Source organism: Labeo rohita, chromosome 16 (assembly GCF_022985175.1).
Source record: "Labeo rohita strain BAU-BD-2019 chromosome 16, IGBB_LRoh.1.0, whole genome shotgun sequence".
In the NCBI taxonomy this organism is placed as follows: Eukaryota; Metazoa; Chordata; class Actinopteri; order Cypriniformes; family Cyprinidae; genus Labeo; species Labeo rohita.
This window is the reverse complement of record NC_066884.1, coordinates 11,535,546-11,652,615: the sequence shown is the minus strand read 5'-3', so window position 1 is coordinate 11,652,615 and position 117,070 is coordinate 11,535,546. Positions and strand designations below refer to the sequence as shown.

General features: G+C 36.1%; 5 protein-coding genes across 5 annotated transcripts; 2 read left to right on the top strand and 3 right to left on the bottom strand.

The window, feature by feature from the left end:
- Nucleotides 1-4,938: 4,938 nt before the first annotated feature.
- col6a4a (collagen, type VI, alpha 4a) lies at nucleotides 4,939-51,895 on the top strand. Its single transcript, XM_051130481.1, has 41 exons — nucleotides 4,939-5,053; nucleotides 17,604-17,703; nucleotides 17,994-18,584; nucleotides 19,926-20,483; nucleotides 21,536-22,153; nucleotides 23,280-23,837; nucleotides 23,924-24,481; nucleotides 26,795-27,367; nucleotides 27,481-28,056; nucleotides 29,745-30,094; nucleotides 30,293-30,371; nucleotides 32,375-32,520; nucleotides 32,915-33,007; nucleotides 33,097-33,150; nucleotides 33,562-33,633; nucleotides 33,738-33,764; nucleotides 34,053-34,097; nucleotides 34,829-34,882; nucleotides 34,978-35,040; nucleotides 35,395-35,460; nucleotides 35,621-35,674; nucleotides 35,766-35,801; nucleotides 35,875-35,937; nucleotides 42,005-42,067; nucleotides 42,177-42,239; nucleotides 42,329-42,391; nucleotides 42,548-42,598; nucleotides 42,751-42,786; nucleotides 42,877-42,939; nucleotides 43,016-43,078; nucleotides 43,156-43,191; nucleotides 44,259-44,295; nucleotides 44,398-44,409; nucleotides 44,578-45,071; nucleotides 45,502-45,598; nucleotides 46,881-47,549; nucleotides 47,776-47,884; nucleotides 49,284-49,414; nucleotides 49,732-49,902; nucleotides 50,242-50,289; nucleotides 50,452-51,895. Exons 2-41 carry the CDS (start codon nucleotides 17,628-17,630, stop codon nucleotides 50,622-50,624), a joined length of 7,689 nt encoding a protein of 2,562 aa, XP_050986438.1. The 5' UTR covers nucleotides 4,939-5,053; nucleotides 17,604-17,627; the 3' UTR covers nucleotides 50,625-51,895.
- A 122-nt stretch (nucleotides 51,896-52,017) lies between these two features.
- On the bottom strand, nucleotides 52,018-66,562 carry pik3r4 (phosphoinositide-3-kinase, regulatory subunit 4). The gene is given in 21 exon segments (XM_051130480.1): nucleotides 52,018-52,605; nucleotides 52,701-52,821; nucleotides 53,242-53,330; nucleotides 53,428-53,528; nucleotides 53,937-54,068; nucleotides 54,795-55,006; nucleotides 55,143-55,307; nucleotides 56,406-56,571; nucleotides 56,833-57,055; nucleotides 57,363-57,583; nucleotides 59,313-59,514; nucleotides 60,995-61,080; nucleotides 61,083-61,197; nucleotides 61,324-61,469; nucleotides 61,553-61,726; nucleotides 61,806-62,027; nucleotides 62,200-62,334; nucleotides 63,331-63,940; nucleotides 64,983-65,116; nucleotides 65,215-65,975; nucleotides 66,331-66,562. Coding segments are annotated over 20 exon segments (4,143 nt in total). The 5' UTR covers nucleotides 65,933-65,975; nucleotides 66,331-66,562; the 3' UTR covers nucleotides 52,018-52,434.
- A 131-nt stretch (nucleotides 66,563-66,693) lies between these two features.
- decr1 (2,4-dienoyl CoA reductase 1, mitochondrial) lies at nucleotides 66,694-74,234 on the top strand. Its single transcript, XM_051132373.1, has 10 exons — nucleotides 66,694-66,878; nucleotides 67,290-67,489; nucleotides 67,855-67,912; nucleotides 68,039-68,125; nucleotides 68,216-68,363; nucleotides 70,680-70,779; nucleotides 72,783-72,855; nucleotides 73,104-73,250; nucleotides 73,565-73,627; nucleotides 73,718-74,234. Exons 1-10 carry the CDS (start codon nucleotides 66,810-66,812, stop codon nucleotides 73,775-73,777), a joined length of 1,005 nt encoding a protein of 334 aa, XP_050988330.1. The 5' UTR covers nucleotides 66,694-66,809; the 3' UTR covers nucleotides 73,778-74,234.
- A 2,682-nt stretch (nucleotides 74,235-76,916) lies between these two features.
- On the bottom strand, nucleotides 76,917-96,051 carry calb1 (calbindin 1). The gene is made up of 11 exons (XM_051130460.1): nucleotides 95,674-96,051; nucleotides 95,324-95,400; nucleotides 89,647-89,721; nucleotides 89,014-89,094; nucleotides 88,696-88,751; nucleotides 83,313-83,391; nucleotides 83,164-83,219; nucleotides 83,039-83,078; nucleotides 82,898-82,951; nucleotides 80,875-80,946; nucleotides 76,917-77,791 (listed from the first exon to the last, which is right to left on the bottom strand). Exons 1-11 carry the CDS (start codon nucleotides 95,750-95,752, stop codon nucleotides 77,678-77,680), a joined length of 783 nt encoding a protein of 260 aa, XP_050986417.1. The 5' UTR covers nucleotides 95,753-96,051; the 3' UTR covers nucleotides 76,917-77,677.
- Nucleotides 96,052-101,812: 5,761 nt separating this feature from the next.
- Nucleotides 101,813-116,079, bottom strand: pnp4b (purine nucleoside phosphorylase 4b). Its single transcript, XM_051130459.1, has 6 exons — nucleotides 115,936-116,079; nucleotides 113,902-114,074; nucleotides 109,057-109,160; nucleotides 103,278-103,453; nucleotides 102,987-103,177; nucleotides 101,813-102,301 (listed from the first exon to the last, which is right to left on the bottom strand). Exons 1-6 carry the CDS (start codon nucleotides 115,956-115,958, stop codon nucleotides 102,054-102,056), a joined length of 915 nt encoding a protein of 304 aa, XP_050986416.1. The 5' UTR covers nucleotides 115,959-116,079; the 3' UTR covers nucleotides 101,813-102,053.
- Nucleotides 116,080-117,070: the final 991 nt, after the last annotated feature.

The following is a 117,070-nucleotide window of genomic DNA, read 5'->3' as shown; positions in this document are numbered from 1 at the left end:
ACCCTGGTTGACACTAAGCAGTAACCAGAGTAAAAAAATGTGGGAGTTTATATGGGGGAAAACCAGCTAGGGAAGGAAAAGGGGAACTGGTAAATCAAATCCAGTTTTCTTTTAAGATACCACAATATCATATTAAATTTCAATTAGTACCAGAGTATAAATGTAAGCACGCATTTGGGAATGAAAATCTGAAGGAGAGACATTAAACCTGGTCCAATTTAAATCACAAGTACATTTAGTGAATCACAAGATTTTTTAACATTTCAGAGTAACCCTTTTATTATGGAAGCCGGTTTACTGAATAAAAATGAGGTAATTGCGACTTTTTATCTCACAATTCTGACTTTTTTTCTTACAATTGCAAGTTTACTTCTTGCAATTTGTGATACAAACTCACAATTCTGACGTCATTTCAGAATTTGGAGATATAAACTCACAATTATGAGAAATAAAGTCACAATCTTTAGAAAGTCACAGAGCTGAAAAATAAAGTCAGAATTTCTATATATAAACTTACAAATCTTTTGTTCTCAGAATTGCGAGTTATCTTGCAGTTCTGAAATCATAACGCAATTGCAAGTTATTAAATCAGAACTGCAAGATATAAACCCGCAACTGCGAGAAAAAAAACTAACTGCGTTTAAACTGCGTTTAAATCATGCAATTCTGAGAAGAAAAGTCAGAATTGCGAGTTTTTATCTTATAATTCTGACTTTATTATCACAATTGATCATTTATATCTTGTAATTCTAAGAAAAATCAGAATTGCAAGAAAAAAGTCAGAATTGTGCGATATAAACTCACAATTGTGCATTTACATCTTGCAATTCTGTGAAAAAAAGTCAGAATTGCGAGTTTACTTCATGCAATTCTGAGAAAAAAGTCAGATTTGCGAGTTTATATCTCACAATTCTGACCTAATTTCTGGCAACTGTCAGTTTATCTTATGCAATTTTGAGAAAAAAGTTTTTCCTGATATTTTATTAATGTCATTGAGAAGGAGGATCATGAATGTTGCATATGTTCATAATTACAAATGCATGCAAATATACAACCTAAAGTGCTTTGAAGGTATATTTTGTTTTTAGTATGCACTGAGCCAATAAACTTAGTGCAATTATGCCATGTTTTACTTATTAAACTACATTTTTTTCTTGATAGATTTTATAATAATGGCAATAACAGGGAACCTCCTTAGAATTTCCCTTGAACCTATCATGGACAAACATCTGCTCAGCAGCACAGCTGTCATTGGAACACTCGGACAGGATGGATTAATATAAGACACATTCCTGGTTAATCTCTTTTTGTGTTCCTGTACCAGCAACTCTTTCCACATACACCTAAGAATACTTTGAAGTAACAGAAGAAAAATACAGGAAATGTTGTTGTTTTTTCTTTTTAAAGCAGGAATAAGCAGGAATAAGATAAGTCATGCATTTGCATTAGCATTTGACTTCATAACGGCTTTGTACTCATATGAAGACTAAACCCATAGAATAAACCACAAACAATATCCCAAAGGCACGAACCAAAACAAATCTGAACAGGCCAAAATCTGCCTGGCCAATGTCCTCAGTTTTGTTTACCTTTGTCTCATGGGATACACATGGGATAATTCACAGAACCTAAATCTAATCTAATTGTTTTACAAAATAAAAAATCCAAGAATATATGCCAGAGAAAACACGATGTTGTATTTAAAATTTAAAATAACATCAGGGACCCAGCTAGAATTTCTGAAGAACTTATATTTCTCTTGATGTGATGCTAAATTGTTATGAACTGTTATGAAGAAATAAACTCATCCACATCTTGGATGACCTGAGGGTGTCAATTTTCAGTATTTTTTTTATTTTTCAGTGAAATATTACTTTAAAATTTTTTTTTAAAAGGGCTGCCTGAAACAGCAAGCTGTGATGGTATGTGGACTATGTGTAGGAGATGTCTCTTCTCACCTTACAGAAAGAGCACATGTTCTTAGCTGTTTTAGCACAGGGGATAGTGAAGTGGGTATGCATGCATGTATTTACGGATTTGGGTTTTCTAGTGTATTTACATCAGTTTCTAATGCAATGTCAAATTCATGTTTGGCTAAAATTACGATTAAAAAATCAGGTCTTTTTTGCATCTTTGACATCCATGCACTTTTTTTTAAACGGTCACACCAGTGTTTAACTATTGCTTCAAGACAACTTCCAGGGCTGGGTTTGGGATTTGACTAAAGCCAGCACAGCTTGAGGTAAAGGCCCTTGTGTGGCTGTCTGGGATTGTTCCCAAGACATAGGGCTTAAGTCGAGGAGTGTGAGAAGCGAACACTGTGTTTTCATTTAACTGTGTGGTCCCTGGTGACAAGATCATCCATTCATTATTGTGTCACCAGATATTATATTAATTCTGCACATCTGCTTTATAATTTGCTAAACGAATAACATGCAAGACAAGATTTTGTCACGGGTCAAGAGAGTTATACTAACAATGATTTTAAATATTCTTAACAGACTTCTATAAGGTGGCTCCTATTGTTTTCATCAATCAGCCATATTGGCAGCACTGAATGTAAACAATGTCACCGAAGCGAATGAAACTCGCATATTTTGCTGATTATTGCTGCTGAAAATGGTCATTTATATGTTTTGGGCTGTACTAATCAGTCAGACTGGGAAAAAAAAAAAACATTTGGAGTACAATAGACTGACAAAAGTTATCAAATCAAGGAACAATGCGTTTGCGGTTGGCCAAACTGAACCAGGATTTTCAGGTTTAGTAGTGTTCCAAGCAGATGTTATTTCAAAAAAAAAGGAAAAATGTGAGACTACAGACGGTTTTCTATGTATACAGTGATAATTTGAAAGGAATACAATGTAATACAAAGCAATTTCATTCAGGAAGTTTCCCGTCAGTCATTTTTCTCCATGGCAGATCTAGGGCTGCAAGGATTCCTCGTTTATCTTCGGGTGCTTGATTTTTAAAAATCCTCGATTGCATTTTTCCAGTGTCCAGTAATTTACAAAATACCGGAAGCTGAGCTTTCCACATATTACCCATTTAAAAATCATAATAAAGCATAATGCTGTTAAGAATTCACAAACTTTACGATTCTATTAAATAAATATATGCGATGCAGTTTTAATATATTCTTTTTAATTATTTATATGCGTGTATGTTATGTCTCTCAGAGCGGCTCCATTCACAGTAAATCATACACAAACTGTTATCATTTACATGTGTGGAGCGTCTTAAACTCATGCAAATCTTTGCATGTTGTTGTGGGTTTGCGTTTATTATAGCGTTCATTTCAGAAGGCAACGTGCGTTATTTCATCAGATTTGTAAGATAAATCATTTATGAAACTACAGGTACACATGGGAATACATTAGTGTTTCTCCACATGCTAACTGTTCACGGCGATTTCAAAATAAAAGCTCAAACACTCACTCTGAGTTTACACCTTTTGATGTCCACATGTCACATGTTCAAGAAATTACAGCGGCTGTATCTTTTCTATCATAAAGAAATAGCCAAATATTAAAGATTAAGTGGACCTTTTAATTAAATGTTATTTAGTCAATATCAAACAAGGATTAGATTGCGCAGTAAAGTATAAAAACAATTGTTGGGCTGTTGGTGCCCTCTGCAGGCATTTGTTATAATACATAATGTACATTAGCCCTATTGTTTGTATTTTAACCAGTTTTGTTCAATAAAACCATATGATTTCATGCTTTTGCTACTTTATTTAAACTAATTATTATCACCTCATTTCTATTATATATGTAATTTAGTCATTTTAAAGGCTATTGTTAGATTAGGTCTATTTTTATTGCTACAAAATTATATTATTATATTATTATATTATTATTTAATATATATTATTAATTATAATTATCTGATTAGTCGATTAATCATCAGAATAATCAACAGATTACTCGATTACCAAAATAATACACTGACAAATGCAACCAGTTTTAACCAGTTTGGCAAAGACTAGCCAAAACTGGGTTACTATGACCCAGCGCTGGGTAGATGTGTGCCATTTGTATTGACAGTAAGCTGAGTTACAGAAAAACTACCCGGTACCTGGGTAAAAATATAAAAAAAATTTAAATTAAAATAAAAAAAAATAATAAAATGACCTAACAGGCTGAACCCAGAATTTTTAGAATGCAGAAAAACTACCCAGCACATGAGTACAAATATGAAAAATAACCCAATAAAATGAACTAAAAGGCTGAACCTAACATATGAGTTAAAAAAAAAAAATAACCCAGCATTTTTAGAGTGCAGAAAAACTAACCAGCACCTGGGTAAAACTATGCAAAATAACCCAGTAAAATGACCCAACAGGCTGAACCCAGCATATAGGTTAAAAAGAATAACCATTTTTTTAACGTGCAGAAAAACTAACCAGCACCTAGGTAAAATATGAAAATAACCCAATAAAATGACCCAGCATATGGGTTATAAAATAACCCAGCGTTTTTAGAGTGCAGAAAAACTTCACAGCTCCTGGTAAAAATATTAAAACTAACCCAATAAAATGACTCAACCGGCTGAACCCAGCATTTAGGTTAAAAAACAACATTTTTAGAGTGCAGAAAAACAACACAGCACCTAGGTAAAATTTGAAAAAAAAAAAAAATAATAATAAAAAAATAAAATAAATAAATAAAAAAATAAAATGACCCGGCATATGGGTTAAAAAATACAGCACCTAGGTAAAATAAGAAAAAAACAAAAAAAAAAAACAATAAAATGACCCAGCATATGGGTTAAAAAATAACCCAGCATTTTTAGAGTGCAGAAAAACTTCACAGCTCTAGGTTAAAAAGAATAACCCGTTTTTTAGAGTACAGAACAGCTACCCAGTACCTGGGTAAAAAATATTTAAAATAACCCAATAAAATGATTTAACAAGCTGAACCCAGCATATGGGTTAAAAATATGTGTAAGCAGCATATGGGGAGGGGGTTCGTTGAGGAGTGGTCACACCGTCTGTGCACAGACGCGCTCCTGCAGTGGGATTGTCGTCTCGCGCTCCGACAGATGTACAGTAAGTGCATGCGCTTTATTCTTGCTTGCAGAGACACTGCATGCATTGTTGGTGAAATTTATTATTGTTTTCTGTTATTTGTAATTTGAGTAAGTGATAAGTTGAGTGGATGTCGCAAGTTTGAAGTGTTTGGAGAAGACGAAGCACTGCTAGAAATATTTGAGTTTAAAGCAAAACTGGTTTGTAAAGCTTTGTCTGTTTGGATTTTATTTAAAACGGTGTTTAAAAATATGTTAAATTATTTTTCAGGAATTATGGTGATATATTTTATTATAATAATGATGATAACGATCTTTTAGCAGTTAAACGTCTCCTCACACATAGCTGCAAATAATTATGCACATTTTTTATTTTTTATTTAATTATTATTTTTTTATTTAATGTATTCCTTCAAGTCATATATCAACAGCAAATATTTCGTTATATTAGCCTATTGTCGTTTTTTTTAATTAGTGGCCGGTTTTTGAGGTCTCTTAAAATCTCGATTTATGACACAGACGAGGTGAAAATAATATATTTACTAAAATTTTAAATGGTAATAATATACTATATTATAATAATGTATTAAAATTACATTTACATAATAACCATTCTATGGTCATCACTGAAGAGAGCTTCTTGCAACTAGATGGTGTAGTTATGAGTGTCTACCAGTAGGCTATCTACTGCTATCTGAGCTAACCAGGCTTTAGTCTGGTTAGAAATAAGAAATAAAACATTGGAGCAAATGAACTGTAAAAATATTACTGAAAGCTCCTGAAAGAGTAGGTAAAAGTTGGATGGATATGCATATTGTATTTGTTTAATGTGGAACGTCCTCTTATTCTTCATGCCTGCATGAATATGATAAATTAGTTGCTTATTCAGAAGTGGTCTGAGATAACTCTATTCCATTAGAAGGCATTTCCTTTAGTTCTGAAGGCTTGCATAGCAGTGTCGCCAATCAGATACGGGTCTGCTCTGATTTGGAAATCAGGGGGAAATGAGGTGTTGTTGCAACAGTTCCCGAGGCACACAAATTAAGCTCCTCGTACAAAATATATGATTTACTTTACAGCGATTAAATTGTACATAAAACAGAACGGAAATCTTATATAGAAACAAAATCGGAATGGTTTGACAACGCCTTGAAGTCTGGAGGTCACAGAGGTCTTTTCAAGTTGGAATGTTTTGTAATTTTCAAGAGAGATGTGGTAACTACTCTGTTTTGAAGGCATGTTAGGCTTGTTAGTCTAAGTGGTAACTAGAATGAATTATAATTTACATGTTCAAACTGGGTTTTACCTGTTAGTTAGCTAGTTTGGTGTATGTAGGCCAAAAATTGCTCTTGGGTTAAGGGATTTTTTTTGAAAGCCGACATAATTGCACATCTGGAGATCCAGTTAGAGGTGATCAGGTCCATATGTTCTATGCTGTCATAACACTTGACCATACAAAAAACATGGTACCATAGATTGTTTACATCATATGTAACATATGCAGCTGTGTTATAGACATGGTCAGCGTGTAAAATAAATGGCAGTACTTAGAAGAGAGCGTCAAAGGCGTTTGTTTACGTTATACTGTAAGATGCGTTGTGCAATCATGGTGTCTGTCAGCACTTGAACGTTTGCCAATGAGGAATACAATTTTAGGTCCAGATTGCACAAACTGGTTGTATGATTAAAGTCAGATCTAGTGCATGGGGTTGGAAATTTGAGAAGTTTTCTCGGTGTATTCTCTATACTGTCATCCATTTACTGTATATTTGACTACTATAACACAATAGCACAATATTTCTCTTTCCCTTATCGCTTGTGTGCCAGTGTTTATTTTCTACATTCCAGTGGTGGCACGCATGCCATAGATTTCTGATGCCTGAGCGGCATGTTTACCTCTCCAAAATGAATTTCTGACCTAAAATCAGTAAATTATTGAAATTAAATTAGAACTTTGTCCTGTAATCAATCATTTACTATTAAGAAATAAACTAATCATAACTTAAAGACCTGTCTAAAGGCTTTTAGTTGCTCAGACTAGTGGAATGTCATGGTCCTGAGAGTATTTTATTAATTTAATGTGTTGTCCTAATAATATTTGTGTTAAACATTGTCTGACCTCTGAAATCACATGCAGGAAACAAGCATAAAATAAACGTGCATGCAAAGATTTGCCTCAGTGAAGTGACATGTCATGGCCTCTGGGTTTGGTTTTCTCTATCAGTCAAGTTTCTCTTCACAGTTTAATTGCTTCCATGTGAGCATCATTTGATCCACCTTTCCTGTTACTCTTAAACACATGGGCGCCACAACAGGGGCCAGTTGCATAAACTTAGCCTCTATGTTAAGACAGTGTCTTAAGAGCTAGTTTGACCAGCTAGCAGTTAGCCAAAGGGTAATCAGTCTTATTTTTTGGATTCAACTTAGACTAATCTACATTTTTATGTAACTGAATTTAAATAATGACGACCAGCTTTAAAGAAAAAAAATAGCTGGCTTACTTTTAAGACTAGTCTTAACCTTTTATGCAACTGGCCCCAGTTCTTCACTCAGTTGATTCCGGCTTAAGGGTTTAAAACTCTCTTTGCTAAGTGTATATTATTTGTTTTTCTATCCAAATCTCTTTTATCAAAATTGTTGACATTCTTAAATGCCCATTTTCTTTCATCATACACTGGGTGTGGTTTAGTGTTTGGAAAGAATAAAATCCTGGTTACCACAGTTTGCAGGGAATTCATGCAGTTCTATGACCAGATAATAATGGAATCTAAACAGGTGCAAAACTTATGCTGTTGATTCAATTAAAAAAAAAGAAAAAAAATATTATAATAATAAATGACCAAAATAAACAAAATTCCATCTGATTCCATCTGATATTCTGCCGTTCAAAAATTTAGGGTCAATAATTTTTTTTACTAAAAGAAATGAATACTTTGACTCAACATTAAAATTTTCAAAATTTATCAAAATGTTCTATTCATCAAAAAATCCAGAAAAAAGACCACTGCTTAATATCACCAAAATAATTAAAAGCACAACTTTTTTCAACTTGGATAATTAGGGGTTCAAGTGTGTAGCGCTGAAATGCTATTGCAATTGTTAGAATGGTCACAGATCAGTGATCTCCACATAAAACTGATCGTGCAGACCAAATCGTAAGTCATAGAGACTTGAAACTTGGAGGGATGGTAGTAATCACTCCAGCTACAATATGACCAAGTCTCGCTCCAGTTGGCCTGACGGGTGCACTACAGCGATCAAAAGTATGAAATCGCTTATAACTCCTAAATGTCCTAAAATACATGCCTAAGATACAAAATTTTGGGGTATTTCACATTTTTAAAAAGCCTGCTTTTGCCAAACCAAGAAGTTGAACTTTCGACTCACTGTCGCATAGGAGCGCCAAAACGTTTGAAAGGGGCAGTGCCCCTTTTAAAGGGGTCATCGGATGCAAAGATCACTTTTTCATGTTGTTTAAACATTAATGTGTGTTGACAGTGTATGTACAAATCTACCCTATAATGATAAAATCCATGCAGTGGTTTTTAATTACTCTGTAAAAATAATATCCCCTTTTTCAAATCGAGCCTTTCTCAGATGCCTGTCGGTGTGGCGTCACACCAACAGAGGCCACTCCCACAATAGTTGATTGACATGAGTGTCAATCAACTATACCTCAGATCAGCTGTAACAGTCAGATCAGCTGTAACAGTCCAACCTCCATTGTTTCGATGCCAGAGCAGGGATGTAAGTTAGACAAGAATATCTCAGATTGAGCGATTGAGGTGTTGTGTTGCTCGATGCAATAATGAACACAGTGGTCGTCATTTACTCCCAATATCTGAGCCGCTGAAGATGCAGTGGATTAAGTTTGTTTGTGAAGGGAATGCGCCTCCCGATCTACATAAATGCGTATATGTTCGCACAAATCATTTGTGATTCAGCTTCACTTACAGCAGAAGTGAGTATAAAGGTTTTTTTAATGAATCTCTGCAATCATGTGCTAGTTAGCGAGTTTAATGGCTAAACGCGGCTAAATGTGGCTAAATGCGGCTAATGTAAACAGGCTCGTCGCTCCACAGAGAGAAGAGAGGGGCGGGGCGAGCAGAGCTCATTAACATTTAAAGCAGCCTTGACCAGAATAGGATGATTTTTGCATTGCTGATTTTGGCAAGGTAAAACGGTGTTGTTTTACACAACCACTGAGAATTTTTAAACAAAGTATAGTATAGACTTTTCATTAAGACCCTAAAGAATCATATCAACTTGTGGAAAATGGGCATCCGATGATCCCTTTAAAAAATACCTATAACTCCTAAACGGAATGGGATATCTCTGCCAAACTGAGAACACTAATGTACAAGCTCAATCTGAGGTTACAGGAAAAAAACACAGAGCTTAGCCACTTGGTGGCGCTATAGGAACATGGCTACAACTGCGCAGCCTTTTGTCCTATCAACATGAAAATCTGTGTGCACAGTCTTGGTCTGAAGTGGCACAAGTGTCTACATGGACTTTTGCACATCATAATAAACATGGCTGCTTTTTCAATGATGGAGAAAATGTTAAAAAACTACTTTTGTAAACTAGTCCTAGGTTTTTCGCTCAGTCTGGAAAAAAAAAACACTGCAGTACAATTCTCTGGACTCCCTAGGCCAATAATTATCAAAAAATGTTAAAATCTACCATTTGGGAAGCTATAATGGGCCATTTAGCAGAGTGGCCTGTCCAAATTAACCCAAAATCCTATAAATCCTAAAGGAAAACTCAAAACTACACGAGCATATGTGACAGGTGATCCTAAACATGCATGCAAAGTTTTAAGGGGACCACAGCTGCCTCTATAACAGTCATAAATGTTAAAAAAAACATCATATTTCTATGGTAAATTACCTGAATTTGCCAAAAATGCTTTTTAATCATAGATTTAGGTGGGTACAGCCTTGCTAAATAATATGTAATGTCTTTTTCCTTATATGTTTGAATGCCTTAAGCTCTTGAACGCCGGTAATCGCTGGTTGCAGCTATATTAATAAATGTTTCTTGAGCAGCAGATCAGCAGTCTTTCAAAAAAACTTCTTTTCAACCTTAGTCTGTTGGAAATGTTCTTAATTTTTCTATTCTTTTTACTGAGAGTGTTTGAAGAACAGCAGACCACATCAAAGCAACTGCACCGTCCGGCTCGACTGTGCAGCTCAGAAATGAATTAAACAGGCGGCATGACGCTGAAGGATTACTGAAGGAAGTGGTTTGAGATACACAAATAACTTCAACTGAAACGAACAACAAAGTAAAAAATAGTATGCATAATATTAATCTTTCTTGCTTTTTATGCTCCACGTGCCTAAGTTTGCCTACTCCTTGTATTAGGAAGTAACAGCATTGTGAAACAAGACATAAAAGCTTGTCAGTGACTGTATTTGGAAAGCCTGGAGTAGATTAGCATCTTAATGAAAGAGCTGTGCTAGAAAGAATTTTGTAATAGAGCTTGCTGAAAAAAGGTTGTTTGATTAGAGTGCCTGAAACATATATGGGCTCCATGTGTCTGTCATGTGTGATTTTATTATAGAAGACCATTTTATTATGCATGAGAGCAGAGGAGCAGAATACAGATTAGATTTCCGTTGAGCTCCTTCTTTGGGACGACGGGCACATGTGTAACTTTCTATGCATGGGACATCTGTACCTCTCAAAAACATGACAGATGCAAGCAGATACAGATGCATTCCATTGCCTCGTGGAAGGTAAAGTAGAGTGTGACTGAATTTGATTCATGAAAAATAACTAAATATATTAACTTTTATATCTCTCCTGTGCTGACCAGCCCAACATAGTGAAGCAATGTTGTGAGATAAAGGAATATTTCACCCAAAAGTGAAAATCAGCTGAAAATGTACCCAGCCTCAGGCCATCAAAGATGGAAATAAGTTTACTTCTTCATTGGAACAGATTTGATGAAATTTAGCTCAACAATTGCTCACCAATGGATCCTCTGCTGTAAATGGGAGTGTTGTCCTCTCAAATCAAAATCCATCAACATATTTACTTAGGACCGTTTTGGACTGTTTACGCTTGTAAACAGTGATTTGTGTGTGTTTCTCTCCTGATTTAGACAACATTTATACATAATACAGCTGTATTATGGATAGAGGACTCCTATTTTAGCAACAGTTTGAAGTTAAAAACAATTAATGATGGATTTGTTTCTTACAAACATGCAGATTCTTACTTAACAAGATGGACTGGAGTTGTGTGGATTACTTGTGGATTGTTGTGATGTTTTTATCAGCTCTTTGAGCTCCTATTCTGACGGCACCCATTCACTTCAAAGGATCCATTGGTGAGCAATGCTAAATATCTCCAAATCTGTTACGATGAAGAAATAAACTCATCTACATCCATTGGATGTAGATGAGTTTGGATGTAGAAGCCATTGGATGGCTTGAGGGAGGGTACATTTTCAGCAAATTTTAATATTTGTGTATTCCTTTATAGGTTGGAAATACGTGTTATTTGACTAATGGCAAACAGGGGTCAGTGTTTGAAACATATTTGCACAATCCATCTGGATCCAGAATGTAGCTTCACAGAAAGGATAGGAATGATATAATCATTTATTAAGTTGGCTTGAGAAAGCCAACTTACTGATATGCTACTTAAACTTAAAGTTATTATTATTCTTCTGAGACTAAATTTTCTGACTGCTTCTCCTCCTAGAGCTTTAACTCTACAAACTCCAAACTCAGTCCAGATCTTCAGACTGGTCTGACTCGAGTTGCTATATCTTTTCTAACTGATCCGACTTACAGTTTTCTTAAAAATCCCGATTAAAACTGGGAAAAATCCTATCTATCTATCTACCTATCTATCATTACTATCTATCTACCTATCTATCTATCTATATATCTATCTAACCATTACTATCTATCTGTCTATCTATCTATCTGTCTATCTATCTAACCATTACTATCTATGGCTAGCAACCAGAATCATGCTAGCAACTTTGTTAATCATGCTAGAAACATGCTAGCAACTTTGCTAATCATCCTAGAAACATGCTAGCAACTTTGCTAAACCATTACATGGCTAGAAACATGCTAGCAAATGGCTAATCATGCTAGAAACATGCTAGCAACTTTGCTAATCATGCTAGAAACATGCATAGCAACTGGCTAATCATGCTAGAAACATGCTAGCAACTGCTCATGCTAGAAACATGCTAGCAACTTTGCTAATCATGTTAGAAACATGCTAGCAACTGGCTAATCATGCTAGAAACATGCTAATCATGTTAGAAACATGGTAGTAACATGCTAGCGACATGCTAATCATGTTAGAAACATGCTAGCAACTTTAATAATCATGTTAGAAACATGCTAGTGTAACCCCTCCACCCGGGTCCTACTCGCACACCGCTCCGAGCGGGTCTCGAACCCGGGTCTTCGGGATGGGAGGCGGACGCACTAACAAGGAGGCTAAAGGCTGCAACCTCTAGCGTCAGTCGCTAGTGCATCTCTTGAGATCTGGGGAGTGAGGTTTAACCTGCACAGCACTTACCCGCTGGCCTCTGCTACACTAGCGACATGCTAATCATGTTAGAAACATGCTAGCAAATGGCTAATCATGCTAGAAACATGCTAGCTACTTGCTAATCATGCTAGAAACATGCTAGCAACTGGCTAATCATGCTAGAAACATGCTAGCAACTTTGCTAATTATGTTAGAAACATGCTAGCAACTGGCTAATCATGCTAGAAACATGCTAGCGACATGCTAATCATGTTAGAAACATGCTAGCAACATGCTAGCGACATGCTAGTCATGCTAGAAACATGCTCGCGACATGCTAGTCATGCTAGAAACATGCTAGCGACATGCTAATCATGTTAGAAACATGCTAGCAACTTTAATAATCATGTTAGAAACATGCTAGCGACATGCTAATCATGTTAGAAACATGCTAGCAACTTTGCTAATCATGCTAAAAACATGGTAGTGATATGCTAATCATGCTAGAAACATGTTAGCGACATGCTAGTCATGCAAGAAACATGCTAGCGACATGCTAACATGCTAGTCATGCTAGATACATGCTAGCTACATGCTAATCATGTTAGAAACATGTTAGCAACTTTGCTAATCATGCTAGAAACATGCTAGCGACATGCTAATCATGCTAGAAACATGCTAGTGACATGCTAGTTATGCTAAAAACATGCTAGCAACTTTCCTAATCATGTTAGAAACATGCTAGCAACTTTCTAATCATGTTAGAAACGTGCTAGCAACATGTTAATAATGCTAGAAACATGCTAGTGACATGCTAATCATGTTAAAAACATGCTAGCAACTTTGCTAATCGTGCTAGAAACATGCTAGTGACATGCTAACCATGCTAGAAACATGCTAGCGACATGCTAATCATGTTAGAAACATGCTAGCAACATGCTATCAACTTGCTAATCATGCTAGAAACAGACTAGTAACATGCTAGTAACTTGGAAATAATGTTAGAATCATCTATCTATCTATCTATCTATCTGTCGATTGATAATCTGACCAATACTATCTATCTATCTATCTATCTATCTGACAGACTACATTCAAACTTTAAAACTTTAAAAATATTTCAGACTGAAAACCATCCAAACTTAAAACTTCTTAAAGTATTTAAACTTTTGAAACTTCTTAACTTTTCAAACTTTTCAAATTTTTTAAAACTTTCTGGTCCGGCTTTCTCAAGCCAACTTAAAGTTTGTCTTGACGAACTTTTTCATCTAGTTACATTTGGTATTTATTTTTCTTCACAGAACATCTTAGCAACTGAAAACATTACATTTGTTTGCTGCACTATGGCAAGTCTAACATTTATGTGGTAGTTGGGTCTAGGCTTTGAGAGGTTGGTTTGTTCATGCCAGGAACAGACTGGTATTCCTTTCTTCTCACCACATGAAAGAGTTCAGCTATTAGGCTGTGAGAGCTTGAGGGTTTAGACAGGCCCTCAATTGACCTTAAATTTTACAGCTGGTCTTCGGGTGAAACATGCTCTATTCTGTCATTCCAACACAAACATTTCTTAACAGGAAAAAATAAACATGTTTGTTTGCTTCACTGTAGTAGATAATTTATCAGAACATCTGTTATATTTATAGTTCATTTGGGTAGCAGACAAACAGATGGGAACATTCATTTCAGCACATTTACTGAACATCAACATTTGTGATACATTTTTTGACATTTTCATTAGTAATCTGTGACTATATGTGAGTATTTATTTATTTATCTATCCCATAAATTAAATTACATTTAATATTATAATAATCTATAAGTATAATCATGCTTTATTAAAGGAACAATCCACTTTTTTTTTAAATAGGCTCATTTTCCAACTCCCCAGTTAAACAGTTGAGTTTTACCGTTTTTTTTAGCACTTTTAGCATAATTTAGCATAGATCATTCAATCCGATTAGACCGTTAGCATCACGCTCAAAAATGACCAAATATTTTCGATATTTTTCCTATTTAAAACTTGACTCTTCTGTAGTTACATCATGGACAAAGACGGACGAAAAATGAAAAGTTGTGATTTTCTAGGTCGATATGGCTAGGAACTATACTCTCATTTCGGCGTAATAATCCAGGAACTTTGCTGCCGTACCATGGGTGCAGGAGGCGCAATGATATTACACAGTCGTCAACTCTGCCGGCTGCAACTGTGCATCTACACAAACGTAGTGCCGGTCACTTTCAGGCGCTGCGTAATATCATTGCGCCTGCTGCTGCACCCATGGTACGGCAGCAAAGTTCCTTGATTATTACGTCGGAATAAGAGTATAGTTCCTAGTCATATCAGCCTAGAAAATCATAACTTTTCATTTTCCGTCAGTCTTAGTACACGATGTTACTACAGAAGAGTCAAGTTTTAAATAGGAAAAATATCGTCATTATATAAGGTAATTTTTGAGCTTGATGCTAACGGTCTAATCGGATTTAATGATCTATGCTTCGAAAACGGTAAAACTCAACTGTTTAACTCTGGGGGAAGTTGGAAAATGAGCCTATTGTATTGTTCCTTGTTTTAAAATATAATGTATTTATATGACTTGTATTTCTTTATTTTTAATTCATAAAACAACAACAACAATACTATATACAGTCGTGTGAAAAAGTTAGGACACCCTATTGAGTTTCATGGTTTTCTGTATCGGGACATAATAAAAAATTATCTGGTCCTTGGCAGGTCTTAAAATTTAGAAAATAAATCCTCAGGTAACATCATCACATGTCATATCACACTGTGTCATTATTTATTTAACAATAATAAAGCCAATATGGAAAGGCCATGTGTGACAATGTTAGGACACCCTATGAGTCAGTTGCCTGTAGATCCACTTTTAGCAGCAATAATTTGAAGCATTCATTTTCTGTGTGACTTTATGAGTCTCTCACATCGTTCTGGAGGAATTTGGACCACTCTTCTTTTCAGCGTTGCTCCAGTTTATTGAGGTTTGTGGGCATTTGCTTATGCACAGCTCTCACCACAGCATTTGAGTCAGGATGAGCTCTGGACTTTGACTGGGCTATTGCAACACCTTGATTCTTTTCTTTTCATCCATTCTGTTGTAGATTTGCTGGTGTGCTTGGGATCATTGTCCTGTTGCAGGACCCAATTTTGGCCCAACTTTAGATGTCGGACAGATGCCCTCGCATTTGACTGTAGAATACTTTGATATACAGAGGAGTTCATGGATAACTCAATGACTGTGAGGTGCTCAGGTCCTGTGGCTACAAAACAAGCCCAAAATTACCAGCCCTCCTCCAGCATGCTTTGTCTTTTGGTATGAGGTGTTTGTGCTGATATGCTTTTTAGGTTTTCACCAAACTTGGCACTGTGCATTATGGCCAAACATCTCCACATCGGTCTCGTCTGTTCAAAGGACATTATTCTAGAAGACTTGTGTTTTGTTCAGATGCAACTTTGCAGATCTAAAATGCTGCAATGCTGCAATGAAGCTTTCTTCTGCCAAGCCTTCCAAACATGACATTTTCGTCCCGTATTTTTCTAATGCCATTGTCATGAACTTCATCATTTAACATGTTAACTGAGGCCTTTAGAGTTTGAGGTGTGGTTCTTGGGTTGTCTGCCATTTCTCTGAGTTTTACATGGTCTGATCTTAGGGTGAATTTTCTGGGACATCCACTCCTGGAAGGAGAGGTGTCTGTTTTAAATGTCTTCCACTTGTGAATAAACTTCAAATTGTTTGGAAATGGCCGTATTACTCTTCTCAGATTGACGGCTGCAACAATTGCTTCTCTAAGATGATTGCTGATGTCTTACCTCCTTGGCATTGTGTTAACACACACCTGAAGGCTCCAGACAAGCAAACTGACAAAGCTTATGCTTTTATAGAGGCGCTCAGACTTGCTGATGATCAGTTAATCAAAAGTATTTAATTATCAGTGCTTGACTGTTATTTACCCTCTTAATACCAATGTTAACAGTAAGGGTGTCCTAACTTTGTCACACATGGCTTTTTCTATTTTGGCTTTATTTTTGTTCAGTGAATAATGACACGGTGCAATTTGTCATGTGTTGTTGTTCATCTGAGGTATTTTTTTTTAAAATAAGACCAGCCAAGCACCTTTTTTTTAAAAAAAATGATGTCCTGATACAGAAAACCATGGAATTCAATAGGGTGTCCTAACTTTTTCACATGACTGTAAATCCACTACCAATCAAACGTTTTTGATCAGTAAGATTTTTAATGTTTTTTTAAGTCTCATCTGCACACCATGCCTGCATTTATTTGATCCAAAATACACCAAAGCTGTACTATTGTGAAATATTTTTACTTTTTAAAATAACTGCTTTCTATTTTAATATATTTTAAAATGTAATTTATTTGTGTGATCAAAGCTAAATTTTCAGCATCATTACTCCAGTCACATGATCCTTAAGAAATCATTTAATATGCTAATTTGCTGCTCAAGAAACATTTATTATTATTATTATTATTATTATTATTATTATCATCATCAATATTTAAAACAGCTGAGTACATTTTCTTTCAGGATTCTTTTTTCTTTCAAAAGTGATGATAAAGACATTTATAATGTTACAAAATAGTTCTATATTTCAACATAATAATAATTTAATAATAAAAAACATTTTTGAGCGGCAAACTGGAATATTAGAATGATTTCTGAAGGATCTTGTGACTGGAGTAATGATGCTAAAAATTCAGGTTTGAAACCACAGGAATAAATTACATTTTAAAATATTTTCAAATAGGAAACAGTTATTTTAAATAGTAAAAATATTTCAATTTTTTTACTGTTTTGTTTGTACTTTTAATCAAATAAATGCAGGCTTGGTGAGCAGAAAAGTCTTCTTTAAAAAACATTAAAAATCGTACTGTCCAAAAACATTTGACTGGTTGATGTTTGAAAATATTTTATAAAAATCAGATGTTTGCTGATGTAAGGAGCTTCTTGTTCTAGTTAGGGGACACGTTAGGTTTAGTATATTAGAATTATCATGTAAAAATAATTTCTGTTTTTTTTCTATCAAGGTCTTCCGGACGCATTAAGACAAAATGGGGGCGGCACGGCCATTTCTTTCTGCTTTAATCATCATATCATGTTTCCTTGTAAGCACTGCACAACAAACAGGTAAACACTTCAAATTAGCATTGTAGAATGATTTCTGAAGGATCATGTGATTCTTGAGACTAGAGTAATGGCTGCAGAAAATTCTGCTTTGCCATCACAGCACTAAAGTACATTTTAAATATCTATTAAAGTAGAAAGCAGTTATTTTAACATTAAAATAATTTTTCACATTATTGCTGTTTTAGTGTGTTTTTGATCAAATAAATGCAGCCTTAATGACATAAAAGATTTGTGTCATTTATAAATATGTTTTGGTTCTCACATGATGTCTATTATACTCTCATTGACAGGATGTCTGGCTGAAAGGCCGCCGTATGACATTGTATTCCTTGTGGATAGTTCTAGCAGCATCGGTACTCGAGACTTCCGGGAGGTTAAGACGTTCATGCGCACTTTTGTGGATGGTTTGGATATTGACACGAAAAAGGTACAAGTTGGTCTTGCACAGTTCAGCACCGATCCCCACAAAGAGTTTCTGATAGGGGACTATACAAACAAAGCAGATCTGTTTAAGAAAATCGAAAACCTTCCATACCGAACAGGAGGCACGTACATGGGAAAAGCCATGAATTTCCTTAAGGACAACTATTTCACGACTGCGGGTGGAAGCCGTATCGATGAAAAAGTGCCTCAGGTTGTTGTGGTGGTCACAGATGGAGACTCAGCCGATGATATAAAGGGACCTGCCAGAGAGCTGCGACAAAAGGGTATTATCATCTTTGCCATTGGTGTCGGTCCAACCAATATGACAGAGTTAAAGGCCATCGCCAACAGCCCACCTGAACGTTTTGTGGTTAATATTGACAATTACCAAGCGCTGCAAGGACTGACGACCACCATGAAGGAGACAGTGTGTATCTTGATGAGGGATCAGGGGAAAGGTAAATTAAGTTTTAATATATTTGATATCTGAATCTGTCTCTGTTGATCCGATCACAAGTAGTCAAGTGAGATTTTTACACTTGGTACAGTGTTGTTTTGGTACTATTTGTGGACAACTACAGTTGTTATAGCTTTAATGCTACAACCACCAAACTTGGGTCAGACCATCAGATTGGTCTGAAGTTAGTTGCTATGATCCAGCTTCCGGTTTTTGAAAACCAGACTAGCAAAACCACCTAAAATCCCTTAGACTCCATTGAGGGGGTGAAAACTTTTACACAAAGAGACCTATGGTGCTGTTTACTGCTATAGCATAGCTTAGCAACTCCCTACTTAAAAAACAGCTAAAACAAGCCTTAGCTGGTTTCCCAGGCTGGATTTAAAGTGGTTTAAAGTGATTTGGCCACTTTTTAGCTGGTCAGGCTGGTCTTAGCTGGCCAAACTAAAAAGACCAGCCAAGGTTAAACCAGCTATTTTCAGCTTAAACCAGCTAAAACTAGACAACCAGCCTAGGCTGGTTTTAGCTGTTTTTTAGCTGTTTTTCATCTGGTTTTAGTTGGTGTAAACATGTTAATCATGCTAGAAACATGTTAATCAGTCTAGGAACATGATAAAAACATGCTAATTATGCTAAAAAAAAAGTTAGCAACATGCTACTAACTTGCTAACCATGTTAGAAACATGCTAGCAGCATGCTAATAACTTGCTAATCATGTTAACAACATGCTAGTAACATCTTAATCATGCTAACAACATTCTAGTAACTTGCTAATCATGCTAACAACTTGCTAGTAATATTCTAATCATGCTAGCAACATTCTAGTAACTTGCTAATCATGCTAACAACATGCTAGCAACATGCTAATCATGCTAGTAACTGGCTAATCGTGCTAGAAATATGTTAGCAACATGCTAATCGTGCTAACAACATGCTAGCAACAAGCTAGTAACATGCTAATCATGCTTGTACAATGCTTATCATGTTAAACACATGCTAGCAACATGTTAGTAACATGTTAAACATGCTAGCAACATGCTAATCAGGCTATAAACATGCTAGTAACTTGCTAATTATGCAATAAACATGTTAATACCTTGTTAATCATACTGAAATCACGATATTAACTTGATAATCATGCTAATGTTCGTAACATGCTAACATGTTCGTAACATGCGAACAAAATGCTAGCAACATGCTAATCATGCTAACAACATGTTAGTAATAGTTTTTATTTTAATTGTATTAAAAGTTTTAGTCATTTTGTGCTGTTTTGTGAATATTCATGTATTTAAATGTGCATATATGTCAAGTAATTGTCAATTTCTTTTGTCTGTTACAGCCATTGCCCCAAAGTTTGTTGATGTATTTATACTGGTGGATAGTTCAGCCCATGGGGGAACACAACAAATAAGGGAACTTCTCAACCAACTGGCTGTGCAACTCAATGTGGGCGATGGATCTCATAAGATTGCCCTGGCTCAATTTGGCGAGAACGTTGTCGAAGAGTTCCTTTTCAAAGACTACAAAATAACAGCAGAAGCCACAGAATTCATAGATCGGTTCGAGCCCAGGCCCGATGGAGAGCGAAAATTAGGAAAGGCCATGGATTATGTTCGTACAAACTTTCTCAACACGGCATCTGGCAGCAGAATTGCTAAGGGCTACAAGCAGTATCTGCTGGTGCTGAGAGCAGGGAACTCTTACGACTCCACTCTGAGGGCCATGCGAACAATGAAGAATGAGGATGTGACCGTTATTGATATCAGATTGGAAGAAAATTTACGCTACCTGCTTCCTACGATACGCAGTTTCCAATTTCAAGAGAATATCATTGATGATGTTGTTGTAGACATCACAAAAAGAATTCAGGAAAAAGAAATTTTCAATGTTACAGGAGGTTAGTGTGCCTTTATTTGAACTACAAACAATACAGACATACCACCATATTATGAATTATATTTTGTTTAATGCGCATTAAGTTTAATACCACAGTTCTTTCTGGTCCTTGAATCTGATTGGCTGAGATGAGTGTGATATTCTAGTGATATCAGAACTCCAACCGCTTCACCGTTTGTAGCACTCCACTTATGTTATTCCTCACAGCATCATGGCAGACTCCCAAATCCACTATCCACCTTATTTTTCAATGTGGAAGTAAGCTGTTTTCTGGTAATGTGTTAGACTTCCTGTTCATAATCTGCCATTGAGAAATAACGAGAAGAATATTAAATTAGAAATAAAGAAATTAGAAATTAGAAAATTAAATAAGAATATTAAAAATGCCGTAAACGGTAAAACAGTTTGCACTACAAACTATTGTGTTCATAATTAAGATAAAACATTAAAATAATATGGTAAGACACACCCATTTGCAATATCAAGCAGCTTTTGTACAGATAAACATAGCTGGACGTGGATGAGACCCGAAGTCAGACACATTAAATTTACAAACGGCCACTCCCACTCTTACAGCAAAAATAAGGTGGATAATATAATAAATACTGTTTTGTGAAAATTTTGTTTTAAAGCGGTCATCAGATCCAAAACTCACTTTTACATGTTGGTTGAACATAAATGTGAGTTGGCTGTGTGTGTACACAACCACCCTATAATGATAAAAATCCACCCATTGTTATTGTTATCCCCTTTTTCAAATCAAGCCATTCTCAGTATCTTGTCGATGTGACGTCACACAGACCAAGGCCGCTCCCATGACAGTTGATTGACATGACTGTCTTACCTTAGACCCGCCCTGAGTGAGCTGTAATCAATCCGACCGCCATTGTTTCGACTCTGGTGCAGGGGAAGACAAGAATGTCTCAGTTTGAGCGACTGAGGTGTTTTGTTGTTGGATGTAATAATGAACAGAGCAGTTGACAGTCGATACTTTTAAAACAGTATTTTCCACTTGTTAACCTACAATAATGTATTTTTATTGTCTTTGAACAGATTGCAAATCAGCCCAAGTGGCGGATATTGTTTTTATCGTGGACGAATCGGGTAGTATCACCAGAACCAACTTTGATCTCATGAAACGTTTCCTCCACCGCACAGTTAGTGGCCTCGAGGTGAAATCTGACAGTGTGAGGGTGGGAATGGTTCTTTACAATGAAAGACCCAGTGCTGAATTCTACCTGGACACTTTCGTTAATAAGAGTGATATTCTGAACTACATTAAAATCATACCATACAGAGGCGGAGGAACCTCAACTGGAGAGGCCATCAAGTTTGCCAAGAACTATCTCTTCACCAAGACAAGGGGCAGCAGGAAAGATCTCGGTGTTAAGCAGATTGCTGTTGTCATCACTGATGGAGAGTCACAAGATGATGTCACCGCCCCAGCTGCTGAGCTGAGGCGCTCAGGAGTCACCGTATATGCCCTTGGGGTGAAGAATGCCAGCGTGGAAGAGCTCAAACAAATAGGATCTTACCCTGACAGGGAGTTTGTGTTCAGTGTGGACAGTTTTCAGATGCTTACATCACTGGAGAAAAGCCTCAGAAAAAGTCTTTGTAAGGTTGTGGTCGATAGAGGTTTTGACAAGAATAATAGATTCATCCTAAAACAAGGTAAAAGAAACAAACAACAAAATCACTTGAGGGGTTACATACTAAATAAAAATAATGCACTTAATGTAAGGGGACAGTTCACCCAACAATGAAAATTCTGTCATTAATTACTCACCCTCATAAGTAGAGCAGGAGCTGTTCTCGAGTCGACAACTCATTGACTCAAATGATCCGTTTAGAGAGCGTCTCCAGTGAACTGAATTCACAATTAAAAACTGGGAGAATCTTGTGAGCGCGCGTGCGCACGACTGATGCTGCGAAACAGTAATTTTATGTTGTTTGGACCACTAGACAGATAAGAATGTTTATTCATAACCATACTGAAAATAATATTGTTAGCTAATGCTAGCTGTCTAGCTAACAAGCTTGCTGGTGCTAAGTTGAGGTAAATTTTAGATATAAAGTCCAAATATTTTTATTCATCCACCTAGATAGATTACATCTGAGGGAAAAAGAAAGGATGTGATGTTCAGAACATGGTAACTACAGTAATTATCAAATTATGCCCTCTGGGGGCATTTGGCCAGGGGTGTTTTTAGACCACAGACAAGGTTTGAGAGGAAAAAAATCACTACGAAAATATAATTATATTTTCCTTAAAATGTTCTTGCTAACTTCAGGCCTTATTCTCATGTCATATATAACTGTGACGTTATGCAAAACAACAAGCTTTAAAATGCTTTTTTTCTTGCTGGTGAAAATTAGATGGTCAAATAGGTTTTCCTTCAGATAAAACAGATTGCAGTGTAAGCTTCAAAGTGAATATTACTACATCATTCTCGTCAACATAGTCCATATCAACTACAAAAATGTATTTTTTACTCCATATAGTGGTTATTTTGGGAAAATCCCAGGTATTTTGAGCAGTAGGATTATAAAAAATATGTGCTAATATAAAATTTAATTAAGTAGCCTATATAAAATTGCTAAATAAATCTATCAGTACTTTTTTACGTAAAAAACAGGTACTTTTGTACTTTCACTTGAGTAAAATTGAAAAAGGAGCTTTTGCTGGAGTAATATTTTATTATACGTGTCTGTACTTTTACTCAAGTACTTGATTTGTGTACTTTAGGTTTCTGCTTATAATTCCTTGTACTTCCACTAATTCAATCCTCATTTTTAGGATGTGTGAACACAGAGGAAGCCGATATTTATTTCCTGTTGGACCACTCTGCCAGCACTCGCACCGACTTCGAAGACGTGAAGAAATTTATCCTAGGCTTCCTGCAATTATTCCACGTTGGACCCAATCGAGTTCGTGTGGGAGTTGTGAAAGTCAACCGTGTTCCGACTCTACAGTTCAGCCTGACGGAGCACAAAAACAGAGTCTCTTTAGAAGCAGCTGTGAACAAAATCATTCAGCCCAGTGAAGGCACAGAGACAGGCAAAGCACTAACTTATGTGGCCGATCTCTTTAATCAGGCCAGAGCATCCCGTCCAGCTAAGGTGCAGGAGATTCTCATTGTCATTACTGATAAGGAATCCCAAGATGAGGTGAGAGAACCAGCGGAAGAGCTGAGGATTCAAGGTGTTTCAGTCTATGCCATTGGAGTAAAGAATGCCAACAAAAAAGAGATCTTAAACATGACGTCTGACGCAACCAAGCAGTTCTATGTGAGCAACTATGATGGTCTGAATGCCCTTAAGAGTGAAATTATCACAGATATTTGCTCACAGGAGGGTAAGACTAATCAATAATACATATACACTGCAAAAAGTGGATGTTTTTGTAAAAAAATTAAAACTGAATTTTTCTGCTTTCTTTAGCCTGCAAGAGCAAAGTGGCAGATATCATGTTTTTGATTGACGGCTCTTCTAGCATTTATACCCTAGACTTTAAATCAATGTTGACGTTTATTACTAAAGTTGTAAATGGTACCATCATTGGAAAAGATAGTGTGCATATTGGGGTGGTCCAGTTCAGCGATGATCCAAGGGAGCAGTTTCCACTGAATAGGTACTACAGCAAAGGTGAAGTAGAGAAAGAGATCAACGGCATTACGCAGCTAACAGGAAATACATACACTGGGAAAGCGCTCTCATTCATTTCAAAGTACTTTGACAAATCCATGGGCGGTCGGCCTGATGTTCCACAGTTCCTCGTAGTTATCACAGATGGGGAAGCTCATGATGCTGTCGCTGCACCCGCCAAGGCCATCAGAGACAAGGGTGTGACCATCTTCTCAATAGGCGTGGGCAGTGTAAACACCACACAGCTGTGGGAGATCAGTGGAACTCGAGATAAAGTGTATGTGGAGAGGGATTTTGATGCACTTCAGTCCATTGACAGAAACCTCCAATTCAAACTCTGCAGCGCTGATACAGGTGAATTATAAATGTTCCTAAAATGTTTCTGTGTTACAGCACATCCCTGTTGGAAAGATCAGCTTTTTGTTTTGGATGTTGTTTATATAGGGTTTGTCCAAATTTAGAATTATTCTCTTTCGTTTCATTTCAAGTTGAATTGAATTTTGAATTGGATTGACAGAAAGATGAATTTACTGATTTATAATTCCAAGAAATTCATCAGTTAATGACATTCTGGAAAATAAAGGGGTTGGTAAGGTTGGTAAATTTATCAAAAAATGAAGACATATAGCCTATAGTTGAAGTCATAAGTTTACATACTGTACACCTTGCAGAATCTGCAAAATGTTAATTATTTGACCAAAATTAGAGGGATCATACAAAATGCATGTTATTTTTTATTTAGTACTGACCTGAATAAGATATTTCACATAAAAGACATTTACATATAGTCCACAAGAGAAAATAATAGTTGAATTTATAAAAATGACCTTATTCAAAAGTTTACATATACTTGATTCTTAATATTTTGTTGCTACCTGAATGATCCACATGTGTGTGTGTTTTTTTTTTTTTTTTTAAGTGATAGTTGTTCTTGAGTCCCTTGTTTGTACTGATCAGCTAAACTGCCTGCTGTTCTTCAGAAAAGTCATTCAGATCCCACAAATTGTTTGATTTTTAAGCACTTTTGTGTATTTTAACCCTTTCCAACAATGACTATATGTGACCCTGAACCACAAAACCAGTCTTAATTCGCTGGGGTATATTTGTAGCAATAGTCAAAAATACATTGTATGGGTCAAAATTATTGATTTTTCTTTTATGCCAAAAATCATTAGGAAATTAAGTAAAGTTCAGGTTCCAAGAAGATATTTTGTTAAATTCCTACTGTAAATATATCAAAACTTAATTTTTGATTAGTAATATGCATTGCTAAGCACTTCATTTGGACAACTTTAAAGATGATTTTCTTAATATTTTTATTTTTTTGCACCCTCAGATTCCGGATACTGAAATAGTTATATCTCGGCCAAATATTGTTCTGTCCTAACAAACCATACATCAATGGAAAGCTTACATATTCAGCTTTCTGAAGATGTATACATCCCAATTTCAAAAAATTGACCCTTCTGACTGGTTTTGTGGTCACCTATGATTTACACTGTATTGAGATCAGTCTTTTCAGGGACTCATATGCAGCTATTACAGAAAGTTCAAACACTCACTGATGCTTCAGAAGGAAACATGATGCATTAAGAGCCAGGGGTGTAAACTTCTGAACAGAATAAAGATGCATACATTTTTCTTATTTTGCTTAGATATCATCTTTTTTAATTTAGTACTGCCCTTCAGAAGCTACAGAAGATACTTACATGTTTCCCGTAAGACAAAATCGGTTAAATTTACTCTGATCTTCAAATTCAAAAAGTTTTTAATGCATCGTGTTTCCTTCTGTAGCATCAGTGAGTGTTTGAACCTTCTGTTATAGTTGCATACGAGTCTCTCAGTTGTCCTCAGTGTGAAAATCAAAATCATACAGTCATTGTTGGAAAGGGTTCAAATACAAAAAAACACTGAAATACCAAAGAATTTGTGGGACCTGAAGAACTTTTCTGAAGAACAGCAGGCAGTTTAACTGTTCAGGACAAACAAGGGGCTCATGAACAATTATCAAAAAAAAAAAACATCATTCAGGTAACAAAACAGTGTTAAAAATCAAGTGTATGTAAATTTTTGAACATGGTCATTTTTATAGATTCAACTATTATTTTCTCTTGTGGGCTATATGTAAATGTCTTTTATGTAAAATATCTTATTCAGGTCAGTACTAGATAAAAAATAACACGCCTTTTGTATGATCCCTCTTATTTTGGTAAAATAATTAACATTTTGCAAGGTGTATGTAAACTTTTGACTTATATCATTACCATATCATGATATAAGATTTTGGTCACATCGCCCACCCCTAATTAAGATTAGATTTATATAGGTCAGTTTTGCTAATGATTTTTCAGGGCTGTGTCAAGCCATAATAACATTTTTTGTTGACTTTTCTTTTCTAGTTAAAAATGTTGTTTATTATTTTAGTTGAATTTATAAATTACTTCCTTAAATTCATATTTGAATTGCAGTTATGCATCCTGCTAGTCACCCGTTTAAAATGAATTCAAATTCAACCATGTTAGTTGGCTACGAATTTTTGCTATTACCAACAACAAGCAAGCACTAGAATAAACCTTCTTACACCAGCCTGGCTATTTATACTACGTTAAGCTAGTACATGATTTTTTAAATAGAATATTAATAAACCTTTTTTCATTGTACCTGTAGGTTGTCCGAGCACGCAGCTGGCTGATGTGATCTTCCTGGTGCAGTGCACCAGACGAGTTCGTCTACAAGAATTTGAAAACATTAAGAACTTTTTAATTTCCGTGGTGAACAGCACACAGATTGGGGACAATCTGATTCGCATTGGCGTTATTGTCTACTCAGGCACTCCGAATCAATTCACTTTAAACCAGTACAACAATAAACGTCAGGTGATTGAAGCCATAAGTACCTTGAAGTCCCCAACTGGAAACCTCAACACAGCTAAGGCTCTTGGCTACTCGCTCAATTACTTCAGTGAAGAGAATGGTGGGCGCCATAAACGGGGCATCCCTCAAATGCTATTCATAATTACGGATGGTGATGCTAGAGACCGAGATAACTTCCATGCACGGGCTGATGATTTTATGGCCAAACATATAAACGTGTATGGAATTGGAGTGTCTACAGTTCGAGAAAGCGACCTGGAGATCATTACCCAGAACAAAAACCAAATCTTCCACGTTGATAATTACGCCGGTCTTCAAGCACTGCAGAAGAATGTCTCTAGTGTGCTTTGCAATGCAGCCAAACCAGGTAAAAGCTTTTGATTCAGACTTTAAGAACTTGAATGACTTCTTGATTTAGATCTCAGATTTGTCAACATGATCAGTATTGGCTTGTCTCAGTTTGATTGTTCTGTTTTGCAGAATGCCAGAAAGAGGTAGCCGACGTGGTGTTTCTGGTTGATGGATCTGAAAGCATCAAGGAGGAATCATGGAGAATCATGATTGCTTTCTTGCTAAATGTTGTGGACCAGCTCCGAATTTCTCCAGAACTTTTCAGAATTGGTATAGCCCAGTTCAGCACCTCATATCAGAAGGAGTTCTACTTAAATGAGTATAATGATGCGGCGGGGGTGAAAGCAGCAATTGAACGAATCACTCAAGTTAAAGAAGGGACAAACATTGGAAAAGCTCTGAGCAGCGTCACAGAATTCTTCCAGGAGAGCAAAGGAAGTCGCAGACAGAGCGGCGTACCACAAAATCTTGTACTTATCACTGACGGCGCTTCATCAGACCGTGTGAACGAAGCAGCTGATGAACTCCAACGCCAGCAAATTCCAGTCTATGTGATTGGAATCGGAGATGTCTCGTTGCCACAGCTCAACTATATTGCCAGGTCACGAGATAGGTTATTCGAAGTGCAAAACTTCAACTACCTTAATCTGACAATTTCAACATTTGTTTATGCCCTTTGTACTCCTCAGCAATTAGTAGATCCAAGTGAGTACTTCTATGTGTGATAATTAATTGTAGCACCTTGTAAATAAACAACAATATACCAGAGACTATTTGTACTAAGTGTAAATAGCGATAGAGGCTATTTACACTACGTGCAAATAGCAATAGATGCTATTTACATTAAGTGAAAATAACATATTCTCTTCTCTTAGCAAGAGATGCTGTTTATACTAAGTGCAAATAGCAACAGATGCTGTTTACGTTAAGTTCAAATAGCAATGGTTTCTATTTACACTATGTTAAAAATTTCAGGATTTTCTGCTGTTTATAATATTTATTGCAAATAGATGCACTTATCTGCACAAACAGTATGCAGTAATTATATATTAAGTGTAAATTATAGTTTTAATTCAGTTTATTAAAAGGATGCTGCCTTTTTGGGATAATAAGCCTTCCCTACACCTACCCTAACCCTAAGTGATACGTTTTCAACTTTTCAATTATTTCCTTCATTTTTATTGAAAATGAATGCCTTTCCGATATGATATGAGGTTTGAAAAGGGAGAAAAAAGGCTCGCCGGAAGGCAGATTCGAACCCGGGTCAGTCACTTCGAAAAAGAATAGCACCCCCACTTTATTCTCTGCGTCACTGGAGCTGATGATTGACAGCTGTCTTTTATAGTGTTGACTAGCCCAATCACACATTCGTGGGCAGAGTTAGTGTAAATAGCCTCTGCCAACAAGGCAGGCTATTTGCACTTAGTGTAAATAGATACTCTGTGTTTTTATTATTATTTATCAGATTTGTTTGATATTGGATATTCAGTTATGATATTTAATTGTTAATGTTCCCTGTTTTTACATTTAAATTAGTGCTGTCAAACGATTAATCATGATTAATCTCATGCAAAATAAAAGTTTTTGTTTTGCATACTATGTATATTTATGTGTATATACAAGTACACACACATACAGTATATATTTTGAAAATATCTACATGTATTTATGTACAGGGTATGTACAGGGTACATTGTATATGTATGTACATGTATTTTCATTGATATACACAGTACGCACACATGTAAACACAAACTTTTATTTTGGATTAATTGCGATTAATTGTTTGACAGCACTAATTTAAATTACTTTTCAGTTTCAGTTTACTGTAAAATAAAATCTTTAGCAAATCTCTAAATGGAGATTTTTTTCATACTGCATGTTATGCCTAAATTGAGTTGTAGGATTTAAAATTATTTGTTGAAATAGTTTAGTTTCTAATTAGTTTCTAATTAAATTAGGGAAAAAAAGGATAAAATTTGAATATGAGCCACTTATTACCCTTAGCATCAAAGTAACTATTCATATTAGTGCTGTCAAATCGATTAATCGCGATTAATCGCATCCAAAATAAAAGTTTATACATGTAAATAAAAATGTATACATTTAAGAAATATATGTAATATTTATATTTCTATATAGCATATAAATATAAGTATATATATATACACACACATGTAAATATTTCTTAAATATATACATGTATATGTGTGTGTGTTTATATATATATACATAATAACAATACACACACATATATTATGTAAACAGACTTTTATTTTAAATGTGCTTAATCGTTTTGACAGCACTCATATGTGCATACTTCACTAATGCATATTACTGTGATTGACAGCATTTAAGTTTATCACGTATAAATTCTGTTTCTCTTTATTTAGGTTGTTCTATTGACATTGGCATCGGATTTGATAACTCACGCACCAGTTCAAGTTTTCGGTCAATCTTTAGAGACCAGAGAAAGCTGCAGTCCTACCTACCTGAGATCATCCGCTACATTTCAGTTGTGCACGACCTATGCTGTATACGCAGCCCAACCCTCACTACCAATGTAGGCTTCCGATTGGTTGAAGAAAATGGAAGGATGCTGGATGATTTCTCCTTCGAAGAGTACAATGAAGGTGTGGTAAAAAAAGTGATGGCACTTCAGACGTCACAATCTCTGAAATTCAACACCCAGCTTCTACGTTCTTTTGAGCAGAAGTTCAAAGCTTCAAATTCTCATGTAAAGGTGAGAACAGCAATTACCAAATCAGCTCATCTGAAAAAGTACATCTGATTGATTGACTTTCTATGCTGGTCCAGCAGTTGGACCAGCACCAAACCTGCACCGACCACCATAAACCAGCATAAATCAACAAGTATTCAAGTTGGTCTAAGCTGGTCTCTTCATCAGCGAAGAAAGTTTTTCTTTGATTTCTCTTTTTAGGTGCTGATCATCTTTACAGACGGGTTGGATGAGCCTGTTGAGGACCTTCAGCTTGCCATTAACAGCCTCAGGACAAGTGGTAGAGTGACTAAATACAGTTGAGGTCAAAAGTTTACATACACCTTGCAGAACCTGCAAAATGTTAATTATCTTACAAAAATAAGATGGATTAATGCAAAATGCATGTTATTCTTTATTTTGTACTGACCTGAATAAGATATTTCACGTGAAAGATGTTTACATATAGTCCACAAGAAAAAATAATAGTTGAATTTATAAAAATGACCCTGTTTAAAAGTTTACATACACTTGATTCTTAATACTGTGTTGTTACCAGAATGATCCACAGCTGTGTGGGGTTTTTTTTGTTTAGTGAGCCATGAGTCGATTGTTTGTCCTAAACAGTTAAACTGCCCGTTGTTCTTCAGAAAAATCCTTCAGGTCCCACAAATTCTTTGATTTTTCAGCATTTTTGTGTATTTGATTCCTTTCCAACAGTGACTGTATGATTTTGATTTTCACACTAAAGAAGGACTCATATGCAACTATTACAGAAGTTTCAAATGCTCACTGATGCTCCAGAATGGAAAATTATGCAAGGGGGTGCAAACTTTTGAACAGAATGAAGATGTGTACATTTTTCTTATTTTGCTTAAATACCATATGTTTTTCATTCAGTACTGCCCTTCAAAAGCTACAGAAGATACTTACATGCAGTGTTGGGGGTAATGCATTACAAGTAACGTGGGTTACGTAATATTATTACTTTTTACTTTTTACTTTTTACTTTTTTTTTTAAAAAAGTAACTCAGATATTTTCTTGTCAGTTAAAAAGTAACTAGTAAAGTAACACATTACTTTTTAACTGAAGAAAATATCTGAGTTACTTTTTTCAAAAAAGTAACGCCAGTTACTTTTCCCCCCATTTATTAATTAAAAGCTCTTCTGTCCCCATGTTGAGAGAAATCGGGAGAAAGATGTTAGTTCTAGAATAAATGTGAACATGCATTAATTCATCTCACTCACAAAAAACAGATTCAGTATTCCTCAAAATGAATAAAAACAGTGAAATTCAACTCAGAATATGACGCAATCCTACAATAATTAAATATGTTAAATAATACAAATATCCTTTATGCATTAATCACATTTTATTAACCGATGTCTTTGCTGCCGACCTTTGATGATCCAATTCAACCATTCTAATAAGCAAAAATTACTCAAAATAATCTAACATTTGTTTTCCCTTTTTTTATTACTGAAGTGTTGACATTTTTTCTTCTGCGGTCTACTGTACAGACGTGAATTTACTTTTCTCAAAGCCTGAGGCTTTTGGTGTGATAAGGCTTTTACATTTGCCAAAATTAGAACTTTTTATATTAAAAACAAACAAGCAAGCCCTGCCCAGATTTAAAAAGTAACGCAAAAGTAAAGTAACGCATTACTTTCCATAAAAAGTAATTAAGTAACGTAATTAGTTACTTTTTTAGGCAGTAACTCAATATTGTAACTCATTACTTTTAAAAGTAACTTTCCCCAACACTGCTTACATGTTTTCCAGAAGACAAAATAAGTTAAATTTACCCTGATCTTCAAATTCAAAAAGTTTTCTCTCCTCGTCTCTTAATGCATAATTTTTCCTTCTGGAACATTAGTGATTGTTTGAACCTTTCATCATTTGATCATTCAGGTAACACCACAGTATTAAGAATCAAGTGTATGTAAACTTTTGAACGGGGTCATTTTTATAAATTCAACTATTATTTTCTCTTGTGGACTATATGTAAACGTCTTTTATGTGAAATATCTTATTCAGGAAAGTACTAAATAAAAAAATAACATGCATTTTGTATGATCACTCATATTTTGGTAAAATAACATTTTGCAGATTCTGCAAGGTGTATGCAAACTTTTGACCTATCAAAATTGAATTTTTTTAAAATGCTGTACTTTCAACAGAAACAACTTTTCAGCAAAAGCATCTTCATACTGTGCAGTTACAGTTAAAGATTTGCCTGATTCAACTCAAAGGAGTTTGAATAGGCTAATTATGTTTACTAAGACCCTTTGTGACATTCACAGGTGTAAAAGCGCTGATGACTGTGGCGCTAGAAGGATTTAAAAACACTGCTGACCTGCAGAGGCTGGAGTTCGGTCGAGGGATGCGCTACAGCCAGCTTCTCTCTATCGGCATGCAGAATGTGGGCAGTGTCATGCAGAAGGAGATTGTAAGTCCATTTAAATCACCAAATCAAATGGATGAGACTTTAAGTGAATGAGATCATGGAAATAAGGAATGGCTCTAATTTTAGTGCCATGGGAATTTTCAGCTATTATTTGTCCCATGCAAGAGCATTGTATATTTGAAGTGCATTAGCTGCCTTATGGTTTGCCTTAGCGATCACGGCAGTGGTTTGTCTGTGTCGAGTAAATAAACAGCTTCCTGTGTGTGGGAGTGTAAGACTCTGTAAAAGGACAGGAAACAGCTGTGAGCTTATTAAGTCTGTTAAAGAAAGATGTCAGGATGTCAAGTGCTTTGTTCAACATGTCAACAGTCACTTCATTACATAAAACACCCTCCTCCAAGTGTTTCTCGCTTTCTCATATTCTTCTGATTCGCAGGATACAGTTGCTTCGAGGGAGTGCTGTAATGTAATGTGTAAATGCACTGGTCATGAGGGAGCACGTGGACATTATGGTTCTCCAGGGATTAAGGTGAATAGATTTATGACTGAAGATTTACCAAACATTATTTACAAATGGAGACAAGTGTTAAATTTGTCACTGTACTGCATTGTGATCAGGGGACTTCTGGAGTGAAGGGATATTCTGGATTCCCTGGAGAAGAAGGAGGACCTGTAAGTTCTTTTTTTTATTAGTTTATTTTTTTTAAATCAATTTTAATCATTTTTTTTCATTGTTTGATTTTACATTTATTTTTATTAGTTTAATTTTTTTTATAAAGAAAAAAATAATATATATATATATATATATATATATATATATATATATAAATATATATATTTAATAATTACTCTGGCATATTGTTTGGCACTTTGACATATTGTTTGAGACTTATTGATATAAAAATTATATCATCAATTGATGATGAAGTCCAACTTTTGAGGTTACTGCATTTGTACAGTTGTGAGAAGTACTGTTCATTTGCACAAAAATGCACATAACTCTTAATACTCGAATATATACAAATATATATACTAAGATACTGTTGGCCTATGACTTTCATGTGTAATGCATGTGTGTTTCAGGGTGAGAGAGGGCTTCCTGGTTTGAATGGAACTCGAGGACATCAGGGATGCATTGGAAGAAGAGGCATAAAGGTAACATGCAGTGCTATGTGTTTTCTTACGTTTTCTTCTTAAGTTTCAAATGTGACTTTAAGTGCTGAAACACTGCAACATTTAGTTTATTTGTTTTTCTTCAGGGTGGCAGAGGCTACAGAGGCAACGATGTGAGTACATCCATAACAATGTGGACATTGACATCTGAAGTTCACATAAACATTTAAGCTCTGGAGAGCGAGATAGCTTAAAGATCGCTGTATATGTCAAGTGTCTGCCTAATTATTACCAGACAGCAGTTTCTATCTGGCATCTGTGTTTGGATTACTGTCTTTGATTGCCATCTGGAAAGGTTTGCTATAGCCTGTTGTTGTTGTTGTTGGGTTGTTAATGAAAGTAATGTAACTGCTTATAACTTATTAAGGTCATGAGTTTCTTTTAATCTTCTTTTTTAATAGGGAGATGATGGAGATGATGGTTTAAATGGGGTAAATGGTGAACAGGTAAGAAAAACATCCAGTGAGTAATCCAGGACTGATACATAGATACAATACAAACTAAAATATTAATCTTATCTTAAACATAGAATATTTATATATCATCTTAAATGCCTTCTAAGGTAGTTCTACTATTGTAATGAAGTTATTAACGTAAAACATAGTTATGTAGTAACCACTTAGCAAACACCTACAGTCAAACCAAAATTTATTCGGACACCTTTAACATTTCTCACATTATCACAGTTTATTCGCTATAGTTTCGAAAATGGTAATAAAATATGACAAGAACTCAAAAGTTAAACTGTGTCAGAACAAATCCATCTTGATAATTTCAGATAACTTTGATAGAAAGGTATGTAACAAAACATAAGGTTAAAGTGTCAAATAAAATTTTTGGTACCAAATTTTTAGCAATTTTACTGGTAGTCCACTGTATGAAGAATTTTTGGGTATGTCACAGTTTACTTTATTCTGCTATCCTTACTTACAAAATTGAACTATAGTGTCCTGCACCCACCAGTAAAAAAATATCAACAATTATATCTGGTCCCTGAATAATTTTTGGTTTGACTGTATAACACTGTAAAAAAAAGCCTAGCAATTGCAAAGCAATGACCTGGCAACCATAAAAAGTAAAAAAAAATCTAAACATCTAGTTCCCCCTGAATTTTTACAATATGAAGGTCATCCATTTTTGTTGTTAAACAAATTCCACATCTGTTTGTTCCTCTTAGGGTGTAACAGGAGCAGCGGGAAGCCCAGGAGAGCGAGGAGATTCAGGCAGCCCAGTAATATCCATTGCATATATTCTTCTCTGTACTTCAGTCTCTCTAATTTCACTGATTTATTCATATGTATGATCTTTATTGTGCTCAAACTGTAGGGTCCAAGAGGTATCAGCGGAAGCCCTGGAAACCCAGGACAGCGAGGGCTGAGAGGAGATCCGGTTAGTAGACTTCAACTGCACATAAAAATCTTAATAGATTATTCTTTTTTATTTACTGTGTGTTTTTTTCCACTGAGTGTAAAGGTTGTTCAAATCAGATTCAAGTAGTTTGCATACAGTCATCGAGTTCGTTTGTCTCTGTTCCAAAGGAATGGTTTGCGGTTAACATTGTTTCTTGTTGCCAAATTTGGCAAAGAATTTCTCTAGGGACTTGAAGCAAAATAATGAACTGTGGGGCAGTGGTTGGAAATAATACCAGGTGGAAGGACAGCAACTGATAAATGTCATGTAGCAGATGTTCTAGTAGTGTTTGGATGAATTTTGACCCTTGTTATTCTATTTAATTATAATTAGGGAAATTCAGGAATAGACAACAACTCCCGTGGTCCTAAAGGTGACGCCGGTGGCCCAGGCATACAGGTATAGGAAGATTAATTTTAATTTTAATTTTAATTTTAGTACAAACTGACTCTTACCAAGGTTTTAACCAGACCTATCTAACTATATATCTATTTGAATTATTTAACAACAAATATGAATCTCTTATTTTCTTATTATTCTCTTTCTCTGTGATTAACAGGGTGAACCAGGTCCAGATGGTCTTCCAGGCCAAAATGGTGAAAATGGCAGACCAGTAAGTGAATCCTAATTTTTGATATGTAATAGTACAGAAACGGTTAACCTAAGCTTGTTTTCTATTTTACATTTTTTATCTTCATTTTCAGGGCTCTAATGGCAGAAGAGGCTCAGCGGGGCAACTGGTACAGTGCTGTAGAAATAATATGTAAGCCGATTCAAAAATTATACCACATGACATTTTGCTTGTGAATTCAGGGTCCCAGAGGGCCTCCAGGAACACCAGGACTACCAGGACTCCCTGGGCCCACAGGTCCACTGGTAATGTACAAATTGATCCTATTTTTTGTTTTTAAATCAGTCAGTAAAGGCTCAATATGTACGATTTTTTCGATTAAAATATCCGAAAACCACTAGAACAGTGTTATATGTTTTGCTGATTTGTTTGCTTACATTATCTCAAATGTGTGTAAATCCAGAGAAATAAGCAATATTAACTAGTCTAATGGGCTGTATCCTTGCGTTGCCTACCCATGACATCATATACCCTAGATTTTCCGGTTTTATTTTGTAGAAAACATGGAAACCCCGAAGACACTTTAATATGTTATGCACTTTTTTAGAAAGGTGACGAACGCACAGAGTAGCATTATAGCAGAACTTTCAACACACTCAAATGTATCTAGTAGGGGTTTGACGAGACACTTATCTCACAAGACGAGACAAGGCACGAGACTGGGTTCACGAGAACAAGACGAGACAAGATTTTTAAACTTTTCTTAAGAAATCCTCAATGATGAAATATATAGGGAAAATAGCCTTTTATTCAACTGAAAAATACAAAATGCAAAAAAATGTAGTTGCATTTTGAACTTTATGAAATTAACTAGTGGTTTTGGCAAACTGTTCATTGCTTAAGTCTTTTAAAAACCTATATTTATTTAAACAAAATAATAAAAAAAAAACATTAAATGAAAGAGTCTGTAACGAGGTGAATGAGACGAAAGACATGGTCAGGCAGACAGGGTAAATCAATGGCAGACAGGTGTATGGACGGCGAGACAAGAATAATCCTTAAACAGGCGAGGGTCAAATCAGCGGCGAACGTTATCCGAGAGGGGCTAGGCAAGAGAGTGGTCAGACAAGCGAGAGATCAAAACAACGAGGTAAACAAGGAAACTAGACACGGGGAAAACTAGGAGAAACGCTTTGTAAGAATGAGAAACAATTCAATACTCGGCGAGGAGTGACAGGAAGACCGGGGTATTTATACAGTCTCTGATTGGACGGGGGGGAAGTGCAATGGCTGATGGGGAGTGTAGTCCGGGGTGTAGTGTGGCAGTCCGTGCGTTACAAAAACGCAAGAGCGACGTCTGGTGGTGAGCGGTCCGCAGCTCACTGACCAGATCATAACATAGCCCCCCCAAAGAGCGGCTTCCAGACGCTCCAAACAAACCACAGTCCAAGGGAGCGGTGGGGCGGGGGTTAGACAGAGCAAGGGCCGGAGGGCCAGGTCCCTGCGGAGGACCCGGTGATTGAGGCAGGACCGGCAGAGCAGGAACCCTCCAGGGCGGAGCCGGAGGCGGGACGGGCGACACAAGAGCCCTCCAGGGTGGAGCCGGAGGCGGGACGGGCGACACAAGAGCCCTCCAGGGTGGAGCCGGAGGCAGAGCGTGAGGCGCAGGCACCCTCCAGGGCGGAGCCGGAGGCAGAGCAGGAAGCAGAGCAGAAGGCGCAGGAGCCCTCCAGGGCGGAGCCGGAGGCAGAGCAGGGGGTGCAGGAGCCCTCCAGGGCGGAGCCGGAGGCGCAGGAGCCCTCCAGGGCGGAGCCGGAGGGAGAGCAGGAGGCGCAGGAGCCCTCCAGGGCGGAACCGGAGGCGGGACAGGCGACGCCCGAGCCCTCCGAGGCGGAACAGGAGGCGGGGCGATCCTCCAGGGCGGAACAGGAGGCGCAGCGGCCCTCCGGGCGGAACAGGAGCGCAGCGGCCCTCCGGGCGGAACAGGAGGCGCAGCGGCCCTCCGGGCGGAACAGGACCCCGCTTTACGATCTGGGACCTGGGGAAAGCAGAGACAGAGGAGACAAACAGAGAAGGGAGAGAAGCAGAGAGCTTGTAGGGGGACGCCACCTCCAAGGGAGGATCCACAGCCATGGCTGACACCTCTGGAGGTATTGGCGCGGCTTCTCCGACCAAGTGGCACTCTGGAACAGGCTTGTGACCAGGCGAAAACTCTGGAGCTGGCTTGTGACCCAGCGGGAGCTCTGGAGCAGGCTTGTGACCGGACGGGAGCTCTGGAGCAGGCTTGTGACCGGACGGGAGCTCTGGAGCAGGCTGTGACCGGACGGGAGCTCTGGAGCAGGCTTGTGACCGGACGGGAGCTCTGGAGCAGGCTTGTGACCGGACGGGAGCTGGGGCGGAGCAGGAAACCGCGTTATGGCCTGGGACCTGGAAACAGCAGAGACAGGGGAGGTAGAGAGAATATGGGGAGAGGCAGAGAGTCTGTAGGGGACGCCGCCTCCACGGGAGGATCCACAGCCGAAGCTGACACCTCAGGAGGCATTGGCGCGGCCTCTCCAACTGGCGGGGGCTCTGGAGTAGGCTTGTGCTTGGACAGGAGTTCTGGAGCAGGCTTGGGAGCAGACGTGACCCCAGAAGCACAATGTGCAGCCCACACACACCAGATGGCAATAGCCATTAAGGGTAGAGCAGCAGCGGGAGGTTGTGGTGGGTCCAGGGCGCTGGCTATCCCGATAGGCTGTGGTCTTGGGATGTCAGACGAGATGTGACTTGACTTGGGGTCTGGTGTGACTTGACTTGGGGACTGGGCATGACCTGACTCTGGGCCGTCAGACGGGTCATGGTAAGGCTCTGGGTGGCCAGAGACGTGGCTTGAGTCTGGGCCGTCAGGCGGGGCGTGGCTTGAGTCTGGGCCGTCAGGCGGGGCGTGGCTTGAGTCTGGGCCGTCAGGCGGGGCGTGGCTTGAGTCTGGGCCGTCAGGCGGGGCGTGGCTTGAGTCTGGGCCGTCAGGCGGGGCGTGGCTTGAGTCTGGGCCGTCAGGCGGGGCGTGGCTTGAGTCTGGGCCGTCAGGCGGGGCGTGGCTTGAGTCTGGGCCGTCAGGCGGGGCGTGGCTTGACTCTGGAACAGCCGCCTTGACATTGCTGGACTTGGAAGCTTGACTGGACTTGGAAGCTTGACTGGACTTGGAAGCTTGACTGGACTTGGAAGCTTGACTGGACTTGGAAGCTTGACTGGACTTGGAAGCTTGACTGGACTTGGGAGCTTGACTGGACTTGGGAGCTTGACTGGACTTGGGAGCTTGACTGGACTTGGGAGCTTGACTGGACTTGGGAGCTTGACTGGACTTGGGAGCTTGACTGGACTTGGGAGCTTGACTGGACTTGGGAAGCTTGACTGGGCGCTGAAGCTTGACGGGGCGCTGAAGCTTGACGGGGCGCTGAAGCTTGACGGGGCGCTGAAGCTTGACTGGAGACGGAAGCTGCATTATGACAGGACCTGACAACTAGGCTTGACTCACGAGGATCTGCAGAGGCCTGGCTTGCTTCAGGAATAACAGCTGTAACGTGACTTGGCTCAGGGACGACAGCTGTGACGTGACTTGGCTCAGGGACGACAGCTGTAACGTGACTTAACTCATGAGGAACAGCTGTGACTTGGCTTGACTCGTGGAGAACAAGAGCTTTGGTTTGACTTGACTCTGTTGTTTGACCGGACTTGGAAGCTTGACTTGACCCTGGGGTAGCAGCCGTGACGTGAAGGAGCGCCATTTTAGCTGCCCGTACAGCCATCAGGGGTGAATCCAGCACATGTGCCATCATGATAGGCCGCGATCTTGGGATGTCAGGCGGGACGTGACTTGACTCAGGAACCACGGCTGTGACTTTGCTTGACTCGGGAACCGCTTCAGGGAGGGCGGCCATGATGGGTGTAGACTCAGGAGCAGAAGACATGGCGTGAACAGGCTGTGACTTGACGGAGATGTCCTGAGCAGGCTGTGGTTTGGCTGACGTGGCGTTAGCGGGCGCCGGCCTGACTGACGGGGCTTTAGCGGGCGGAGGCTTTGGCGTGGCAGCCATTTTGTGCAGTGGCTCTGGCGTGGCAGCCATCTTGTGCAGTGGCTCAGGAAAGGTGGCTGTAACTTGACATGACGCAGGAAACACGGTTGCAATCTGACTTGACTTGGAAACTTGACTTGACTCAGGGAATGTAACTGTACCTTTAAATGGCTCTTGAGTGGCAGCTGTGACATGAAGGAGCTCTGTTTTCGCCTCCATCTTGTGAACGGGCTCTGCAGTCACCGCCATTGTGTGGACGCGTTCCGACGCGGCCGCCATTTTGTGAACGGGCACCGCTGTCGCCGCTACAGCGTTAACGCGCTCCGGCGCGGCCGCCATCTTGTGCGCGGGCTCTGCTGACGCCGCCATAGCATGAGCGCGCTCCGACACGGCCGCCATTTCTCGAGCGATCCAGGCGGCAAACTTGTTTGTGGCGTCGTGATCCGGCAAGACCGCTAGTTTGCGAGTGGGACGCGCGGTCGCCATTTCCGCGTTGTCGCGTTCCCTCTCCGCGACCCCCACAGTGCACAGCGAACCCACACACAATAATGCAAAGTTCAGGAACGCCTCCAACGACGAGCGCGGACCCTGGCGTCTCAGTCGCGCACGGAGGGGCTGGTTCACGCCGTCACAAAACACCTCAATCTTTATACAGTCCGGGAGAGTGGAATAATTCGAAATTGCAATAAACTCACGGATATACTGTTCGAGTGTGTGTGTCTTCTGTTTGATCCGGGAGAGAATTCTGTCTGTGTCCGTATCGGCTGATTGTCCGGGGGTGAAGCTGCTGGATCCTGTGTTGGCCGAGTATTCTGTAACGAGGTGAATGAGACGAGATGCGAGCGGATCCATATGCGAGCTTTTATTAAAGGGACGTGACAAAGACATGGTCAGGCAGACAGGGTAAATCAATGGCAGACAGGTGTATGGACGGCGAGACAAGAATAATCCTTAAACAGGCGAGGGTCAAATCAGCGGCGAACGTTATCCGAGAGGGGCTAGGCAAGAGAGTGGTCAGACAAGCGAGAGATCAAAACAACGAGGTAAACAAGGAAACTAGACACGGGGAAAACTAGGAGAAACGCTTTGTAAGAATGAGAAACAATTCAATACTCGGCGAGGAGTGACAGGAAGACCGGGGTATTTATACAGTCTCTGATTGGACGGGGGGGGAAGTGCAATGGCTGATGGGGAGTGTAGTCCGGGGTGTAGTGTGGCAGTCCGTGCGTTACAAAAACGCAAGAGCGACGTCTGGTGGTGAGCGGTCCGCAGCTCACTGACCAGATCATAACAGAGTCAGTGTCTCACTTCATTAGGACTTGTTTGACTATTGAAATCTCAATGAATGATTCAATGAAGTTTTGATCGCTACTGTAGACAGGAAGTGTTTATACCCAAACTATAAACTTTTATCCCAGTACTTCTGTTATTTAAATGTCTGCAACACAGAAATAATGATTATAATGTGGTTAAAAAAGACTGTTCGTGTTGCTTTTTCTGTGTTCCCATTTCCCCCGACCCTCTGATTCATTAACATGGGCAGCGACAAAACCTGCTTCTCACGCTCCACTGACACTCGTGATGTGAAACAGTCCTAATAGTCATAGCCAAATCGTTGTCATTCAGGAATAAGATCGCGTGGGTGTTTGAATCGAGATCTCCATGTTTTAAGGATTAATCGTGCAGTTCTAATGTAAACACCGCAAACGTGCCACGAGATCTCATCACATCCCTAGTATCTAGTATGATAAAACAGCACTGTTTTACCTCACATATGCATGACCAGAAGGAACAGAAGCAGTTGACTGTGACATAATAAAAGCTTGTCTGCTTTCAAGCCATGTGTGGTGCTCTTCCTTAATTAGCAGTCGCTTCAGTGTTCTCGTTTGCTCCCACAACTTTCAGCCCCACCATGCTTCATACTACAGTGACCTTATTAAGTCTTTAATACATTAGCTCATCCATGGACATGATTTCTTCCCGAGTCCCGACGGATTGAATCGGCTGTGGGGATGAAGACTACAACTCCCATGATTCCACACACAATCACAGTGTCTACGCCTTTGGTTCTTTGTTTGTTTTGAATATGCCTCCTCTAGCATCGAAAACTTACATATTGTGCCTTAACTACAAGGTGGTAATAATAATAAAATGATAAAAACATGAGAAAAGATGCAGTTGAAGATGTCATTTGTGTTGGAGTACTATTAGTTGTGCAATGTGAAATGTATGTAACTTCCTTTCAAAATGCATGGATTTATGTATATTTTTTTGAGTTTGCTCTTGTGATTGAGTCTTTCTTTCTGTCTCTCTTCAGGGTCCTGTCGGTCCACCTGGTCCAGTTGGGCAGAAAGGTTACATTGGTCTACCTGGACCTCAGGTGCATGTTGAAATAACAATGAATTGACCATTTTATTTTGGTTACTGTTGGCATTAGTATTAATAAACCACATTCAGCTGTTGATATTGTGTTGATTTCTTTTTTAAAGGGATCTCCTGGCTCTCCAGGAAGGCCAGGATCTAAAGGAAGCTCTGGGTCCAGGGGACAGAAGGTCAGTGCTTTCTTTTAAAACCATGCTCTTTAGTTATAAATGTAAGCTTTTTTAATACTAAACCTGCTCATTTCTCTTTTGCGTTACAGGGCCAGCCAGGTGATCCTGGAGATAAGGGAGCTCTCGGATCTCTAGGCCCCAGAGGATTGCCGGTTACTTTTTCTTGCTTTTTTATAAGCTACCCAAACTCTGCAATGTCGGGGATTATCCATAATCATTTAGCAAATCGAGAAATGCTGTTTTGTTCTTAAATATGATAATTTAACAATTTGCAACCATTGATTGCACCATTTATTTATTATTAACAGGGAAAAGATGGTGCAGATGGATATGGATTCCCAGGAACAAAAGGACAGAAGGTTTATAGAGAATTATTCCACAATGATATGTTCTCATATATCAAATTTGTGCAGTTCCACAATATACAATATGTATTATTTTACTAAAAACAACATATAGCCTTTTAATATGCAATTTTTTTTAACATTTATTTATTTACTTTTTTTCTAAGGGAGATTCTGGTTTCCCAGGTTATCCTGGACTTCAGGTGAGTGCAATAATTCTAATGTCTCTGGTTCTAAAATAATTACCATTAATGAGTGAACAATGTTTAGTCACTCTCTTCTTTGGCATTCAGGGCGAATGGGGTGTTAAAGGAACAAATGGAGGTGGTGGTCCTAAAGGCAACAGGGGAAGAGGGGTAAAATATTTTAAAGTTTTATTTTCTTACTCATTCTGTGAACCTTAAGGAGACTTAATTGGATGTGTGATAACAGGGCAATTCTGGTAGGGCAGGACCACCTGGAGATCCTGGCAGCGAGGGCATGCCTGGACACAGGGTATGTTTATATAAAAAAAAAAAAACATATGATCATGGGAATCTGAAGGGATACAGAATGCTGTTTTCTTCACATAGGGTTCAAAAGGACCACGGGGAACCAGACAGATGTCTGTAAGTTTCTGATTTTTTTATTACTACTGTAGTTAACATTTTAATTTTTTATATGCACTTGAACCTATAAAGTAATTGTAGGATTTTATAACACTTTAGTTCACATAATGTAAAATCTAAAAATATTAAATAATAATTTAAAATATTTGTTTTCTATTTTAATGTATTTTAAAATGTACTTTATTCCTGTGTAGCAAAAATTAAATTTTTTAACAACCATTATGCCAGTCTTCAGTGTCACATGATCCTTCAGAATTTGTCACTGAAGAAACATTTCATAATAATATCAATGTTGAAAACCTTTGTACGGCTTAATATTTTTGTACATTTTTTTCAGGATTCTAAAAATGTGGTAATGTAAATTTAATACAAATATAGTACAAATATAGTATATTTGCATAGATACCCCACAATAACCAGAAAATAGTAGTGTCTGAAATATATATAAATAAATTGAAATATTGTTTAATTTAAAATATATACTAATAGTCAAAAGTTTTTGATATGAAGTGTCTTCTGCTCTTCCAAACCTGCATTTATTTGATCCAAAGTACAGCAAAAACAATATGTTTTAAAAATAATTTTACTATTTAAAATAACTGCTGTCTATTTAATATATTTAATATATTTAAATATATAATATTAATATATAATATTAAATATATTTTAAAATGTAATTTATTACTGTGATCAAAGCTAAATTTTCAGCATCATTACTCTAGTCTTCAGTGACACATGATTCTTCAGAAATTTCAAAAAAACATTTATTATTATTTTTATTATTATGTTGAAAACAAAGTAGAATTTTTTTCAGTTTTCTTTGATGAATAGAATTCATAAGAACAGCATTTATCTGGAATAGAAATCTTTTGTAAGATATATTCAAATAGAAAGCAGTTTATTTAAATAGTAAAAAAATATTTCACAATATTACTGCTTTTGCTGTATTTTGGATCAAATAAATGCAGGCTTGGTGAGCAGAAGAGAAAAAATTAAAAATCTTACTGTTCAAAAACTTTTGACTGGTAGTGAATATACGTATCTAAATAATATATATTCTTTTGTAGGACTGTCAACTAATCTCCTATGTCCGAGAAAATTGTGGTAAGAAATATTTATTTATGATTTTTTTTTCTTAAAATAGATAATAGCCTTATGATGAGGATGTTTTTTATTGACTTTATTTATTTATTTATTTTTAAACAGTGTGCTGCAGAGGTAGGTCACATTTTATGTCATATTTCTAAGAACACTGAAATGAGACGCCAAAATTGTGATATCTATTTTTTTTAACTTAAATTAAATATTTAATCATGAATTAAATTGAATAGAATTTCATATATATGGTTGCTTACTCTTCTCTCTCTTATCTCTTTGTCTCTCTAGATAACATAAAATGCCCTGCCTACCCTACTGATCTTGTGATTGGCTTGGACATGTCTGAAGATGTGACTCCTCAAGGCTTTGAACGCATGCGTTCTGTAGTCCTCAGACTGCTGGACAAAATTAACATTGTAGAGAGCAGCTGCCCGACCGGGGCTCGGGTGGCTGTGGTCTCCTACAGCTCCTACACCAAATACCTGATCCGCTTCACTGACTATCACCGCAAGACGCAGCTTATTGAAGCGGTGAATAACATCGGCCTGGAGCGCACTGCAAATCGCCGCAACATAGGTGCTGCCATGCGCTTCGTGGGCAGGAACGTCCTGAAGCGTGTGCGAAAGGGCGTCCTGATGAGGAAAGTAGCGATCTTCCTCACCGCCGGAGAATCTCAGGATTCGATGTCCCTCACCACAGCCATTCTAGAGTACAAAGCCCTGAACATTAAACTTGGGGTCATCTCACTAAGGAATGTACCTAATATTAGAAGAGCTTTTGAGGTAAGGTTACTGTAAGCACACGGAAATCTGTATTTTACATTACTTTATATTATGTAAAGGAATAGTTAATACAAAAATTCTGTCATCATTTTCTCACCTTCATGTTGTTCCAAACCTGGAACAAGACCTTCGGTTATCGTCAGAACACAAATTAAGATATTTTTGATGAAATCTGAGAGCTTTCTGATCCTGCATAGACAGCAATTCAACTGACACGTTCAGAGCCCAGAAAGGTAGTAAGGACATCGATAAAATAGTCCATGTGACATCTGTGAGTAATTAATGACAGAATTTTTACTTTTGTGTGAACTGTCCCTTTAATTATTGAGTCATGATGTGTGTGCCAAACACAGTAAGTTTCTATACAAAACACAGTGTTTTTAACAGTGTGTAGACCTATTAATTCATCTTGTGTGACATTTGTGTGCAGGCAGATGAAACCCGGAGTTTCATCTTGACTGTGCTGGGTAGATTGCAAGAACAGAATGCTACTCTCAGTAAGATCCAGAGTTGTGTTATTTGCTTTGGTAAGACCCAGTTATTTCTCTCCAGCTCTCTTAGACCTAGTGTTAGTGAAAAATATGAATTTTGTTAAATAGGATAATATCTAATTAAAAGTGGTAAGAGCTACATGAAGGCCCAAAAGTTTAATTTAATTTAATTTAATTTAATTTAATTTAATTTAATTTAATTTAATTTAATTTAATTTAATTTAATTTAAAATAACACGTTCTATGATAATATATTTTAAAAAGTAATTTATTCCTGTGATGCAAAGCTGAATTTTCAGCATCATTACTTCAGTCTGCAGTGTCACATGATCCTTCTGAAATCATTCCAATATGCTGATTTGCTCCTCAAGATAATTATTAATATGTAAAAAAAATGCATAATATTGTGGAAACCATGGATTTTTTTTTTCAGTATTTTCTTCATGAATAAGTTCAAGTTCACCATTTATGTAAAATATGCATTTTCTAACATTATAAATGTCTTTACTGTCAATGTTAATTAATTGTTCATGCTGAATAATAATACTATTCATTAAAAATAAAAAATATTATAATATAATATAATACCTGTATTTTTGTTTTACATAATATAATAATTTTTAATGAAATAAAACGGAGAGCAAATGGAAATCTGGAATTTTCTTAAATCTCACAGTTTTTTCTGAGTATAGTGTCTCGAACAGTGTTCAAATAAGGTCAAAGAATTAAATAAGAACTCAAACATTTCTTAGCAAATGTGACTCTGGACCACAAAACCAGTCATGAGGGTCAATTTTTTACAATTGAGATTTGAATAAATAAGCTTTTCACTGATGTATGGTTTAGACAATAATTGGCCGAGATACAACTATTTGAAAATCTGAAATCTGTGGGTGCAAAAAATTTTAATTAAAAAAATGTGTTTAAAGTTGTCCAAATGAAGTTCTTAGCAATGGATATTACTATTCAAAAAGTTTTTTTTACAAAGTTATCTTCATTGAACATGATCTTTACTTAATATCCTAATGATTTTTGGCATGAAAGAAAGAAATAATACATTTTGACCCATACAATGTATTGTTGGCTATTTCTACAAATACACCACGCAAATTAATCGTCACAAATTAATAGGTAAAAAATGTACTATACACTTAAAGGTAGCTGAAAGTACTTATTAATTACTAAAACTAACTAATAAACATACATGCAAAGAATGAAGTATGTGTAGAACATTGTGAATGATGGGTGTTTACTTTCTGCAGATCTCTCTATAGAGATCTTTGTTTGTGATCGTATCTGCTTTTGTTTCTCTTTTAAGATCCCTGTAGACCAGCTAGAGAATGTGAGGGCACCAACCTGGAATCTGCTCCTCAGGAGTTGGACGTGGACTTGGCTGTTATCGTGGACGGCTCCCGTAGCATCCTGTCTGACGAGTACGAGGGTGTAAAGGAGGTGCTCGGCAGTGTGCTCGATCAGATCGTTGTGAGCAGTCAACCCAACGGGGCTGACAGACACGCCAGAGTTGCCGTCTACCAGCAGAGCTCCACGTACAGTGAAGCCCAGTCCAGTGTGAAAGTAATATTCGACTTCCAACAGTTCTCAGATCGCAGTCTAATGAAGAGAAGCATCTATCAAGATCTAAAACAAACCGGAGGATCTTCCCGACTGGCTTTTGCGATGGATTACGCCATAACACAGGGCATCCTCGCGGCTCCTAGGGGTCGCAAGAACAAGATGGTGCTGGTCATTATTGGGGAGGAGACGGCATCTCAAGACAGAGCGAAGCTGGACTTTATCTCCAAGGTGGCGAAGTGCGAAGGTGTTGTTCTCTTCACCCTGACGGTGGGTAATCACATCAGCACTGCTCAGGTGGAGGAACTTGCCAGCTACCCCTTAGAACAGCACATCATTCACCTGGGCCACTTGAAAAATGGAGAACATGAATACACACAGCGCTTCATGAGGACGTTCTTCCACATTCTGAGCAGTAAGGAATGGTTCATATTCTGTAATACAGATTTGAGGATTAGTTCACCCAGTGAAAATATGCTTACACTGACTGATGACATTCAGAAAGCACAAAAACCACCATGAAAGTCACAGAAATGACCATGAGGGTGAATTATCTCTATAAGGATGGCTTTATTTTGGCGTAATTTTGTTCATCTTTTGAGGGACTTGTGTGTGCTCATATAGATTATTTGTGATTGCAGAAAATGTGAACACCTACCCTCATTCATCATTCCAGAGTCAGTGTAGAAATTTCCAAACAGATCCAGGCCAGCGTTTGGACTATGAGGCTGCAGAGAGACCCATATATAGGTATCAACTGACAAAATCTGATATTTTGTCATTTAATGTGAAATATTTGTTTGTTTGAGGTCATAGCAGGAACACTGAACATCGATCACTGTGTTGATTTATTTATTTAGTTGCATAGTAAAGAGGAATGTGGTTATTTAATAAGCCACAGTTTAATAAAGTAAACCTGCAATAGCAATAATAAAAAAGTACATGTGTATTTATATATACTTTTATTTATAGTGAATCTAATTTACATTTAATGCATTATATGTAATGCTTAGAACTTAAGATTGAAGTTAATAAAATCTGAAATAAATAAAATATATTTTTATATCATTTTTTTTATTTACAATGAATGTACACTACTAACAGTAAGATTTTTAATGTTTTTTTGAAAGTCTTCTGCTCACCAAGCCTGCATTTATTTGATCCAAAATAGAGCAAAAATAGAGCAAAAGCAGTAATACTGTGAAATACTCTTTTCTATTGCAATATATATTAAAATATAATTTATTCCTGTGATCAAAGCTAAATTTTCAGCATCATTACTCCAGTCTTCAGTGTCAAGAAACAATTCTTATTATTATTACTATTAATATCAATATTTAAAACAGTCAAGTAAATTTTTTTCAGGATTCTTTGATGAATAGAAAGATTCGAAGATCTGCATTTTTCTGTAATAAAAATACTTTGTAACATTATATAATATACTATTCAAAAGCTTGAAGTCAGTATCATTTTCTTTTTTGGGGGGGGAAAGAAATTATAGAAATTAATAGTTTTATTTAGCAACGATGCTTTAAAAGGATCAAAAGTGACAATAAAGACATTTGTAATGTTACAAAAGATTTCTATTATAGATAAATGCTGTTCTTCTGAACTTTCTATTCATCAAAGAAACCTGAAAAACTTCCACTCAGCTGTTTATAATAATAATAATAATAATAATAATAATAAATGTGTTTCAAGCATCAAATCAGAATATTAGAATGATTTCCAAAAGGATCATGTGACTAGTGTAATGATGCTGAAAAATCAGCTTTGAAATCACAGGAATAAATTACATTTTAAAATGTATTCAAATAGAAAAGAGTTATTTTAAATAGTAAAAATATTTCACAATTTCACTGTTTTTGCTGTACTTCGGATCAAATAAATGCAGGCTTGGTGAGAAGAGAAAAATCTTACAGTGCAAAAACTTTTGACCGGTAGTGTAATTTACATAGAAAGAAGGAAGGTTCTTATTTATTTAATTTTATTAGATGCAGGTTAATAAAAATAAAGCATACATAAATAAAAACATTCATTTTATTAGCATCTAAATGTATTTATAATTAAATAATTTATTATAAATAATTTAATGTTCCACAAAAAGAAGTTGTGTGTACCCAGTGTCAAAACAAATTCTATTTCACAGTGTTCCTGTGCCGTCCGCTGCTTACCCAGACATACTGGTGGAAGAGGAAATCGAGGAAGAAGACCCTACAGAGGAAGAGACTTGGAACCAGCAGAACTCAGGAGTTAAGTCTCTGACTGACTACACAGACAGTACGTTCTTACAAACCTCTGTTTACATCCCAGTGCCTCTAGTGCTTAAACATATGCAAAGGACAGAAATATACTTCACTTTAAACTAAAGCAGTTTTATTTAAAAGTTGCTCATTTAAATCTTCATATTACTTATTATGATTTCTATTAATTCTTTTGAATTGTAATTGCTATGTATTTTTTTTGGCCATTTTTGAACCCCTGGCTCTTTTCCTTGGTATTTGACATTTGTATTTTCTAAGCAGATGTTTAATTAAAAAAAAAAAAATGTAGAGTATCCTCTGCCTGGCTTATTAGTTAATGTGTTTTGCTTTCAGATCCATGTCACCTGAACAGTGACCTTGGCACCATCTGTGGTGAATATGTGCAACGCTGGTACTATAATGAAGCAGTCGGTGTATGTTTACCCTTCTGGTATGGCGGTTGTGACGGGAACAGTAACCGTTTTAATTCAGAAAAGGAATGCCTTCAGACCTGTCGCAAGCAAAGTAAGTCTTTCATGCAGTGTCTCAAATTATTTTTTAATTCATATATAATAAGTGAGATTTCAATGGTATTTTGCAACTTAACTAGAAATTTCCTTGGTTTCCATTTCCGAAATCTGATCTATGTTACAGCCTTAATGGCTGAAAAGTGCCCAAAACCCCTCTATTTCTAACCAATCTGACTTTTTAACACTTGAAAAACCGATTAGTCTACTGTGTTTTTTTTTCTAGTCCCACTCAAAACTTTACAAACTGTGCCTTTAAGAAAACAAAAAATAACACAAGGTACTGTCAATATAAAAAAAACTGCTGAAACATTTTTATTCTTTATTAAATCCCCAGATCCTGAAATAATCCTGCAGACAAAAGGGGAAACGGTATTAGTGGATGGTGAGTAATCTCCGTCTCTTTAAGTGCTTTTCTGGCTTTTGCTGACTCTTGTGGTCTATTACATTTTTTCTCTGTGAAGGCAGTAAAAGAATTTCATATGGCAAATACGGTATCGCCTGAAGTGTCACTGACCAAATTCTTTCCTGATGTTTCCGCTCACAGATGCGTGCCTCATGAAACAGGATGTGGGGCCCTGCAGTAATTATGTTTTAAGATGGCACTATGACATCCAGCAGAATGAATGCATTCACTTCTGGTTTGGAGGATGTGAAGGAAACAAAAACAGGTTCGACACGGAGGAGGAATGTAAAGCTCTTTGTGTAAAATACATTTAACTAGGATGGCTTTCTAAATGACACTTTTGAGCAAAGACTTTCTTCACCCTCACATACTAATCATTTTCTCTTAGCTAGAAAATTATATTTTTGCAGGTTTTGCTCCAAAAGGCAAATAATTATCCACCAGCACCCCAACACAGAAGTTAAATAATGGTACTTTTATGGTTAAAGCTAAGTTTGGAAGATTTCCTGTTTCCGCCAAAGGATAAAAAATGCGACAATTCTTAGTTATATCTTGTTAAATGCTTGAATCTGATTGGCTGACGAACGTTCTAAGGTGTGCATTATTTTCAGGGAAACACACAGTGAATGTAGTTCCAGGCAACTGTGGGCTGCATTACGTCTATATCACTTCGACACATGATTTCAATTCTTTATTAGGTCCTTACAGCCTAAAACAGCAAAATAACCAAAACCCACAACCACACTGGCCAAACAAATAAATACAGTAAACAACAGAAAAAAACCGACCGATTATTTCCACACACACATACAGTTTGCACACACGTTAACATACGCACTAACAGAGCTGATCCTCCCTATATGCAAAATATGCAAGCTGCTTAGGGCCTCATTGTTGTACCCATAGATATGTATAGGTAGATTCCCCATTCAACCACTCCAAGCACGTAGACGCATCCTATTTAAATAATAGGGAATCTACCTATATGTATCTTTAGCTGTACCTGCATGAATGCAGGATCGAGGATTGTTTTCATTTTAAAACGCCGTTTTAAAATGAAAACGCACTAGTGTAAACAGGGCTTTAGTTTATGCCTTTTTTCCATAACAATTATAAAAAAAAAAGTCTGAATTTTGATGCAAAAAGTCACAATTATCTTTTATATTTTGTTCTGTGGTGTAAAAAAAAAAACTAACAAAAACAAAGGTGATATAAACTCAGAATAGAATTGCTATTTTATATTTTGTCTTTTGTAAGTCTATTTTGTAAAATAAAAAGATGCAATTACCTTTTTAATTTTTTACACTTGGCAGAAACTTCTGTAAGTCACATTGTAAGTGTGTAGATTAAAATGTCAATGCATTTTTCAGTGAAGATGTTCTGACAGCACTAGTAATGTGCAATCACATTTTTTATACTGTTTTGATAAAATAGTTTTTAATAGTTACACATTTGATAAAATCTATGAATTTTTGATTCTTCAAAAAATTGTGAAAAACAGCTCGCAACATTTTACTTCTGTAATCTTGTGTAGATTTGAGCAAAACCAGGTTTTCCATAATAAAAAAAGTACAGTTGGACTTGATTTTAGTCATTGGGAATCCATGGGTCATTTTAGATTTTTATGTTCACTTGAAACAATGCTAAATATGCTGTGCTAAATGTTTTTTCTGTAAAAAAAAAAAAGAAAAAAAAAAGAGGCAAATATACATTTGTCATGACATTTATTCAGTAATATCCGTAACTATTACACAGTGATTATATGATTATAATGGAATTTCATCTCCATCCATGTCTTGCATTCAGGCCTCAAATTACAAAACTACATGCGTTTAGCTGTGCAGAAATAACACTATAAGTGTAACTACTGTGTGAAACACTGGTTTCGTCCTGTTTCTGCAGTGTTCATATTGTATGACCTTGATATCCACATAAAGCAGTTGCACAGAAAAACAAAAACATACAAAGCAAACTGTTCACACACAAACTAGTTACATTTCATTACTTGAAAGTGGATTTGATCCTAAATGACTTAATTATATTAATTGGCATTATATTTAAATTTACAGTGCACTTGATCAGACATTCATACAACCTTTGTCCCATCTTGGCACAGCGTGTTTCTCACTTCCAGACTTTGACAATGCCATCTCTAGAGGAGGTGACTATAAAGCCCTGGGTGGTCTGGAAAGTCGCAATATCGGTGATAATGTCGTGGTGACCCACAGGAAGGGATTCCGGGCCGCGGCGTGGCGTGTCCTCGGTGGAGCCGCTCTTTTGCTTACTGTGGATCTCCTGGTAAGGTCAAAGGGAGACGGAGAAGATCAGCTACTGTAAATATACAGTAAATGTGCAGAAAACAGACATTTAGATAGAAATGAGCTCCAGACCTGTACTACTTCTGTTCCTTCAATGATCTTGCGGTTGTAGAACACAGAAGGGCAGTGAAGAGAGTCGTTTGCACCGCCTGCAACGATGTATGACCTCTCAGGGTAGGCCAAATCCCAAAACCTGCAGATATCATACAGAACACACTTGAATTCATAACATGTTCATTGTATCTGCACATGCTCTCATAACCTTTTGAACCCAACTATATGATATTTGCTTCAGGAAATATTGGCTCTGTCTGAATCTGAAGGCAGCTGATGTGGTTTCCTGTACCTTCATAAAATTACAGTTGAACCACTGATGTCACATGTACTATTTTAATAATGTCCTTACTACCTTTCTGGACCTTGAACTCGGTAGTTGTATTGCTTTCTATGCAGGGCCAGAAAGCTCTTGGATTTCATCAAAAATATCTTCATTTGTGTTCAAAAGATGAACGAAGGTCTTACGGGTTTGGAACAACCAAATTTTCATTTTTGGGTCAACTATCCCTTTAAATCATCATAACTCAACAGTGATTAGCTTGCCAATTAGCCACACCTGATTCTCATGTCAGATCCAGCTGTAAGTAGGAGAGGGTTTCCATCAGCAGGGCTGCAGTATATCCCATGAACACTATGAGGAGAGGGCTGTGGAGGACAACAAATTCCAGTGTAATGACAGCAGGTAAGTCTGAATTTATTAATTATTATAAACGTGTATTGTGGTGCAGCACTGACAACATACCTGCATCTCTGAAAGCGGAGGGGCAGAGCTGGCCCACAGGGTGAACTTCCTGTCTCCGGTCTCCATATCCCACATGGACACCTCATTGTTACCTTGGACAGCTGAAGAGGATGAGAAAAACCTTTATAAACGTACTATATGTTATATATTTATAATCTATTATCATCACTTTTAAAAGAAAGTAATATTTTTATTATGCAAGGATTTAATAAATTCCTCAGACATGACAGTACAGACTTTTATAATTACCAAAAAAAAAAAACAACAACTGTTTTTATCAATGATAATCAGAAAATTTCATGAGTACCAAATTAGCATATTAGAATGATTTCTGAAGGATCATGTGACACTGAAGACTGAAGTAATGATGCTGAAAATTCAGCTTTCCATTTTAAAATAAATTAAAACAGAAAACAGTTATTTTAAACTCTAATATTTCAATATATTGCTGTTTTACTGTATTTTTGATTAAATAAATGCAGCCTTGGTGAGCATAAGAGATGTTTTACCTGCAATGACTGAAGACTGGTAGAGTGGATGCATCAGCAGCCGTCTGATTCGAGCTCGGGCTGGATGGGAGTGGCTGGAAATTGGTAGCTGAAACCGCATATCCCAGCATGCCATTGTGCCATTACTTGTGCCTATGAAATAAGTTCAAGCTTGAAACAGCAAACCTAGTTTATCAATCACTATGACAGCACAGGAAGCTGCTGAAAACATTCTTCTGTGATTTGAGTTTTGATCAGTACATACACTACCGTTTAAAATTTTGGGAGATTTTTAATGTTTTTAAAGAAGTCCATTTATTTGATCGAAATACAGAAAAAAAGTAATATTATTGCAATTTAAAATAACACGTTCTATTTTAATAAACTTTAAAATAGAATTTATTTCTGTGATGCAAAACTGAATTTTTATCAGCCATTACTCCAGTCTTCAATGTCACACAATCTTCCAGAAATCGTTCTAATATGCTAATTTATTATAAATGCTGGAAACACTTGTGCTGCTTAATATTTTTTTGGAAACTGATACTTTTTTCAGAATTCTTTGATGAAGAACTGTTTCCAACATTGATAATAAATCAGTATTTAGAACAATCTCTAAAGGATTATGTGACACTGAAGACTGGAGTATAGATGCTAAAAATTCAGCTTTGCATCACAGGAATAAATTCAGTTTTAAAGTATATTAAAACAGAAAACAACTATTTTAAACTACAATAATATTTCACAATCTTACTGTTTTTTTCTGTATTTTTAATCAAATAAACGCAGCCTTGATAAGCACAAAAGACTTTGGAAAGCAGTGTATTTCTGCTTCACTAGCTTGTACAAGCACCATGAAGCACTATGCAGCTCTCTTACCCACACACAGCCAACACTGGTGCATGTCCACAGCAAAGGAAGTGATGAGGCCTAGGCGCAGGTCATGACGGAGGGTCCAGGCATTGCTGTTGCTGCGGAGGTCCCAACCCACTAAAAAGCCATTCACAGTGGCATAGGCCAGAACCGTCTGCGCACCTGAATTAAAGTGATGTACATCCACTACACAACCCTCATCCTTTGGATCCAGGAACCTGGAAGAGACTCAACAGCTCACTGATCTGACTGCTTGAGTGACATTAATCTGAGTGTGATGGTCTTGATTTACTCATTGTATGGCAGAACACAAATTCAGTATGCTACAAGTGGAGTAACATGACCTGCACACACCTGGTCTGACAGGGCTGGACTTTGGGTGATTTGGGCGGCTTGTTTGCCTCAACTGCAAGAAGCTGGATGGAACCATTATCTGATGCGACAGCAAGGTAATGCGACCCCTGACAGAAGGTCAGCGTTTTCACATGGCCTCCAATTCGAGAATATGTCAGCACAGACCTGAAATGATCACATTTTCAATCATCCCAGCTCACATTACAGTAAAACAACAACTTAGACAATTTATAGACATTGTATAGATATAAGTCAAAAGTTTACATACACAAAATGAATCTGCAAAATGTTAATTATTTTAACAAAATAAGACGGATCATACAAAATGCATGTTATTTTTTACTGACTGATATTATTTTAGAACTGACCTGACCACAAGAGAAAATAATAGTGGAATTGATAAAAATGACTCAAAAGTTCAAAAGTTTACATACGCTTGATTCTTGTTACCTGAATGATCCACAGCTGTGTTTTTTGTTTAGTGACAGTGGTTCATGAGTCCCTTGTTTGTCCTGAACCGTTAAACTGCCCGCTGTTCTTCAGAAAAATCCTTCAGGTCCCACCAGTTCTTTGGTTTTTCAGCTTTTTTGTGTATTTGAACCATTTCAACTATGACTGTATGATTTTGAGATCCATCTTCTCACACTGAGGACAACTGAGGGACTCATATGCAACTATTACAGAAGGTTCAAACGCTCACCGATGCTTTAGAAGGAAACAATGCATTAAGAGCCGAGAGTGAAAACTTTTGAACAGAATGAAATGTGTACATTTTGTCTTATTTTACCTAAATATCTTTTTTTTTCATTTAACACTGCACTTCAGATGCTACAAAGATACTTCCATGTTTCCTAGAAGACAAAATAAGTTAAATTTACCCTGATTTTCAAATTCAAAAAGTTTTCACCCCCCAGCTCGTATTGCATAGCGTTTCCTTCTAAAGCATCAGTGAGTGTTTGAACCTTCTGTAATAGTTGCATATGAGTCCCTCAGTTGTCCTCAGTGTGAATAGATGGATCTCAAAATCATACAGTCATTTTTGGAAAGGGTTAAAATACACAAAATGTATGTAAACTTTTGAACAGGGTCATTTTTTATAAATTCAACCATTATTTTTTTCTTGTGGACTATATGTAAACATCTTTTACATGAAATAACTTATTCAGGTCAGTATTAAATAAAAAATAACATGCATTTTGTATGATCCATCTTATTTTGCACTATTGCATTATTTTGTAAACTTTTGACTTCAACTGTATATACCTTGTGGTGGTCGTCTTGCCCTCCATTTTCTGGCTGTCCCAGATCTTTACAGTTCCATCATTGGAGCATGTAGCAAAGATGGAGTGCTCGTCAGAGACTCGGATTCGGTTCACAGCAGATTTGTGCTCATGGAGATGAGCCACTAAAAGACCTTTTGGATGCCAGCCTGTAATGTAACAGCTGCAGTTACCAAAGTGGAAATAACCTGTGTGACGCAAACATGCTAGAAAAACCTCAATCAACTCTAATTTAAAGTAGTTCAACCACAGTAAAACCACCCTTTTCAAAAAGTTCAGTTAGCTATACTATAAGCCAATAACAGAAAGTTACTTAATGAAGCAATATCTTTTAAAATATTCTGAATTTAAGCATAAGCAGAGGCTAGACAGCCACACCATGTATTAGAAAGGTGAAATGACTGCTGTACCTGGCAGTGGAGGCCTGCTCTCCCACTCTGCGCTTTCCATCATTTGTTTGGCCATGCGCTCTGCATTGCATTGCTCTCTTTTCTGCTGCACTAGCTGCTGTAGTTCTGCCTTACATGTAGTGATGCGCCTCTGATACGTGGATGCTCCGGTTACAGATTGTACCACTTGAATAGTAGGAAGTGCTGCGGTTTTCCTGGACTGCATGGGTCCACCTTCAGGAATCTGCAAATGAAGAGCAATATAGAGTGGTTTAAGATAAAGGTTTTGGTCTTTTATCATCATTATTATTTTGGAACAGCATGCTAACACATTTAATCTTGGAAAATCCAGCACATTCCAGCATGTTTGTGCAAACATGACGGAAAATATCAGATGACTGATATGATTCAAAGCCTTTACAGACTACAAAGCTGCAACACAGACAAATGCACACTAAAAAAAGGTGTTGATGAAGAAAGGATGATGGATGAGAAAGGATGAGAAAGAGCAGGGGAGGGACTGATAGCACACTGTCGGCTCAGCGGTCGACCTGGGCTGAGGATGGAACATGAGGGAGGTTAAGAGGCTGTGAGGAACTCTCAGATTGCAGGCGCTCTCCGGCCAGAGTTCCGTTGGGCTGCCCACCACCGCTCGGAACTAGAACATTAGGTACCGTCGAGGGCGTCTGCGCCGAGCTGGGAGGGTCCAGAGAACCAAACATGCTCTTCCACTCTTCGTTCAAGTTGGAGTCCTGTTTCGTATGTTTGCGAGCTGCCAGAAATGGAACAAAATTTACCCATTTTAAAAATGGTTTTGATGGAAGATGCATTTCTGGTTCATAAAACACTGAACAGTGCACAGTTATAGTGTGAACATGCGGACTGACACGTGTAAAAAAAAAAAAAAAAAAAAAAAAAAAATCAGGCAATTGATTTAGTTAGCAAAGTGACATATAGTACTTAATATGTTAATATGTTGAGATCATTAAAGGCATAGTTCACCCAAAAATGAAAATTCTGTCATTAATTACCCTCATGTCGTTCCAAACCCGTAAGACCTTTGTTCACCTTCAGTACACATATTAAGATATTTTTGATGAAATCCAAGTGCTTTCGGATCCTGCTTAAACAGCAACTGCCACATTCAAGGCCCAGAAAGGGCCTTAAAAATAGTCCATGTGTGATGTCCATCAGTGGTTCAACCGTAATTTTATGAAGCTATAAGAATACTTTTTGTGCATAAAAAAATAGAGCTTCATAAAATTAAGGTTGAATCACTGCTGTCACATGGACTATTTTAGTTGCATTGTTGTCTGTGCAGGGTCAGAAAGCTCTTGGATTTCATCAAAAATATCTTAAGTTGTGGTCCGAAGATGAACAGAGGTTTTACGGGTTTGGAACGACATGAGGGTGAGAAATTAATGACAGAATTTTCATTTTTGGGTGAACTATCCCTTTAACTCTCAGCAAATAAATCTTTTAATCACCTTCAACTTTATCTATAGCTACAGTTTTACAAGCCGAGCTTCAAATTACACACTCAAAAATTGTGTGAGGACTAATATTAATATTAGTATAAGTATAAAAAGTATAAATGTATCTTTATACAAAAAAATGGTGTCACAAAGTGATCATATTTGAGTCCTGCTTTAAGTATCACATTTTCACCCTCTGCATCCACTGCTACAAGGAAATCAATTAAAAAATTACATACACTACCATTTTTAAATGTTTGGGATCAGCAAGATTTTAAAATGTTTTTGACAAAAAAAGGTCTCACAAAGGCTGCATTTATTTGATTAAAACAATCAGTAAAAACAGTAATTATGTGAAATACTACAATTTGAAACTGCGTTCTATTTTAACATATTTTAAAATGGGTTTTTTTTATAATGCAAAGCTGAATGTTTAGGAGCCAAATCATTCTGATTAGCTACATATTTCAGGATTCTTTCATGAATAAAAAGTTATTTATTTGAAATAAAACTATTTGTAACATTACAACTGTCACTTCTGATCATTTCAATGTAGCTTTGCTGAATAAGAATATTCATTTCTTTCAAAAAACAACTCTTGAATGGTAGTGTATACTGTGACGTCTATGATTATTTATGATTAAATGAATTCAGTCACCAGGAGCCATACACTCCTACTGGTTTGTTACAAACTGACTGAAACAAAATGCATTATTAGCCAACATGAGCTGTTGTGACTTATGCAAAACAGTGTTTCACTATTAACATCACATCTCCCTGTTATTGGGAATTCTCAGATTTAGATGCACAAAGCCTCATAGTTAGTCAAAGTGAGTGATTATAACTTCAAACAGAGCTCAGCTGCTTGAGACCTAAACAATATACCAGAGGCAGAAGGGATGAAGTCTGTAAACACATGAAAATGAAATACATTAATTTTAAATGCCAACCCAGAGACATGAGAACCATACATACTGTATATCCTCAAATAACAGTAAATATGAATGCAAAAAGTGTGTCACCCACCTCTCTTATCTTCAGCCTCCTGCTTGGGCTTGATGAGGTCCACCTGTCGGCCAGTGATGCCAAGTGTACCCAGATCAATGACTCCGCTGTGTGCTCCATCACTTAGGTGGCTCTGGTCTATGATGTTGGCTTTGGCCTTGTTGGACTTGAGCATGAAGTCTTTCAGCGCTAAGAGCTTGTCCTCCTCAGCCTCTGTCATCCCCTGATAGAAATCACATGATGAAATCACGGCTTAACTTGATTTATACAAGCGTGCCACGAAGCAAGGCAACATGCCTTATTGTTCCTGAAACAATGCATCTATGAACCAATCATTACTCAGGACTAGGGTTAGACAGAGTTCGTACAGATACTGTAAAATGAAATTCCAGGACTTTCAAGGACTTTTTAAAGTACTACTTTTTGGATTTTTCAAGGATTTCAAACAATGTCTTTTCTTTCAAATTAAAACCGAGGTTAATGTTTGTAAGGGATTTGTAACTGTACTGCCTTAATGGTATAATGTTTTCTACTGTTTAATAAAATTAAAAAATTAAAAAAGTCAGAAAAAAATATTTGCAAAACCACTCTGAAATCCTGATCTGAAACAAATGATTTGCGATACAAGCTCTGAAGTCCCGAACTGAATAAAATGACTCGTGAACCTGCACCGAAACCCGCACTGAAGTCTCGATCTGAATCAAATGATTTGCAAAGCCGCTCCGGAGTTCCGATCTAAATCAGATGATTCACGAAATGCGAAGTTCCGATCTAACTCAAATTATTCGCGAACCCACCCCAAAGTCCCAATCTGAATCAAATGATTCGTGATACACAATCTGAAGTCCCGATGTGAATCAAATGATTCGTGAGACGTGATCTGAATTCTCAAACTGAATGAAATGATTTGTGAACCTGAAGTCTCTATCTGAATCAAATGATTTGCGAACCTGCTCCGAAGTTCCGATCTAAATCAAATGAATCACAATATGCAAAGTTCTGATCAAAATCAAATGACTCGTGATACACAATCTTAAGTCCCGATTTAAATCAAATGATTTGTGATATGTGATCTTGAGTCCCAAACAGAATTAAATGATTCATGAACCTGCACCAAAGTCTCAATCTGAATCAAGTTATTTGTGAACCCACTCTGAAGTCCTGATCTAAATCAAATGATTCGTGATACGCAATCCAATTGGAGCGCTTCAAAAAAGTGAATCACTTCGCGATAATGGTTTAACTGATTCAGAGTTTTGAAAAAAAAAAATCACCCATTGCTACGTGCTTTTTAAAATCGTCAAAATTCAAAAATGATTGGCTCTTTTAATTTGACCTGTTTTTTTTTTTTTGCTAGTGAACCGCTTGAAATGAATGATCAAAGGCACAATTTGAATTTGAATTTGAATCAGTCGGAGCGGTTCCAGCATAAATGATTCACTCCAGGCCTTAAATTTCAAAATGTCAAATTCAAGTACTTCAAGCACTTTAAGCACCTTGTAAGAACCCTGGTTGGAGTCAGGGCTATGGCTATTTCACAACAGAAATGTTCTTAAACAATAAAGTAATTATTTCCACATTTAAAAAATGCTACTGCACAAAGAACTCTGAACCAGCAGCCATATACATTTATGAATACAATACAACTTACATTAAATATTAAAACTAAATAAATTAATAGTAATTCATGTTTTTTTTCTGACCTGTGAAAGAAGTTTCTTAAGCAGCTGGGCGATTGCGGGATCCTCAGGAACAGGGCATTCTGGGATGGAGCCGTTGCGCTTTTTTGGCGGAGTAACAGGTGCCTGAAAAGGCTTCCGATGTCTTTGGATCGCAGCGCATAGTCAAAGATGGAGCGACTTACAGGCTCTTTCAGCACACTGAGCAACACAATCTCCTTATCAATCTGTCCAAAGGCAGAAAGAGAGTTGAAAATTGAAATAAAAATTCTGTCATCATTTACTCACCCTCATTTAATTTCTTCCTCTCCTGCAAAAGGAGAATTTTAATCAGAGTAGCAGTTATTAATCACCTGTATAATAGGCTGTGTGATGAAAGGGTTGAGATGGGGCATGAGCTTGCAGTAGACGTCAGCGATGTTTAGGTGCTGAGCAACAACGGTGATGAAACCCACGGCTCCATAGCGGATCCACAGATTAGGGTGACACAAGAAAGGAGCTGTGGGACGGTAACATTTATCATGCACAATAATTATCAAGCATATTATACAACGGCGTACAAAAGAACAGAATTTCTCTCACCAATGTCACTGACAAACTCATAAATATGAGGTTTCTGTAATAGCCCCAGCTGACACATGCAAGTGAGAGCGTTGAGAGCTTTATAAATGACAAACTCCTCCGCGTCACTCAAGCCTTGCTGCAGAAGAGGCTTCAGGATGGAGGAACTCTGCCAGCCCACATATGCTGCTACACCTGCAGGGAGGAGGAGATTTGGTTACACGTTGCAAGAAACTGTCTGATATTATATGAAGCGATGGTGATGGCAACCTACCTACTATACTGTCAAAAAAAGCTCCACGGAGGTGCCAGTCATTCTTGTCGTTGAGGAAGGTGATCATGTGGGAGAGAAGGACATCGTTCGCTTTTTGCCTGCCGAAGAACACGCAGAGGCGCGTGATGCCGTTCTCCATCAGCGTCTGTTTGACGATGTTCTCAGGGTCGCTTAGTAAAGTCACCACCTTCTGTTGGACCATCTCATGCAAGGCCTGTAGCTCTTTGGACAAGGGATGGATCATATTCACAGCATTTTAATGACAGCATTAGAATGCTTTCAAACTGGCTATTACTGAGGTGCATAAAGTGAGATCTTACATGGGGATTCATACAGACAATATCTATTAACCTGTGATATTAAAGTGAGATTTTGTGGAAGAACAGACATTTACCTGAATCATAATTTTCATTGGGATGAAGAGTTTCTTCTGTGTCTTCACCACTGAGGTCTTGTTCAGAGCTCAAATTATTCTCCTGCACCAGCTCCAGAAAACGAAGCGCTGTCTCAGCCAAGTGTGCTATGTTTTCTATAATATAGGAAACCCCAGGTATTAAGACTTGTATGGCTTAATATAACATAAATGATGTCTCTTACTTAAATATGTAGTAGAAAACCCATAAAAGACATTATTTTAAAAATCCACATTGTTGTACCTATTTTGGACTATGGGGGCACCATTATTTCGATGACGTGAAATGGTTGCACTGAGCTACTGGTTGCTATTTTTACTGCAACACAACTCGACACACACAACTCAGAAAATAAAATACTGATACAATGCCACATTGTGCGGCTTTTGGATGTAATGGGCAACAAGAGAGGCGAGAAGCGAACTTTTCGTTGCTTTCCTACGAACAATAGGAAGATGCCTGTGGACAAACAAAACTTCCTAAAGACCTGCGTCTTTGTTTTCTTCACTTTAGCGCTGATGCCTTTGAGGCTTTTTTTTAATAGACCTACTAAAAGAGATTACAAACAGCAGAGACAAGAAATGCTAGATGCCATCCTGGCAGGATGCAAACATGCCGATGCTTGCCATGAAGCCGCAGCCACTGAAAGAGCTTCACAGCACAGATTTCACTCAATATCCGGGGGCATTTAGACTCCTTGTTGGGAAAAATCTATGGTACGGCATTTGGTTTAAGCCTTCGCCTGTAAACTCTCAGTAGTTGTGGTCATCGTATCAGTATTTTAATTTTAGAGTTGTGTTGCAATAAAAATAGCAACAGACAGCAGCAGTAGCGCAACAAAATAATTGTGCCCCCTGTAGTCCAAAATATGTATAAAACTATGTGGATTTTTTTAAAATAACGTAAATCTTTCAAGGGTTTTCTACTGAATATTTCAGTAAGAGACATCAATTACGTTATGTTAAGTCATACAAATCTTAATACCTGGGAGTTCCCTTTAAAATCAGACACTGATTGGATTATGAAAGCTAGTATTTACACATTTAAAAAGAGCAGTTTAATCAAGACAATATAGAAACAACTCCCTCCAGCATTTTCTAGCACTAGAATACCTGCATAAGCAAGTCTGACAATTGTGGCTTCATCTTGGGCCAAGTGGGCAATTCCAGGTAAAATGTATTCTGGGTAGATATTGACATCATTGCGAGGAACCTCCTTGACCAGTGCCAACACTTTAGTCAGCGTGCGAACGGCCTCAGCCCTGACGCGTGGCATAGAGTCATTGCAGAAGTGCAGTAAGTAAGGTGTAATCCTGTCCAGCAGTATTTCTACATTCAGTCGGCCCGCCAGATGAAGAATCAGCTCCAGGGCTGCCAGCTTGGAGTCGCAGAAACGTAGTGTCTGCAGACAGGAAGTGATCACAGAAACCAGCACCACCAGCCCTTGCTCCTTGGATGAACAAAGCTCCTGAGATGCCTTCTCCTGTTTTTCAGTCTTCCCTGTCTGGCCACCACTGCACAGGTTATTGAGGATGTTCTCCAGGTTTTTACGAATCACCAACACCCTCTCGTCAGCAGACTGGAAGGTCTCCTTGGCGAACTGAGCCATGTACGGCTGAAGGAAGGTATAGAAGATTTCTGGGAAAGCTTTGCCTCGCTGCTGCTTTAGATATTCTTCAGCTGTCAGACGCTTTTCCGGTTCTCGCTGCACCATTTGTGCCACCTGCATAAAGTGGATGAAATTATACAGAGTACTACCTAGAAAATTCAGTGTTGCCATCGCAGGAATAAATTACATTCTAAATATTTTAAAATACAGCTGATGAAGTTTACATACACCTTGCAGAATCTGCAAAATGTAATTTTTTTTGTTTAGTGCTAGCTGTCCCTTGTTTGTCCTGAACAGTTAAACTGCTCGCTGTTCTTTAGAAAAATCCCTCAGGTCCCACAAATTCTTTGGTTTTTCTGCTTTTTTGTGTATTTGTACCCTTTCCAACAATGCCTACATGATTCTGAGATCCATCTTTTCACACTGAGGACAACTGAGGGACTCACATGCAACTATTACAGAAGGTTCAAATGCTCACTGATGCTCCAGAAGGAAAAACAATGCATTAAGGGCCAAGAAAGTAAACTTTTGAACAAAATGAAGATATGTCAATTTTTTTTTATTTTGCCTAAATATTTTTAGTGCTGCTCTTCTGTGATACTCACATGTTTCCAGAAGACAAAATAAGTCACATTTTCCCTGATCTTCAAATTCAAAATGTTTTCACCCAACTATCACTAAACAACAACAACAAAACACAGCTGTGGATCATTTAGGTAACAACACAGTGTTAGGAATTGAGTGTATGTGAACTTTTGAACAGGGTCATTTTTATAAATTCAACTATTATTTTCTCTTGTGGACTATATGTAACTGTCTTTTGTGAAATATATTCTTATTCAGGTCAGTACTAAATAAAAAATAACATGCATTTTGTATAATCCCTCTTATTTTGGTAAAATAATTAGCATTTTGCAGATTCTGCTAGGTGTATGTAAACTTTTGACCTCAACTGTGTAAAACATTTCTTTTAAATTGTAATCATATTTCACAATACTACTGTACTTTGATCAAATAAAAGCAAATTGGGTGAGGATAACTACTTTCAAAACCATAAAAAAAATCGTACCAACCCCAAACTTTTAAACTGTAGTGCAAACATTTGTAAGTTAAATTATATGAAATATCTAAAATCTCAAATGAATAGAAATGCTACCAGTTCTCTAATACTGCGATCTTCAATTTTCATCAGCACTTGTTCTGTTTGAAAATGTCCTTTACGGTAAGCCAGCAGTTGTGAGAGGTCGAAGAGTGGGACACCTTCTGTAAACAACTCTGCAATCACACAACCTAACAAGGGAAAGTAAAAAAGAAAGATTTTTGAAAAATGTCATATTATAATGCATCAGCTTTAAGCAAACTGAAAACGATATAATGATGATGGATACCAGCTGAGAAGATGTCCATGGGTTGTTTGAGTTCTCCCCTTGTCCTTTGGCTATTGCTGGAGAGATCCACGAGTGGAGTTGTCTGGTCACTTTCTGTGGCAAACATACTGCCATCCACAAACCTCTCCGGAGCAATGTAGCATGTTCTCCTCCTGGACGTGTCGAAGAAGTAGTTGAAGTCTGCAGGGTTGTCTTCAGGTAAGTATGTAGGTTTAAAACTAGCAAAGTCTGTGAGAAGCACCCAGTTCCAGCTCGTCACCATAACATTCTCTGTTTTAATGTCACCATGACGCACACCAGATTTATGGGCCTGGTCCACAGCATTGAGAAGCTGGAAGGCGATCCACTTCTTTTCCACATTGTTGAGGAACGGTCGCGTACTGATACGGTCATACAAGTTATCCCGAACGTACTGACGAAATAGTATGGCTGCTTTCTCAGTAAGTGTGGCTTTTTGAAAAGGCAGACAGTTCTGACAGGAGTGCAGTCTGATTTTCAGCTCCTCCAGCTCTTGTTTGTAGCTGGTCAGGGGGAGAGAGGGGTCCTGGATAGCAAAGACCTTAACCACAACCAATCCCTCTCTATGTTTCGCCCGGGCCACTTTGAAAAAACGCGTACTGCCAAGACTTTTGTCATATTCATAATCATGGATGTCTGAGAAGTAACTGTCCACTGAAAGAATCTGTGATGGAGCAATTCCAGCCAGCTGGTTCCCCATCTCACTGGATCAGAGATGGCTGTCCTCAAAGCCAAATTTATGCCTATTATAGATAGACAGATAGATGGCTCAGCAGCTTAATTACAAAAATCTGTTTTATCTTAAAATGATTAGTAATAATTACATGCAAATGGAGCAGAAACATGTAAAGATTTGTCATAAATTTAGCATAATCCTTAAATTATAATTCAGTATGCAGTATTCACAAACAGTGTCATGAGACAAAATGCTGCATCATATCTGTTAGCAATACTCGCTAGAAAACGTAAAACTCCACATATTTACATTACTGCAGTTTTCTCTCCATATAACTTGCTAGTTATAACGTATTATGTCACGTACATATGCGTATGTATTGTTTGTTTACCTCACTGGTGTAAAAATAAACGGTTGTTTACCTGATTCTTTGAGCCCAGCGCGCTGTCAACTAACCGACTGGTTAGCATGAGTTGTGTCCTCCCACCTTACTCAAAATTACATTCTACATTTTGTCCAAGTTGAAACGGAAGTTACTAACATAAATGTCAAATCATACGAACGATACAATACACAGACATTTACATAAAATAGCCGCTTCGTTTGTTATTATGTCTCAGGAGTGAACTAGAGGTGTGCGTCTCCGCTGGCTGATCTGAGATCTGTTCCTCAGCTCATTAGCGACAAGCCATTGGATGAAATACCTCACGTGTCTGATCCCAGATCAGCCGGCAAACCGGAAACCGGAAGAAATCATTCGGGATTCTCGGACTTTAGTTGTAGAGTCATTTCAATGCGTCAGAGGCGTTATTGGGTCTGACTTCACTAGTTTGTTTGCATGTTTTGACATTGTTTAAAAACACTTTCTCTCTAAAAAAAATATTATTTTACTTTTGACGCTATGGCGCTGTTCAGAGGACTGACCGTGTTAAATAGAGTTTCTCCAAACAAGTGTTTCATATCAGCACGAGTAAGAATTTCACTTAGATTTGTGCATGCAGTTGCAATTTAGTCTTTAAAAATATAGTTATTTCTTTACCTGCAACCTTAGGTAAATAAACCATATATAAAATGCTAGGTTGTAAGTTTTAGTTTGCATTTTAGTAATTTAATTTCAGAAAGCTTGGTTAAAATGATCTCTTTTGATTGTAATAATGTACACTGAATGGGAAAATCATGCCTTTTAAACAATTTTTAATTGTGGACGTATTACATGAATATAATGCATAATTCTATATATGCACTGCTTAGTTTAAGCAGTGAGTGTTTTATATTGACATTGTCCTTATGACCTTTCACCCAGTTTCTACCTATTTATAATGGCTACTGTTTATTCCTGTCTGAATCCATCCATTAAAATGATCTTTGCATTCTTTAACAGCTGTTTGGAAATGGGACAAACACTTTGTACCAAAACGGTCCTCCTCAAGCAAGATTCTTCCCACCTTCTGAAGGTGTTATGCTTCTCCCAGGAACTTACAAAAACAAAGTAGCCTTCATCACTGGAGGTGGAACGGGACTCGGGAAAGCCATGACCACCACTCTGTCTTCACTGGGAGCAGAGTGCGTAATAGCCAGCAGGTTAGTTATCATAAAATTATCAATTAAGTATTAAGCAACACAATTGTTTCCAACACTGATAATAATAAATGTTTCTTGAGCACCAAATCAGCATATAAGAATGATTTCTGAAAGATAGTGGGACACTGAGAACTGGAGTAATAGCTGCTGAAAATTAAGCTTTGTCCTCACTGGAATAAACTGCATTTTAAAATATGTTCAACAGAAAATGGTTATTTTAAATTGTTATACTATTATTGTTTTTACTGTAGTTCTGATCAAATAAATGCACCCTGCTGAGCATGAGAGACTTCTTTAAGGCCGTACACTTTCACTTTATTTGTAGGTCTTTTAGCTTTCAAATAATTTCTGATGCACCCTTCCAGAAATCTTGATGTTTTGAAGAAAACAGCAGATGAAATCTCTCAGCAGACTGGAAACAAGGTATCTCAGCTTTAGAAAGTCTATGCAAACATTGTCATATTCTTAAAGTACTTCAGAAGGATTCCAGATTATGGTGAAGAACTTGTTTTCCTCCTCCTAGAGTTAATAAACATGCTCTTGTTTCAGGTCCATGCTGTCCAGTGTAATGTTAGAGACCCTGCTTCAGTGGAGGCTGCTGTTAACCAGCTTGTAAACGATGTTGGCCTGCCTGATGTAAGTTTAGGTCTCCATCTTAACAGCAGTGATGCAATAGATTCAGCCAAATACACAAAACACTTTCTGAAATGCATTGTCAATCCACAGGTGGTGATAAACAATGCTGCTGGAAACTTCATCTCTCCTTCAGAGAAGCTTTCTCCCAATGCTTGGAGAACCATCACTGATATTGTGCTGAACGGCACTGCCTATGTCACACTAGACATCGGGAAACGCCTCATCAAAGCTGACAAAGGTGATTATTATTTTTATAAAGATGTTTAAATGTTGTAGGGTATTTCAACTTTTTAATTATGATAGTAAGAGCATAGCACTAGCAATGCCAAGGTCATAGGTTTGATACAGAGGGAATGCATGAACTGATAAAAAAAATGTGAAACTGGAATGCAATTTGGATAAAAGCTTCTGCAAAATGCATAAATGCATTAAATGGTTGTTCAGTTGGTTGAATGGTAGTGGTTGACCACTAGAGGGCAGTAAGTGCAAAAAAAAAAAATAATCTGTGGTATTTGTTTCAGTGATCTTTTAATGGATTTAAGTGCATTTTTGTTTTGAGGGACGTGTCAAAATTATTTTTTTGTGATAAATGGTCATAGAGACTGTTAATAGAGATAAATTTAGAACGCCATAACATTTCTCTATTTTTATATTACTGTTCAAAAAAATGGGTGCTTTTTTAATGAATATTTTGCACTAAATGCATTAAATCAATCAAAAGTGACAGTAAAGGCATTGATAATGTTACAAAAGTTATTTTAAATAAATGCTGTTCTTTTGAAGTTCCCATTTATCATATAATTCTAAAATAGGATGAAATTTGCATGAATGTATCAGCAAATCAGCATATTAGAACAATTTCTAAAGAGTAATGGGTGCGGAAAATTTAGCTTTGCCAACACAGGAATAAATTACACTATCAGTCAAAAGATTTTTAATGTTTTTTAAAAGAAGTCTCTTCTGCTCACCAAGCCTGCATTTATTTGATCCAAAATACAGCAGAAGCGGTAACATTGTGAAATATTTTTTACTATTTAAAATTACTGCTTTCTGTTTGAATATATTTTAAAATGTAATTTATTCCTGTGATCAAAGCTAAATTTTCATGATCATTACTCCAGTCTTCCGTCTCACATGATACTTCAGAAATCGTTCTAATATGCTGATTTTCTGTTCAAGAAATATTTTTTATTGTTATTGTCATCAGTATTTAAAATAGTTAAGTGAATTTTTTTTCAGAATTTTTTGATGAACAGAAAGATCCAAAGATCAGAATTTATCTGAAATAAAAAGCCTTTGTAACATTATACACTATACCGTTCTAAAACTCGAAGCTTTTTTTGGCAAAGAAATTATAGAAATTAATATTTTTTTTTAGGGATGCTTTAAATTGATCAAAAGCGATGACAAGACATTTATAATGTTACAAAAGAGTTCTATTTCAAATAAATGCTGTTCTTCTAAACTTTCTACTCATCAAAGAATCCTGAAAAAAATATTCAGCTGTTTTCAACGTAATAATAATTGTTTTTGGGGTTTTTTGAGCAGCAAATCAGACGTTTAGAATGATTTCTGAAGGATCATGTGACTGGAGTAATGATGCTAAAAATTCAGCTTTAAAATCAGAGGAATAAATTACAGTTTAAAATATATTCAAATAGAAAACAGTTATTTTAAATAGTAAAAAATATTTCAGAATTTTTGTTTTTTGCTGTACTTTGGATCAAATAAATGCAGGCTTGGTGTGCAGATGAGACTTCTTAAAAAAAAGTCTTTTTGACTGGTATTGCACATTTCTCTTATCTTTTACATTGTCCTAATATTTCACAGTATTGTTGTTTTTACTGAATAAATGCAGCCTTGGTTTGCATAATATATGTATGATTGTCCCGACGATCCATGTTTTTCTTCTCCCGCCGGTTGTCTTGATGCTTCTGCTGTAATGATCTTGCCTGTGGCTTCTTGCACATCCCATTTTGTAAATGTGGCATAAAAAGTTGTCAAAATGTAGGATTTTGTTTTGGTAATCAAGCATGTTTTTATAATAGGCTAATTTTTGTGCATTCATGCTGTTTTCTGCTCCCTTTGTTTTCTGTTAAGATAAGAGCTTCTGGCTGTAACCAGTAAGCCACAGCGTAATTACTCCTCTGTAAATTAAGACATCATTAGTCCTTGTATACATTTACTTTGCAATGATAAGAGCCAAGTATGTGTGGGTACGATGACAACAAGCAAGACAAGATGATTCTGGTTCATTGCCTCAGTCACATTTGCATTTGCGTGTTATGTGTGTGTGAATTAGCTGCTCAGATTCAGACGTCTACTTTCTCACCTGATTATTTTGACCTCTTGCTGCTTCCTTGAACATTGTGATTACAGACTGTTCAATTACTCCATTAACTCAAAGTCTAAAGATATTATATTATTGATAACAAGTCTGACCTTCACGACACAGTGTGTTTTATCATCATTTCATTGTGCCACAGGTAATCTAAAGCCTAGTTTCATCTCATCTGAAGCAGTAGAAACTAATAATCTCATTGAATTTATGAAGGTGCTGCATTTCTGGCCATCACCACAATCTATGCTGAGAGTGGCTCAGGATTTGTTGTGCCAAGTGCTGCGGCTAAAGCTGGAGTGGAGAAGCTTTGCACGTATGTACTCTGTTACACTACAGATACATTTTTAGGTCCAATTCACCTGGCAGGATGTAGTCTCCTTTGAGAATCAGGTCCTTCTGTCAAATGCCTTTCTAATATATTCTTGGAGGGCCGCATATTTTATCATAATGAAGGTGCCGTGTGCTATGTTTCATTTACATTTTAATTGTAAGAAGGGGATCTTGATCTCCTCCCCTGAAGGAGTGTTAAATATGCTAAAATTACAATAGGGAGAGGTGAACAGCACACTATCTAACTGATTATTCAGATCAGTGGCTCATTAATAATATCATCCCTGCTGAAATGTTTAGTTCAATGATAAGATTTATATATTTATACATTTATTTATGTTATGCTGTAAATAGTTTAGAATATGTAAACTATATATGATATATATATATATATGCACATATACATACACATATACATAAATATATACAGTTAATATCAAAAGTTTACATACACCTCGCAGAATCTGCAAAATGTTATTTTACAAAAAAAGAGGGATCATACAAAATATGTTATTTTTTTTAATTTAGTACTAATCTGAAAAAGATATATCACATAAAAGATGTTTACATATAGTCCACAAGAGTAGATTAAATTTACAGTTAAATTTATAAAAATGACCCTGTTCAAAAGTTTACATATACTTGATTCCTAATACAGTGTTGTTACCTGAATGATCCACAGCTGTTTTTTTTTTTCACAGTTTTTTTTTGGTTTTGGTTTAGTGATAGTTGTTTATGAGTCTCTTGTTTGTCCTGAACAGTTATACTGCCTGCTGTTCTTCAGAAAAATCCTTTAGGTCCCACAAATTCTTTGGTTTTTCTGCATTTTTGTGTATTTGAACCCTCTCAAAAAATGACTGTATGATTTTGAGATCAATCTTCTCACACTGAGGACAACTGAGGGACTCATATGCAACTATTACAGAAGGTTCAAACGCACACTGATGCTTCAGAAGGAAAAATGTTGCATTAAGAGCCAGGGGGTGAAAACTTTTGAATGGAATGAGGATGTGTACATTTTTCTTATTTTGCCTAAATATCATCTTTTTTTTCATTTAGTGCTGCCCTTCAGAAGCTACAGAAGATAATTACATGTTCTCCAGAAGACAAAATAAGTTAAATTTACCCTGATCTTCAAATTCAAAAGTTTTCACCCCCCGCTCTTAATGCATTGTTTTATATATTATGAAATGTTATTGTATATTATTAATATTAACATTGGTGATGTTGTTTGTATTATTAATGTTTATATATTCATAAGTGATCCAAAAGGTTGCTTATCTGAATCAGTTGCCTTGCCTTTAATAAAAAAGAAAAATTTTACCAGAGCAATGATTTGAGTGAAAGACTGAAGTAAAAGTTTTTATGTTTTTTACATTTAAGATTTATTTCTTAGCATTTGGTATGATTAGTGAGCAGAATCATAAATATGTATTATAAAATAAAAATATTTATTTCTTCAATAAATCCCAAATATTGTCTTATGATTTTTATTATTATTAATTTTAGGCTTTTTTTTTCTTTTTTTTCTTTTTTAATTTCTCTGAATCTTACAAATATTAACATTTTGAATCTGTTGTTTTTTAATTTTCAACATGTTTTCAGACTTTAGGACCCTACAGTTCTTGTTTACAGGATTTGGACACAAATCCTACACAAATCTCTTTTGCTAAATTGGAAAGTGGCCACATAATTACACTGTCTGATTTGAAGTGTGTACTATACATTCTGTACATAAGATCACCAGAGCCTTAACAGCCTTTGATTGCATTTTCCTTGGCTTGACCGTGAGCCTTTATGTTTGTTATTGCTTCCCTTGTGTGATAAACCTAATAGAAAATAGTCTGTCCCAGGAAGATAATTGCACTAGAAGCTGTGCTGCCCATGTCTGATAGATAGGATGACCAGATGTCCCCAAAAAGTGGGACAAAATTCAAATAAATCAGAGCATGTGTAAGCGGTCTGACTGATTCTGTCTACCCACAGGTCTCTGGCAGCAGAGTGGGGCAGATACGGCATGAGATTCAACATTATTCAACCAGGACCAATCAAAACCAAGGTAGTGTGCATGTTAAGCTCAGTTGCTCTTCTCTGAAAATGTCATCATTGAACCCTCAGTGTGTTCAGAGAGAAGTAGTGAAGTCCAATTTGTGAATGAATCATACTTGTTGTCAGATCTTTTCAATGAAAACCAGTCTGAATGATTCTGACTTAGTCAAATTTGGATTATTTTCAGTCTATAAAGCTTTAAGTTTTTAAAATTAAAATAAAATGCTGTACAATAACTCTTCTGGTATCTTTATGAAGGGTGCCTTCAGCAGACTGGATCCCACCGGTTCGTTTGAGAAGTTGATGTTGGAGAAGATAGCCGTGGGTCGTCTGGGAACTCCTGGAGAGATCGCCAACCTTGCCGCCTACCTCTGCAGCGATTATGCCAGCTGGGTATCAGGCGCGGTGAGTTCGGTGACCTTGCGGGAAAAGTACTCACCTAGCATCATCCCCACAGGGCCTCTCGGTTTACAGCCAAATAGAAACGGAGCCAAGGGCACACACTCCACCCCTCTTTCCCTCTCTGAGTATCAGAGGGACTTTTGTGAAAAATTAGAGAAAAAAATAGTGCTCCAGAAATCAATATGGAATTATATGGTCTGGCGCATTACTGTAATGGCCCTATACTTATAAAGTTAAGGAGCTCTGACAGGGCAGCTAATATGTTTTTCACAGTGAAAGACAAATTTCCATCTTACATATCTTCCCTGTCCTCACAGATCATTCGAATGGATGGTGGCGAATATGTCTCCATTGCTGGCGAGTTTAATGGCTTGAAAACGGTGATTTATTTTTCTTTTGAATTAGAAATTTACAATGGGGAGTTTTTATTACTTTATTGATTATATGTTTACCTTGATTTTATTTGCCAGGTCACAAAGGAGCAATGGGCCATGATGGAAGCAATGATCAGAAACACAAAAGGATCGTAAACCTCTGAAATCGCAGTAACTCTGCACTAATGACAGTCCTAATCTCAGTCTCCCGTTGTAGGATCAACTATTTTGAAAAATTATTTTTAGATTGTGTAAATTGACACTTAAATTGTCCTGGCACATACAAATATCCATCCAGTGACATCGGTTACCGATTTATCACTCTGAGGCCTACAGTTAATTGCTGTTTGGAGTTTCTGAGCTGTGCTTAATTATAGATTTGTGTACTTTTTGACATTTGCCATTTATGCCTTAAGTATCCATTGTAACAATGGCAATTACATTCTGTATGCTGTAAACACATAGGTTGCCGTTACATATTTAACCTATACACTGCCCTATACACTGGGATAGGCTCCAGCAATCCCACAGTCCTACAGAAAATAAGGAGTCTGGAGAATAGATGGGTGGGTGGATGGTTAATGTACATGTTTTAATAAATCCTACAAGATTCCTACAAGTACATGATTTGATTATCTTGTTTAAAAGGATGTAAAAAATAATCAGCCTGAACTTTTATGACAACAAGTGTTAAAACACTTACAATAACTTTCAACAGGTGAGAGAAAAAAATATTCTGCCTTAATTCTTAAAACGAAATAAATGAACCATTCTACAGAATTGGTGCAAACTGCTGTCTCACAACCAAAAAACACATTTAAAAAGCATTTAAGTATTTAAATCTAGACGTTTACTAAGATCCTTTTATTATCTGTTGAAACTCACAATAATATTTAAACTTTCAGTAAGCTTAATATATATAAAATCATGATTTATTGGGTACTGTCAGTTGGGTGGTGGCTGTCCCAAACCCTAACCCCTAAATTTCAACTTATGAAAATTATATTAAAATAGTTTTTGCATTTTATTCCATTGTTTTTTTTTTTGTTTTTTTTTTTAAATATCTTTTTGATTAATATATATATACAAAACAGTGCATGTTTTAGTCCATTGGCTGAGACTGATTTTAACTACACCCATAAATTTATGTTCAATATTCCTTTGTCCCTCTCTCTCATAGCTGCATGGTGAGTAGATAGACCCCATCATTTTGAGGTAAATGTGTTCAAAAGTCTGACAAAGCTGTGTAACTTTAAAGAATGTCACTACCAAACACCATTTTCTAAAATTAAACACACTTTTTTCAGAGTTATTCCATAACATTTAGTTTTTATATGTGTATAACTGTTCAGAAATGTGCTAGCTAACCATGTGCTGATTAGCATCTTTGAGCTAGATTCAAAAGTATTTAAAATTGTTACTACGAAAACAGTGTCGACTGAAACATTTGGTGGAGTTTCAGTAGTGACATCTTTGTTTTTTTATTTTATGTTATCCCATAAAACTGACACTACTGAAACAGTCACAACCAAAACATGTCATTATTGTTTCGGTAGTGACAAAAGGGAACACATAATCCTTTATTTGGGGGAAATAAAGAAAATTTTAGTACAGCTATGCAAATGTTTAGTATTTTAGTATGTTTTAGTAGTGGTTTTGTATGTGAGTTAAAATTGTGTAATGTGATGTGGTCACTACCAAAGCATTGCTGTCACTACCGAAAATGTGCAGTCACGACTGAAACATGGGATGTTCTGTCAAAAATGAGGTATACTGAATTATCAACTAAGACGTTATAATAGTGTTTGGTTTAATGTATGTTCAAACTAATGAATCCTAAAGTTTGAAATCAGTAATCAACATTTAGCCTTTTAAAAAGAAAAATTGGATTCAAATACAATAAATCTCACTTAAAATATTGTTAAAATTGTAATTGTCATTGATTTACCTCTAAAAACTTTTTAATAAAATAGAAAAACATATTTACAAAGAAGATGTAAGCTAAATTTTATTAGGTCTATATAACTCATCTTATTAAATTATATATTACTGTATTTCGCTAGTGACAAATTTGGGGAGAGGACAAATATTCCAAAACTTTCTAAAAATACAATATGAGAATTAACTGCACAATTACTAGAAATGTGTACCTTGTATATTACACAATTTGTATACATACGAAAGTTGTGAAAAATAATGTTTCCAACTCTGACTTTGAATCAATTCTGTAGAATGGCCCAAATAAGAGAACACAGGATTTAATTGCTTTGTATTTCTGGAGGTCAGCAAGTTTGTTTGTTTGTTGGTTGGTTTGTTTTTTTAATGAAGTAAAACAGTAATATTGTGAAATTATTACAATTTAATATATCTAATTTCTATTTAATTTGGTACTCAAGTAACATTTCTATTAATGTTCAAAACATTTGTGCTGCCTATTATAGTTGTGATACATTTTTCAGGATTCACTGATGAATAGAAAGTTCAAAATAACTATTTACTTTAAATAAACATCTTTTGTACTCACTTTCTTACAATTTAATGGATCCTTGCTGAATAAAATTATTGATTTCTTACTGAAACTTACAAAACTTACTCCAAACTTAATAAATTTAATATTGTAATTTAATATACAGTATTTGCCAGACGGAGCCTGAGTCTTGATGATTTTAGGCCTCAATATGATCTTAGTCATGAGTGCTAAATAGCAGTTAGCCTTAATAGTGGCATTTTCAGGTCAAGCCTAAATCACTGGATATTACTGGCAGGGTGCTAAAATAGCTCATAAATTGGCATCGAAATTCTGGTATCAAAACAATTTTCCTGCTACGGTGCTTGAGGGGAAGAGACATTTCTCTCCAATACCATTTATTCTTGGTGTTCCGGTCCATAGGTGTGTAATTGAAAATTCCAAGCATAAAATCTTGATTACAGATACGAGAAAATATGAAAATCAAATGGGTTTTCAATATGCTGTTATCCTAGTTGATTTAGTTTTACCAAGCTCTCAATGTACCAACTAGAGTGGTTCTGTTTGTTCGCCTTGACACAAGTTTTATGTCTTGCAGTGTCCGCTAAGGGAAGGTCAACTGTTCAATTATAAGATAAGATCATGATCTATTCAAACTTTAAATGGGGAGGAGAACTTTACTGAGAGTTGCTTTGTGTTTTTTGCTCAAACTCAAATCCTAGCTTTAAGTTCATGTACTGTTTCAAAACCAGGCATTCAAAATGATTTATTAACTGAGCAAACTAACATTTGCATGTTATAATTATGTTGCAACGAATCACACATGAACTAAAATCAATGGGGTCCAAAACAAATCAACATTGGATCCCATTGACTTTTAATGTATTTATTCCACAGAAGAAAGAAACGTACCCCGATTTTCTTAGGGACTGAGGGATCCACACAACTGGATGCAGGTAGTCATTCGATAAGTTTAATATTTTCTTACACAGTGTCTGTGGTGTTTAGCATAGAGTAGCATGTCATTCTTTACAGTGCAAAATCTAACATTTGAGACAGGACTGGGGCGATGCATTACATTCGGCATGTGCTTGCAGTCAAAAATACCCCACTAGCATGGCCTGCCATCAGTTACAAACATGCATCGTAAAAGTAAATGCAGCCTTTTGGAGTTTTACATAGATCCCACCAACAGGCCATGTTTCATCAGCATTCCTTGAGGACATTATTGCTTTTGTCTATAATATTGTAAGGTAAACCAATATGTATTATACTTACTGAATAGGTATTGGTGGATATTTTGGATATTGAATTGGGATGGGGATTCGGTAGCATGTTGTGTTTCTTCTTTTGTTAAGGGAAAATATGCAGTGTATGTTGTAAGTATCGTATGTGTGCTGTTGTTAAAAAATCTGTACACTTAGAAACAGTATAGAAACAACAAATTGAAAAGTATGTGCCACTTGTATGCCTGTCTGTGTGAAATCCATGTTCAAAATGAAAGAACGTAAGACGGTTCTGGCTACTTTACGCGTCACAGGTGAGCTGAGGACGGGGATCTGGGATGGTGTGAGTACAGATGAAGGCGTTCACATCTCCTCTGCGCACAACACCAGTGCTAACTCTGTCCTGTAGAGCTTGCCTCCGTCGGACAGAGCCATGATGGCGGTCTTATACGTCGGGATTTTGCTGACTTCTAGAACCTGTCAGAGATCAGAATAACATCTTCAGTGTTTTTAATGTCCATCTTTCAATATGGCATTAGAAATGTTACGTTTTTATGAATCTCAAAGGCTTTTTTTCAGACATGTAGCTACATTTTTAAAAACCAAACCACAAAAACACTGAATTATATATGATATAATTAAAATTATTATTATTATTATTTTTAAAAATCGTTACTACATTTCTGAGGTATGAACAAACCCTTGATTCAAAATGGCCTGAAGAGTTGCCATTCAAAAATGTTTATACTTTTATTCACCAAGGATGCAATAAATTAATAAAAAGTGACAAGTGACTTTTTTCTCAGAATTGCCAGATAAAGGTATAGAGATAATTGAGAGTCATTAAGTCAGAACTGTGAGACATAAATTTGCAATTCTGAGAACATCAGACTTTTCCTCCCTCAGAGCTGGACTTTATAACTCGCAATTGCGAGTATATATCTTACAGTTCTGAGAGAAAAAAAGGCAAAATTGCAAGATATAAAATTGCATTTTCGAGAAAAATGTCAAAATTCTTTTTATCTCACAATTTTAATTTTATATTATGTAATTTTGACTTTAAAACTTGCAATTGCGAGTTTGTATCCTACAATTCCGAGATAAAAAGTCAGAAGTACTTCTCGCAACTGTGATTTTATAACTCGCAATTGTGAAATTATATGACAATTCTGAGAAAAAAAATTGGAATTATGAGTTTTTAGCTCACAATTCTGATTTTATAACTCAGAATCATTAAGTTCAGTTAATTTCATGCAATTCTGAGGAAAAAAGTTAAAATTGCAAATTTGTATCACAATTCTGAGAAAAAAGTCAGAAGTATATTTCGCAATTCTGACTTTATAACTCATTGCAAGTTTATATCACACGATTCTGACTTTGTAACTCGCCATTGCGAGTTTATGTCACAATTCTGAGAAAAAAGTCGGATTAACAAGTTTTAGCTTGCAATTCTGACTTTATAACTCGCAATTGCGAGTTTATATCCTGCAATTCGGAGATAAAAAGGCAGAAGTATATCTCGCAACTGTGACTATAACTTGCAATTCTGAGTTTATATCACAATTCTAAGAAAAAAGTCGGAATTACGAGTTTTTAGCTCACAATTCTGATTTTATAACTCGAAATTGTGAGTTTATGCAATTCTACGGAAAAAAGTTAGAATTGCAAGTTTGTATCACGCAATTCTGAGAAAAAAGTCAGAAGTATATTTCACAATTCTGATTATAACTTGCAATTCTGAGTTTATATCACAGTTCTGAGAAAGAAGTCGGAATTACGAGTTTTTAAGCTTGCAGTTCTGATTTTAGAACTCGCAATTGCGAGTTTATATCATGCAATTCTGGGAAAGAAAGTTAGAAGTATATCTCGCAACTGTTACTATAACCCGCAATTGCGAGTTTATATCACAATTTTGAGAAAAAAGTCAGAATTACGAGTTTTTAGCTCACAATTCTGATTTTATAACTCAGAATTGCGAGTTTATATCATGCAATTCTGAGGGGAAAAAAGTTAGAATTGCAAGTTTGTATCACTCAATTCCGGGAAAAAAGTCAGAAGTATATCTTGTAATTCAGACTTTATAATTCAATTGCAGGTTTATATCACGCGATTCCGACTTTATAACTCACAATTGTGAGTTTATATCATGCAATTCTGAGGAAAAAAAGTCAGAAGTAACTCACAATTCAAACTTTATAACTCGCAATTGCGAGTTTATATCACAATTCTGAGAAAAAAAGTCAGAATTCCAAGTTTTTATCTCACAATTCTGACTTTATAAATTTCAGTTGCGAGTTTATGTCACAATTCTGAGAAAATTGTTGGAATTACAAGTTTTATCTTGCAATTCTGACTTTATAACCTGCAACTAAGTGTATATCACACAATTCAGAGAAAAAAATCAGAATTGCAAGTTTGTATCACGCAATTTTGAAGGAAAAAAGTCGCAATAACCTTTTTTTTATTCAGTGGCGGAAATGGGCTTCCATACTGAATACTGTTCTTTTGAACTTTCTATTTATCAAAGAAAAAAAATGTTTTCCACAAAAATATTACCCATCCCTATTTACTGAGCACCAAATCAACATATTAGAATGATTTCTGGAAGATCATGTGACACTGAAGGCTGAAATAATGGCTGCTGAAAATTTAGCTTTGCCATTACAGAAATAAATTACATTTTAAAATATTAATACAGATAACAGCTTATTACATTTCTAATAATATTTTGAAAATATTACTGTTTTTACTGTATTTTTCATTAAATAAATGCCACCTTGGAGAGCATAACACTTAAAGAAAACACTCAAATATTTTATTGAATTCAAACTGTAGATAGGCTCTTTTGACAGCAGAAAATGCAAAGTTTGATTACTGAAATATGATTTTTAGTTTTGAGATCATCTGAATGCTAGTTGATAAATTTCAACTTTATTTTTTTTTTCTCAGCCAGTAAAATGGACCAACAATACTGATGACTCATCCTGCACTACACAGAATTTTGTCCAATCAGATGTTTGCTAGAATGAAAAGGCTCCTCCCCCATCCAGAGCTAGCAAGTTGCTAATCATGGTTCACAGCTGTGAGACTACGGAAGTATACTGGTTATTAACAAAATGGGCCCTGTTAAATCTTCCTGTTTTATTTGGAAATATGCTGGCACCGGAAAGAAAACTGCACTTCATGGAATCTTCAATTCTTGTGGAATACTTTGCCCCATAGACTTCCATAGTAAGTGCATCCCTATGCCAATTTTGCTGGCTACAAACTGAGGGACTGAAGCAGTAATTCACAGATTACTATCTGAACTTGCACTGAACCCAAACAATTCCTTTTTTTTTTTTTAGTAATAACAGTTGTGTATCAAGTAAAGTTTTTCTATCGTCCTCTAAGTTGATAATTTGCATGCAGCAGGAAATTTCATTTCTCACTAGTATTATCATTTATGAGTGTGCTTCAAAATAGTAGTTTGTGCTTGTCATGGGCTTGGACTCATCAGAATACATCAACATATCTTAGAAAATAAAAGCCTCAGATTAGTTGGGTTTTTAGATGCATACCTTGTTGTTTTTCTCACAAAGGTCTTTAAGGAGGGCGTCAAGCTCATTTTCGTCCATGTAACCGTTCCTGTCCTGGGAGAGGCGGAGAGCATAGTGAACATTAACGAGCACAGATGTGTGACAGCCACTGAGGAAACTCAGCGTCATGCCACTTTACCATCATTTCCTGTATTCTCTATTCAGACATTAGGGACGCCTCATGCAATGTTCTCTAGGGAGAGATTGGAAATCAGGGCATTAAGGATCGGTTTTGCACACAGAGTCAATGCAATGACATGCTGGGGCTCGGGGTGCTCATTTGGTGCTCTGAAGAAATAACAGCCAGAGAAAGTGGGCCTGTAACGTCCTTTAGATAGCTTGAGACATTTAGGCAGTGTATGTACTATATGCACTGGTTTTGGTTTAAAGGAAAAGTTCAGCCTCCAATTTTTTACTTTTTCACTTTTTCTCTTTCTAAACACCTTTTTTATTCACCATCATGACCTACATAAATCCTAGTTATTTTTTTTATCATTTTTATTTTTTGTGTTTTACATTTTCTTTTATATTTTTAGGAACATAAAATTAGAATTTTATTTTATTTTATTTTATTTTATTTTACATAGTTGGCCATCAAATAACAGGTGATAGCAATCTGGGGTTGCAAAGATACTCCAGAACAAATATATATTTATTATATATTTATATACTATTTTAAGGTTAAATAATGACAGAATTTTAATTTTTGTGTGAACTATTTTGTTTACTGCATCCATATTTCAGCAAAGTTTCGATTTTTTTTTTTTTTTTTTTTTTTTTTTTTTTTTTTTTTTTATATTTATATAATATTTTGACATTAAATAATAACCACATTTAAATTTTTGTGTGAACTATTTTGTTTGCTACTGCATCTATCAACAATTTCATGAGGTATCTATCAATTTTGGCCATAAAATAACAGCTGAAAGCAACCTGGGTTTGCAAAGACGCTCCAAAACAAACAAAACAAATTTTTAATTTAATTTTATTTTTTATAATATTTTGAGCTTAAATAATAACAATTGAATTTTTTTTTTTTTTTTAAATATTTTGTTTACTACTGCATCCATTATATCATCAAAAACTTCATGAGGCATCTAGGTTACTAAGCCAGTTATTTAATTTAATTTAATTTAATTTAATTTAATTTAATTTAATTTTATTATTTTATTTTATTTTATTTTTACAGTTTTTGGCCATGAAATAACAGTTCATAGCAACCTTGGGATGCAAAGATACTCCAGAACAAACTGTCAACATTTTCATTTATTTTATTTTATTTTATTATTTTTTTAATCCTATTTTGAGCTTAAATAATAACAGAATTTTACATTTTTTGTATGAACTGTTTTATTAACTACTGCATCCATACTGCATCAAAAATAAACTTCATTATGACTTCTCAGAAGGCATTTAAGCATTAAATTAAGATTAAGCCTGTCAAGTAAGTCTATGTATCTCCATAATACTCATAATGTGGCCTTAAATCACTTCTTAATGATCTGATGATAGAACAAGCTAGCCTGTTGCATTGTCCCAGAGCAAACGGTATGAGGCCAAACCGCATGTCTGCTAAATGCAGACCAGCAGTCAGTGTGTCTGTAATGAAATGCCTGAGAGCTTTGAGCATATGCAGCCTCCTCTAATGCCGCATCATCGCTCTGTGTTTTCTAATGGCCCAAAAACGGGTGTGTGTGCATTTGAGCCGGTCTCCATGTGAGTTGGCAACCCGAACCTGCCAATCAATAAAGATCAGGGGTGCTGTCATCAGCAGTGAGGAATTTGCCCTATTCAGGGACACAGTAATACATTACAATGGAGCCAGGGCCAAAAGATTCAATGGTGTTGGAGGTGATATCCAGAAAGAGCACTGTCTTTGCATAATAATGACTGCTTTCCTAGGGCCTTATATAGTTGGAGACACTGGCTGATCTATGCACGCTTGGCTTTTTTTAAAGCTATTGGGAACATATGACGGAGTGATTGATCAATGCAAGAGACTTACCTTATCATATAACTCAAAAATCTTGTTGAACTCTTTTCTGGCCATTTTTACCCCCTGAGGAAAAGATTTGTTCAGTTGTACAGTCAGTGGTTAAGAGTAAATCCAGTGCATTTATGGGTAAATTTCATAATGTTGACATACCTGGAATTTTAGCAGAAAGTTCTCCTGGTCTGGTAACAGCCTGTTTAAAAAAAAATAAGAGAGATTTGCCATTTAAGTCAACAGGCAATGATAAATATTCATAACAAATTTGCAAGCTCACTAACCGTGCCATCTCAGACAGACATAATTTTCCATCCTTATTTGAATCAAATATTTTCAGCTGGAACAAAATAAACAATATTAATTCCCTCAAAATTAAAAGTTCTCTAAAAAATGCATTTTTGTTGGACTGTGTAGTTCAGTCTGAGCTTACTGTAGTCTGTGTGTACTCCTCTAATTTCTTCTCATCGTATGGTTTTTTAGCCCTTTGAAGCAGGTCTTTCAAAAAAATTCTGAAAAACATTAGATTGGATTATACAGAGTCATATGGAGTAAGATTAGTTTTTACATGAATGCTTTTGAGGATGCATTAAATAGATTTTGAACAATAGTTTACAAACCAAAGACAGAAATATTGTGAGATACGAGGTTGTTAATCAATGCTATACACTTCTGTTTAAGCCATCAGCCTCCATTAGTTTCTAGGTAATCGTGTTCAACAACAAAATGCCTGGAGAAAAAAAACTAATCCTGCTGAGATCATGTCATTAATTCAATTGTCATTTGCAGTGATTTCTGAGATTGTAGTTCTTTTCCTCATTAAAGGAATAGTTCACCCAAAAATGAAAATTACACTTGATTAACTCAACCTCAAGCCATCATAGGTGTATATGACTTTCTTCTTTCAGTTAATTTTGACAGCAAATTTTGATTTAGTCTTGGTCATAGTTTTCTGACTAAAATGCCATTTAGTTTTAGTCATATTTTAGTCATGTGTTTTTAGTTTTAGTCTAGTTTTAGTCGACTAAATATCATAAGATTTTAGTCAACTAAATCTACAGTAGATTTAGTCGGCTAAAATCTAATTGGCTTAGTTAGAGTGTAATGCATTTATTAAGCATTTCTCTAAAATGACCAAACACATTGTATAGGTTTGATATTAAGGTTTTATCATGATAGACAGATTTAACTTCTGTGACACGCAACGTGCCTTTATATTAAAATTAAACGAAACAAGAACATTGTCTTCTTTTCAATGAAATGCCAATGCTTATATAAGCTAATTATGTACTCTTTATAACAACTTGTTAACCACATTCTTCCTTCTGTCAAGCAGACATATTTATTTATATAAATAAATTTAGGTTAATTTGTATTAGGGTACTAAAGTGATTCAGTCAAGAGCAGTGAGTGAATTTCTGTCTTTCTTTTGTTGCTTTATTAACATCCACACCACAGACAAAAGCAACTAAATTAGGCTGCTGTCCCTTTAAAACCGAATGCACGGATGCAATGTACTAATACTCGTCCGGTATTCTCCCAACTGTTTACGTTCACCTAAGACATAACTGAGTGTGTTTATGTGAATCGTTGCAATGCGAATCAAGAAACGATTCAGCATTGATTCAGAGATTTTCCGAACATATCGAGATTCTTTCTTAAATCGTTTCTGAGCTTAGTTTTGAACAGCAGATGCCACTGCTTGCTTTAGAAACAGCCATGCTCTGCTTGTTTCCAAATCTTTACACGCACTAAAATAATCATTCATAAAATTCGAAAAGGTTGAAGCGAATTACAAGGATGTTCACAGTGGGCTGTGTTTACAATAATCTTGCGTCTTAAAAGCATTCTGAGCCGAAGTGAAATGACTCAGCTGAACGCACAGGTGCTCTTCAAGACTCTTCTTTGTGAGCGTTTGAGTAAAAAAAACTAGATTAGAGCACCATCTGCAAAATTGAAAATCTCAGAATCTATCCACAAATTCATTTATCATCCCATCCCTAATGTCTGCTCTTCTCTTGCTCCCAAATATTGACTTTTTTGAACAATTTAAGAGACATGCAGCAAGTTTATGCTAGCTTATGTCCCACCGGATAGAACGTGTCTAACTTCCTAACCATGCAGCAGATTTGTTCTGAATGAATCTCCTCCCAAATTGTCCCTCTATAACATTTCATCTTATTTTTATTTGTTTATTCGTCAATCGATTTTTGTCAGTTTTTGTCATTCAAAATGAGTTTTTGTTTCATTATTATCTTGTTTTTGTCTGTAAAAAAATGTTGTTGAAGAAAATGATGACGAAAATTATTTATCAACTAAATTAACAGACAAATGTTTCAGACAAATACAATCAGAGTTATATTTAGGCATGAGCTTCAGTGAGACTATGCTAGTCTCACGAGAACCAAGTTTTGTTTACAGCACAGAAAAACCAGTCTCCTCTTGGCATATATTAAAATCCTCTGACATTTTTCTTTATAAATCCTCTTTTTGTACTTTTAATTCATGACTGGTATTTTGTTTTGCATCCACTGGAACGCCACTCTCGCATGAACGCTGGGACGACAGTTAGTGGACGCTAAAGATTACGGTTTATAAAGTTTTAAATATGGATATTTTTCTTACACAAATGTATCAATTCACTTCAGAGGGCCTTTTTAACCCCTTGGAACCGTGTGGAGCACTTTTTATGATGGATGGATGCACTTTATTGGACTACAAAATTTCAACAGCCATTCACTGCCATTTCAAAGCTTGGAAGAGCCAGGACATTTTTAATTATAACCCTGATTGTATTCGTCTGAAAGCAGAATATATACACCTAGAATGGCTTGAGGGTGAATAAATCATTTTCATTTTTGGGTGAACTATCCCTTTAAAGCCTTGTAGAATATAAGCAGTTTTGACCAATCAGCATCCATGACCGGAGCTATCCATTTTATGTTTTCTATAGTGGTGCTGTCTCCAAAATGCAACGTCCATATTTCATCAAGCTCTCAGAATTTCCTTTTTCTGCCGGAGGTCCATTAGTGGGTCCAAAAGCAGTCCAGTGCTGACAGATTGCACTCATCAAATCACTGACTGTAAATCTGGCAGCTGTTCAAAGAAACCGCTCCCTATTTTAATTTAAATGCACAAATCCTCAGTGCTTGCTTTGCACAAGCTCCTTTGAGGGCTGCATGTGGTTATTAGTGTTGGGCTCAAAATCAAATCTTTTGTTCTGTTTGTGGTTGTACCCTCCAGTCCACATGCTAGAGAAAAACCTAGGGCACTGCTGAATTCTTAAGATAGAGAGGGTAATCCAATATGGCTCATGATTGACCTCATCAATCAGTCTCTTACTGCCTTCTGAGGTGATTTGCATCTGTAGTTGAATTGTGTGTTGTTAATTAGTTTACTCTTTAAAAAAAGGTTTGTCCTGAGTGATATGACACAAGATCAAAAAGAGATAATAGGGTGAAATGAACTTCAAGTATGCTGATCAGCAAGTTTGTATGCCAAATGTGCTAATGCTTTACTCTCTGCCAAACACAAAGGATGTTAACCCTCATGTCCATGCTCATTTGAGAACTCTGAAGGGCAATTTAGTGTCTTCAATAACAAAATTAAAAAAGGCCATCCAAGATTGTTCAATATATATGACTTGCTCACCATGGAATGGGTGCCATCAGAATGTCCAAACAGCTGATAAAAACATCACAATAATCCACATGACTCCAGTCTAACAGTTAATGTCCTGTGAAGCGAAAAGCTGTGTTTTTGAAGGAAACAAAACCTTATTATTTACTCCATATTATTTATTTATTGCTTACTCCAGTGAAAAAGTCCATCCCATGTTGTTCTCTCACACCAAAAAAAACCTGACATTTGTTTAAAACTGTTTTGGACTGTCTTCACTTGTAAACAGTGCCTCATCTTTGCATATTTCTCTCTCAATTTAGACAAGACAAGTTTAGACAAGTTTTTCACTGGAGTAAGCAATATTATTATTATTATTATTATAGAGGATTTTAGCCAGAAGCAATGGTTTGAAGTTAAAAATGTGTTAGTTACGGATTTGTTTCTTACACACACACACACAGCTTTTCACTTCACAAGGTGTTAATTAATGGAATAGAGTTGTGTGGATTACTTGTGGATTATTGTGATGTTTTATCAGCTGTTTGGACTCTCATTTTGACAGTACCCATTCACTGCAAAGGATCCGTTGGTGAGCAAGTGATGTGATGCTAAATTTTTCCAAATCTGTTTTAAAGATGAAACAAACTCATCTACATCTTGGATGGTCTGAGGGTTAGGAAATTGTCAGCAAATTTTCATTTTTTGGTTGAAACTTCATAACTTCTTTCCATGCATATGAGAACAGATTATGAAATCCAAAATGAATCACTGCAATGCATTTTTACACTTTAAAACTTCAGTACACTAATAGTTTTATTACAGCATTTTTCTATAACATGTTTTTGCTGAGCTCAAAATGACCTCAAACAGAACCAGAAATGCTACATTGTAGTACTTTGTTGTAAAATTCAGGGTTAAAAATGTAATGTGTCCTGGTTATGTCAGAGCAACATATACAGTTGAGGTCAAAAGTTTACATACACCTTGCAGAATCTGAACAATGTTAATTATTTTAGCAAAGTAAGGGATCATACAAAATGCATGTTATTTTTTTATTTAGTACTGACCTGAATAAGATATTTCACATAAAAGACGTTTACATATAGCCCACAAGAGAAAACAATAGTTGAATTTATAAAAATGACCCCGTTTAAAAGCTTGCATACACTTGAGTTCTTCATGAATCCTTTGTTTGTCCTAAAACAGTTAAACTGTTGATTTTTTTGAGATCCAACTTTTCACACTGAGAAGAACTGAGGGACTCATATGCAAGGTTCAAACACTCACTGTTGCTCCAGAAGGAAACACAATGCATTAAGCTGGGGGGTGAAAACTTTTTGAAAGTGAAGATCAGGGTAAATGTAACTTATTTTGTCTTCTGGGAAACATGTACTGTAAGTATCATCTGTACCTTCTGAAGGGCAGTTCTAAATGAAGAAATAAGATACTTAGGCAAAACAAGAAAAATGTACACATCTTCATACCATTCAATAGTTTTCACCCCCAGCTCTGAATGCATTGTTTTTCCTTCTAAAGCATCAGTGAGTGTTTTGAACCTTCTGTAATAGTTGCATATGAGTCCCTCAGTTGTTGTCAGTGTGAAAAGATGGATCTCAAAATCATAAAATCATTGTTGGAAAGGGTTCAAATACACAAAAATGCTGAAAAACCAAAGAATTTGTAGGACCTAAAGGAGAAGAACAGCAGGCAGCTTAACTGTTCAGGACAAACAAGGGACTCATGAACAACTATCACTAAACAACAACAACAAAAAACACAGCTGTGGATCATTCTTAATACAACACAGTATTAAGAATCAAGTGAATGTAAACTTTTGAACAGGGTCATTTTTATAAATTCAACTATTATTTTCTCTTATGGACTATATGTAAACGTCTTTTATGTGAAATGTCTTATTCAGGTCAGTACTAAATAAAAAATAGCATGCATTTTGTATGACCCCTCTTATTTTGGTAAAATAATTAACATTTTGAGAATTCTGCAAGATGTATGTAAACACTTGTCTTCAACTGTATATTTGAGGAGAAAATAACAGGTTTGAAATTACTATTATTATTTTTACACCTACATCACTGGGGTGTCTGGGACTTCACACTTAAAGAGCATAAAAAACAATCTCAGAAGATGGTTACTCACTGAGCTCACATCTTCTGAGAGGTTAAAAGTTTCTCACCTTAAGTTCATCAGCTTCGATGTATCCACTGTGATCAGCATCATAATTTCTCCAAGCCTGGTGGAAAAAAATAGTAACATTAAATATTGGAATTGTTCCAGAGAGCTTTAATGTTTTTGAAAGATGTGTCTTATGCTGACCAAGGCTGTATTTATTTGATGAAAAATACAGTAATACTTTTGATATAGTGCAATTTAAAATAACTGTTTTAATATATTTTAAAATGTAATTTATTCCTGTGATGGCATCATTCTAATATGCTGATTTAGTGCTATAATCACTGCAATTGTATACAAAGACAATGCAGTGGTAAACTCACCTCCATAAACTCTGCACAGGATTTCAGCTGTTGTCTGAAAAATAGCAAGAAGTTTTCCTCTGTTGGTAGTATTTGCACCAGCTGTGAAAGATGTAAAGGCAAAGATCAGATCAACAAAATGCATGCACTTTTTAATTAATATAATATGCATCAATTCCTATGGGAATGACAAGTTGACTGTCAGCTATGAAGGTATGTCAGTTTATAAAGTGTCAAAGGCTGCTGGATCTGAGGATATCTGCTCAGTGATAGCATCTCTGAAATGCTGCTCCCCAGAGAGCCGATGACAGCTGCATTGATTGCTGTAAAACCTCACGCTTTCACTGCTCTGAACAGGTTACAGATTCAACAATATGAATAAGCATTTCTGTTTTCATAAATGATGTTTTGATGGTCAGATGTGGCACTTTCGTTGGATAAAAGCATTCCTAAAATGAACAATCACTTTTGTTCTCGGGTAAATCAACACAGCGGTAAACCGTACGAGCTGAATGTTGCACTGTGCAAACATGTCAAACCTTTGTCTTTGTCTGACAGACAGTATTGTTCGTGCTTTGCATTTGGACAGTCAAAAAACAAAAACATTTTAATTTGAATATTAATACCACAGGCTTAAGGTTTAAGCTTTCTTACCTCAATGATACCTATTTTTCCATCAGTACTTTGCTCATATTTCTCCACAAAGGCCTTCATTTTGTCTGTTAGTTCCTGGAAAGAAAATAATATTTCAAGAATCTGTAACTCTTGCGCATTTTAACAAAAAATGCAGATTTTTTTTTTCTGCAGACCTCACTGGTTATAATCAAGCGTCTGGCTGTTACAATCCATTTCTTCTGCCTTCTAAAAGCCATTGATGTGTAAGAACAAATAGGCACAGACAGATGGGATGTGCTGCTATCTTCAGCCCTCATTGCACAATGCTGATTGTGTTTTCATACTGCTTTTGATACAGATGAGAGGAGCTCTCATTCCTCAAAAAACCTGCTCATCTTGGCATAGGACAAAGAGTGGTGACTATACAAAAATCACTAAAATGTAAAACAATCAATACATTTACATGATGGGGTAATGGTGTTAATGACACTAGGACCCCAGACTGCAGAGTTTGTTAAATCTGCTAAAATGCAACCCACCAAATTTTCTAAACTTTCGCCTGTTTACCAAGAGTTATTTGTCTTGCTACAGATTCAATGAGAATCAATAGGGTGGCTGAGACAAATGAAGGCATATCATCAGACAGTCGTCTCTGAGAGGGCATTGCACTGGTGTAGGACAGACATCTAAATTAAGCTGGAATAAAATACTGGAATAAAATGCTTCCAATGTGCTTTAGCATTATATACAGATGATGTGGGTCATAAATTGTTTGTAGATCTCTCTTTTTTCTATTTATTGTATTGTAATGCAGTTTGCATTTCTTACCTATGGGAATATTTATCACATTACTTAAAGGGGACATATCATGAAAATCTGACCTTTTCCGTGTTTAAGTGCTATAATCACTGCAAGCATGTGAAAAAATGAGTGCGTAGAAAGAGGATCTTATTATAATATTATCACCCCTTAATCTGCACGTTTCCACCCACTGCGCTGCCCTTTTGTTTTCACAAGCAAAAAGAGTATACCAGTTCTTACGCCTTGGCAAAAGTTTAAACAAAGCATGCTAACTGTTCTGTCATTTCGCTGTGCAGATGAGCACAGAACACTATTTAGAGTCCCAGCCTCAGAGGAGACAAGAGAGCAGTGGATATATTTACTGTATATTACACTACTGCCACACAGATCTAATATAACATGCGATTTCTTTCCCAGCTGTTTACTTTTACAAACATAACCGATTGTAACTTGTGTGTTTTAAACATAAAGTGTGTGTATTTGACAGTTTAAGTGCAATAAGACATGAAAGAGAGCTTAGTTTAGTACTTGCATACCATACAACAGCCACTTTCTGTGCGTGTGCTTCGGATTTGTGTGCTCAGAAAATCCTAATATGGCTTTAAACGCATGATTTCAGCACGACAGGCATAATGAAAACCAAAGCAGAGTATCTGAGGTACAAGTGTGAAGGAACAGCCCTATTTTGGAAAAGGGGGCGGAGAGCAGCAGCTCATTTGCATTTAAAGACACATGGACGAAAACAGCGTGTTTCTGCTTCCATTCAAAATTGTAATTTTCATAATGATATAATAACTTATATTACACTTATATTAACATATTGTAAAATTACATATTGTAAAAAGGGGCATAATAGGCCTTTAGTGTCAATGCTTTTGTCAGGATGTTTTTTTTTGCTCTCTGTATCCATTAGCTCAACATTTCTGAACTGGTGATGGTATCTTTAATGTCTACCGTAATGATTAATGACTGTACAGTGAAACTGTCAGAGGATTCTGTATGATTGGTTGAAAAGGCAGTTGATTAACTGTATGACCATCTTGGAATCCTCTGTGGTTTCTGTCTAGACAAGTGATCAAAACTCATTTATCCAAATATTTCTGCTTTAGCTGATATGACAGTATAGGAGGGATAAAATCAAAACAATTTAAAGTAACTGCATGGGGGAAAAATGAAAATAAAATTCAGCTTAGTTTAGATTGAGCTTCCCTTTTTCAGATAATGATTGCAACTGTAGTGATTTTTAATAGTAATAAACAAGCAAAAAGAACAAAAAATTGGGTGAGGGGGGTCTTTTTGTGTCACAGATACTAAAATGTGTGAATTATTTAAAAATCTACCAAAAAATGCATTAGTTTCAAATTAAGTACTGTTGTTGATTTGTTCAGTGTTTATCAGCTCCCTATGGAAACATATTTTATTGGATTGAGTTATTTAGTATAATTTAGATTACATTTTTTTTCATACGTAAATGTAATATAACTTGTGTTTGTTTGTTTGCTGGTTTTTACTGTATTTGCCGTACTTGTATTTTTGAATTTGTTTTTGCCATGAAAATAGCCTAAGATGCTGACATGGCATTAAATAAAAACATACTATAATATACTATACTATACAGTCAGCTCCCTATGGAGGCCAATTTACTAAATAAATAATAAGAAAGGTAATTGCAACTTTTTATCTCGCAATTGTGAGTTAACATCTCACAATTTTGCCTTTTCTCTCACAATTGCGTGATACAATCTCGCAATTCTGATTTTTTTCTCAGAATTGTGAGATATAAACTCATAATTGCGAGTTATAAAGTCAGAATTGCGAGACACAATTCAGAATTTTTTTTCTCAGAATTGTTTTATCTCACAATTGCGAATTACTGTGTCTTTAAAAATCTTCATCTTGCAATTCTGACTTTATTTCTCACAATCGTGAGATATAAACTTGCAATTCTGAGAACATATCAGTCTCTTTTCCCTCAGAACTGGACTTTAGAAATTCACAATTGCGAGTTTATATCTTCCAAGAAAAAAAAAGTTTAGAATTGTGAGATATAAACTCGCATTTGCAAGAAAAAAAATCAGAATTGTGAGATAAAAAGTTGCTATAACTGTTGTTTTTTTTTTTTTTTTTTTTTTATTCAGTGGCGAAAACTAACTTTCATGGTTCCCAGCATGCACTGCAGCATGAATAAATTATGCAGTTACTGATCAAGGATTATTACTTTGCTGCTTGCTTTCTTTATGCTCTTGTTCTATTTTTTGTCCATGTTAGATATTGTTGGATGTTATTTTTACTCATTCGATGTTTCTAAATTGTCGCCATTATTGAGTTTTGTGTATTGAGGTCCATGTATATCTATGAATGCATTTTCAGTCAGCCTTATTTGAGAGTATTAGGTGGGCACAGATGTACAAGATTAAATGAAACCTGAAAACACGCACTATCTTGAAGTCTTAAAGTCTGAATAAATTAAATTGTTATACGCAGAGGCCCATGAGAGACATTTAGGGGGCAGAAAAGCACAGCACAATATCATTAGAGGTGTGAAATGACCCAGTGGCTGCCTTTCCTCAGTCCTGTCACAGTCCATCACCTCCTCTTTACGCCTAATAGGGCTGTAACTCAATGACATGGGAATCTCAATAAAGTTCAGCCACTGGACACCACCTCAGGAACAACATGGAGGACGAGAAAGTTAATGCTTTACAATGTCAGACCAGCTGCACACCTGTATGTTTGGATTTTGCAGGTATTATATAAAGATGGTGTGATTGTAGAGGTTAAATGTCAGTCCTGGTTATCTGACGGTTACTTGATTGTGTAAAAGCATCAAGGTTTACCAAGTTAGCCCCTGGTGATTGATATTGTAACTGCCAATCTGGTTCAAAAAGCCTCTTTTATCAAAATGGACATTTAAAATTAGCAGCAGATTTAGTTTCAGGCAACATATTGGTATTTTATATTACATTTTATTTTTTATTTTCTGTGCAGATTTTTTTTATTTTATTTATTTATTATTTTTATTATTGTGGTCATTAAAGAGGGCCTATATTTTATTTTATTTTATTTTATTTTATTTTATTTTATTTTATTTTATTTTATTTTATTTTATTTTATTATTCATTGTAGTCAATAGAGAAGACCTGTGGATGTTCTTGTTGTTCCATCAGCCAATCAACATTATCAGTGTGTTTTATTAATTTATTTTATTGCCTCCAAACCTTTCAGTGGTTAGGTCCTGAACCACCTGAGCAACATTGAAATGGAAATGCTTCCTACATGTACTATAATCTGATCCCATAAAGAGCAAGACTTGAGACCTTGAGCATGGCTCGGTACTCTGACCTTCATGATGGAACGTCTCAAAACTTCACATTTGTTATTGTGACATTCATTACAATCATTTTGTTCCCAATTATTCAGCATATTCAATCATTCACAGCTCTTATGAATGCTGTTTGCTTGGCAATTTCAGCATTTGTATTTTCCAGACAAGAACAAACCATCATTCGTAGCAGTAATGAGTTTCATCCAAGGTCATTCCACTACATCAAGTCTGCACGCAGCTCCCTTCAATGAGGCTTAGGTTCTTTCATCTCTGTTTTTTAACACACTTTGCATTGCTGTTCTTTTTAGATAACAGCATAACCAGCAGATTGCAACTACAGAGGATGGTAGAGTTATTGTAAAACAAACGCAAATGAGGATTTATTCTCTATGAAGCAAATGAGAGGAGCAGTCAGCAGCAGATGTGCACAGACCCAGATGGGAAGACAGACCGACTCTAGCGTGCTGACTGAGACAAACCGGGATAAAGTCGCTGTCCTCTGTCAGAGCTTTTAACAGGTCTGATAACATGGCACTCCATCATACAGCACAGGCGAAATTCATCATCATTTATTATAAATGCTAGCCTGGAGACAAATGTGTGATGCTACTAAAATTGCAATATCTTCTCAAAAGGTCACATAGTTAAAGCGTAATTTTTATTGAACACCTCACACCCTCATCTGAGGAGATATTATTAGCAGATATTATCTTGGGTTGCAATGGTGCTTGATGCAAAATTATTTATTTTATTAATTTAATTTCTTTTTTTATTATTATTTATTTATTTTTAAATGTTTAATTTTCTACAAGATTTGCATTTTCAAAGTCAACAACAACAAAATAAATTGTCAAGGAAATTTAATTTTGCAATCCACTCGCAATTTGCTACCATATCCTCACAAAATCAAAAATGGATTAGATTAAAAAAAAAGATTTAGACAAGATTTAAGACTTTTACAGATTTAGGCAAAATTTGAATAAGTATGTTAATATATAATACATGTATAATTTATTTATATTAATAATAATAATAATAATAATAATAATGTATTCTTTTATTTATGAAAAAAAACTAATTTCATGTTGTCAAACTCATTTCATGTTGTTTAATGTTCTAATAGCCATATTAACTGACTTGCATCTTACCACAAAATCGAAAGTTTACACAATTTATTATATGTGAACAGCAGGAAAATGTGACGATATATGTAAAGTTTCATCATTTTCCAATGTCAGGGGAACTTTTATATTTTAAGAGAATTTTTAAGCCTGTTCAAAATGCATTTTGCACATTTTTTTTTTTTCTCCAAAACAATTTTTAGTTATTTATTTTTTTCGAGATATGACATTCTGCTTAATCCCCAGTAACAGATTTTAAAAACTGTTTTTATTATTGTTGTTGCTGTTATTATTATTATTATTATTATTATATTGAGTTCTCAACACATTATCTTCCTCGGATGTCACACACACACACACACACACACACACACACACACACATATATATATATATATATATATATATATATATATACATATTTTTTTTTTAGATACCAATATTCAGTAAAATGAAAACTGTGACTTACCAGTCCTGCTTGTTTTCGAGCTTGCTGAAGTTCTTTGATAAAATTCTGCAACTCCTTCCCCTCGATATATCCATTACCTGAGAGCATTCACACCCCAAATCAATGACACAACACAGATGAGACGTGCTTTCATCAGTCTGCCAAAAAGTATATCTGAAATGACTAACAATACATCTTTTGTCAAATTTTGACATCCTCACAGGTTACTGAATGTCTGTTAGGTAAGATAACTTAGACAAATAATTTAACCAAACTTTTGGAAACCAGTTGCAAAGCAGGTGGCAAGAATAATCCCAATTTTTCTTCCCCAGAAATGTTCATGAAATCCACAAAATAAGGAAAGAAATTACCATCGTTGTCATAATGATGGAATATATCCAGGAACTGAGAGGCTGAGATCTCTACTCCTTGCAGGTACGCGTTTGCCATGTTTTCTCCGTGTGTCAGGCGCTGATGCTGTGAGAGCGATGCTGTGAGAATGGATCTCTGATGTCTCCGGTATTTAAGTGAAGTTCCACCCTCCCCTCAGATGATGGCAAACGCCCAGCGCACCTCTGTCTCCGCACACCGCAGGTAGCGAGCACTAGTGACTTACTGCTGAGCTACACAGATGTGAGACGCATTTAAATCAGGACTTTTTTGTGCGCGGAAGTCACAGACTCCAACAGAGCCAGTTGACAGTAATAAAACTCAAAATAAAAACTGTGAAACATCTGGCCACAAAAAATGCCATTTCACAGTCTGACGTGCGTGAAGTGCGATTAATGGATACAATGACCTATATATGCACTCAGAATAAAAATGTGTGAATTATTTGCTTGTTTCGACTTCTTTTGGGCAGGAGGTCTTCAGTAAAAGCAGGGCTATGTATTTTTCATTTTTTAATTAATAAATTAATTACTATTATCATCATTATTATTTTACCGACTATAGAGTGTTTTCACGACACGTCATCAATCTGCCGTTTTGGCGGCAATGAACGTAAACAATGCCAAGGAACCGAACGAAAGTCGCATGTTTTGCTGATATTTGCTGCCGAGATGGTCAATTGTCGTCATGTTTTGGGCTGTACTAATTGGTTGGAACTGAAAAAAAAAATTAGAGTACTATAAACTGCCAAAAGTTATAACAAATCAAGCAGAAGAGTTAAAAAAACAGAGTAACAAAAGGTGTTTGTGGCCGAACAGAACCGGGATTTGTGTTTGTTTTCATCATTTCCAGTCAGGTAGGTGAAATATTAGGCTAATATCTTAATTAATATTGTTCGTATGTATCTTTACCACATATTCATTTTAGTTTGTCAAAATATTACACTCTTTTCCTGCTTAAGTCCTTCTCTATGTGATTTAGCAACCCTCACGCATTTTTTCTATGGTTCAGACAGCATAAATTAGGCGAAGAGAGCAGTAAACCAGTAAAAGTGTTTGCACTACAAACCAGTGTGTTCATAATTAAGAAAATACATTAAAATAATATGGTAAGTCACACAAGTTTGCAATATCAGGTGGCAAGTACAGCCACCATAAGGACGTGAATGACACAGAAGCTGGTCCCATAAAATGTACAAATGTACAAAAAATAGTTTCAACAATGTTTTCCAACATAGTGTATTAGCCAAATTAGACAGTGTGCCTATTTTAACATGTCCCAAACGTCTGTTGCAGTCAGTTTAGTGCAATACTACAATAAAACGTGATAAGTACTCATTATTTAAAAAGTTACACATCACATATTTAAGAAAACGTTTTGTTTATTTTAAAAGACGTTTAGGTGAAGTTCTCACATTGATTAATCCTTGCATCCAGTTGGACATTTATGGCCAGTTTAGTCCTTACAGCATTGCATGCAAATGAATTAAAAAAAAATACATGTACATGAAAAAACTGAGTCTAGATTTAGTTTACTAATTTAGTTTGGACGGCCTTTGGTTGTTTGTTGTGTTTTGATGGTAACAGAGCTTTACTTCACTCAGGATATGTATCAGGTTCATTATTTGTTCAGAACCTACAATGGTAAACTTTCAATATGATCCCAGACACAGGGCTTTGTTTTATATAGAAAGCCCCACTAATAGCTCGGCCTTCACAATTCAGAGACTTTATCATCCAGGAGGACAAACTGGAAAACATTCATTCATATAAACCGATTCTAGTGCTCAACTTATGGAATTCATTTTCCTTTTGCATCTACGGACATTATTCCCTGGTTCAGTTTTCTTGTTTTCTCTTGTTTACAGAACATTAATTCGTAAAAATGAGCAATGACCCGTGAGATAATTGCTCTCCATATGTTAATTAATGAGGCTTTGCCCAGACAAATGATGGCTGGGTCTCTGGTCCTCTGTCACGGCATCCTGCCTGGCAGGTAGGCAGGCAGACAGATAGATGGACAGTTCACCACACACAGCCACCCTCATGCAATTAGAAACTTCCCTGGTAGTCTGGCAGAGTGAGTGAAATGAGCTTAAATTAGACTACATGGTGCTAATGGTGCTTCCAGATGTTATCACAACACAACATTGGAGTTTCTTAGCACTCCAAGAGAGGCAGGCATGGCAATGTGGCATATGCTTGTGGTGTTGGTTACTATTGCTGTGTATATATAGACAGACAGATGGGTTAGACTGACAAGTTGTGGTGTGAACCGAGGCCATTATGAAACACTCCTGCAGAGTATTGTTGTGAGGAGCTTACATCACACCTTAGCAAGTAAACAGCGGCACCTGTACATGTAAACAACTCATCTACACCGCAGATGCTGAGATTCACACTGTATGATATCTGCAATCAGAGTAATTGTAAACTGATTTCAAAAGTTCAGCATCGCTATTGTTTATCTGGCCATTATGTTTGCTTTCAAATCAATAGAGAATGGGAAATTGATGGTTGAACCACTGATGTCATATGGACTATTTTAACCATGTCCTTACTACCTTTTTAGGTCTATGCAGGTCAGAAAGCTCTTGGATTTCATCGAAAATATCTTAATTTGCGTTCCGAAGATAAACAAAGGTCTTACGGGTTTGGAACAACATTAAGGTGAGTAATTATTGACAGAAATTTCATTTTTGTGTGAACTATCCCTTTAAGATGCTCCATAGCTCCAAATGTATATAGCTTCAAGTACATTTTATCCTCTGCAAAACTTTATAATTGATGTAGAAGCACATCTTGTAAACTCTCCTAATAAAAAGATGCCTAAATGTGTGTTATTCATGGAAGAACAATTTATCCATTAAGCAGATCACTGTTGAGCAACCAGTGGGAAATGGGAACCATTTTGGTTATTATTATTTGTTTTGTCTTGATCACTCATACGCCTATTTTAAATTATCTCTTACTTGCAAATTTGACTTTGTCTTTTTCATAATAGAAATGTCTTCACTAAAATTATTGTGGTATAAAAACTGCTTACACTTATTTTTTCCAATAATCTGCGTCTCGCTTAGCCATTTACAAAGTAATTTAACTTTGCTCCCATGTTAATTGCCAGCTATTTTTAGGAAGTCTGATTGCAGCCAGTTTCACTCTGGACTTAGGACATAAAGAAAGTACTTTTTGTCCCTCAGATCGTGAAGATGCGGCAAATAGCCTATAGTGCATTATCAAATCAGTGACAGCTGAGGTCTATCAGCAACCACACAGACATTTTGTCCTGGGTATTTTGGAACACTGTGGTGGCATTTGAGGGGAAGTAGCCAGTCTGGATTTCTCTGATTATTCCACAATAAGCAGTTTCATCCTTGCTAATGTATGTGGAGCTTAAATGGTCGAAGTTCAGCCTTATGTTCAGTGAGAGATTTAACAGTCTGAAAAGAGTTTTAAGATCCGCCTTTATAGCACAACTTTCAAAGACAGTTCAGAAGGGACTAGGATTTCATGCTGACTCCAAAAAACAGGAATGTGAATGTCTGCATTTAAATGAATTTGGGTTTGGTTTCTGTGCTTGACATTCAAAGAAAATCAAAGAAGGTTATGCCTGCAACACCAACACATTCAAAACTCCTGATTAAGTAAAAATCCATTTTATTGATAAGAGTACTCATTATAAGATGGCGCTAATTAGAAGAATGACTTTTTGACCCTTAGAGTTACATCTTAGAAGAGCAAAAATAGAAGTTTTTGACAGTAAATTTTTTTGTTTGTTTGTTTTTTAGTGATACTTATAAATACTCATAAACAGTGTTGGGGATAACGCATTACATGTAACGCAAGTTATGTAATCAGATTACTTTTTCAAGTAACTAGTAAAGTAATGCATTACTTTATAATTTACAAGAAAATATCTGAGTTACTTTTTCAAATAAGTAACGCCAGTTACTTTGTTTTCCCATTTACTGACTGACGAGTCTCCTGTCCCAATGTTGAGAGAAATCGGGAGTAAGTGCAGAGGCGTTATGTGTGCTATGTAAACATGATGTTACTGTAGTTTTGACTGAATGTGACAATGCATTAATTCATCTCACTCACAAAATAAAACTGATTCCTCAAAATTAATAAAAACAGTGAAATGCAAACTTAAAATATGACGCAAACCTGCAATAATTAAATGTCAAATAACACAAATATACTTTATGTATTTAATTCCATTTTATTAACCAATGTCTTTGCTGCTGACCTTAGATGTTCCAATTCAACTATACTAATGAGCAAAATTTATTTTAGATACATTTTTTTGGTAAAAAGTGTTGAACTTTAAGCTCTACTAAACAGATGTGAATTTATTTTTCCTTCAGCCTGAGGTGTATTCATTTTACTTATGGTGTGAAAAGCCTTTTACGTTTGCCAAAAATAGCTTTTTATATTAAAAACAAACCAGCAAGCCTTGCCCAGATTTAAAATGTAACAAAAGTAATGCAAAAGTAACATAACGTTACTTTCCATACAAAGTAACTAAGTAATGTATTTAGTTACTTCTTTGGAAGTACCACAATATTGTAACGCATAAAAAGTTACTTTTTTTCCAACACTGCTCATAAATAAAAAAACAACACCTGCATATGCACTCATCTACACTTCAGATATTGAGATACCATATAATATGACTGAGGTTTTTTTGGAAATTAATTAAAAATATTGGGTCCACCAGTGTTTAACATGGTCACTATGCTTGCTCTTTAAAGTTTATCCAAAGAGATAATGCACTGATTTATAATTTTATTCTGCTAATTTGAACATTAGTCAATAATATTTAGATTTTAGATTAATTTCTTAACATTAGGTAACTGTTAAATAGATTTGAAAAATCACTTTGTATGAATAAACTAATCAGTTACTCTTTCTTTTCTTTTTTTTTTATTGTTTGGTTCATGATGCATTGAAAATTAAAATTAATGTCAATACACTCATGATAATAGAAAACTCAATGGTGCAGTAACAAAAGGGTATATGATTGGTAATGCAAAAATGCTTAATACATAATTAAAGGGATAGTTAACCCAAAAATGAAAATTGCCCCATGATTTACTCACCCTCAAGGCATCCTAGGTGTATATGACTTTCTTCTTTCAGACGAATACCATCAGAGTTATATTAAAAAATGTCCTGGCTCTTCTGAGCTTTATAATGGCAGTGAATGGGTGTTGAGATTTTAAAGTCCAATGAAGTGCATCCATCCATCATAAATACTCCACACGGCTCCTGGGAGTTAATAAGGCTTTCTTAAGGGAATCTATGTGTTTGTGTAAGAAAATATTTATATTTAAAACCTTCCGCTGGATATTAGCATGTTTACTAGAAAGTGGTATTCCAGAGTATGACATAGGACATAGGCGAACGCAGTGACAAATGTGGAAGGAGAGAGCAAAACAAACACTCGTCACATACAAAACAAGGATATTTGATATAAGCCAAGAGGAAACTATTTTACTTTGCTAAACAAAACTTTGTTGTCGCCAGACTAGCATATTCTCACCAGAACTTGCGCTGTGCCTATCCTACGTCATTCGCTTCAGGTGGCCTTTATTAGCCCCTTGGAGCCGTGCAGAGTACTTTTATGATGGATAGATGCACTTTATTGGACTTCTATTGGACTATTGAATCTCAGCAGCCATTCACTGACATTATAAAGCTTGGAAGAGTAAGGACATTTTTAATATAACTCCAATTGTATTCGTCTCCGAAAAGAAGAAAGTCATATACACCTAGGATGGCTTGAGGGTGAGTAAACCAGCTTTTGGATTGGATACTAAGATGAATCATTTACTCACCCTCACATGTTTACAAACCTGTATGGTTTTCTTCTGTAGAACACATGGAACAAAAGAAATTTTAAAAAGATATTTATTTATTCTTAATCCATACAATGAAAGTCAAAAGGGTCCTGTGTTGTTTTGGACAGTATTGCCTTTCACTGTAAGGACAAAAAAAAAAAACAGCATTTTTATGGACTTTTCTGTAAATTAAGATCTGTACATTGTATCATTATAACTTAATTTTGTGTGTTTGCTTTGTTCCAAGTGACATGTCAAATGCTTTAGAAATCATCTCGTCATTTTAACTGAGAGAGATTTATTTACATTGTTAATTTTTTGCATTTTACAATAGTGTAACAACACAAAAATCACCTTCTCAAAATCAAATACATTGTCCACAAAGGCACAGTGAGGTCTGACATTGTAAATTGTCAACCAACCAGATTAAAAAGGCTATTCATAACATGGAGCCTTTAAGATCTAGTATACATTTATGTGACTTCCATAGTGCCCTCAATTCAGCTGGTTTGATTGACCCTACATGGCATTTGAATATATGCAATTGCTGTTGTTGATGGTCTCCACTTGATGAGAGCGAGCGATGAAGGTTAAGAGCACGTTCTGCAGCATCTCAGCTCTCATCTTGCTGATCTGCAGCACCTCCTCGTGATTCACCTTCTCCTCGCGGCTGTAGTCCAGAGAAACCTTGTTGGTGATGAGCGAGAGACCCAGGACCCGGAGTCCGCAATGCTTGGCTACTGTCACCTCAGGAACCGTGCTCATGCCTGAGAGGGCAGCAGGAGGAAAAGAGAAAGAGAGAATGACTCTTAATTAAATGGCAGTCATCTCTGTTGTGGCACAGTAGGTGATTCATTAATAAAGCAGACTGGGTCTGGGTCTCACTTAATACTTAATGAGGACTATTGGGGTCTTGTTGGATACACAGGAAGAAGAACTCACACAGGAACTGAAACGGGCCAGTCACTGACCGGTCTAGCCAGGGGAGCCCACTTAGCATATACCCCACAGTGCTGCCGTTTAGTAATCGGAGCTCAATTATCTAAGACATCATTCAGCTCATCAGACGATCAGCAGTGAGTATAGTTTATGCCAATCATACGGTCAAGAGTTATTCAGATCACTGATTAACCTAATCACATTGATTGAAGTGAGCTACTTTGGCCCTTTGGGTGGGCCTAATCTCCATTAGTTAACATTGCAGGTCCCCTCTGCTAATTTGGCACATCATTATTAACCAGCTATAATTTTCACAAAAGACCAATTAAACAAGAAGCACTACACACAAAAGAAAACAGCAAGTTAAACCACTCAGAGAGAGGGAGAGAGAGAGCATCTGATGCAGCAATGAGGAACATACTACACACTGCTAGTATTTTTTAATTTACACTATAATAGAATTTATAAATATACAAGTTTCCTTTTTTCCATGTGTATTGCCATTGTCCATACCAACAGAGTCGCTCCCTAAGATATGCAGCATGCGTGCTTCAGCGATGGTCTCAAAGTTGGGTCCACTAACCATACAGTAGACCCCCTCATGCACAAAATTAGAGTAGCCCAGCTCAGAAGTGATGTCCAAAACTAGTTTCCTCAGGTCTTTGCTGTAAGCATCAGACATGCAAGGAAACCGAATCCCAAATCTGGGGAAGAGATGAAAGAAACAGCTCTGTAAAGTAATATCCAGTACCTTCTCCCACTTTTTCACACTTTATTCTGTCTTTTCTCTCCATTTCTGCATACCGTTCATCATTGGGCCCACACAGCGGGTGCTGTCCAGCAAACCCCGGCAAGTTAATATGGTCTTTAATGACCATGATGTCTCCCACTTTGAAATCCTGACAAAGTCCTCCAGAGGCGTTTGTTACGACGATGGTCTCCACACCCATCAACTTAAAGATCCGCATGGGGAATGTAACCTGGAAAAATTCCCACAGAAAATACAAGCTGTTACTCAGAGCAGGGAACCTCTCTGACTAAACTGTCAAATATATCATGTTCACTTTTCAGGTTCAGACATATTTAATGGAATATATGGAAGTCAAAGATGTAAAAAATAGTATGTTTGCAGGTGCAATCTACATTTTTCTGTAACTTATAAAACATTAGGACCAGACTTTTGGCTGACAAAACTTTATTCATTTTTTAATGGAATATATGACCAAAGATGTAAAAAATTATGCCCTTTTTCAAAAATGTATTCAATATGTAATATGTAATATACGTATCAGGTGCCCCAGAATGTGTCTGTGAAATTTCAGCTCAAAAAACCCACAGGATCATTCACTATATCATTTTGAAAATGCCCATTTTTGAGTGAAAGCAGAAACACACTGTTTTCGTGCATGTCTCTTTAAATGCAAATGAGCTGCTGCTCCCCACCCCCCTTTTCCAGAACAGGGCTGTGCCTTTACAGTTCATAACTCAGATGTTCTGCCAAAAAAACATATGTTTGGTTTTAATTATAATGCTGAAATCATGCATTTTAAACCATATTAATTTCAATATCTGATATAGGGTTCTCTTTCATGTCTTATTGCACTTAAACTGTCAAATACACACAAGTTTATGTAGGGTGACCATATGTCTTCTTTTCCCCGGACATGTCCTCTTTTTGGACCTAAAAAAAGTGTCTGGCCGGTATTTCTAAATCGCCAAAAATATCAGGGATTTTGCTTTTGCTTTCTATAGTACCAATTCATTGTGTGCATTTTTGTATTAAAGCCTTGTGCGGGACTATTTTCTTATCCCGCTACTGTAAACATTCTAATATTTAATATAATTTTCGCGCCTCAAGGAGTCGCTATCAGTATGCAGAGTGTTTAAATCACTTTGTATGCAGCTCATGTTGGATGTACGGTTGCCAAATCTGCTTTTTGTCCAAAGAAATTGGTCTGATTTTTAAACCGTTGCGGAGGGTTGATTTTTCTCTCTTGGGTTAAAGGTTTGAAATATTGCATAAATTACATTTGACTGAAATGCTTTTATTGAAACATTTTGCATTCAACTGCGGTAGATACACGTTTTGTTAAGGGTGGCCACTGTGGTAGGAAGCCTTTCAGCTGTGTTTATGATCAATCTGCATAAGGAAATGACATATTTCGTGTTTTGATATGGGATATGGTCATCCGCCAAATCAGTAAATCCTCTGCTCTCTTGTCTCTTCTGAGGCTGGGGCTCTAAATAGTGTTCTGTACTCGTCTGTGCAGCCAGTGCTTTACTCTAACGTTTACCATGGCATTAGAACTGGTACACTGTTGTCGTTTGCGAAAACAAAGTGGCAGATCTGCGGGTGGAAACAGGCAGATTAAGGGACGATAATATCATAATAAGATCCCCCTTCAGTGTCATGGGGGGAGCGAAATCTGACACACTTATTTTTTGCTTGCAGAAAAAGGCCTACAAATAAAAAGTTAATGGTTTGTCCTTTTTCAAGTTTTCTGGGTTTGTAGATGCACTGGGGACCTGATTATAGCACTTAAACATTGAAAAAATCATATTTTCATATGTCACCTTTAAATTTACTTAAATGTATTTACTTAATGCCAATAGGGATCTCACTTAGAAATAGCAAAAATGGTCTTTAAACGGCCCTGGACTAACATTTATATTTATACATTTTTTAATCACATTTTTATTGAATTGGAAACTGCCCTCCTTTCAATTTAGAAGACCATGTGGATATGGCAGCGTCCACAAGCCTGAATGAGCAATGGTATTCCACAGTGCCTCACAGTTTTAGGCAGGTATTAAATAAGCTTTAGTGATTCTAAATGGGATAAATATAGGATTGTAAAGCAGGGAGCCATTAAGGGAGGTGTCAGTGTGAGCAGGAGATGAATAATGAACTTGCAGGCTCAGTATAGCACAGCTCAATAGGGATGTCACAGTCTGTCAGCCGGCTCTCTAGCTGACGAACCAGGGTGGACGTGCGGGGCTGCCACGAGCAACAAGACCATTACAGCTATACACAAACGGGTCACCAAGGTGGACCGGCATTCTCAGGAAATACGTCCCAGTATGGCAACCTCTAAATCAAAGCTGACTTGCAAGCGGATTGTAAGCTCTCAGAGATCAGATCACTTCATTTTTGAGTCTTTAACTCTCCTGAGAGAATTGGTCTAGGTGCTGCATTATAGGTCTGATGATACGTTCATTACCCCTCACCGGCAGCTTGATAAATGTGCGCTATTATAGAGTAATGAGAATATGTCTGTAAGACAATCTTGTATGTCTTGACATTGTATCATAAACTGGCATATATTTCAATTTCATAAAAGAAATCAAAAAAAGGAATTCACTAAGGATGATTTGCAGTGTTTCTTTTTTTGTTCTTTTTTTGCACAAAAAGTATTCTCGTAGCTTTATAAAATTAAGGTTGAACCACTTTTCTGGGCATTGAATGTGTCAGTTGCGTTGCTATTTATGCTGGGTCAGAAAGCCCTCGGATTTAATCAATAATATTTAATTTGTGTTCTGAAGATGAGCAAATGTCTTACAGGTTTAAAACAACGTGAAAGTAATTAATGACAGAATTTTCATTTTTGGGTGAACTATCTCTTTAAGAGGCCAAACAATTATGATCTGTTAGACTTATGACCTCTCCTTTTATAAACTTCTTTTAATTTGCGCTGTGTTTTAAGAACAAGACGATGCAAAAGATGTGAGACGCAATTGTGATGTTAAAATACTGTCTGTCTATCTAGCCCATGTTTACATAGAAAAACAATGCAAAAGCTGCAAAAATGTATTTTGAATAAACTTCCCTTTTACTGTTTAAACAAGCCCCCAAAATGCATCTGAACACCCTATAAAGCTGCTTTACTTGCTGCAGAGAAGCAGAGGTCAGTGAAGGGCTAACCAAGCTCGACTGTCCAATTACCCTTCGGAGCACATCTCTTCTTAACAAAGAGATCAGTTAAACAAGCCATAATAACTGTTTGTGTTACCAAGGGCAAACGTGAAAGCAGGTTTACGTCCTAAACCGTAAATGAAATTAGTTGGGTGCACTTTTAGGGCGCAGTGAGCTGGCACAGATTTGCACAGTGACTCACAGATATGAGTCAGCTAAAGGGAAATGAACAGTGGACTGAAGGTGCATTTACAAACTAGCTGTCACAGTTTGACAAAGGATTTAATAATCAGATTGCTCGAGCTACTGCTTATTATGTGAGGAGCTTCAAAATTTCTTCTTTTGTGTTACCTAAAAACCCTCATTCAATTATTTTTGAGTGCAAAAACTATTCGTAGCCATTTGTCAGTTTATATCCACATGTCCATATGCACTAATTGACCTGTTTACAGGTGATAGTTTTGAGAATGAGAACATGCGAGTCATAAAATTGAATCTGCATATCTTGCATTAGCATCATTGTTATAGCTAACTAAAAAACCAAAATTAATATATATTTTAAAATACTAATTTTCTGCAATTTTACTGTTTTTTAAAGTCTCTTTTGCTCACCAAGCCTGCATTCATTTGATCCAAAGTACAACATAAACAGTAACATTCTGAAATATTTTTACTATTTAAAAAAAAAAAACACTTTCTATTTGAATATATTGTAAAATGTGATTTATTCCTGTGATTTCAAAACTGAATTTTATATATATATATATATATATATATATATATATATATATATATGATGATGATGATAATAATAATAAATGTTTCTTGAACAGCAAATCAGCATATTAGAATGATTTCTAAAGGATCATGTGACACTGAAGACTGGAGTAATGATGATGAAAATGTAGCTGTGATCACAGGAATAAATTATTTAAAAAACATTAAAAATCTTACTGTTCAAAAACTTTTCACTGGTAAATAATAAAATAAAATAAAATAAATTTTAATAAGAAAATAAGAAAACTTTCCTTGGCAACTAACTACAATAATTAAGTACTAAAATTAATAACAAATAAATAAATAAAGCTAAAAAAAAAAAAAAATCCTAAAGGCTGAACTAAAACTAAAAATGAAACTGAAAATATAAAATTGAACAGCAAATCAGCATATTAGAATGATTTCTAAAGGATCATGTGACACTGAAGACTGGAGTAATGATAATGAAAAAATATTAAATGTAAAAAAGAAAACTTTGCTTGGCAACTAACTACAATAAGTACTAAAATTAATAACAATAAATAAATAAAGCTAAAAAAAAAATACAAAAAATTATTAGTAACAAAAGCTAAACTCATAACCTTTCAATACATTACTTTTAGATTCACAGTTTAAAAAATTGCTTTGGAAGATTTGTTCACACAATCCTTGTCTTTTTCTTCTTCTTCTTCTTCTTCTTCTTTATGCAAAAAGTAAATTAAAAATATATGTACCTGTCAGACAACTGTTAGGATGTTGCACTAGCAATGCTAATGTCATGGGTGAAAATGGACCACAAAAATACTATGTTCATAATTTGCCTGAATAGATCTGAAAATCACCAACTGTATTCTTGCATCCTATTTAGACAGGGTACTATGCAAATTGGGACACAGTGTCAGTGTGTTTTATGTACCACAGCCATTAAGACATTAAATACAAAATAGTGTTTTGAAAGACTGGAGTTTGCTAATACAGGGGGCTGATGGATTTAATACCCTAGCAGCATATTAAGAGTGAAAAGCTCTTGGCTGGCTGTAGAGGGCATGGTGGCCATGACAACTGATTGTAATGCATTGTGTCATGTTGTCAGGGCTGCAATTACAGTGACAGTCCCACCCCAGGGCAAGAGGTTGTAGATTCCTCTGTAATTTAGTAAAAAGTGGCTCTCTGGCCCCATGTGCAACAGATAAATTATTCCCCCGAACATACTTTGATGAAGAGAAAGCCAAGAGCTCACATAATTCATGCTGCTTAGTTGAACTCTGGGGTAAATTAACATGGAAAACTTGTAAATTAACTAAGACTTTCAACCGATATTAAAACTTATTCACGATTAATATCATATTTTTCGTTGTTGATGTTTTAATGCATTCAGTTTCTTTTTAAAGGAAAACAAAACTGTTTTCTCTCCTGTAAATAAGGTTCACGGTCACAATGGACTACTGAACTTTGCCAATGAACTGCTTTGATATGAGCATGACGGCAGCAGTGAGTAGTTTGTTTTTCCTCCACACCTGTATTCTCAGCATTCAGCCTCTGTATTCATGCCGTGTGGCTCCTGATTGTGACAGATAAAGTTAATGGCCCATACAGGAGGTAACAGCTACTTTCTGTTTTTACAAATAGGAGCTGTTTACAACAAGTTCTCATGTCCTTGAGGTGATGCTAAGAGAAACCAAGGCCACTGCTTAAAATACACGCCACAATACTTTGAGACATTGATGCCCTAAAATGGGGTTTGTGAAATAGCTTTTACTTCAAGTAAAGAAGCCACTGAGTTTGTAAGTATTATAAATGGATGCATCTATGAAGCCTATTGTAAGGCAAGATGAAGCTGAATAACTGAAGGAAAAACAAGACTGCTGTGGTAGTACCTGCAACAAAAGCATGAAACTGTTTATTTGAGCTCACCTTACACAATGAGTAACCCTCGTAGAGATGAAATCTTCCTTGCATGAAGACACACGACTTGCCTTTGATCTGACCAAACACCAGGCACCCTTCATGACCAGGAACTATGCATAAAAAGACAAACATATGAGTAAAATGTTAGAATGGTCACGGATCATTGATCTCCACATAAAACTGATTGTGCAGACCAAACTGTAACTTGGAGGGTATTTCGCATTTTTAGAAAAACCTACTTCTGTGAACTTAGGTTTTTCGCCAGATCGGAACCAAACCAGTGCAGAAAGATTCTCTGGAGAGTGAATATCAATAAGTATCAAAAAAAGTTGAACTTTCGACTCACTTTCGCAAAAGGATGCCAAAACGTTCAAAAGGGGCAGGGCCTCTTTTAGTAAAATGTCTATAACTCCTGAACGGAATGGTGCTATAAGAATTTAAAAAATGCTGTAACTGCACAACCATTTGTCCTATCAACATGAAAATTGGTGTGCACTGTCTTGGTCCAAAGTGCCACAACTGTCTATAAGGATATTTGTGCATCTCAAAAAAAGATGGCCAGCATTGGCAGACAAATTTTGAGAACCTGTTAGATAAGGTTAAAGGAGGCCGATTGGCACAAAACTCGGTGGACCTGTTCAACTCACAGCCCCAAAGGTCTGAGAGAAATTTGAAAGAAATTGGCCACTGGGGGGCGATACTGAATTTTGCAAGGGTGTAAATGATTGTATGTTGCACGGTTTTTCGCACATGTCCTCAATCCAGACAACTTTGCCTCTAGAACCACTGCTGTAAATCAAATCGTTTGTTAAATGATTGAGAAGATGTAAAAAACTACTTTTGCAAACTACTCCTAGTTTTTTGCTCAATCTGGAAAAAACACTGGAGTATAATTCTCTAGACTCTCTAGGCCAATAATTATCAACTAAAAGTTGAAATTTACCCTTTGGGAGGCTATAACAGCGTCGTTTAGAAAAGGGGCCTGTCCAAATTTACCCAAAATCCTATAAAGCCTAAAGAAAAACTCAAAACTTCACAAAACCTGCACATGCGACAGTTGATTCTAAACAAGCATGCAAAGTTTTAAGGAGATCAGACCACAGCTGGCATTATAACAGTCATAAACAAAAAAACAAAATCGACATAATCTAAAATCTACAATTGCTACAATCTACATAAATAATTCTAGTATGTTGATTTGGTGCACAACAAACATTAAATAGCTTTAAATAAATTTTAAAAAATCATGTTTTCCATTCATTTTCTGAATTTCATTTTAATAGTTTCATCACATTTTAATAATAAAAAGCATCTTTAATTGGTTTTATAGAAAAAAAACATAATTTGGTATTGTTTTATTTATTTATTATCAGAAATACTATGTTGTGTATTTACATTTTTCTGGTAAATAAATTCTGGTAAGAAATGTTCTGGTAAATATCCCTTATAAAATAATGTTTTATTGCATTGTTTTAACGCATTATTACTATCATTACATTAAGTAATATATTTCTGTCACAGTTTCTTCAAGTTAAACCAAACTTTTATTTTGATACTTGAAGGTCTGTGAAGTGTATCTGTTTATATATGATATGATGATAGTTTTTCTCAAGAAACTGTAAAATTCTCATGAAGTAACTCAGAGCAGTTCTAAAGATTGTTTATGTGTTCATGTTCTCACATATTGAGGCAGCAGAGGCTAAAAACAAGCGTCACGCGCACAGAGACACAAAACATGCAGGATTCATATTTAAATATTATTTTTGCGGCTTAATAATTATCTATCTATCTATCTATCTATTGTAATTTTGAAAAGAGTAACATGACAATCTATGAAACCATTAAGTCTGTAAATATTTCCCTGTGAACTTCCTCCAAAAAATGATACACTTTTATATTGACTTGCTCCAACATAGTGTAATTTATGAAGCAGTGTAATGATAAAATGCAGTTGCCTTAAAAGCTGTCTTTACCTGATTAAGAACCTCCTGCCGTAACCCATTTACTCTTTGCTGTCTCTTGAATATATTGCATCTGCCTAAGGGCTTATTCATCTAATGCATAACCTCTCTGTAATGAGCAAATAAAGGGTCAGATGCTGCCGTTGATAACAGAAGCCACCTAATCCTTTTCTATAATATAACGTTAACTGACTAATGACTATTCCCGAGTCTCAGAGATCCTGCTGGTGTGGCTGTATTTGGAAGTTCATCGGTTTGCATTTGCATGTTCACTTTGCTCATTCAACATCAGAAAAGTTGATATTTGCCACTTAGGGATGTCATCAAGGATGGCATTAGTAAGACTGATTGTGTATCATTAGTGTACGAACAGGTGGAGCAAACATTGTTTTCTAAAATGATGAGGAAGTAGGAGGCTGCAGTTTGTTTGTGGCTTCAGGAACGAACTTTGACATGGGAACAAGCCGTCTGAGCCAAGTGAATGGGAGCTTATGTAAATGTAACCTTGAATTTTGGCTGATGAGATGTGTTTGGCCCTTAAACCTGCAGCGTAATGAGGTTCTGCCGGAATAATAGCTCAGTTTTTCCAGGGGACGATTTCTCTTTTCTTGCACGAGCGTTGACGAATGACTCTGAGGAAAAAAACTCACTCAGAGAGGGGGGTTATTACACTCACCGTGAAATGTATTTCCTGCAACATTGTAAAAATGAACAAGCAAATGAACGTTTCAGTGCATGCCGCCTGATCGGACTGTCACTCAATTTGGCAAAACAATGACTGTAATGAGAAAAGTTCTGAGAGAAATTTAGTAATGCTTAATTCTTAATTATCTAAAGTTGTTTTAATGAAAAATAAAGTGAAGTGCATATTTTGAAAGTTTTAAACCTGTACATACTAAACTAAAAATGATATATTCTTAAACTGCTACTACATGACTGAATCTGTTGGTAGACGAGGCTTTAACACTTTTTACATCCATCTATATGGTGTAGTGACACTAAAGTGATTTGATTTTGATTGATTTGATTTTGATTTGACACTTGGTGATTTATATTACTGATGCAATGTGCAATGCGAAGAATTTATTATTTAAAAAATGAGCAGAGCGTCCATACTTCTCATTATTCAAACTGTCAGTCATTCCTCTGTTGGTCTCCATAAACCAGCACATTTAAATTATGAAGTGGATTAGAGAAAGAATGACAACACAAATGGATTCTAAGACCCTTATTATACTTTCCCGTAATTACAAGTGCTCTTATTCTTCAGCCATCATTCACAAGTACACACACACCTGCTACAGGTAGTGCAAATATCATGAGATGCATCTGAACGCTTCTCAAGATTATTCACCTCGACACATAAATATTTAAACCTGTCCAAGATATCATAGTATGAACTCCCTGTGGCAGATATTAGAGGCTATTTTTGCTCCAGTCATGATATTTTATTCATAGGCAGTAGTTATTCATTTTGTAGCTCATATTACCAGGAGCTGGGCATAATTTGTTAACCATACAATACAATGAGGGACAGAATGAAAACCTCTGTGCTTTCAGATTCGCTCCCTGCATTAGCAACAACTCTTGTATCTGACTAGTGGCTTTTTTATAGACTCAACATGCTAACTGAAATGACCACGCTGTGTATATTTAACAAAAGAACATCCACCAACTCCATCCAACTCCATATGCCAAATAATACAGAAACATAATGTGTTCCTAATAACAATATGTTCATATTACAGGAACATAATATGTTTCTGTTGTTAGTTTCTTTCAAAAGAAAAGAAAGACAGACAGAAAGAAAGACAGAAAGCACGAACGAAAGGAAAATCGAAAGAAAGAAATAACAAAAGAAAGAATGAATGAACGACCAAAAGAGAGAAACAAAGAGAGAAAGAGAGGACGAACTAAAGAAAAATAAATAAAAGAACTAAAGAAAGAAAGAAAGAAAGAACAAAAGATAGGAAGAAAGAACCAATGAAAGAAAAATTTGAAAGAACTAAAGAAAGACTAAGTCAAAAGAATGAAAGAAAAAAACTAAAGAAAGAACAAACGATAGAATGAAAGAAAGAATGAAAGAACAAAAGAACGAAAGAAAAAACAAATGAATGAACGAACGAAAGAAAAATCGAAAAGAAATAACGAAAGAAAGAGAATTAATGAATGACCGAAAGAAAAAAGAAAGAACGAAAGAATCAATGATAGAAAAATTCGAAAGAACTATAGAAAGAACAAAAGAATGTAAAAAAGAAAGAATGAAAGGATGAATGAAAAAAAGAAGGAACAAAAGAAAGAAGGAACAAAAGAAAAATCAAAAGAATGAAAGAAAAAATGAAAGAAAGAACAAAAGATAGAATGAAAGAAAGAACAAAAGAACAAACGGAAGAAAAAACAAAAGAAATAAATGAATGAACCAAAGAAAGAACGAACGAAAGAGAGTATGAATGAAAGAAAGAACAAAAGAACACATAAAAGAAAGAACAAATGAATGAACAAAAAGAGCGAACAAAAGAAAAATTGAAAAGAAATAACGAAAGAAAGAATGAATGAACAACCGAAGGAAAAAAGAAAAAAAAAAGAAAGGGCGAATGAAATAAAGAGAGAATGAACTAAATGAAAAATCAAAAGAAAGAATGAAAGTAAGAAAGAAAGATTGAATGGGAAAATTCGAAAGGACAAAAGAACGAACAAAAGAACCAAAGAAAGAACAAATGAATAATTAAAAGAAAGAACAAACGAAAGAAAAATCTAAAGAAAGAACGTACCAAAGACTAAAAGGTAGAATAAAAGAAAGAAAGGAAGAACAAAAGAACGAACGAAAGAAAGAAAGAACGAAAAACTATTTCTTCAGTTCAGCTCTGAAACTCTTCCATGAATCTGGTACCTGTGCTCACTGGGAAATTGGGAATGTCCTCATAGCGGAAGGTCTGTTTATTTGAGACATTGTCTGCGAGAAGACCCAGTCCAGAGCCACACACGATAGCTATCTTTGGCCTGTGTCTCGTCCTGCTCAGCAGCCATTCTGTAGTCAGTTTGCAGTCATCAAAAGAGCAACAGCTGAGTCAGGAGAAAGAAAGAATGATGGCCAGATACATTAGATCAGGTCACATTGATAACTGCTCAAATTGTGTCAGATAAGATGCTAAGTGGCAAAATACAAGCTTCTGATTATTAGTCAGCACTTACAATGAGAAACATGATGATCTTTCAAATTGCAAATTCAACATCATAATAAATTCAAAGAACCAAGATAATAAATATTAACTGGTTTATTTTAAATGTTAAAACAATATTATAATATTCATATTGTATTCATATTATATTTAATTTGTGCAATGCTAGACCTTTTGTTTTTTTTTTTGTTTTTTTAAATATAATTTTACTTAAAGAGCATAATATTAAGATCTTATGAATTAAGTTTGTTTCCTGCTCCTGAAGCAGGAAAGTTTCAAAGAAATTAAGGTTTTTGAGGAAAACATTCCAAGATTTTTCTCGATGGTGGCCAATGGGTTGAAGGTCCAATTTGCAATTTCAAAGGAAAGCAAAGGGCTCTACATGATCCCAGCCAAGGAAAAATGGTTTTATCTAGCAAAACAATCAGTCATTTTGTAAAAAAAAAAAACGTGATTACGTAATGCACTTGCATTACGTGATTACGTAATGCACTTGCATTACGTAATCACGTTGGAAAAGTTGGTTAGTTTTTCGTCTGTGTACTTCGGTTCAAAAAGGTATGGCAAAAAAATCTCATTTTTTCCTCCAGCTTCAAAATCAACATCGTTTAACCTTTTATTGTAAAAGGTGACTGACTTTTTTGCACGTTCACTTTGTAAACACTGGGTCAGTACTTCCGCCTATGAGATCAGGCTGGTGCAAAATGAGGATTTGTGGTTAAAAAGTGTATAAATTTGTATTTTTCTTGGAAAATGACCAATTGTTTTGCTAGACAACACCCTGATTTCTCAGCTGGGATTGTGTAGAGCCCTGTATTGAAACTGCAATTTATATGAAGAAAATATGAAGAAAAATCCTGGAATGTTTTCCTCAGAAAACTTAATTTCTTTTCAAATGAAAAAAGAAAGACATAAACATCTTGGAAGACATGGGGTTGAGTAAATTATTAGGAAATTTTAATTCTGGAAATTCTCCTTTAAGCATAAATCTTAATTTAGTGAGGTTTATTTTTTTTTATTAGTCTTGTCTTCAAGTATAATAAAAGTAAGAATTAAATGTTTGGAAATAAGAATACAGAAATACAGAACAGACCTTCACATTAATATAAGAACGTTCAAGCCATCTCTATTTTGACAGCTCGCAACAACTGCACTGTAAAAAGACCACATAATTTTTTATTACGTCTCAAGATTTCCGGAGTCAGTTATGAAAATGTTATGCCATAATAAAGCACACGGGAAATTAACTAATATGAATGAAACTACAGAGACCTTCTTGATATTTGAAAACTGGCTGGTAGCAAACATCTGAAAATATAAAGCTGGCACAATGTGGTTAAAGCTGAATAGGTAAACGCTTAGAAGAAAATACAAACAGTGGACACATTCAAAGTTTCTAAATGGAGTTTTAAAGAGTCCAAAATGCAAATTTACAGCCTGCAGGTTTCAAGGCTCTATCTAATTTGCATCTCATCTGAAGATACTTCTGCTCCATATTGTGACTCAGCTGTGTTTGGCAGGCTTGATATATTTTTATTGACCTTACTGATTTGATTAAATGCATAAAAGATCATACTTTGAGTCTAAGGAAACATCTGTGAATCCAAATTGCATTATCTACTGACTCTTTTAGCTCCGTAAACAGCAAATGTAAATAAGACTTCATCAATAATGATTTTATTGATAATTGCTTTATACATCACCTGGTATGTAATTAATATCAATGACATAAAACTTAAATTTACCATGAGTTTTCCTTGGTGTGCATGATCTCAGTCACAGGTAGTCACAGGCTGACAGCACCTGAAAAAAGTGTGTACTTGTTCTGTCAGAGCAGATAAGAGAGGGAGAAAAAGAGATAGAGATGGAATAACCCCTCATAGGACTATAAGGTCTCGTCTCATTGGCTGCATAAATGGTGAGAGCAGGAAATCTCCATATCTTTTCCAAGAAATTATACGAGTCCTTCCCCTGAGAAACTTTGCAGTCAGATGCTAAAATAAATACAATTTACTCAAAATGCAGGCAACCATGTGAAGAAAGCTAGTGTACAGGCTATAATACACCGTCTTTTATGTTGTAGCCCTACTGGTAGCATTTATAAAAAAAAATATGTATATAAAATAATTTGATGTATAGTTTGTCTATGAAACAGCAAAGATATTTTAAATGGTTTCTGTCTACACAATAAAATTTACTGGGGTTCTAAACAACTTTGGTCTTCAATGCACTTTTTGGGTGACCTTTCTGACCTTTCTGAGGTTAGAAAATGTAATAATTTTCTGCTAAATCAATAGAACCATTTTTTTCACCCAAAACTATTTGTCACCATTTGTCAAATATTCTGCTTTGTAGAATCTGTACAATGACCTTATAATGAAAACACATTGTTTACCCACACCAGATTGTCAAAAAGGGCAGAGTGACTTATTCTGTGGTAAATAGAAAAGACTTTTACGTGTTCGTGCACTTTGCTGAGTTGTGCGATTACTGTATGCATTATAGCTTAAAGCTTCACAGTCCATTATAATTCTCCAAAGCATTTATACTGTGGCTTGAAAATGGATTGGCAGACTCAGTATTGGAAAGGTGCGACTCGAAATCTAAATACACTGATGTATTTACAGCAGTGTCTGAGACTTAATTTCTACACGGAGATATATTGTGTAGAATATGAAAAATAACCTAATTTGAATACTATAAGAGAAACCACAATTAAGCAAAATACTTAACACAAAAATACTGTTTTTCACAAAATTACTCAATACTGACTTCCTTTAAAAAAAAAAAAAAAAAACCTGTACTGCTTTTGTTGAATGAAACAAGTTCAGTACCAGGGGTCCAAGGTAGTTCCTGTCAATGAGTAACATACTCAGATGT

Bases quoted from the DNA above. Each gene is read 5' to 3' on its own strand.
- col6a4a (XM_051130481.1), top strand. From the start codon at position 17,628: ATGGGGGCGGCACGGCCATTTCTTTCTGCTTTAATCATCATATCATGT. The intron at 35,041-35,394 runs GTTAGTAGACTT...AATTATAATTAG, and splicing joins GAGGGCTGAGAGGAGATCCG to GGAAATTCAGGAATAGACAA. The intron at 35,938-42,004 runs GTAATGTACAAA...GTCTCTCTTCAG, and splicing joins CTGGGCCCACAGGTCCACTG to GGTCCTGTCGGTCCACCTGG.
- decr1 (XM_051132373.1), top strand. From the start codon at position 66,810: ATGGCGCTGTTCAGAGGACTGACCGTGTTAAATAGAGTTTCTCCAAAC. The intron at 66,879-67,289 runs GTAAGAATTTCA...ATTCTTTAACAG, and splicing joins AGTGTTTCATATCAGCACGA to CTGTTTGGAAATGGGACAAA. The intron at 70,780-72,782 runs GTATGTACTCTG...GTCTACCCACAG, and splicing joins GGAGTGGAGAAGCTTTGCAC to GTCTCTGGCAGCAGAGTGGG.
- calb1 (XM_051130460.1), bottom strand. From the start codon at position 95,752: ATGGCAAACGCGTACCTGCAAGGAGTAGAGATCTCAGCCTCTCAGTTC. The intron at 83,220-83,312 runs GTAAGCTCAGAC...ATTTTGTTCCAG, and splicing joins AGGAGTACACACAGACTACA to CTGAAAATATTTGATTCAAA. The intron at 80,947-82,897 runs GTAAGTCTCTTG...CGCCTCTCCCAG, and splicing joins TTTTTGAGTTATATGATAAG to GACAGGAACGGTTACATGGA.
- pnp4b (XM_051130459.1), bottom strand. From the start codon at position 115,958: ATGCACACCAAGGAAAACTCATG. The intron at 103,178-103,277 runs GTATGCAGAAAT...TCTCTTCCCCAG, and splicing joins TGTGGGCCCAATGATGAACG to ATTTGGGATTCGGTTTCCTT. The intron at 102,302-102,986 runs GTATGGACAATG...CTGCCCTCTCAG, and splicing joins CTTAGGGAGCGACTCTGTTG to GCATGAGCACGGTTCCTGAG.